Below are 143,877 nucleotides of genomic sequence, written 5' to 3'. Positions count from 1 at the left end.
AAATGGCAAAACACTTCAGTCGATCTTTGCCAAGAAAACCCATATGGGGTCTCAAAGAGTTGAACACAACTGAAACAACTGCACAACAGCAACAATACATTGACTATATGTGCCACAATTGCATATTCCCGAGTATCAGCTCAATTTAGAAATCAAGTCTATAAATCAGTTTTGTGAAGATGTCACTTTTGAAACAATTAGTGGTATCTTAGTGCAAAGGACAAGGGGTCCTTGGAGCCAGGAACATGGGGCCAAATCACTTACTGGGTTTGCCAAAACAATGAGCCAGTAGAGATGGAAGGAGTAGAAAGAAGAATCTAACCAAATTCTAAAGAAAATGCAAGACTTAAGGCCACTAGACTGGCTGAAAATTAACAAAGTTCTTATAAGAAACATTAACATCCTGGGCAAGTGAACTTGAACTCAGCAATGAGAGATGGGAATTAACCTAGCACAGCCAAAACATTCAGAATTTGCTGCTTAGCAGTTCCTAACTAATTTAATTATTTTCCATGTTTTCCCCTATATAAAGCAATCCCGGTATAACCCCCTCGGGGTTATCATGGGTTTGGTTGAACTCTCTCAATGTGTGTGTATGTATGTATATGTGTATATATATATATATGTACGTACACATACACATACATACATACACACACACATACACACACACACACACATATGCCAAAAGGGAGGGTTTCTTAGTTACAGCTACTGTGGCAAGCGTCACACAAGTTCTGAAGCCTTTGTCATATCAGTGGGAGGCAGCTGATGATAAGACTTGAGTTCTAACTCTGCAAGTCACTCAGTTTCACTCTAAAAAAATTAATATATGTACTACTTACCTTAAAGGGCTGCTCTGATGAAAGTATTTTATAAACTGAAAGGCATTTTAGAACGATGAATTAAATATTCTTATGAGAATCCAGAGTGTATTTTTTTTAATTTTAGTTCAAGTATATTCACTGTTGAGTAGTCAACAGGACACTTTCTCCTAGCTGGTGTGGGTTTGCCTAGGTATTGTTCTGCGTTCACATTGCCGAATGAGTTGTATCTTGATGGTATCTCCTTGCAAGGTGTGAATTTTCTGCCTTTTCCAGGTACTTGCTGCACCATTGACATCACATGGATATCTGATTAGATTGCTGGGCAGGTCATGTTGCTGTTCTGTAGCTTTAGTTGTGTCCCAGTGTTCTGACAGAGATTCTGGAGTGATTTGTTATTTCCTTCTCCAGCTCATTTTGCAGATGAAGAAACTGAGGCAAACAGGGTGAAGTGATTTGCCCAGAGTCATACAACTAGTAAGTGTCTGAAGCCAGATTTGAACTCAGGAAGGTGAGTCTCCCTGATTCCAGGCCTGGCACTCTGTCCACTGTACCACCTAACTGTCCCATATAGGTCCCTGGGGAAGGCAGAAAGCCCATAGGAAAGAAAGAGAAAAAGTGTTGACTATTTATGGACTCAAGTATGACTCAATTTTTTGTGTGGATTAAATAAAACTTGTACCATATTCAATTCAACAAACATTTATTAGGCCTGTGCTTTGTGTCAAAAAGAATGCTAAGAGCTAGAGATACAAAGATAAATATAAAATAATCCTTGTCTCCAAGGAACTAATACATTCCTGTTATATTAACCTCAGTGTTTGCGTGGGAGCTAAGGTTCCAAATTCTGATGTTGCTGCTGGGAATAGAGATTATTAAGAAGCCCTGAAACAGGGCAGCTAGATGGTGCAGTGGATAGAGCACCAGCCCTGGAGTCAGGAGGACCTGGTTCAAATCCGGCCTCAGACACCTAACACTTACTAGCTGTGTGACCCTGGGCAAGTCACTTAACCCCAACTGCCTCACAAAAAAAAAAAAAAGAAAAGAAAAGAAAAGAAAAGAAAAGAAGCCCTGAAAGGCCCCGGGTTCAGTGTGAGACCAAGGTTGCTGGTTTGAGCCATTGGGTTCATTAAGACCATTCAAAAGGAATCACTAAAATAAAAAAAAATTTAGACCTCTTCATGGATCATAACATAATGCAGCCTAGCACACTTCAGAGCTTTCCAGATGTCTATCAGAAACAAAAACTGATCTGAAAACCCAATGTGCGCTGTGATAGAGGATGGTTAAAATATCAAAACGGGTTCCTGGTTTTAAATGAAGTGAATGGCTCCAAATTCATTTGTTGTTCTGGAGAGAGGGAGTTGTGTGTTGTTGGGTTTTTTTTATCTGAGCCCCCAAAAAGAGAGTAAAAAGAGAGTATGTGTGTATACATATATTAACAGAGCTGCAAGCAGATTGGACAACTTGCCTCTCTTCCCACACAGTAGCTCAGATTGATGGCAACACTGTAAACAATGTCAGGCTTCCAAGCTGTTTACCTTCATGCTTTGTTAACTTGGCCTCTGAAAATTCTCAGCCACCCCTTCCTAACAGTGGAGAGAAGGCAGAAGAATGTCTATGGGCTTTGGGCTTAAGTGAGCAGTCAGATGGTAGCTGGAGATGGTTATTTACCACAGAGCTCTTCAGATGCCTAGGGATTTGTAAGAACGAGGGCAGCAGGGACCATATGTTCCCTAAACTTTATATTGTCACCCGTCCCCTTATAGTGCTCTTTGTGCTCAAAGTATATATATATTTTGTTTTGCAGGGCAATGAGGGTTAAGTGACTTGCCCAGGGTCACACAGCTAGTAAGTGTCAAGTGTCTACAGAGGCCAGATTTGAACTCAGGTCCTCCTGAATCCAGGGCCAGTGCTTTATCCACTGCTCCATCTAGCTGCCCCCTCAAAGTGTATTTGTTGGTTGAAATTTGCTTAGCAAAGGTAGAAGTGTGGGGCCATGGGAAGAATGTTCAACATGGAGTCAGGTAGCCCTGATTTCAAACCTAAGCCATAACACTAGCTGTGTGACCTTTACATTCTTTTTTCCTCTGGTGACAGAATGGTGAGCATGCCCTACACAGTCAGATGTGCTTGTTTTGTTGGTTGGTTTTGTTGAACTGTTTTTCTTCCTTGGTGGGGGTACAGCAAGGGGTGCATATTGGGAAATGACTTGGTATTTATTTAATCTGTAAAACTTTTTTTAAGTCATAAAATGTATGGAATGGTTACCACAGAGTCTACCTAAATGAAACTATTAGCATATCATATTGTTTTTCATGTTTGACTACATCGGCACTTATTAAGCTCTTAATCTATGCTTGTTGATATAAAAATTTTAAAATAATACACGTGGGGCAGCTAGGTGGCGCAGCGGATATAGCAGGGGCCCTGGATTCAGGAAGACCTGAGTTCAAATCCGGTCTCAGACACTTGACACTTACTAGCTGTGTGACCCTGGGCAAGTCACTTAACCCTCATTGTCCTGCAAAAAAAAGAAAAATAATCATACACGTATTGTCTACTTCATAGGGGTTTTGTAAAAAGAACACTTTGAAGCCTGATATAGAAATGCAAGCCATTGTTACATGTAACGTAGTAGTAAAACTTTCTGTGTTGGTTTTGGAGGAATATCTCTTCTTGGTAAAATGGTGATATCTGTCCTTTCTTTCTTTCTTTTTTTTTTTTTTTAAAGTGAGGCAATTGGGGTTAAGTGACTTGCCCAGGGTCACACAGCTAGTAAGTGTTAAGTGTCTGAGGCCGGATTTGAACTCAGGTCCTCCTGAATCCAGGGCCGGTGCTTTATCCACTGCGCCACCTAGCCGCCCCTGTCCTTTATTTCTGAATGGCTAAAAATAATCCCAGAACCTTCCTGTCATACAGTGTTCTGCATGCCTTTCTCTCTTGTTTCTTCCAGTCTCATCTCTCTCTGTATGTATACATGTGTGTATATATGTATTTATATGTCTATATTTAGAGACACATATATATCTATATATAGACAGATATGTATATCTATATGTATGTATATGTATATATGTATGTGTATAAACACATACACACACAGATTACACAAACACACATGGAGGAAATGGATGAGTTTATGGTCAGAGTTCTTAGAAAATAAAACCATTCTTATTTTCTTTTCCTCCTCTATCTACTCCATTAAATCCTGTCTAAATTATCCTACCAAAGACAGTCACTGAGACTGAGACCTAGCCAAATACCATACCTCCAAAAATCATGCATTAGCTTTCTTAAACTGGCCTCCAGGGATAGATAGAGCATGATAGATAGCTAGATATGAGAGAGAGAGAGAGAGAGATCTGTAGGTATAAATATCAGGGTTTATGTCACTCAGTCACCTAGAATTTATTAAGCAACTTTGTGGCAGGCACTGTCCTAAGTCTGTGCTGAGTGTCAGGGATACAAAAAAAAAAGCAAAACAACAACAACAAAAAACAACAACAACAGTGTCTGTCCTCAAGAATTACAGAAACTAATGGGGGAGACAACATGCAGAAACCCGCACATGAACAAGATAAAGACAAAATGAATTGGAAAGGCACTAAGATTAAGAAGACTGGAAAAGGTTTCTTGCAGAAGGTAGAATTTAACTTTTCCAGACTTGTGGGAAATTAGTCCAGACCTGATGCATCTTCTAAGAACCTCAAAACTCTCATAGTGTAGGGGCAGCTAGGTGGCACAGTGGATAAAGCATCAGCCCTGGATTCAGGAGGACCTGAGTTCAAATGTGGCCTCAGACACGACACTTACTAGCTGTGTGACCTTGGGCAAGTGACTTAACCCTCATTGCCCCAAAAAGAAAAGAAAAAAAACCTCTCATAAGCTAATGTTATTACCCCTGACAGCACTGACTTTGTACTATGGAATCTTGACCTAGATCTGAAAAAGCACCAAGCTAGTTTTCCAGCTGATTCCTGTTCTTGATTAATATTTCTTGAGCTATGTTTAAAAAAAAAAAAGTTGTAATTTGGCCTTAGTGTATCAACAATGAGATTCACTAATTCAAAGAAACTCCCAAATAAATGAACCAAGAATACAATCTGTGCTCTCCCTTAACCCTAATCTTGAAAATCAGATTTACATTTATTTCTAATTTTTGTTCTCTTAGCAGGTAAGTGATTAGAAAAGCTAAGTTCTACTAGTAACTCAGACTTGCTGACTTAACTAAGCCAAGAAAGAAAGTTGATCTCAGTCAAGTGTTCTCTTTAAATCACTACTGGAATGACACACTGTGATGTGACACATTTTTGAGAGGAACAAGGGCCTTGGGGTTCATACTCTGTGAGACACTGTCACTGCACTGCTTGATTTTGCTTCATTGTATACCACTGTTATAAGGAAGGTTGAGGGACAAGGGCTAGGCTGACATGAGTTGAGAAATAACTGGTACCCAAAAGGGCATAAATAAAACTCTTTTTTAAAAAATCTACTTATAAAATCACCTTTTTCTTATAATAGACAAAAGTATAATTACACTACAGATCCCCAGTTGCCTTTAATTATTATTTCCTATTTGGGGAATTTGTTTTTGTATAAGTAATTCCTAGAGGCACCCTGGCTTAGTGGATAGTGAGAGACAGATATCCAGAAAGACCTGGGTTAGGGAGCACAGTGGATAGAGCACTAGACTTGGAGTCAGGAAGTCCTAAGTTCAAATCCTGATTCCAATACTTACTGTGTGACCCTGGGCAAGAAACCTAACCTTTGCTGGCCATGGTTTCCTCATTTGTAAAATGAGGGGTTTGGACTTGATCGTTGCTAAGGCCTCTTCCAGCTAGAAACCTATGATCTTATGATCCAAATCGTGACTTTAACTTTTTCTAGTTATGTGACCCTAGGTAAGTTACTTACTCTCTGTGCCTCAAGCAACTTCCTAGAATTTCTCTACTCAATCATGTTTAGTTGTTTTTCAGTCGTGTCTGACTCTTTGTGACCCCATTTGAGGTTTTTCTGGCAGAGATACTGGAGTGGTTTGCCATTTTCTTCTCCAGCTCATTTTATATATGAGGAACTGAGGGTTGAGTGACTTACCCAGGGTCACACAGCTAGTACATGTCTAAGGTCAGTTTTGAACTCAGGTCTTCCTGACTCCAGACCAGGTGCTCTATCCACTGAGTCACCTAGATGCTCTTAAAATCCACATTGTGCATATAAAGAGTTCATTCCCATTTCATTTAGCATCCTGTGAAGATGTTTTTGTCCTAAGTTATTCTGGAAGTTGGGGTAGAAATTCCCTGTTTCTCTTTCTGCCCTTTTGGGGAACAAAGGAGTTAAATTTTGTCCTTCCTTAGCCTGACCCACAAAGCCAGAATCCAGACTGTAACATCCTCAAACTTTCACATGGTGATTAAATATGTAACACCGAAGATCCTCAGCATGGGACTTTGGGTAACCCAAATTAGAAAATGAGAATAAGCTATTAAAGACTTAGCTTGGTGGTGAATGGGAACACAAAAGTTACACCTAAGAGCCTGTAGAAAACACTTTTGAAACTTCAGGAAAAAAACACAAAGTTGTATGTGTGTGTAACCCTGGTCCCAGAGCTCACTGGGATGGGACTTTCTCCTTCTGAGTGGAGATAGAAATCCCTGCCCTGTGTGAGGGGTGGGGTGAAGTTGTCAAGAGGTGAGAGCGTCAGTTCTCAGCCTTTTTGGGGGGGACTCTACAAGCAGGAGTCCCCCTTCGGGACTTTCCAAGTAAAAGGCTTCTTTGAATGTGGAAGTTAGAAGAGGACAACCCCACTTTAGGCTGCAGAAAGAAGAGACTCTGGGAAGATGAGAGTAGCAGGCAATCTCCACCATTTCTCTATTCCCAGCTTGCTGCAGACTTCAGTGAGTTTCCCCCTGGGTGAGATCAAGGACACTCTCTCTCCCTTGAGCTGAGTTTTCTCCCTCTCAATGGGAGAGCTCCTTTGTTTTGTATTGTCTGGTATGCGTTTGCCTACATATGCCTTCTTTGATTTCCGTTTTGCTGGGATGTGGATAAATGGGTTTCTTTGCTATTCTCTCTTGTGGAACTGGGATTCGATGAAGGGGTCAAATCTTACTTAGATACAGAGCTTGGAGTCCTCCTTCCCCACCCTGGACATGACAAAGTGATCAAAAATTAGGTCGTATGCCCTAGATAACAATATTCATAGTGTTATAGGGAAATAGGTGGGGGTTTGGGATAGGGGTCCTTAGGAATTCCTCTTTAAAGAATTATACCCTCTTACACACAAATCCAATTAGAATAAAATAATAGTTTATTTAGGGACTAGGGAAAGGAAACCAAGAGAGAAATCCTCAGACTTCTTCTTATGGGGAGAAGGCATGGCACAGAGGCATGGCTCTGAGCTACCAATCTCCTTCAGCAGGAGACGGGCAGATACTTTTATAGAGGATTGATGGGGGTGATGATCTGACTGTGGAAAGTTCCCTTATTGGGGGAAGACCATCCCCCACTGGTGGTGGCTGGGGAAAGTTGGGTGAGGAGTGGCTGTGGATCTCTCAAGCCATCTCTCTCCCCCTCACACCACAAAGGCAGCAGCCACACCTGATCTTATCTCCCCAGGGGTAGGGGAGACTGGAATGAAGAGTGGTGGTCCTGGAGCTAGCTCAGTCCCGATCTGGTGCCACTTATCTCTTTAGGTGTGTCTGTCCTTTGCTTTAGTTTCTCAAGAAGGTTCTTTGATTTACCCCAGAGAACTTCTGGGGTATGCTAGGCCCATAACAATAGGGATAATAATATTTAAGGGGGCAGATAGATATACTTCTAGCTGAGTACCCCCTCTTTCTGAGGAGAGCAGAGTGGTGGCCTGGGCCCCAACTTTCTGCTTCCTGTTCTGGCAGGAATGAAAGTCTAATCCCCTATGGAAAGGTGAAGGGAAAAGAGGCTACAGATGTCTGTTCCATTTCCCTTCAAGCCACACACAAGGATAGCCGTCCTCACCACATGGGGAGCCCTGCTACACAAATGGGGCCACCACCATTCCCTCTACATTCCCATTCTCATCACTATATATGCACCAAAAAAGCAAACTGCTTGAAACCTCAGTAACACACGAGCTCCCACTCATGTCCTGTTGGCTAAGAACAGAAATTACAGAAAAATAAACTACTGGCTAGCTATTTTTACAGCAGGAGACATAATGTAATAGTTAGCAATTTTTTTTTTTAGAATAGTATATCCAGTCCTTTTGAGACTGTATAAAGGGAATTGAATTTCAGTCTCTTTTTGTGGTTCCAATAGTATTGCCCATATGAATGCATATATTCTGGAAGCCCCTATTTTCCTCCTTCCAATCAATTATTGTTTTAAAGATTGCCTCCCCATAAGTTCATTTCAACCTAACAATGGACAACAGGAACTCACTCACTCTTACAGTAGTTCTTTTTCTTTTTTTTGGGTCAGAGCAATGAGGGTTAAGTGACTTGCCCAAGGTCACACAGCTAGTAAGTGTCAAGTGTCTGAGGCCGAATTTGAACTGAGGTCCTCCTGAATCCAGGGCTAGTGCTTTATCTACTGTGCTACCTAGCTGCCCCCTGAAGCTGTAGTTCTTGAAGAGTTCTTCTCCCATTGTTGGAGAGGGACTTCCTGCCTCAGGTAGGGGAATCCCTCCAACCCACTCTGACTAACTTCATGGAATAGTCCACTTAGAGGAGTGCCCTCCATCCAGCTTTGTCCTGAGTTCCCAGAGCCCAGCTCTGGCCAACTTTCTCTCCTCTATTCATCAATCTTTGGAATATTTGCCCCTAAAGTAGATTTGCAATTCCTTCGGGGGACAAATGTTTGTGCCCCTCCCCTCTCAATATAATCCCACACACACACACACACACACACACACACACACACACACACACACACACACACACACAAACACACCACCAGCACAGGGGCTGTTTTATAAACTCCACAATGGCCACTTTGTCTTGGCTCCTTTTTGGTACCCAAGAATCCCAAAGTACATCCTCAGCCTTGGGCCTGGGTTTTATAACCAAACTCAGAAGCACACAAAAGCAGCAGTGTTTTCCTCGGCCAGATCCAAGAGTGTGGCCTGGGGGGCATTTTCATGGAGAAAGTTCTGAGCTGGAAGAGACCTGAGGAAGCATCTGAGCCAAGCCCTCTACCTGAGCAAGAATCCACACTACCATATTTAGCATAGGCTGCCTGCTCTGATTGTTCAGAGATTTCAAGTGATTATAAAGTCTTATTTCTGAAACCAGGCCATGAACGTAGCAAAAGCAGAGAGTCCTTGAACTTGGAGTCAGGACAAACTGTGTTTAAATCCTGCCTCCAACACTTAGCGACAGTCCTGACCCTGGACAGTTCCCTTAAATTCTGAGCCTGGGTTTGCTCATGTATAAAATGAAAGTGATAATCACATCTTGCAGGGCTGTTTGTTGTGAGAACCAAATACCCCAACTTGCAGATCTGAAAACGCCATATGTATTTCTAGCTATTATTATTATTTTTTTTGCAGGGTAATGGGGGTTAAGTGACTTGCCCAGGGTCACACAGCTAGTAAGTGTCAAGTGTCTGAGGCTGGATTTGAACTCAGGTCCTCCTGAATCCAGGGCCGGTGCTTTATCCACTGCACCACCTAGCTGCCCCCTATTATTATTATTATTATTATTATTATTATTATTATTATTATTATCTACTCTGGTTCTACCATAGATAGTGCTTGGTATTGAGATGGGCACAAGATAAGTGTTATCAAACAGTAGTAGAAACTGGAAAGGAATCAAACAGAACAGAGTGAAATATGAAGATTGCTTGAAGGCACTGGGGCTACCCTTTGACTTAGAAAAGATCTGGAAAGCTGGGGAGACAGCATTATAAGGTAGAAAGTAGAGACAGAGGGCCTAGATTCAAATCCCACATCAGCCACTCACCTTCTGTTTAACCCTGGGCAAGTCACTTAACCTCTCTGGGCCTGAGTTTCCTCTTCTGTAAGATATACTAAATACCCTCAGAGGTCCCAATCCTAGATTTATGATCTTTTCCCAGCATTGATCGTGACAACTGCAATACAATAAAATGACCTTATTTTCAGGTTCTCCCCTGCCTCTGCTTTCTGACATCACAGTTCCAGGGAGATGCAAAAAATGGCTGCTGTTAATGCCCAACTTGGAATTTCCTCTGAATAATGAAATAGTTCCATGCAACAAATCTCAGAGTGAGACCAGAATGGAGTTGTGGGCCTGGTTTACTGTTTCTGTTTATTTTATTTTTCAATTAAAAAAAATTTTTTTTTATGTGAGGCAATTGCCCAAAGTCACACAGCTAGTATGTGTTAAGTGTATGAGGTTGGATTTGAACTCAGGTACTCCTGAATCCAGGGTTGGTGCTTTATCCACTGTGACATCTAGCTGCCCCTGCTGTTTCTGTTTAAAGGTTGTATCTGAAGTCAGTCAACAAGCATTTATTAACTGCCTACTATGTGCCCTCCCCTGTCCTAAGCACTGGCGGGGGTGGGGGGGTGGGAGGGGGGATACAAAGAAAAACAAAAGTCATTGTGGCTTCTTCAGGGTTTCACTCCAGACCAGCTTGCCAGAATTCATCCCAACAGATCTCCCCAGCACTGTTCTGTCCAGAGACTCTGAGGAGCCCCAGAGGTAGGTCATAGTTCCTCTATAAATCCCTTCCTAGAGAAGTGAGGTTCCTTAAAGCATATTCAGCAGGGGCCCCAGCACTGCCTCAGGGGCTCTGGATGTCACCCGCCAAATGATGATTCATGTATAAACGCTGAGCTGTTGCCATTTTAAGTGATTATATTCTTATTAATAAATCCAACCCCAGTCTACAGACTCACAGCATTGAACAGTTAAAATAAACCATAGCTAGAATTGTCAGGAAGTGCATGATACCGTAGCAACATCAAATTAAACATCGGAGGAGCCAGGAGACACATCCCCATCCAAAGGGGATGGACACTCACCAAAGCACTGATCCTGAGTATGTTGGACACTGGCTTTGCAAAGACTCAAGGTCAGGGAATATCTAGAATGACAGATGAAGAACTGTAATAATGGTTTTCTGAGGAATAATCTTACTTTGGCCTTCTGTGTAGGATGACCTCATGGGCCTGTTATATCTCTAATAGTAGTGAGTCACTCCAGAGCTTGGAGGATGTTCGTGTAATGGGGCCACGGTGACACCATTGGGCTGAGCCTCAACCTCTGGTACCTCTTTTATACTTGTGTGAGCCATGGAGCATTGAGAGATTCAATTAATGTTTATATATTATGCAATATACTACACTAGGCATTGGGGACAAACAAGATGTGGTCCTTGTGCTCAATTTACAATCTAGTAAGGATGATTTAAAATCTACAATTAGAAATATGCCTAGAGGCAGCTAGGCGGCACAGTGGATAGAGCACTGGCCCTGGATTCAGGAGGACCTGAGTTCAAATCTGGCCTCAGACACTTGACACCTAACTAGCCCGTGTGACCTTGGTCAAGTCACTTAACCCCAATTGCTTCACCAAAAAAAACAAACAAAACAAAACAAAACAAAAAAGAAATATGCCTAAGTGCTATAGAAGTTAGAAAAGGGAGAGGTCATTTTGGGGTAGGGTAAGTGCAGCTAGATGGCACAGTTAATAGAATGCTGGGCCTAGAGTCATAAAGATTTCTTCCTACTAGTTGTGTGACGTTGGGTAAGTCATTTAACCCTGTTTGTCTCAGTTTCCTCATCTGTAAAATGAGCTGGAGAAGGAAATGGCCAACCACTCCAGTATCTCTGCCAAGAAAACTCAGAGTCAGACATGACTGAAACAGCAACAAGAAGTGCAGGGAAGGACTTTTGGAAGCACGGAGATGTGAGCTGGTCCTTCAAACAAATGTCTCTAGATACTGCAAAATCTTTGTCTCATCTTGATCCACAACTAGTCAAGATTCTAGCTAGGGTACCAAGGTGTAAGCCAACCTGAACTGCTGGGTTTGAATTTACAGAGGTAAATTTATAGAATAGAAGATACTGTTCAAATTGACATCAAAATTTGTATTTTACATGTAATTTGGGAAAATAAAATTCTAAATCAAAAAAAATTTTTAAAGCCAAACAAACAAAAAAAGAAAAAGACACTGCTCAAATAAATGAGCCCATAATGGGATTTGAATTGTGATGGAATCAGAGAATTCTAAATAATGAATCACAAGATCAGTGCCCAGGCTTTGTTAATGGATCATAGGGTCTTATGGTGTCGATTTCTCCTTCTAGATTTTGCTTTTTTTCTTTGCTGAACTTTCCTGGAAGCAACATATTGGAATGAGGAATCATGAGTCCTGATTCTGCCATTTATAAGGTGTGTAAATCATGTATCCCCTCCTGGGCCTCAGTTGTTTCATCTATAAAATGAGAAGCCTGAACTTTGATAATATTGCCAGGTATTGGGGCAGCTATGTGGCACAGTGGATAGAGGACCTGTCCTGGATTCAGGAGGACCTGAGTTCAAATCCAACCTCAGACACTTAACACTTACTAGCTGTGTGACCCTGAGCAAGTCACTTAACCCCAATTGCCTCACCAAAAAAAAAAAAAAAAATTAGGGGCAGCTAGGTAGTGCAGTGGATAGAGCACCAGCCCTGGAGTCAGGAGGACCTGAGTTCAAATCTGGCCTCAGACACATAATACTTCCTAGCTGTGTGGCCTTGGGCAAGTCACTTAACCCTCATTGCCCAACCAAAAAAAAATTAATATTGCCAGGTATTTATGTAGGGGAATGATTAAGGGAGTCCTCCCCTCCCCAATCAGCTCGATGAGTTTACTCAGTGTTAAATCTTGTTCCAGAGTTTTGAAAATATCTCCCCATGGAGGATGTACATGTATATGCCATTGGCACCTTGTTAAGACTAATGAATGATACATGACTAAGTATCAGTAGTAACTGACTGGGGCTTTTATCAGAATAAATTGGTTGGGTTGGACTCCTGGGTCGATGGTTTCCTGTAGGAGAAGCTACCATTTTGAGTGGGCCTACAGAATTAAACATTTCCCCTTTTCCTACCTTTCTTGAGATCCTGAGGTCACAGAACCTTGAAGGAAGAGAGTGTCCCCTCCCACATCTGCCAAGAGGGGAAGGGGTGCTAGTGGGGTTGGGGGAGAATCTTCATCCTAAGCTTAGTTCTCCTTGGGGAAGAAAAGTCTTTGGCCTTTAAGAAAGGAATTCCAACTATAAGCAGGCAGATGGTGATGGAATTTGGAGGGGTAAGAGGAGGACCTGTGAGATCACACCATATTTTCAAGTGAAAACCAGGCAAAATGTAAATGGGTGACAGCTAAAATCATAAAAACCAATTTTTTTAAATTCCCTCACATTTGATTGAATGAGAAAATGTTTGTAAAGCGCCATATACATGCTATCTGCTGTTTTAGTGTACTTTAGCCTTTCATACTGAGAGAAGATTATATTTGGACTCTTCTAAAGAGCCCTAAAGGCAGAGAGTGAGTCTGGTTTCAAGCCAACAGCTTTATTCCCCCCACCACCACCACCACTTCCCCCCAACCTCTCAGCAGGGGGCCGCTCAGCACACAAGGCTTCTAGCTAAGGCTCCTGGGCCTTAGGCCTGAGCAGGGCCTGAAGAAGGGCCTGAGTTTTGTGGGAGTTGGGCTGGGTTGGGAGTTCACCTTGAGGCGCCCGAGGTGATCCCCATGTGACTCGGAGCTCAAACCCTGAGTTGAGTTTTGTTTTGAAAAGTTATATTTACACAAGCACTGTTTAGTGGGGAATGGGGACATTCTTACTCTGGCATAGGGTCTCTGCCTAAGGCTGCAGTCTGATTGGTGGGTAAATGGAGCAATCTGATTGGTCAAACCCCAAGAAAGGTTTTCTTTCTTGAAGAGTTATGTATGTTAACACAGTATTGTTCTGAGGCGGGGAGGGGGAGCAACACTCGCCCAGAATAGGCTATGGTCTGGTATCATAGTTTGTAAAATCTGATTGGTTAACTGGTATCACCTGCTGGGTTCTTAGGCTGTTAGTGTTATTCTGTATACATAGCAACTGTAATAACTGTAATAACTGAAATGTAAATGAGGGGTATCAAAAGGCCTTAATGTGATTGGTCGGAGGGGACCCCTTGAGGGGTATAAATAGAGTTGAAGGACCTCACTTCAGTGCACTCTCCCGGACATTCAGAAGAGTGCCATCTTCAAGAAGATGAATAAAGCCTTCACTCACCAACTGCTGCCTGCTTGGGATTTTTGAACAGCGACCTGCTAGCAACACTAGGGTTGCCAACACTAGAGCTGCTAACACTAGAGCTGAGCAACATGAAGAACAGTTAGCTGTGTTTCTAACAATACTCATGACCTCATGGGCTCCTCACAACAAAACTGTTGAGTAGGTAGACAGGAGGAATTGTAATCCCTGTTTTCTGAAGGCTCAGTGACATAGATGATGGAGCTTTTCCAAGTGAGCTACCCTGCTTCTCTGCCTTGTCAGTAGCTTTTAAAAGTATCCATTTGCTCTGTAGCAAGAAGAATGCACAGTCCACATCGCTATGGCTGGGGGTTGGGGGAGGGAGCAGGGAGGATGGCTAAAGGGGAGTATAATAACTGAAAATCTCCACAAGTTGGGCAATGCCTAACCATGGACAGTCTCTACTCTTCCCCGATAAGATCTCTTACCTTGTTGGAAAGACAGTTCTAATCTATAAAGAAAGAAGCTCCTTCAGAGCAGAGACTCTGCCTTATTGATCAATTGACAGATTGTAAGTGCTTGTGATGTGCCAGGTACTGTGCTGAGCAGGTGATGCAAAAACAAAAAAAGGAAACATTCTTTACCTGGAAATTAAGTTCTCTTGGGAGAGACGATATGTATACATGTAGCTATTTACCAAAGATAAATTAATAGGGATACAAAGTTAATTTTGGTAGAGAGACACTAAACTGGAGGGGGATTAGGAAAGATTTTGTGTAGGAGCTGAGCTTTGAAGAAAACTAGGAATTTCTAAGAGGCAGAAGTGAGGAGGGAGGGCATTACTGGCAGGGGTCACAGCCTGTGAAAAGGCTCATAGATAGAAAGATGGAATACAGAATGTGAGGAACAAAAAAAAATTTTTTTTAATAATAAAAAAAAAGAATGTGAGAAACAGCAAGAAGGCTGGTTTGGCTGGATTACAGAGCGAATTAAATCATAAACCTAAAAAGGTAGGCTTGAGCCACCTCCAGAAGGACTCTAAATGCCAAAAAGGCCTTTGTATTTGACCCTAGAGGTAATGGGGAACCACTAGGGTTTATTGAGGGGAGCAAAGGGGTCAGACCCGTGCTATGGGGATGTGAAGGATGGATCAGAGAGGGAAGAGAGAAGGCTGAGAGACCAATCAGAAGGCTCTTTGCAATAGTAAAGGGTCCAAACTAGGAGTGATTGACAGGTGTTGGAGAGATGGGATGGGTGTGAGAGAGATCAAGAGGATTTGGCAGTTATTTGGACATGAGGAGTGGAGGATGACTGTCCCTTTCTTAAAGTCCTTCTCCCTCACCCTGTGGCTGTATTAGGACATGTCTGACTCCCTTGCTAGACAGAGAATGAGATTAAGGTCTGAGACCGTGTCTCATTCATCTTTTCCTCCCCAACAATGATAAGCTTCTAGAAGGAGCTAAAAGGTATTTAAGTGATTGATTTTAGGAGCAAGGAGGCCCACACATAAACCAGCATCTTCTCTCTGAGCCACTAGCAGATTCATTTTTTTGTAAACTAGACCCCAAATGACTGGACCAGAGCAGTGGCCACTGCCAGATTAACAGATGGCCCCTGATCATTTAGATTGCCCCCCCCCACTTCAGGAGTTTGTAATTCTTTAATCTATAAAGCCAGGTGGCATGGATAATGCTGAAACCCTGCAATCTGCCAGGCCTGCCCTGAGGCCGGGCCTCTGGTGGTTCATCCCCTGAATCTCCATTCCCACACTGCGGTGGGTGCTGATCCTAAGAGAATCTGGGAGTCAGGTAGCTTGGTGCTGGTGGTACTGAACCGTGCAGAGATGGAGAGTGAAAGCATCACCTGGCACTTCCAAACAGAGACTAGGTGCCCAAAGCAAAGCTCTGAGGAGTGGTGACCTTCTATTTCTTTTGTCGTTCAATCATTTTACATTGTGTCCAGCTCTTCACGGCCCCATTTGGGGTTTTCCGGGCAGAGGTACTAGAGTGGTTTGCCATGTCCTCCTCTAGATGAGGAAACTGAGGCAAATGTGGTTAAGTGACTATCCTAGGGTCACACAGATAGTAAGTGACTGAGGCTGGATTTGAACTCAGGTCTTCATGACTCCAGGCCCGGTGCTCTATTCACAGTACCACCCAGCTGCCTCAGAGGGTGAACATGAAGATCAAAGGAGATGATATCTGCAAAGCCCTCCAAAGACTCTGAAGTGTTGCATGAATGTCATTATTATTATTAACAGGAAAGGAGAGAAGGACAAACCTCGTGATTCCATGGTCTAGGGAGATCCTTCTAACCATGGTGGTCAGCACCTTCTCTGTCACATCTCTGAGAGAGCTGCCTAGAGTTTAGAGATGGGAAGTGATCTACCCATGTTCACACAGCCAGTATGGGCCAGGGGTGGGACTCAAACCCAGGTTTTCCCAGCTTTAAGACAAGCTTTATTCATCTTCTATAGCATGCTGCCTTTTTAACTTCTCAATATCCACCACAAATGATCAGCCACACCAAGTTATAAGTGCTATCAGGAAAGAATAGACCAGGGGTTCTCAAAATGTGGTCCAAGGACTCCTAAAGAGTCTCTGAGACCATTTCAGGGGGTCTACAAGGTCAAAACAATTTTTATAACAACAACAACATTTTAATTTCTAATACGGTAAATATTGGTAGACGACCCACTTGAATGAAAGCTTTTGGGGAAGGTCATTAATAATTTTTAAGTTTGAGAACCACTGGAACAGACAATAGAGATCAGAGGAATGTCATTACCTTTCAAGGCAACCCATTCCACTTATAGAAAGTTCTGGGGACAAGGGACCTGTATGGGCCAGTCTGTTGTTGAGACACGGGGAGGAGTAGAGATGGCTGCTCAGATTTTATACTTCGTGGTGGTATTTCTTTTTTCTTTCTTTCTTTCTTTCTTTCTTTCTTTTTTGGTCTGTTTTTGATGCACAATCCAATAACCCTGATTCAATGTTATTTTGCTGCTAACCCTCCTCCCACCCCACCCCCTCCAATCCCTGCTGGTTGTTGTTAGGGAGAGATTATGTTTGATGTCATCAGCTCCATAATCTTGCCTTTGTGAAACCAACCTCTCTGACCTCCTCCGTGGATACGTGCTGCTATTTAGAAAGCATCTCCAGCCTGTATCTTGCCCACCTCTGGGGAGTGAGCCCTGACCTGGGTTGGAGGAAGGAAGAACCTTCCTGTCATCCAGGCAAGTCCTCCAGTTGTACAGAGTGCAATCTCAATGGCCGGGAAAAGCCCCCATTCTACCTAGAACCTTACTTACAACTAAGAGACAACGTAAGAGAATGTGAAGGGCACTGGGCTTACCAACAGAAGACCTGGCTTCAAGTTACAGTTCACCACTTACTGTATCTTCAGATTTTTTTGGTCATGTCTGACCCTTCATGACCCCTTTGGGGGTTTTCTCAGCAGAGATACTGGAGTGGTTGGCCTTTTCCTTCTCCAGCTCATTTTACAGATGAGGAAACTGAGGCAAGCATAGCTAAATGACTTTCCCAGGGTCATACAGCTAGTAAATGTCCGAGGCTGGATTTGAACTAACAAAGATGAGTCCCCCAATTCTATTTCATAATTTAATAATGCCCTCTGATGCTTCATTGTGCTGTTCGCCTTGGGTTCTCCAGGGCTTTGCAAGGCATGGACAGGCTCTGAGCTGAATAAAGTGACTTCAAATATCAGCCTATCAAGTACAGGCAATGCACTTTGTGTCTATCTTCTGTGCAGCAGCCCAGCTAAGTTTAGAAATGTTCCTCATCACAAAGGGTTGGCCACCAGGGGATGAATTAATTTGGCCACAACAATTTGTTAAACCAGTTACTGGCTTGCAGAGGACTGGTCATCTGCCTTGACAGAAAGAGGAGCCATGCAAATGAAATCACCTAGCTGAGTAGTATGGAAATAACATCAGGAAGAGCAGCATTCATTTTCCCAGCCAAATGCTAGCCTATCTTATTAAAGGGAGAATTTTCCAGAGTTTAAGAATGATCAAATCTGCCAGGCCCCACCCTCCTTCCATTTTGGCTGTCACTTCTCTTCTCTTCTTTTTCCTGCTCTGGGGTCTAGGGACCCTGCTCAGGCTTCTGGGAGTCCATGTGCGTCACTAACAAGTCCTTGGGGCTCTGAGACTCAGAGCAATTTTCAGGTACTGAGAAGCAGTAGCATGCATGTATATACATGTACATAAATATCCAGGGAGACCAAGATCTTGGTCTCAGAATGGGATAGGAAGAGAAAGAAAAGAATACAGCAGTCTCCCCAGCCCCATCTGATCATAAATTTAGACTTGGAAGATATGTTAGATGTCAACAAGTCCAATACAAAGGAGGAAACTGAGGCCTGAAGAGATTAAGTGAGTGACTTGCCCAAGGTCCTTTTCACAAGTAGTATATGGCAGAGTCAGAATTTGAACCCAGATCCTCTGAGGCCATATCCAATGCTCCTTACACACTGTGCATGTTGTTACAAATTAATGGCTCTCACCAAGCCCTACTTCCATTTGCCCAGCAAGAATAAAAATGCCTCACAATTGAATAGCACTTTTAAAAAATTACATATAAAGTATTTTCCCACCCACTGTCTCATTTGAGCCTCAAAGAACTGAGGCTGGATTTGAACTCACATCCTCCTGACTCTAGGCCCAGTGTGCCACCTTGCTGCTTCATGGAGACAGATAGAGCCAACAACAAAAACTAGGTAGGAACTGTCCTATTGAGGAGTGAACTTGTCATGCTGGGAGTGGTGGAGAGTAAAACACATGTGGCTTAGGTCACATGGCTTCTAGAATTGGGATTCCAAGTTAGGCAAAAGTGTGCTGGTTAATGTTTAACAACCAGCTCTCCAAAAAAAAAAGTATGCAAAACATACTTTTAAGTTTAATATGCATTTTTTAGATTATACAGTACAATCATGCTAAACATATTTCCATATCAGTCATGTTGTGAAAGAAAAATCAGAACAAAAAGGGGAAACCAATGAAAAAGAAAAAACAAAATAAAAGTGAAAATTTTGATCTGCATTCAAACTCCTTAGTTCTTTCTCTGGATGTGGAGAGCATTTTTCATCATGAATTTTTTAGAATTGTCCTGGATCATTGTATTGCTGAGAAGAATTAAGTCTATCATAGTTGATCATCACACAATGTTGCTGTTATTGTGTACAATGTTCTCCTGGTTCTGCTCACTTCACTCAGCATCAGTTCATGTAAGTCTTTACAGGTTTTTCTGAAATCTGCCTGCTCATCATTTCTTATAGTACAATAGTATTCTACTACATTCATGTGCCACAACTTGTTCAGCCATTTCCCAATTGATGGGCATCCTCTTGATTTCCAATTCTTTGTTACCACAAAAAGAGCCGCTATACATATTTTTGTACATGTGGGTCCTTTTCCTTTTTTATGATCTCTTTGAGATATAAACCTAGTAGTAGTATTGCTGATCAAAGAGTATGCACAGTTTTGTAGCCCTTTGGGCATAGTTCCAAATTGTTCTCTAGAATGGTTGGATCAGTTCACAATTCCACCAATAATGCATTAGTGTTCCAAATTAATATGCATTATTTTTCTCCATCACTTTTTTTTTCAGTTATCTCCAACTCTTTGTGATCATTTGAGGTTTATAGGCAAAGATAGTGGAGCTTTGCCATTTCCTTTTCTAGCTCATTTTACAGATGAGGAAACTGAGGCAAACAGGGTTAAGTGACTTGCCCAGGGTCACACAGCTAGTGTCTGAGCTCAGATTTGAACTCAGGTCTTCCTCAATCCAGGCCCAGCATTCTATCCACTGAGCCACCTAACTGCCCATCACTTTCTTAAGTCTAAACAATTAACAAAGCAATAAATCAAGCCCTGGTTTGAACTCTTCGCCTATTTCAGGGTATAAATGCTCACACTAAACATTTAACAGTTGGCTCTCAAGAGTCAGAACCAATATGAGCTGGCTCTAGCACACCCCTGGAATCTAGGTCTGCGGATGCCAAGTCCAATAATCTTCCCCATATACCCATCTGTGGTTGGGGACCCTGGGGACAGATAGATTTCAGAAAGTGTTACCCATAGTGGTAGCAAAAACAAAAACAAACAAAAAAGCCCAACTGGAAACAAAGTGTCCATCAACTAGAGAATGACTGGCTATTTTTCCATTTTATTTTTTTTTTAATTGATGCATTTTGTTTTTTACATCATTCATTTCTGAATACATCCTTCTCCCTCTCTCTTGCCCAGCAAGTCTACCCAGGTTAAAAAAGAAAAAGAAAACAGCAGTTCTGCAAAATCCAATGACCAAAATCCAATGTTGCTTCTGGCAACATATATCAGAATAATATTCATAACGGAATACTATTGCACTACAAGAGGTGATAGGAAGAATTCAGAAAAAAACTTAGGAAGATTTGTAGGAAATGATACTAAACAAAGTCAGGAGAATCAAGAGATAAGGCTAATTTACACAATGACCAGAGTGTAAAGGAAGACAACATGGAAAAACATCAGAATGCTGATGATCGATCTTGACTCCAGAGATCTGACTGGGACACACGTTTCCTTTATCTCTGAAGAGCAGTGTCAGACCATAGGTGCTGCCCCAGTCAGCAATGTATCTGCTGAGAATAGCTCCTTTGAGGCCTCCTAATATACACTGCACTGTCCTATTCCGTGGGTGTCCCTATGGGTGGCTGTGACAGGAGGGAAAGGGAAGTGGGTGCCCAGAGACAGCCAGTGGGAGCTGTGCCGTGTGTTCAAATACAGCCGGGGAGGTTTCTATTTAAACATACAGCTGAGCGTCTAAACTCAGCCACCACATGGTGTGTGTGTGTATGCAAAACAGGCCTTGGAGACGAGTAGCCCATGTTACGAAACACCATGTGGTACCGAACAGAAGAAAGCAACAGCAGGCCTAGGGCTTTTAAACATGAACATGCTAAAAGAAAAAAAAAATCAAATGGATTGAAAAGGCAAGAAAAATCACATCTAAAGCTTGAGCGGTAACAAAGTGCTTTTCTCACAACTACCCTGTGAGGAGGGTAGTATTTTAATGCTTTTGAGACTCATGATATCATTCCCCCTGCTGATCCAGACCACAGTTTGCCCATGCCTCAGTAGAGGGAATTTAGTTGTGGGTTTTTTCTTTCTTTTTTAATATAGACAACGACCATCAACAAACATGAACCTTTCAGTATGTAAAGAGAAAAAAAGAGGATTGTATATGAAATCATAAACTTCCCTTACATAAAATTTTAAGTGTATATTAAATTTTATATTTAAAATTTCTAAATACAAAATTGCCCTGTTGGTTTCTGTTTTGCTCTCCTACCCTCCTAAAGTTTGAGTTGTTTTTTTTTTTTTGCTTCCTTTTCTAAGTGGTCCCCCAGTCTTGCTAGTTACTGAGAGTTGTCACAGAGGCGACTTTTACCCGGAGGTTATAGCTACAGTGACTTGAGAACTTGGCATTGAGAAGCCTAGGAGAAGGGGGACACCATAGAAACAGGGAAGAGTCATCTTGCTGAGCTGTGCAGAATCAAGGTGCTGAGTTGGGGTGTTAGAGGAGCAGCCTTGACATGCCTTCTTCCCACCCCCACCACGGGCCCCAGTTTACCAGGACACTTACAGGTTGGGGCTCTGGGTGTGAGAAACAATCCTACCCCCTTCCTGCTGAGAACCAATGGAAATGCAGCCAAGGAGAGATGATGGCACAGCCAGTGGGAGCTTTTGCTCCCCCCTCCCCTTTATTAAAAGGGACTTAGTTGGGGGCAGCTAGGTGGTGCAGTGGATAGAGCATTGGCCCTGGATTCAGGAGGACCTGAGTTCAAATCCGGCCTCAGACACTTAACTCTTACTAGCTGTGTGACCCTGGGCAAGTCACTTAACCCTAATTGCTTCACCAAAAAAAAAAAAAGTTGGGGGGACTTAGTTGAAAGTTTCTATCCCTGATGGACTATTGACCAATCTCTTCTCAGTCCCCTTTTCTGTCCAGCATGGGTAGGAAGAGTAAGGGGAAAGAAGCATATTCTGTCTCTCCTGGATGTTAGATAGAAGTGGCCAGTACCCACACTCTGTTACATTTTCACTATTACCCTTTCAATTCTGATGCTTTAATTGTTTGATCAAAAATAAGAAAAGTGGGCTTACTGGCATGATTTAATGACAACAGTCCAGAGTGTCATTTGGGAAGAGATTTATCCCCTTTAAAGATACCCAAGACATTATGTTGGTACACATTGAGGTGAGTAGAGACAATGCTCTGGGGAAAGGATCATTGGATTCCCATGAAAGGCGGGGGGAGACAGAGACAGAGAGACAGAGGCAGAGAGACACAGAGAGACAGAGACAGAGATTGAGAGGAGACAGAGACAGAGAAGAGAGACACAGAGTAAGAGGCAGGGCTGGAGAGACACAGAGATTGACAGCATATAAACTATGGGGAGACAGAGCATACAAACCATGATCATCTCCTAGACTAGTAGGAGACTAGTAAGAGAAGCTATTGAAGTAAAAAATTACTATTACAATCCCAAGGTGGTACTGTGATATACAGGAGGCTTACTTCTTAAGGTGGGAAACCCCTTCAATGCAGTCGTGTACCTGATAGCCTGATGGGAAGTGGAGACTCAATGGTCTGGGAGCTGTGGTAATACTATATACACACACCACTGTTTGCACAGCCCATGCTGCTTTGGAAGAGAGAGGCAGAACATCTGTGTTCTACAGGCATCACTGATAAGGGACTCCAACAAGGATTGGAGGGAACATTGGTTAAAAAGCCTTGGGGGGGTGGGGGCAGCTAGGTGGTGCAGTGGATAAAGTACTGGCTCTGGATTCAGGAGGACTTGAGTTCAAATCCAGCCTAAGACACTTGACACTTACTAGCTGTGTGACCCTGGGCAAGTCACTTAACCCTCGTTGTCCTGCCCCCCACCAAAAAAGCCCCAGGGTGTGTGTGTGTGTGTGTGTGTGTGTGTGTGTGTGTGTATGTGTGGAAACCTAATTCTTGACCAGTCCTTTCTATTTCTAGGGGAGTTCATGCCCCAGGAGGATGATTATGTATTTAATGTATTGATATCAACCTCGATACAGTGGAAAGAGTATTGACTCTGGACATGGAGGACCTTGGTGTAAATTCCACCTCTGATGCTTACTACCTGTGTGACCTGGGCCACACAGGACCTTCCCTGGACCTTAGTTTCATTACCTATAAAATTAAATGGTTGAGGGGCAGCTAGGTGGCGCAGTGGATAGAGCACAGGCCCTGGAGTCAGGAGTACCTGAGTTCAAATTCGGCCTCAGACACTTAACACTTACTAGCTGTGTGACCCTGGGCAAGTCACTTAACCCCAATTGCCTCACTAAAAAAAAAAAAAAATAAATGGTTGGACTAGATCTTACTCTTTTTTGTGTCCTGAATTTCCTTGATCTAACATTTAGGACCACCAAAAACAGGAAGAGATTTTTGGCTTGTTTTGAGAACAACAAATGGTGAAATTGTTGGATCCCTTCTCAGAATGTTTTTAAATAGAAAAAATAAAATACACAGGATTACAAATGAAAACAATTATATTGAATTACAGTTATATATGTATGTATATATATATATGTATGTGTGTATGTGTGTGTGTGTGTGTGTGTGTGTGTGTGTGTGTTTAAAAACCCATGTTCAGGACAGCTAGGTGGCACAGTGGATAGAGCACTGGCCCTGGAGTCAGGAGAACCTGAGTTCAAATCTGGCCTCAGACACTTGGCAACTTACTAGCTGTGTGACCCTGGGCAAGTCACTTAACCCCAATTGCCTCACCAAACAAAAAATAAAAAACCATGTTCGTAGAGCTCTGGTTAAGAAAATGCAAATAAATGCTAAGATCTTTTCCAGCTCCTGTACATACCAACACCAACACCAATCTGTTTTGGGTAATTGCTACCACTTTGATTAAGGCTTAGAGGTAACCTTGAATAAATCCCTGGAAGCTGGGAATGAAGCAGAATTTCCCTAAGTAGAATGAGGGTCCAACACATGAGATTTGATTGGATAGTGCAGACCCAATCCATAGAGTAGGTGAAAATATTGATATTTCTCATAAATGGGCAGAGCCAAGGCTTGAGTAGCAGACAGCTGTTTTGAGAGCCTGAGAGAGGAGCAGAGCATGGAGGATACCAATATCCTTTGGTCCTAGATGGCACATATCACGGGTGGGCCTAAATGGTTGTGCTGAACTGCCAGACAGGACCAGCCCCCAGTCACATTTTCTTCTAGCCCATTACACTCAAAACATTAAGAGAACTAGAAGTTGGCTCCTAGTATGTTGGTCTAACCCCTATGAAAGATTTATGGGCATGGACATAGACAAGAGTAACTCAGGATAGGCAGGCATGAATGGGTTGAAATATGCATCAGTGGTAGTACCTGAATTGATGGGATTACAAAATAATTGGAATATATGAAGAAAGAAATAAAGAAACTGAGGCTCATGGATGTTCATGACTTTCCCAAGGTCATATAGCTAATAAGCATCAGAGTAACTCAGAATTCTAGACTCTGTATCTAATAGTTTGTTTGCTTGTTTATGATTATGTTTATTGTTTACCCTGTAATACTCTTCTTCCCAAAGATGATACTCTAGTAAGAGTGAGAAAGTTGAATCATGAGGAGGTGTAGATGAAGAAAGACATGAAGAATTGTTCTTTCCAAGTTGTTTTCTCCTCTTAGAATGTAAGTTTCCTGAGGGTAGACTCTGTCTTGCTTTCCTATGTTTATATCCCCTGTCCTTATCACAGTGCTTGGAACATAGTATGCCCTTAACCCATTCCTTTTTATTTTATTTATTCATTCCCCTAGAAGTAGAGGGGGAGGAGCCCTTATCCCAGGACCTGGCAAAGAACAACACATGTCAAAAGATTATAGTTTCTTAAAATCTTAATATTAGAATTGAAGGTGACCAAATGAATGAATAAATGAATGGAAAACCACAAGAACTGTGGGATGCAAAAGCAAAACACCCCCTGCCTTCAAACAGTCTAGAAAGAGAGGATAGATGTAGGGGAAATAGTTGCCAATGGAGACATGTTTTATTTTATGAAGCTGCAAGGCAGCTAGGTGGCGCAGTGGATAGAGCACCGGCCCTGAAGTCAGGAGGACCTGAGTTCAAATTCAGTCTCAGACACTTAACACTTACTAGCTGTGTGACCCTAGGCAAGTCACTTAACCCCAATTGCCTCACACACACACACACACACACACACACACACACACACACACACACACACACACAAACAAAAAGAAACGATCATTTTATGAAGCTGAAACCCAGAGTAAGTAGAGAGCTATTACTAGGAGTAGTAAAGAGCATTTAGCAGTTGTTAGTGAATTCAGGTTACCAGACCCAGATGAACTACATCCCAGGATATTAAAAGAACTAGTAGAAGAGACTGTTGAACCAACATCAATAATACAAGAAAGACTGTGGAGAATGAGAAAGGTGCTATAAGCCTGGATAAAGGCAGATATTGTCCTAATTTTCAAAGAAAGAGAAGAGTAGAGTATTCATATTAGAGGGAAGTGAACTTGACTGCCACTCCTGGTAAAATTCTAGAATGTATTAGGAAAGTAGCGGTTATTGAGCATGTAGAGAAGGAAGTGTTGATCAGAGGACCATCATGAATGAGGCTCAAAAAAGATGATGTGGGATAAAGCACCAGCCCTGGATTAAGGAGGACATGAGTTCAAATCCAGCCTCACACTTGACACTTACTAGCTGTGGGACCCTGGGCAAGTCACTTAACCCTCATTGTCCCGCAAAACAAACAAAAAAACAAACAAAAACAAAAGAGATGATGTATGTAAAGTACTTTAGAGATCTTAAAGCATGGCACAAATAGCAATTTTAATTACCTGTCCAGTTTCATTTTTTTTATGGAATTACTAGGCTGCTAGACCAGGGAACTGCCATAGATATATTTGTCCTGATCTCTAGCAAAGAAGGTTCTCATGCTGTTCTGGTGCACAAGATGGAGAAGTGTGGGTTCAGGAAAAGTACAGCTGAGGGGAGCCTGGACTGGCTGAAAGGCCAAACCCTAGAGGGGTCACTAATGGTGCAATGGTTACTGGCAAATAGGTTTCTAATAGGGTTCCTCAGGTATCAATGCTGTTTTGACATTCTATTAATGACTTGGATAATAGCAAAGGTGATATGTTTATTAAATCTACAGATGTCAGATTGCTCACATATTATATAACAAAATCATGATCCAAAAAGATCTTAAGAGACTAGTAAAATGAAATTTAACACACTCGGGTTAAAAAATTAATTTCACAAATACTAGATAGGAGAGATGAGCCTAGACAGTTTATTTGAAAAAGCTAAGATTTTAGTGTACTACAGACATAGTATGAATCAATAGTATGATATGGTAGCCTCAAAAATTTAACCTAATCTTAAATTATATTGAGAGAAATAGCATCCTGGACCAGGGAGGTTATAGTTCTTCCATATTATGCTCAATTTGAACTGCATCCAGGGTATTGTGATCAGTTCTGGGTACCAAATTTTAGTAACAACAATAAAAAGCTTCTAAGAGTGTCTGGAAGAAGGCAGTTGGGAGGGTGACAATGTAGATTATGCTGTGAAGATTTTTTGAATGAACTGGAAACGTTTATCTTGAAGGAGGGAAAACTTAAGAGAGACATGATAGCCTTCTTCAAGTATTTGAATACCTGTCATGTGAAAGATGAATAGACTCATTCAGCTTGGCCACAGTGGGCAAAACTAGGTGTATTGGGTGGAAAATTCAGAGATCAAGATTTCAGCTCTATGTCAAGAAAAACTTCCTATCCTTTAGAGCAATCCAGAAGGACAATGGGCCACCTCAGGAGGTAAATAATGGGTTCTTCTCTTAAAGTCTTTAAGTAAAGACTGAATGACCCCTTGTCAGGAATGCTGTGCAGAAGATTCTTGTTCAAATTGGGGTTGGACTAGGTGACCACTGAGGCCCCTTCTAACTTTCTGACTCTGGTTCTGAGCTTCTGTGATTCTGTGAGATCACCTAGTCTAGCATTCTCATTTGACAGAAGAAGAAATCAAGGTCTAGAAACATGTCCATACTCACACAGGAACAAAACTCCAGACCAGGTCACCTGGCACCAAAGCCAGTAGGCTTTCTAATACTGTGATCAAATAATCAGCCAGCCCCTTACCCTTTGGCTTAGGAGACCAGATCAGAGCCACTTGTTCTGTATGGCACCAGAAGATAGGACAAGGACAAGGAAGGAAGGAATGGAGGGAAGAAAGGAAAGAAGAAAAGAGGAAAGGAGGCAAGAAAGGAAGGAAGAAGGGAGGGAAGGAGGAAGAAATGGAGGGAAAGAAGGGAGGAAAGAAGGAAGGAGAGAGGGAGAAAAGGAGAGAGGGAGGGAGGGAAAGAAGGAAGGAAAAAAGGAAGGAAGGAAGGAATGAACGAACGAACGAACGAACGAACGAAGCATTTATTAACCACTTATACAGTGCCAGGTGCTGACTAGGACCAATGGAAGATAAGTTATAGGGGAGACATACTTCTGCTCAATACAGTATAACAACTTCCTGTCAGAGTAGCCCAGCAATAGAATAGCGACATCCTGACCTCTCCTTGCTGGAAGTGAATACTTCCAGAGAGAAGAGACTGAATGATCCCCTGTTAGGAATACTATAGAGGAGATTCCTGCAGCAGGTAGAGAGGTAAATTAGATGCCTCCCTAAGGCCTCTTCCAGCCCTGAGATTTTAGGATTCCATAATAATCTCTACTGGGGAAAATTACAATGTTAGCTCACAGCAGTATTTGTATTTGAAGAGAGGACTCTGGGAAACTGCAAAACCTCCAAGATCCAAAGGAATAAAGTTATAATGATAGAATGACAGTCAGCAGGGTTGACATTTGGGGATCAGGAGGCCTTACCTGGTATTCCCTTAATTGAATGGACTGACTACTTTTCAACCTATGGGCAATGCCAACCTTGGAACCAAAGCCTCTCCACTCGATTGGTGGCCTCCACCCTGGTTCAGGCCCTCATTATCTCCTGCTGCACTACAACCCTTCTACCTACACACAGCTGCCAAAGAAACATTCCCAGCCCACAGGTCAGATCGTGTCACTCCCCTATACAATAAACTACAGCAATTCCCTATTGCCTCTACTTTCAAATATAAATGCCTCATTTTAATCCCCTTCACCACCTGGCTCTGACCTAACTTTTCAGTTTGATTACAAAGATCCTCTCTACATGCACATGCAGTTCTCCTTCTTCCTGTTCCTCTCACACAGCCCTTCATTTCCCATCACTGTGCTTTTGCAGACTGCTCTCCATGCTGGCAATGCACTTCCTCCACCTCTTAGAACCCCTGCTTCTTCAAGGCTCAGATCAAGTGCCATCTTCTTCAGGGGGCCTTTGCTGATCCTCTTTGGCTGTTGGTGTCCCAGATTATCTTGTATCTATTTTGTTCATAACTACATGTGTAGGGGCAGCTAGGTGGCACAGTGGATAGAACACCAGCCCTGGAGTCAGGAGGACCTGAGTTCAAATCCAGTCTCAGACACTTGACACTTACTAGCTGTGTGACCCTGGGCAAGTCACTTAACCCCAATTGCCTCACCAAAAAAAAACAAAAACCAAAAAACAACACTACATGTGTATATATATTCTCTCCCCCCTTAGGAAATAAGCTTGTTGAAGTCGGTTTTGTCTTTGTATTACTGCACCTCATACATACATTTACTAGCACATAGTAAGCACTTAATGTATGAATTGATCGGTTGGTTGATTGAAGGGGTTTGACTAAATGACCAGTGGAATCAACCAGGACCATTCTGCCCACTTTTCAGAGGGGACATACCTATATCTGTGGGAAGCTCAATGTTGAGGGAAGGTGAAGAAGAACCAGCATGCTTATCAGCTCCCTCACCCCCAGCAATGACCTCATAGCACATGACCTCACACGGCCCTGGGGGAAAATGGAGGGTCCGGAGCTAGAAAATAAACCCTTGTTAGTGCCAAGATTTTGTCGTGCTCTGATATTACAATACTGTGGCCAGAAGTGATCAAGATCTAGGGCAGAGCCCCTAAAAACCTGACCAGAGCTAGAGGCTGCCCAGTCTCTGTTCCACGCACTCGCTGTCACAGTCACCAAGTTGTACAAAAGTCACACGTGCTCAGAAACTCTTACAAACACAATCATGGCCACGAATTGTCCCTCAGCACATAAATAGCACGCAATTCAATGTGCACAGAATCATCATGCATTCTATTCTAATTCTAACCCATACAAGAAGTAATCCCAATCGAAATATACCTGCTCTGGGGCAGTTAGGTGGTATAGTGGATAAAGCACGGCCCTGGATTCAGGAGGACCTGAGTTCAAATCCAGCCTCAAACACTTGACCCTTACTAGCTGTGTGACCCTGGGCAAGTCACTTAACCCTCACTGCCGTGCAAAAAAAAAAAAAAAAAAGGGAAAATATACCTCCCCCATGGTGTCTACATGAAAATGGCCAAAGAGAGGAAACACACTCTTTCCTGAGACATCCCTTTCTTCTTTTGGACAGTTCTAATTGTTAAAAAGTTTTCCCCAAAGTCAAGCTTAAATTGAATTTTTTTTGAGAGAGAGAAACAGGGTTAAGTGACTTGCCCAGGGTAACACAGCTAGTAAGTGTCTGAGACTGGATTTGAACTCAGGTTCTCATACCTCCAGGGTCAGTGCTCTATCCACACCACCACCTAGCTTCCCCCTAAATTGAATTATTTACACCTTCCAACCATTGCTCCTGGTTCTGTACTCTGGGGATTCAAACAAATCTAATCCCTCTTCTATGTGACAGCGGGCATCCATCTATTCACTCAAAAACCATTTATAAAGGGTGGTTCTTACCCTTTTGGTATTTACACACTACTCTAGCAAGAAAGGAGCTGGCCACAGAGTAAGTCCTGATTCCAACATCAGACCAACTTCTTGAGACTTCCCCTAGATTTATCCCAGAGTTAGGCCCTAAACTCACTGATCCCTAATCCAGGCCTCAAATCAAACCCTAATCCTTGCCATAGATTGCCTTGAAATTCAGGACCTGGACTGACCCTTCATGATGGGCTCAAGTCCACCCCCAGTCCTAGCTATAGAATGATTCCTGGCCTAAAAGTGACCCTTAAACAAGGGCAGCTAGGTGGTGCAGTGGATAAAGCACCAGCCCTGGATTCAGGAGGACCTGAGTTCAAATCCAGCCTCAGACACTTGACACACTTACTAGCTGTGTGACCCTGGGCAAGTCACTTAACCCTCATTGCTCCCACAAAAAGGGGATCAGGAAAGGCCTCCTGCCAAAGATGGCCCTTGATCTGAGCCTTGAAGGAAATGAGGGGTTCTGAGAGGTGGAGGGAGTGCATTCCAGGTGTGAAGAGTAGTCTTTGCAAAAGCACAACGATGGGAAATGGAGGCAGTGTGGATGGCTCAGCGCAGCCTGTCCTTGCTTCTGGGGAACCCAATTTATAATGTTTGTCTCATTACTGATGGGCCGAGGGTTATCACTTCCATACTAAGGGCTGAGCCCCTCAAAGATGTCACCCTCACGAATGTAGCTGTATCCTTATTATGTGATAGGTGGAATTCTGATAGCCGCTGTGTTGTGCGCCTTTGGAAAAGTCCCAAGTAAGAGATCAGAACCTCGATGCTGACTTCAGTGGTTTAAAGCAAGTGCTATTCCTTATATATGGGGATAACTGGGTTCAGTCACCTCCCAGAATAACTAATTAACACAGTTATAAAAACAAACATTTAAACATCAGTCACTGGTGGTCTGCAGGGCTGGATAGGGCTCATGAGATTGTAGGATTATAGGCAGAGCTGGAAGAGTCATCATAATCTTCAGAGATTATCCAGTTTGTTCCCTTGCCTCCAAGCTGGGTAGGAGTCATAGTTCATCCAAACAGTTTCCCTTTTATCTCACCAAACAAACCAAACCTGGGAAAAAGCAGTGAGAAATGGCCCCTGGTAAATTCCCTGGACAGTGAAGGACATATGCTGTGGGGGTGGGGGGGGGTGGCAAGTGTCTTCAAGCACATGTCATTAAGCTACCAGGTAAATGTCATGCAAGTAGAGAACTCAGCTTAATTAGGAGAATCCATCTTAATTAGTTGAAATCCTCCTTTACTACTGTAAGGGTGAAGTCAAAGAGATTAATGTCCTTTTTGAAATAAGAGCTTCTTGGGCAGAGATGAAACCCAATGGGAGAGATTAGCTGACCTGCCAATGAAAGACTTTTTCTCCTAAATCACTCAGGGATACAAATATGGGCTGTGGAGAGAGAACCCATCTAGAGAGGGTGCCTCCTGTTCAGTCCAACTTAACAGCAAAATTACAAGCACATGTGTGTGTGTGTGTGTGATGCTTCTGTTTTAAGCATTTCAAAGTGTTCTCATATCTGTCCTTGAGCTTTGTAGAAGCCCATACTATGGATACCAAAAATGAGGTCCAGGGAAGGGAAGTAATTCACTAACCTAGGCCTCACAAATTGAGTTAGTGATAGAGCAGGCTACAGCCCAGATCTCCTGCATCCCAGCCCTTGGCAACCAAGAAGCAACTGTGATAGAACAGGTTGGGTAGGAAGGTGAAAAGGATCACCAAGATGGTAAGGTGACTAGAACATCCTGTGACAGTTACTCTTATCATCATCCCCATTCTATAGGTGAAGAGATTCAGGCCAAGAGAGGTTAGATTTTACTTTTTTTTTTTTTTTTGCAGGGCTATGAGGGTTAAGTGACTTGCCCAGGGTCACACAGCTAGTAAGTTTCAAGTGTCTGAGGCTGGATTTGAACTCAGGTCCTCCTGAATCCAGGGCCAGTGCTTTATCCACTGTGCCACCTAGCTGTCTGAGAGAGAGAGAGAGAGAGAGAGAGAGGTTAAATAAATGACCTGGGGGTCATACAGTTAGGAAGTGTCTTAATCACAATTTGAACCCAGGCCTTTCTGATTCCAGAAAGCCATGCTACATGAGGATTGACTGAAGGAACTAAGGAAAGAGAAGACAAGAGGGAAAGAATGGCTCTCTTCAAGGATTTCAAGGGCTATAGGGGAAGATGGATTAGGCTCCTTCTGCATGACCCCAGGAGGCAGAACTAAGGGCTCTTGGAGGAAGTGGCAGAAAGGCAGATTTTAGCTGTATGGAAAAGGAAAGTACAATGAGAGCATCCCAGAAGTTGAATGGACCAAAATGTCTTTGTCCATTGACCTTGAGATCCCAATGGTAAGTCTATATCCCAAAAAAATCAAGGGTAGAAGGGTCTCATATGCACCACACTAGTCCCAGTAATACTTTTTGTGGTGGCAAAACTGGAAACAAAGAAGATACCCATCGATTAGGAAATGGTTAAACAAACTGAGATATGGGACCATAATGGAATATTACTACACTGTAAAAAATGATGACTGTGAAGAATTGGGAGAAGCCTGGGAGAGAGAAGTAAGCAGAACCAGGAAAACAACATTCACGATGACTTCAGCAATGTAGTCACTGAAAGAACCCCCAAACCTGAAACTGAATGAAAACTGTGGCAGTCTGACTAAGCTGGGTCCCAAAGAGGAGGTGAGAAAACACATCTCTCCCTTCTCTGTGGGGGTGGAGGACTATGGGTGGGGAACATTGCATATCCTGCATAGACAGACTCTATTAATGTGTGGGTTGGTTTTTCTGAACTCTCTGTCTCTGTCTCTGCCTTTGTCTCTCTCCCTGCCATAACTGTCTCAGGGCAGGACTTCCCCACTTCCACACCAGGGTGCTCCATGAAGGTCCTTTAACCTCACCCTCCCCTGTTGTGTCTTAGCCCACAAACACATGGACTATGGAAACATTTCATCCATCATGCAACTAGCCTAGGTATTCGAGGACTACATCTTGTGATTCGGGGTCCTGTTGTCTCACCTGGATCTTGTATGACAAGGAGGACCTTGGTGAATGAGAGTTGGATGTAGTCCTTGTCCCTTTCTCATGAGGCCACAGAATTGTCCCCTTTAGGAAGTGCCATTTAGATTCTTCTTTTGTCTCAGCAATTTCGAAGCTCATTGTAGAGACCTTCTCCTTCTAGGTCCTGCTCATACACTGACCTCAGGGGAAAGGGAAATAAAATGGGTAGCTAGAGTCAGAGCAAATATCCTTTAGGGTGCTTCTGAGTCACCTGACAGGTCACTGAAGGATCTTGGATAGGGGCTATATTACAGTCTATCCCTTTCTTTATGTGTGTGAGCATGTGCTTGTATGTCTATATGGAATTCATGCATACGTGTCCACATATGTTTTGTGCACCGGCATGATTATAATAACTGATATAGTTATCACTCCAAGGCACTTGACATACATTATTTCATTTTGTCCTTACAATAACCCTATGAAGTAGGTGTTATTATTATCATGCCCATTTTCTAGATAAGAGAGTTGTGACTCAGAGAGGTGGTGATTTGTCCAAGGTGAGGAAATTACTTTAGAGCCAGGCCTGACTCCAAAGTCCACACTCTAGTAATTCTGCAGTGCTCAGACAGACTAACTAACCGACCTTGGGCAGGACCCTTACTTAACCTTTTAGACCTTTGTTTTCCTCATCTCTAAAATGGGGATAATACTGAAGTCTAGAGCTGTTATCCTTGTGTGTTTTGCATCTGTGTTGCCTAAAGCAGCACTCCTGGGTTTGTGTGACATGGGAGTATTCTGGGTTCTCTGTGTGTCCGTCTCTTGTAGAACTGTGTGTATGCATTTTGTGTGCCTTTGCTTGTGGTGGAAGCGTAGATATTGTGAGACTGTAAATGTGTGTTTGTGTATCAGGTGTGGGGTGTGTGTATTGTGACTTTGCATCTTTGTGTGTTGTGTCTCTGTGTGCTGGTGTGTGTGTGTGTGTGCGCGCACACGATGGGCTCTGTTCTGGGTCTTCTTTACCCCTCAGGGATACAATTAAAGCCTTGCTCTCAGGGGAGCCTGCAGTGGTACCCAAACATCCCCTGTCACCCAGCGTCAGCTACCAATGGAAATTACCCAGGAGCTAATGAGCCAACAGTAGCTAGCGCCTAATCCGCTCGTGTGTTCTGCAGAACCTGTTATTAAGCACAGAGGGCACTGGGAGGGATCGGAACAGGACGCAGGAGGCCGGACGCCGGGCCCGGGGCTCGCTCTGGCTGGCTGCCTCTGCCTTGTCTCTCCCCCGTTCTAGCTCTAGCTCCGTCTGTCTGGGTCTTCTCTCGCACCCGCTCCTTCAGCCTGCCCCACCTCCTCCCCCCACCCCCCACCCCCGGGACAGCCCAGGATCCAGCGGGTGAGCAGGGGGGTGTCATTGTGCGCGCGGCTGCGCCGGCTGGCTTTCCTCTCTTCTCTCCAGCTGGGGCTGCGGAACCGTCCCCGGCTCGCTCGCTCGCTCGCTCCAGATCGCCTTTGGGAGCGGAGCGGAGCCGCATCTGCAGGCAGCAAGGCGAATTCGCCAGGCTCTGAGGGACGCCCGGCTGACAAGGGTCAGGGTCTGCGCTCGTAGGAGCTCGCCTTCCAGGTAGGCGCTTGGGGGGGTCTGATTGGATGGGACCTGAGATCTCCCTCCTTTCCCGGTGCCCGGACTGCCTTCCCAGCAGGGCTGGTTTCCCCCGATGGTGGCTGGCTCCAGGCCACCTAGGCTAGAGGAAGGAGGACAGTCCGTGACTCCTCAGCCAGAGGAGGAAAAAAGGCTTCGGGGCAGGCTGCTGGGCTGGTCGGGAGCTTGTCTGGAGCACAGCGAAGGCCAGAGGAGGAGGGATCTAGGGCAAAGGATGAAGGATGCAGAGCAAAGGGTCTGGGTTAGACAGGGAAGTCAGGGGAGAGCAGGCTGGCTCTTGGTCCCCTGTAAGGATGGGATCTCTCTCTAGAGGTTCAGGACTGGAGATTGCTCCTATCCCGTCTGCTGTCAGGCTGGTCACAGAGGGACAAGGGCTCTGTGGGGTCAAGGTCTTGGGCAACCCCAGAGGATGGCTTCATCTCTCCCACAAGAGATAGGGTTAGGCTAGGCTAGATGAGGTTGGGATGAAGCAGGAAAGGGATAATGGAAGGAAGAGGCTGGTTCATCGGTCTGCCTCTTTGGAGGTGGAAAGGGCACAACAGGAGGAGATGTGCAGACTACTGGGCCCAGGAATTTGGAGGTCAATGGCCTGCCACCTCCTCCTGCCCCTCCCCCATCAAGACCCTCCAGTACTATTCTCGAAGGCCCTTGTGGGATCCTGGGAAATGGCTGGAGAGTTTGGAGAGAGGAATGAGGTGGGAAGAAGGGAGAGCAGAAGAGAGAGAGGTCAGCACTGCAGCCATCAGCCTTCCAAGTCATTTTGACCACAAGGTCACGCTTTTTGATGACTGCTCCCACCTCATCTAAGAAAAGAGGGAAGATTTTGGCAAACACAGAGCAGGGCAAAGATCAGACAGATGCTCAGGTACGTCTGTGAAGAAGTCTATTTGTGGTGCCTATGTGTGTCTGAATTTTTGTGTATTTGTAAAGTGGTGTGTGTCTGTGAATAGGTCTGTCTGTGTCTCTGTGTGTATCACACATGGATCTATGTGTGATCCTCATGTGGGTGTGTTTATGTCTATATTGTTGCATGTATATCCACTCGTGGATAGGTGAAGGGGCACCTCTAGGTATATATACCATCAGGCCTATACTAGCTCATAGGTGCCCCCATCTATGGACGGAGAGATGGAGACACCCTCCAAATGATGCCCAAGACCTTGACCCCACAGAGACCTTGTCCCTCTCTGACCAATCTGAGGACAGATCAGAGAGGAGAAACCCCTACAACTAGGGACGTGTGTGTATATGTCCCTATGTCTGTCTGTCCATCTATGGCCATGAATGTCTATCTTTATCAGTGTATAAGTTAGTGTGAGGTTGTGTTTGTGTCTGTATATGTGTTGTGTGTTTGTGTGCATGTACACACCCAATCAAACCACAACAGCACCAGGAGGCAGTGTGCTTTGCAGACAGATGGAAAAATACCCATCTCAGTGAAGCTGAGAAAGACGTCCGGCCTTTCTCTCTTTAGGCAAAGGGTAAGAAGGAATTGGACCCCACACAGCCTCGCTAGCCTCTTTCCCTCCCCTCCCACTGAGGACCGTGGAAGGATTTCCAGGCCTCACATGGTTAAAGCCAAAACTACTGGCTCCCCTATACTCATACTGTGCCAGGCAAAGAGGGCATTGGGCCCAATCACTCTCCCTTCGCCCGCCTCACACACTTGCTTAAGCTAAAAATAAAAATTTCAGCCAGGCCTAAGAGGGCAGACATGCTTACCCCCTCCTCTTTACATCTGAGCCAGGATTATCTTGGGTCCCAGAGACAGTATAACCAAACTGCCCCACAGTCCCCCGAATCCCTTATCACGTTGCCCTCTAGGCATTCTCTCTACGCCAATCCCCCAACACCCTACCATACTCCCCTCCAAACCCTGCTTTACCTGCCAAGTTCCCAAACCTTGTCCTCCAAACTTCTCCTCCCCTAAAATCCTGATACTGTGATTCCTACTGTCTGGTCCCCCCTCTCTCAAAAAATCTTAACATCCTTCCCCCAAACCCTGTTTTTTAATATCTTGGTCCCCCAAATCCAATCTCTTTGCCCCCAGTACTTGGCCTTCTTCCTTCCTTTCAGATCCCAATATCCAGGCCCCTCAAAATTTTGCCCCACCCCAATTCTGTTGGTAATTTTTGTCCTAACATCCTGCCTACTACATTCTGCCTGTGACATCTGTCCCCCCAAATCCTAAGATCTTGCCCCCCAACCTTATCTCTCGACATTCTGCCTCCTTCCTCCAAATCCAATCATTATCCTCCACAGAACCTTGGTTGCAGAAGGCCTCTGGGGACCCCGAGTCCCGGGCAAGGTGGGGAGCCTCCAGGTCCCAGTACTTTGTTGCTATGTGACTGAGCCACTGGGGGGGGGGGGGCGGTGTGAGGGCCAAGAGCTGAGCCCAGAGGAGGTAAGATAAATTCTCCCTAGGCCCCAGGGCCTAGGTGTGCCCTCCCCTGAGCCAGCCTGGTTGTCCTCACCAAGTGGCTGGGGCATAGCTCCAGCTGGCCTGGGGGCTCTGGCCACAGCTCTCTCCCTAGAAAAGACCCAAATGACCTCAACACCTCACTCCCTACTTCTCTTGTTTCCATTCTCTATCTCATTCCTTCATTTGTTAATTCAGTAAATGCTTCCTAGACACCAGTTCTATGCTAGAGCCTGCCATGGTTTTCCTTACCCCCATCTACCTTTTGGTAGAGCACCCCCACAAATGGTTCTGTGCCCAGGCTTGATACCCTAACAGTAATCCCAAGCAAGCCTGGTGTCGAGATAACTGGGCAGTAGGTATCAGGAGACTTAGGGTCTATCCCCAAATCACCCATCAAGTCATTATATAGCCTTGAGCAAGCCCTTTCTGGGCCAACACTAAGGCATATCTAAGATAAGGTGGTTAGTCAAGAATTCAAGGGTTCTTAACCTTGTTTGCATCGTGGACCCCTTTGGGAAGATGGTGAATGTGCTCAGGATGATTTTCAAATGCATAAAATGAAGTACAAGGCATCAGCAAAATCTCAGTACAGGAGTAAGCTTTAATGGTGTTAAGACTTTTGCAAAGGATTACAAAGGAAACCAATTATGTTGAAATGAAGATGTAATTTTTTTTTCCAGTCCAAATTTCCAGATTCCCCCAAATCAGCCAAGGATCCCTATGTTAAGAACCCACAGGCCAGATAATCCTTAAATTCTTTTCTAGCTCTAATAGTCATATTTTAAAAGTTTGTACTTGTCTTGATTTCATTATCACTTAATTTTTGAATATGCCCTCCCCCATCCTTTGTCACAAAGGACAGAGACAGAGAGACAGAGATGGAGACAGAGAATCAGAGATAGGGACAGAGAGAGACAGAGACAAAGAGACAGAACTAGACAGAGACACAGAGGCAGAAACAGTTGAGCAAAACCAATGAACACAACACTAGTCAATCAGCAGGCATCATCTAAGGCCACTGCGCCAGGCATCTACATGTGACAGCATGGTCAGTTTTCCACACTCACAACCTCTCACTTCTTTGAATAAGGGAAAGAGGTGCATTTTCTATAGTCTTCCTGGGGACTAGTCGGCTCTAATAACAAGAACAGCATTCACTTTTCTCTGTCCCCAGCCTTTCCTCGGGGTAGTATATTTCTTTAGCTAGCCCAGACAGAGATAACGATACTCAATAATATGTTCCACTTCTAGAGGATTTTAAGGTTGAGAAGACACTTTCCTCACATGGTTAAAGCCTCAGTTTGGGGGTGGGGGTGGGGGTGAGGAGGTCTGAATTTTTACTCTTCCATTATAGGTTCTTAGATTCAGAAAATCATTTAAATATTGCAAGCTGGGGCATACAAATATTTTTAAGGGAAACTGGTCCCAATAACATGCATTTGAATAAAGCAGTAATTATAGTGTAAAAGAATTCTACATCATGAGTCCTACTCATACCAACCTTGTGAGATGGATGGCACAAGTAATATCAACAATAATAATAATATAATAATAATAATAGCTGTTATTTATATAGCACTTTAAGGTTTAGGAAGCACTGTACAGATCTCTAACTTGGTTTTCACAACAACCCTGTTGTTGTTGTTCAGTTGTTTTTCAGTTGTGTTTGACTCTTCATGTCCCCATTCGGATTTTTCTTGGCAAAGATACTGGAGTGGCTTGCTATTCCTCCCCAGCTCATTGTACAGATGAGGAAACAGGGTTGAGTGACTTGCCCAGGGTCACACAGCTAGTAAGTGTCTGAGGCCAGATTTTGAACTCAAGAAGAGGGTTCTTCTTGACTCAAGGCCCAGCACACTATTCACTGTGCCACAGAGATTCCCTGGGAGGTAGGTGCAATTATTATCCCCATTTTACAGATGAGGAAACTGAGTCAGAGAGAGGTGAAGTGATGTGCCTATATAAGCACACAACTGTGAAGGTCAAATTTGAATTCAGGTCTTCCTGACTTCAGGTCCATCATTGTAACCACTACACCACCTAGCCATCCTATTTTCATTCCCATTTTCCTGGAGAACAGTAGTAAAGCTGAAGGGCCTTGCCCACTCAAACCCAGGTCACCTGGTTCCCTGCCTAAGGCTCTCTGCACTACCTGTAGGGTTCAAGAAGGAAGGTTGGTGCTCAGCAGTCTTTCATCCTATGCTTCCAAGTTGATTCAGAAGGCTCCTCTTCAGCCCATAGGAGGACTCCTAGACTCCTAGTTGGTCATTTCCAAGGCAAGGCTGGAGTTGGGGCAAGAGGTGGCATAACACTGATTTCAAGAGCATCTGGAATGTTCTTGATTATGTCTGAGTAGCCACGTGTAACTTGCCCCCTTCATCCTATCCCCGAAGTTCACTGCATTGATTTTATGTCTTCCTCTAATATGGGCCTCGAAACACAATCCTAACCCTAGCCCCACGCCTGACTTCCTCTTCTTGTCTAGCCAGACCTGAGAATTGTAGAACTCTAGACGTGAGAACTAGAGGCCACTTTAGAACATAAAATGTCAGACCTTGAAAGGACATCAAATATTAGAACGGGGAAGGGTGCTAGAAACAATTCTAGTCCAATCCCCTCATTTTACAGAGGAAGAAACTGAGGCCCGGAGAGAGGAACTGACATGCTTGGGAACACTTTAACAAATTAGTGGCAGAGCCAGGATTAGAACCCAGCTTTCTTGGTTATAAACGATTTCTCCTAGCAGCTAGGAAGACCTGGATTCAAATCCTTCCTTAGCTACATATTAGCTATATAAATGTGGGCAAATCACTTAATCTCTGCCTGCTTCAATTTCCCCAACTGTAAAATGGGAATAATAATAGCACCCCCCCAATGAGGAACCTGCCTCAGCCAGTGATTCAAATCACAGTCAAATCCGTCCTGAGTTACCAGATGCAGGTTTTGTGTGTGAGATCCTTCTGACTCAGCCCATGCAAAGTGATTCTGGCCCCCGGGGCACCAATGAAAGCGGAACAATGAAGGCCAGTGGGCAGCTGCAATGAACGAGTTGACATTCGTTCAGGATGAGGGTAATATCAAGATTGTGACAGGGCCCACTTTTAATTATGGGGGGGCAATGAGCTGGAGGGAAGGGGGAGGGGTGGGGCAAGGCGGCATCATTGGATCATGAGATTTTTTTTTAGCGGGATGACACTTTAGGGAGAAGCAGCATGGCGGTGGTCAAAGGAGGCTTGGATTTGGAATGAGGGAATCTTGGTTCAAACCCTGAATCCGCTACTTATTGTCTCTTTGACTTTGGGTAAGTCACTTATCTTTTTGGACCTCCTCTTCCTCCTGTGGTTGCTCCTTCTTTGGCCACCACACTGAGGTCAGCTCTCATTCCTGTTGCTCCCTACTTGGCCCAGCAACTCCTTATCCACCTGCCAAGGCCTATAGGTTGCCACCCTGGGGCCAGGTGGTTTCCTGGTGCTGATGGTCCGCTTGGGGTGCCATGTGACTAGGCAGTCTTCCTTGGAATGAACCACATTCACACGCATCCCATGGGCTTATCTCACTTTTGGTTTTCCTTCTCTGGCTATTCCTGAGCCCTTCCAAAGGTCAGGTTCAAAGGGATAGCACCTTGTCTGAACTTGGTTTGCATCATGAATCAATCATCAATCATCCTGGTAAGCAGTGTCCTCACATCCCAACACAAGGCAAATTCACACCTTCATGAAGAGATATGATTGATGCCCTGGAACAGTCTCCTTTTGTCAGGGTCAATGAGGACCTGGGACAATGGCTCAGCATACCCAAAAACATATTAAAATGAGATTTAACTACGATTACCTTGAAGGTCTTTCTTCTGTTGTTCAGTGGTTTTTTAGTTCTGCCTGACTCTTTGTGACCCTATTTGGATTTTTCTTGGCAAAGATACTGGAGTTGTTTGCCATTTCCTTCTCCAGCTCATTTTACAGATGAGGAAATAGAGGCAAACAAGGTGAAGTGACTTGTCCAGGGTCACACAGCTAGTAAGTGTCTGAGTCTGGATTAGAACTCAGGAAGAGGAGTCTTCCTGACTCCAGGCCCAGCACTTTATCCGCTGGTCTAACAGGTCTAGAATGATCTTTTAACAGTGAATTCTCTATCTCTAGCACCTCATTTTAGAGATAGGGAAATGAAGAGGTTAAGTGACTTGCCCAAAGTCACTCAGGTGAGGAGTAAGTAGAAGTTGGGGTTCATACTCAGGTCTTTCAGGTCCCCTGACCCCAAATCTAACTTCCTTTCCAACACACCCAGGGCTGGGAAGGTGTGGAATGATTACGCCCTGGCATGTCTTGTTTTCTCCCTTCATCCCTTTAGCTTTTCATTAGAACCAGAGCAGACAGAAGAGAAAAATTCAAAATGGCCCCTTTTGTTTTGTCAAAAGCTCTGGAAGAAGATTTTGTGCAAGAAGATCACAGGAATACAGATTTGGAACTGGGAGAGACCTTACATGACATCTAGCCCAATCCCCTTATTTTAGATATGAGGAAACTGAGGATCAAGGCTGTTAAGAGTGACTGGTCCAGGAGTGGACTGATAGTAAGAGGTAGGATTTGAACCCAGGGCCACTGATTTCAGCTTCACTGCCGTTGCTACTATTCTAATGGGAGTTAAGAATTCACGGGACACTTGGGAGATTTTCAGTGGATTTGAATTATTTAGGGTAAAAAAAAAGTTATTTAGGGTCCTCTTATATCCCATAATCCAGGGCAATGGAGGGTGGATCAGAGGTATTTCCAGTGGTCCCATGATTGAGATGACAGGGGCCCAGAGTCTCTTTGTCCCAGATAGAACTGGGACAGGGAAGAGAATGCAGGTTGGCACCAGATTGAATGTGGATTTGAGATTCCATCTAGGGCCTGGTCAAGGGCTTAAGGGACATGGTGACCCTGCCCTCTTTGATGCCGAAGATGGGCACAGGGGAGGCTCGGTGAGAAGAACGACAGCTCTGCTTCTGCCACCTCAACACATTTAGTTGGCTCCAATACTTTTGTAAAGTAGATTACACTTCTTCTGCTGAACTACCTAATCAAGATTGCATGATGGGGCAGCTAGGTGGCGCAGTGGATAGAGCACCGGCCCTGGAGTCAGGAGTACCTGAGTTCAAATCTGGCCTCAGACACTTAACACTTACTAGCTGTGTGACCCTTGGCAAGTCACTTAACCCCAATTGCCTCACTAAAAAAAAAAAAAAAAAAAAAGATTGCATGAGAGGAGGCCTCCTGAGAACGGGGCCTACCTGGATATTCTTTTATAATGTGGCTGCAGGCTATAGACTTGGAGTCATGTGGGGATGAACTGCACTGAACCAGCCATAACTTCCCTCACAGGCCACAGGTACCCAATGTACACGTGAGTGGAGGGTCCCAGGTGAGACTAAGGGTCCATCTGTGGCCTTGGTCTGAACGTTAAGGGCAGGAGCTAGTTGTTAGTTTGCTGTTGAGGTTAGGGGTCATGCTGGGGGAAGGGCTCAGTCTAGGGCCACAATTAGGGGTCAATCTGCTTTAGAAGTTAATTGTATTTAAATCTTATACTGAGCTTTATCACCCTCAAAACCACTCCATGAAGGAATCAAGTCAGGCACTTACAAATGGGGAAACTGAGGCCCAGGGAAGGGAAGTGTGCAAAGTTAACTGGTTTCATTGGAGATCCCATAAGTTGGCTTCATTAGTCCTGAGTTCTGACCACTGAACTGCCTCCCCTCTGCCCAGCCTAGACTCTGGGCAGAGAACCTTGAAGAGTAAGGTGGCTGAGCAACTGTCACTGATGGTCTTATCAAATGTAAGTCATTCTCTAACCTATTCTTCAGAGAATGCATAGGTTCTCTATTAGAGAATCAAAGGGTGTCAGTGCTGGAAGGAACCTTGGGGATTATCTCATTTTACATAGGGCAGGTATGAGATTTCTTCCAGTCCTGGGAAATCCCATATTTATGTGACTGTGGCATCCAGTTCTCTTGGCTTGCTCGGGCAATCGAGGTTGTGAACCTTCCCCCCTTCTTTGTAGCTAAAATCCTGGCAGCTCTCAAATTTGTTAAATCAAATGCCCAACCCATTCTTTGTTTTCAACACAATAGTAGAAAGCAAAGAGGAGTACTTTTAAAGCCTCTCACCAAAAGGCCCATTTGTCTCACCCAAGGAGTTCTAGAATACTGGTCAGATTCTAGAAGTCTTTGGAGGGGGAGGGGAAGAGGATAGTCTAGAATGCTGAAGTCCTGGTTCTGGTGGTGGTGGGGAGTCTAGCTGCCCCCTTCTCTATTGTCTTTAAAGCTGAGCTCAGGGGGCAGCTAGGTGGCACAGTGGATAAAGCACCAGCCCTGGATTCAGGAGGACCTGAGTTCAAATCCGGCCTCAGACACTTGCCACTTACTAGCTGTGTGACCCTGGGCAAGTCACTTAACCCTCATTGCCCTGCCCAAAAGAAAAAAAAGACAATAGGGAGTCTGAGAGGTAAAGGTGGGGAAGAAGTATATCCCAGGCCTGGGGAACAGCTGGTACAAATTTTTGGAGGCAAGAGGCATTTATTAATCACTTATCATATGCCAGGCACTGTGCTCAGCTCTAGGGCTTCATATAGAAGCAAAAAAGAAAGACAGCCCCTGCCCTCAAGGAGCTTAGTCTAACCAGGGAAGATAATATGCCAAAGGGAGCTGCAAAGGGGTGGGGTAGGGTTAAGAGAGTGCCTGGTGCTGGGGTATGGTCATTGAAGTTCAGAAAGTCAGAAGCAGAGCAGGGAGAGGAATGAAGATAAGACAGGCATCGGCCCCTCCACAAAATAGAAATCCACCAAAATGGAGCTCACCAATGGGAGAAGGTTGATAAAACGGAAGGGATGTCTCAGGGAATGATGGATTCAGAGAACTGCATGTTGGATAGTTTTTCTGGGACATTGCATAAGAATGAGAGTAGGGTTGAATAAAGGATAGGATAAGGGAAGGATAGCTTGGAACCAAGATTGTGGATGGACCTTAAATTCCAGGCTGATGAGATTGTATTTTATAGAAGAGGCAGTAGGGAGCTACAGAAGTTTTCCAAGCAATGAAGTGAAATGGTCCCTTAGGAAGATTCTTTTAGCATCTGTGTATAAGGATTAGAAAGGGGAGAGACTGGAAGCAGGGAGACCAGTTAAGAGACAAGAGGTGACAAAGATTGATTGACTAAAATTAACCAGGGTGATGGCCACATGAGTTGTTAAAAGAGGATAGATGTAAGACATCGTGGACGTCAAATGAATAAGGCTGGGCAATCCATTGTATATGGGGGGAGGGAGAGTGAGGGGTAAAAAAAGAGTCTAAGATGACTCTAGATTATGAACCTAGTGGGGGGGGGGTTGGGAGGAAGGTGGCCAGAAGTTTAGATGAGAGGAAAAGAAAATGAGTCCTGTTTTGGATGTGCTGAGTTTGATTTGTCAAAGGGACATTTACATGCCAATATCCAGCAGGCACTGCTAGGTGTCACAGTGCATAGATTGCTGGGCCTGGAGTCAGGAAGACTCCTCTTCCTGAATTCAGATCTGGCCTCAGACATATTTTGTAGCTGTGTAATCCTGGCCAAGTCACTTAACGCTGTTTGCCTCAGTTTCCTCATCTGTCAAATGAGCTGGAGAAGGAAATGGCAATTGACTCCAGCCAAGAAAACCCTAGATGGGATCATGAAGAGTCAGACATGACTGAAAAGACTGAACAATCGAGCAGGAAGTTGGCAACACAGGACTTTAGCTCTGGAAAAACATTAGAACTGTATATGTGGATTTGGAAGTTATCTGGGTAGATGATCATTGAACCCATAAAGAGATTATCAATGAAAAAGAAGAGGAAAGGGGCGGCTAGGTGGCACAGTGGATAAAGCACCGGCCCTGAAGTCAGGAGTACCCGAGTTCAAATCCGGCCTCAGACACTTAACACTTACTAGCTGTGTGACCTTGGGCAAGTCACTTAACCCCAATTGCCTCACTAAAAAAAAAGAAAAAAGAAAACGAAGAGGAAAGAAGCTAGGATGAGAGAAGAGGAATTTAGAAAGCGGATAAGAGAAAGTCCAGGATGGTAGCTGGATGCTTGTAGGGTGATTTGGGTAGTGGAGGATGGTGAAATTGATGGGTTTTGTGTGTGTGTGTGAGATTTCATTGATATAGGGACTTCCCTATGATGAACCAATGTTATCTGCAATTTATTGTCTTAGATTGATGCTTAGGGCACTGAGAGTTTACATGTTTAATAGCCCACTGCAAGAATATACACTTTTAAGTTTAATCTGAATCATTAACATTTTCCCCTTCACTTTCTTAAATGCAGAAATTGACAAAAGGATAAACTGAGGTAGCATTTGCCAGTGAGGTGTAAATGCTCACACCAATTTGAGCTGACTCAGGCCTTCCTGACTCTGAAGCCCACACACCATCCTGTTGCTGTCGGTGGTGGTGATTGGGGTGTTAGTGATAGTTTTAATCAATGGTGATGATGGTAATGATGTGAGTGCTGTTGCTGTCGTCACTGAGTTCTGAGCCTCAGTTTCCCCATCTGTAAGATAAGGATAATAATCCTTGTCCTGCTTGACTTGAAAGAGGATTTTGAGGATTCAATGCAAAAATGGATGCTAAGGGGCTTTGAAAAGCAAAAAGAGATGACTATAAAGCATTTCTAGCAGAGGATCTGGGCCTCATCTATACCCCCTCAGAGCCCTCGGCTGACAACTCATTCTCTCCCCTTCTATCCACATTCAGCTGGAGGAGACTGAGGTTGGCCTCTCTCCCAGGAGAACAAGTTCATTAGGATTGATAGATTGATGTATTTGTGACATTGGTCCCTCGGTAGGATAAAGACTGGGGTCTGTGATGGCTTTGTCCCATTCTCAGGGGAGAAATGTCTTTTGTGGTTGCTGGGATGGATCGTCCCTGTCCCTAAATTTCCTTTTTCTCACCCTCTACTGCCAGCCTGTTCCTGGAACTGCCAGCCCTCCAGGCGTCATGGAAGAGTGGGACGTACCCCAGATGAAAAAAGAAGTTGAGAGTCTGAAATACCAACTGGCTTTCAAGAGGGAGATGTCTTCAAAAACAATACCCGAGTGAGTATTTCCAAGGAACCTTCCTTCTTATGCCCCCTTACTCCCTTGCAAAAGTGGAGAAAGGGGCCACTGCTGGGAGAAGCAATCATTATTTCGATGGTGTGAGAGGTGGTCCAAATAGGCAAATCACATTCAAATTGTATGCAAATGATCCATGCCAAACAGCTGCCTCTGGTTTGGCTCTAGGGGGCCCCTAAGGGCTTATTTAATCCAGCAAAGAGCTCTGGGGAAAAGCCAGGGTCCCACAGTTACCTGGGAAGTCGGGGCAAAGTTGGGAGCCCCCTCCCCCTCAGGTTCCTCCAGTGCCCCCACTTCCCCTTTTCTGGATCTTCACTTGAGTCCAAGGTCAAATGAAGCAGAAAATGCTTTTGGCAAGCACTTATGAAAAACTTACTAAATGTCAGGCCTTGGGCCCAGCGCTGGGGAGACATGGGCAAAAATGAACCCTCCCCTGTCCTTGAGGGGATTAAGGTGGGAGGGGGCAGCACTGTATAGAAAAATGAACCACAAAATGTACTTTGGGGGAGGAGAGAGGGGGAATTCTGTTAGAGCGATTCAAGTCCGAGAGAGTGGCAGAAACCATAAATGCCCATGGGTCACTTGACAGGCTTCAGCTATCACCTTTGTGCTGGTGACTCACAGAGAGGTGGTGTGGGGGCTTGGAAAGAAGGCTGGATTTAGAAGTGGAAGGCCAGGTATTTGACCTTCAAAGAGACAGAGGAGGCATCGGGCCTTTGTGAACCGAAGGTGCAGCCTCTTCTCTTCAACTTCTTGATGCGACTGTTTCCTGGGAGCTCTGCTTCCGGAAAGGTCTTGGACACGGGTTACTGATGGACAGAGACAGGAGTGGGTGGGACTGACAAGGAAGAAGCCTGCAGAAGGGGCAGATTTATATTTGAGGGTTGTGACAAGGGTCTGGCTCAGTGATCCATTTGGTGGAAGTATGATGGGGGGACGTCTCTTATGAGTCAGGGGTCTTATCTTGGTTTGGGGCTCTTTGGAGGCAGAGTGTGGGGTGGTGGGAGCTGCTGTGGCCCCAGTGACATCCCCTGCCTTGGGGTCTTCCTCTCCTTGGGATACCTGTAATCCAGGTCTAGGAAATCAGTCCTCCTGCCTATTAGCCCAACACAGGCCTATCAGGAGAATTCCTTCCTCTCACCCATCAATATCCTCCGCTCTAGTCAGAACTTCCAGGGATGTGGCTATTCCCGAGGATGGGTTTGTGGGAGCTATCAAGCCCATGGAAGATTCCTCCCATAAGGACCAGTTCCTTAAATTCTCTTCCCAGATGTAGCTTTGGGAGGGAGCTGGGCATACTTATATAAATGTAAATTTAGGTTGAGCATGAGTTTTCCAAGAACTTCCTCTGAGGCTGCCTGCCCCCCTCTTATCCCCTAACTTCCTGTATGCAGTTAGGTGGTACAGTAGATAGAGCACTGTCTCTGGAGTCAGGAGGACCTGAGTTCAAATCCAGCTTCAGACACTTACTAGCTATATGACCCTGGAGAAGTCAACCCCAATCGCCTCAAAGGAAAAAAAAAAGTAACTAGGTCACCTCAGAAGCTTGGAATTTAGGTGGGACTAAAGAGCAGGGAGGAGACTGAAAGAGGAAGACCCTGGATTCATTTGCATACATCAGTTTTTGCATATATGCTGTAATGCACCACTGGGTATTTGTATGTCGTTTGTATATGCCAATGCAGTGTGCCATCTGTTCTCAACAAACTAGGCCTTAGTCCAAGAGGGGCTCAGATGGGAGGATGGAGATGGAATTGACAGGCTCAGGCTGGGTATAAGTGTTGGCCTGACAAGTGCCACTTGGTAGTGGAGTAGCCCAACTGGTCTTGGCCACTGATCTTGGGGTCCTGGGGGACCACCTTCAGCCCCCAGGCATTCTGACTCTCCAGGGCCATATGCCAGGCTCAGCCTTGGGTAAATCTCAAAGGTGAGACCTTCTGTAACCTACCTTGGCAGACCTGAGCCTAGCCTCTGACCCAGCATCTATAAAAGAAACCTGAGGAGTTTGACTCAATGCAGTTATGATGTTACTAATCTCATTAACACATCCTATCATCTTTTTATTCCCAAGGGACTGAGGCTGGATCCTGTCAGGTCATATTGGATTTGAAGTAAGAGGGCACTGAATTCAAATCCTATTCCTGCAACCAATGTGACTTTAGGAAAGTCTGGGCTCTAGTTTCTTATGTGTAAAATGGGGGGATTTGGCTCAATATCTTTTTAGGACCTGTCCAGCTCAAAAATACGTGATCCATTATCCTTATTTTATAGATGGGGAAAGAAGTCCCAGAGAAGGGAAGGAAACTACTGTGGTAAAAATACTACTCACGGACATACATGTAAACCTAGATTTCAGAACCTAGGGGTTCTTTCCACTATGCTTGTTTTTTTGTTTGTTTTGTTTTTGAAGCAACAGGGTTAAGTGACTCGCCCAGGGTCACACGGCTACTAAATGTTTGAAATTGGATTTGAACTCAGGTCCTCCTGACTCCAGGGCCAGTGCTTTATCCACTGCATCACCTAGCTGCTTGGAATTAATTCTAACAACACATTGATAAAGGGGAGAGGCAGCGTGATATGACAGAGAGCCGTCTTGGTGTCAGGAAAGCTTGGGTTCAAGTGTGTTTCCCCCATGACTCTGTATAACCTTATATCTGTCCCTTTGAGGACAGGGACATTCATTTTTGTCTTTCCATCACCAATGCTTGGTACACAGAAGGCCTTTAATAAATGTTTCCTGAATGGAAATGAACCCTGTGAGTCAGGTCATGCAAGTATTATCACTCCTGTTCTAAAGACGAGGAAGCCAACTCAGAAGCTAAGTGACTTGACCATAGCCACATAGCAGCTTGCCCACGCTCCAGGTCCAGGGCTCTGTTGGGCACACACTGGCCTCCCCGGGGGACGTTCTAACTCCTTTCCCTCTTTCTGTAGACTGCTGAAGTGGATCGAAGATGGAATACCCAATGACCCATTTCTGAACCCGGATCTGATGAAGAACAACCCTTGGGTGGAGAAGGGGAAATGTACCATCCTGTAGTGAGTGGCTCCAGCCCCTCCCCCCCAGACCTGCCCTGGAGCAGCATCGACTCACCAACCACCCAGGACAGTGAATTCTTCCCCAAATGCTCCACTTCCTCCCACTGACTCAATCTCTTCTCTCTGGTTTTCAGTTAGATTCATCCCGCACTAATGTAACCTTATTATCGCCTTGGCTTCTCATTGGTATGGGGGGTGGGGGTGGGGGTGGGCCTGGGGGTGGGGGGAGGCAGGATTTCAAATCCTAAAGGACAGGGACGAGGGAGCAATCAGGGTGTGGGGAAAGTTTAACTCAGCCAGGGAAGGGTCTGGGCAGTGGGGCCCCAAGGAGATGTGGGGGCAGAACCACTGTCTAAATTACTTTGACAGGGTGGGAAACAAGGGAGAATTACTCCAGCTAGTCTTATGATTCTTTCTTGGTAACGGGGCTTTCATTTAATGATGCTGACACTTGTGTAAAATCAACCAGACCTTTTTTGGGGGGTGGGGTGGGGGTGGGAGGGGAACTTGTAAATGAACAGCTTTTGTAAAAAAAAAAAAAAGACTTTTCAATGGTTTTCAATACTTTTGTATATTGTAGAATATACAATTTTACAGTCAACGGGTCGACCACGCAGGAAACTGAGGTTTATACATAAATAAAAACAAAGCAATACTTCACAATCTCTCAACATTGCAATTTATTCACTGGTTTATTTTTTACAAAGAGGTCTGGAAGCAAAACGTGACCAATGCACTCAAATGCATGGCACTTAACATCTAATCTACACACACACACACACACACACACACACACACTATGAAGGGTGGGGTTGGTAGTGTGTCTCTGTGTCTGTCTGTCTGTCTGTCTCTTCCCTCAAGGAAGCATCCAAATCCTGAGCAGGGAGAACACCTCTGGCCCTGGGTTTGAGGATTCAGAGTAAGTCTTTAATATAAAGGTTTCGCCGGACAGCATTGGAAACACCCTCGTTAAAGCGAAACCACACGTCGCTCTTCCCCACTGCTTTTCCCATACGCCTCTCCAACGAATCTCCCTCAGATCCTGGAGTTTCTATGGTGGGAAAACAAGAGGACAGTGGAGTGACTGACTGGGTGGGACTTCTAGCCAGAGACTACCAGAGCCACAAATGGCTTGGTTCCCCTCAGCTCCCTCATCTGAGAGAGGATGGGCTGGGATTACAAAATGGAATTCTCCTAAGGTGGGGCTCAGGGGATCCTGAATTCCAATGGGCCAACACCAAAGGAAAAGGAGGAATTCATGATGATAAAACATCATCTATTAGAATAACCCACTTTACAGATTCCGAAGGAATTTCACAGCTGTTCTCTTACAACCACTCGGTGAGGGAGACCAAGGATTTATCACCATTTTACAGTAAGAAGTCACTAGCCCCAGGTCAGGAAGCTAGGAAGTGTGAAGATAGGAAGCCAGGTCTTCTGATTCCTTTCCCCTCCATACCACAGTGACGGGGACAGACCCCACTCCCCAGGGATGGACGTGATTTATCTTGGAACCCTCTGCTGTGGAGACGAGGAAGATGGGGGTCATTTTCTAAGGCTCTGGGGAAAGAGAAGGGACATTTCTGATATCCCCCAGTTTTTTTTTTATTATTTTTAATTTTTTTTTTTAGTGAGGCAATGGGGGTTAAGTGACTTGCCCAGGGTCACACAGCTAGTAAGTGTTCAGTGTCTGAGGCCGGATTTGAACTCAGGTACTCCTGAATCCAGGGCCAGTGCTCTATCCACTGCGCCACCTAGCTGCCCCTATCCCCCAGTTTTAAGCAAAGAAGCTGGTGGCTTCCCTCCCTATCTCAAGGGGAAGGGGAGCAATATACAGTGGGATGGAAGGGGCTTCCATGGGCCAGCAGCCCCTCCTAGATTGCTCAAATGGCCACTATTAGCAACCCTTTCTCTTATCACTGAATACCTAATCTGAACACTCTCAATTCCCTCTCCTCCAAGTGGTGACCTCTCTCTGCATATAAAAAACCTTCCTGCTTCCATTTCCCCTTCTCCTTTTCCCTCAAAAGCAAGACTTCTGCCCTTAGCAAATAATAGCAGCTCAGTGTCTCCTGCTCCTACCTGGCCTTCCCCACCTCTGTCCCTGACATCCACAGCTCCTTGCTCTCCCCCACTATAGAGAGGGCCCATTCCATCCCAGTCCATGTACCTTGGCTTGGAGTGACAACTTTCCTCACTACTTCACGTCCAAAGAAATCTCTTTCAGGCTAAGGATTAAAAACAGAGGGATTCAGTCATTTCCTAGTGCAGTCCATCATTTGCTTGTCTGAAAAAAACCCACCACCCAAAGACCAGCCAAAAGAGAACCGGCATTAATATCATTATCCCCCTCAGCTGCCTAAGTGAACAAATGGTCTGAAGGCAAATTCATTTCTCTAGGGATTAGAGAGTCTCTCTCTCTCTCTCTCTCTCCCCTCATCCCTGAAAGTCACCCATTAAATCCTCCTCTCTCCCCCCCACCTTTCATTTTCATACATATACACTCTCGTACCCTAATGCCCCAAATCAAAAATATCACCTTTTGTGTAAGCCTCAAATCTTCACATCTCATATCCTGGACCAGAAGTCTGCTTGCCACCATTTTGGGGGATTAGATTAGTGAGTGTGTGTCTGTCTGTTTGTTCTCCCCTCCCCCACCTCTAAACGATCAACTCCCTAGCCCAGATTAACTGTGTTTGGCCTAACAGAAATCAAAGGCAACATCTGTTAGTCAGGGGCCCCCTCCCCTCTTTTACTCCATCATTGGGGAAAGTGACAAAAAGCAGGCTAAGGTCACCCATGTGACCTTGGGCAGGTCTCTTAACCTGTGCCTCAGTTTCCATCTCTGTAAAATGGGGAAGGATTGTGCCCTGTGCTGCCCACCTGACAGAAGGATTAAATGAGACAATGGAGGTGAAAGTGCCCAAGTAGAAGCTAATGGTTATCGTTGTCATCTGGGTCCGGAGACACAGATGGGCATGGCAGGCTGGGCAGATGAGGCTTGATTCATCCCGGCCTCCTGATCTCAGGTCAGTCTTAATAGTGATCATTCTCCTTCACACATCCCTTGCGCTTTACAGTTTACCAAGGGTGCCCATCCATCTTCCTCATCCAGCCTCATTCCTTGAAGGAGGCAGGGTAGGGATGAGACTCTGGTTTCACAGGAGAGGAAACAGGTTAAGTGACCGGCTCAAGGTCACACTGAGTGAAAGAGTCAGGACTCAAACCCTGCCCTATCAACCGAGAAGAGTATTTGTAATTGCTTAGCACAGCGCTGGGTACACAGTAGGTGCTTAATGCTTGGTCCCTCCCTTCTTCATCAAAGCATCTGTTTTCTTTCTACTGTAACTGTTTACTCCATGCAGGGCTGAGGTTAAGGGCCTGGGAGGAAAATTCAGGGCAACAAAATCCCAAGAGCCAATGATATTTCTAGAAAGGTTGCTGTTTTCTATTGGGTATGAACCCTTTCACCTCATTCTTTTCATTTTTTTTTTTTAAAGCAACTGGGGTTAAGTGACCTGCCCTGGGCCACACAGCTAGTAAGTGTGGAGGCCAGATTTGAACTCAGGTCCTGCTACCTTCCAAGGGCTGGTGCTCTATCCACACCACCACCTAGTTGCCAAATCAAAAGGAAGAAGTCCCTCACTTCTTGGTGGAGAAGGAATACTTTGCAAAATCCCCTCATGTTCAAGCCCTGGGCACCCCCCTCCACTAGTCCAGTGGCTCTTTGGGATGTTTACAGTTGCCATAAATTCCAGGGCTACCCCAAGAGCCCTGTGGGTTCGTTTGCAGGTTTTTGGAAGCACTTGTTTGTTCTTGGCTCAGGGCTCAGGGCTCACTCAAGGCTTGGGTATCCTACTCTCCCCTGCTTCTCTCCTCAGGAAAGGAAAGATGGTGGCTGAGAGAGTCCCTTAGTAACAGTACACTAAGCCCTCACTTCCCACTTTCCTAGAGGGTAGAAATTCTTCCATTGTGGGTAGATGGATCAGTGGGGAGCCCTGCTCTTTTCTAGTGATGAAGGATGGAAAAGGGCAGAGCCAGGGGCAGCTAGGCGGCCCAGTGCATAAAGCACTGGCCCTGGATTCAGGAGGACCTGAGTTTAAATCCTTCCTCAGACACTTGACACTTACTAGCTGTGTGACCCTGGGCAAGTCATTCAACCCCCATTGCCCCACAAAAAACAAAACAAAACAAAAAAAGGAAAAGGGCAGAGCCCCTGAACAAAGTCCCTGTCCCACTGCCTGGCCGTCCTTGTAGCAATTGGCCTCCACTCAGGTGTCTATGCTGAAGCAGGATTAGGATCCAGGGTATTTGACATGAGTAAAATCAGGCTTCCAATAACCCCTGGACAAGAAAGGTAGGTCCAGGAAACCCCTTAAGCTTAAGGCACTTCTATAGCCCTTGCCTCACATCAAGGAAACAGCTGTGATTGTGTCTCTACCCAGCTCAAAAGTCTTCAATGGCTCCCCATTGTTCCAAGGTCAAAGCCTAGAATTCAGGCTTCATATCTGTATGCGAATACAAAGGTAATGCAGTACTTTCCCTCACTGACAACATTCTACCAGGGAGGATAAACTGTCCAGAGAAGAGTAACTCAGATAAAAACAAAACTCCCACAGTGATAGGGGTGGAGAGGCAGGGGGAGATGGGGAGGAGTATATTAACAAAACAACAGAAAGTGGCTTATGAGCTGAGCCTGAAGAGAATTAAGAGTTTCCAGAATCAGAGGTATGGGAAAGCATGCCAGGTATGGGGGGCAGCCTGTGCCAAGTCAGGAGGAAGAAGATGGAACATCATGTAGGAAGACAAATGTGTCATGGGCCTTGTGAAGGGTTTTAAAGGTCAGGAGTCTGCCTCTTCACCTACAGGCAACGGGGAGAACTGAGGTTTGTTGAGTTGGGGAGTGACATGGCCAGGCCTGCACTTTAGGATCAACTTGGCGTCTGAGTGGAGGGTGGATGGGAGAGGAGAGATATTAAAGGCCAGGACACCACTTAGGATGTTATTATAATAGTCCAGATGAGAGATCGTGATGGCCTAGACTATGAGGGATGTTGAGGAAGTGGCATTGATGAGATTTCCTAACTGTGTGGATAAGAGGTAGGGGAGGGAGTCAAGAGAGAGCAGAGATGATCTTAGTGGACAATCTGTGTGACTGGAAGAGTGGTGATGCTCTTGACAAAAATAGGAAAAATATGGTGTGTGTGTATGTGTGTGTGTGTGTGTGTGTGTGCGTGTGTGTGTGTGTGTGTGTGTGTGTGTGTGATATGGGGAAAGAGAAGTTCAGTGATGATCATGTTGAGTTTGAAATGCCCATGGGGCATCCGAGACAATCCAGGTAAAGATGTTCAGCAGGCAGTTGGTTGGCTAAGTGCACAGAGTGCTGGACCTGGATTCAGGAAAACCCGAGTTCAAATCTAGCCTCAGACACTGATTAGCTGTGTGACCCTGGGCAAGTCACTTAACCCCTGCCTCAGTTTCCTCATTTGTAAAACGAGGATAAAAATAATACCCACCTCCTAGGGTTGTTGAGACAATCAAATGAGATTATATTTGTAAAGTGCTTAGCAGTGCCTAGCTCATAGTAGGCACAATCTAAATGCTAAACATTATCATTCTTTGAAATCTTATCCTTATAATAGCCTTTCTGAAGTACACATCATGATCCCCTTTTTACAGAGAGAGAAACTGAGGCCCAGAGAGGGGAAAGAACATGAGCCCAGGTCAGCCAGCAAGTCAGTGGCAGAACCGGGAGGAGTACTCATATCCCCTACCTCCAAGCGTAGGGCTCTTTCCCTGTACTGGGCTCTCCCCAACCCCTCCCAAACTCACCTTCTCATCAAAGATAGCTTTTCTCTTCATGATGTGCTCCAGGCGTTGCTCATGATTCCGGACAGGGGCAATGGGGGGCCCTTTCTCCCCACTGCACGCCTGTGGGTTCTCTGTCGCCAAAGGGCTTTCCTCCTCGGCCTGTTAAAGTGGGAAGAGATGTGGAACAAAGGACATTTTAGGAACACACAGACTCTTAGGCACTCCCTCCACGGACAACTCTGAAGTCACCATCACCAAACACGACCTGGGCCCTTCTATGGACTCTGATGAGCTGGGGGCCTTTGTATGGGTGAAGTTATGCACAGGTAGGTTACCAGGTGGAGACTGCTGGCTTGAAGCTGGGTCTCTGGTTCAATTTCCTGATGATGAACCAATAAGTATTCAGAATACTTCTGTGTGCTCAGCTTAAGTGGATAGAAGAAATGCTTATTTATTAGACTCAGCTCCAAAAGGACAGAAACAGACACACATATCTCTTCTAGCACCAAATGGTCCTCTGTATACAGTAGGTGCCAAAAAAATTTAGGAGGTGATGGTCTGGACGTATGATTTCACGGGTGTGAGGATTTCTGACAAGGAAAGAAATTCCTTCCACCAATGTAGACTCTGTCATTTCCAATAACCTCTCTAATTTGTAATAAGTCTTAAAAACTGGGGGTGGGGGGTGAGGTAGGATGTATGACCACAATCAGAGGCAGGATTGGAACCCAGGTCTTTCTGACTCCAAAGCCGACCCTCTATCTACTACGTCACTAAAAAAGAGCCAATAAATTGAAATAAGGTAGGTTTCCTGCCATCCAGGACCCTGGTGTCTGATAGGGAAGATGAGACTCACATATGGGCTAGCCAAATCAGGACACCAAAGAGAGCAGAATGAAACATGTTCAATCACTATAATATAGGAGGTATAACTCTCCTTGGGAGAGGGAGGTCACATGCAATATTTTCCAGTTCTCCAAAATGCTGTAGTCAAGAGAGAAAAATGTAGAGGAATCAGAAAGGCAGACACAAGATCTACCCAAGGAACTTCAAAGCAAAACAGAAGCCCATGAGTGGAAAGAGGGCTTCTGGAACACAGGATTTAGAGCTAGTAAGTAGTCCTGGAGACCCAGCCCAATCCCCTTCTTTTATAGCTGGAAAAAATCCAAGATCCAGAAAAAGGTGGGGCCTGTTCCAAGTTACGAAGGTAGTATGTGGCAGGGCTGGGATTTGAACCCAGGTCATTCCACTGACTACACTCACCATTCTTTCCCACTCCTGCACGCTGAAACGAGGGAGAGAGAAGGCAACGTTCTCTGTTGAAGAGTCAGGTCGGAGGAAATGGGCATGGAGAATGAGCCCTCTTCCCTCCAGGGTCCCCTTGCCTCCTAGAAGCTCTGGTTTCCCCCTTTTAATTCTCACAGAAGCCTGTGGTTGTCCCTTTCAGTTCAGCTCCTCTCAGGCTGTCCTGATGGTCTGCCCCCCCCCCCTCCCCCTCATGCCTGACTGCTGGTGACAGATGGCTGGACAGAGCTCAGTCCTGGAAGACTGCTGCTGTTTGTATCATTCTGCTGGTCCTTAAGCACAGACTGCTCAGCCTGGTCCCCCACCCCATGCCTCCCATCTCTGCTGAAATCCTTGACTCCATCCTTCAAGGCCCTGCTCAGGTACCACCTCCTCCAGAGAACCTATCCTGATTCTTCCCTGCCCCCACAATGAGGAATGATCTTTCTTTCCTCAGGCCTCAAATAGCAATTTGCTAACACAAATAATGATCTCCTCTGCATAACAATTCTTTGGGGTCAGTGTTACCTCCACATGGAAGAAGTGGAACTGGACAGAGCCTATTCTTCCAATCAATTAGTCTCAGGGAATCTTGGGAAAGAGGGGCCTAGTCTTGAACCCTTGACATGAAATACTCTGATGGGCACTCAGAGGTATCAACACCAGAGCTCCTTCCTGCTGGTTTTTCCCCCCTAAGTTAAGAAGAATATACTTTTAGAGCGTCCCCAATAATTCTATTCAATAGCCATACTTCATGAATGTGAGCTCTCAGGCCCAAGAAGCAGAGATCTGTCCAAGGTCATACTGCCCTGACTTACCAGTCTGGGGCTCTACACTGTGGGGTGCTTTTCTATAGAGCTCACAGTGTATTTCCAGGCCCCAAAAAGAACATGGATAGGACCCCAATTCATCGGCATACCTCTAAATCTGGTAAATCAAGGGAAAGGATAACTGGACTAGGTTAGGGAAGGAAGTGGGCATGTCTAGCCCAGAAGAAAAGACTTAAGGGTGATGTACGACCTGGCCCTACTAACTTGTGCCTGTCTCGATCATGGTGCCCAATTCTAGGCATCACATGTTTCTGGCATGGCAAATGGTCTTACTTAATGCCCATCAAGGATCAGCAAATTAATGCACTGAACCCATGCTGATTCTTAGTGTAATAGGCTGTTTATGTAGCTGTCTTCATTAGGGACTCTAAGCATATCAACCATGTGTTTTAAAAAAATTGACTTCATTAACCTTAGATACAAAACAATAAATATAAACATAAAACAACCTCGCTAGGCTCCATCTCTGCTCTGGCGCACTAATGACTCCCTAAGGAGGACAGTAGCCGCCAGTTAAATCAATGTGCCATTAAGCAGAGAGCAGTCAGGAGTTTAGCTCACAGAATTATAGAAAGTCAGGACTGGAAAGAACCTGAGAGGCCATGCTATTCCAACCCTGCAGTTTTACAAATGAGGAAATGGACAATGAGAGAAGTAGCTCTGTCTGAGGTCAGAAAGCTAGCCAGGAAAAGAGCTGGGACTAGGATCCAAATTTCCCAACTCCCAACCGGGGGCTCTATCTGCTGCCATACTGTGTTACTCTTATACCCTTGTGAGCCTTAAAAGTTGTTTCTTATTTTAGCTGAGGCACAACAGACATTCTTTTTAACCCTGCCTTCTCTAGGCTAATGTCTTGCCAATTCTTTTGGTCCAGCTAACCTCTTCCAATCTCCAATGATGCGGGATGGGCAGCTTTAAACTCATCCGCCCACCCAGGCCAACCACTGGAGGCAGCGGTCCAAGGAGGCCCCTGTGTCTCCCTAAAGGCGTGATGCAAACAGAAATTCCTCAGGGCTCCAGCCTGGCAGTCTCCCATGCTGGTTTTTGCTGACAAGCATGCTCTCATGCTGCCTCGGAAGGACTAATTATCCTGGCCTTAGATGCACCAGGGGAGAAATTTCTGCTGTGAGTCATTAAAAAGGAGAGGGGGGGGGAAAAATAGAGGGAGGAGTATAAGCTAAGTAATTTCTAATCTACCTTAGGTGTTCACACCTAGGATTGCCTCCTAAGCTCCTGTATTTGGGAAAGCCTGTCTTGTGAGCCAGACTGCTTACCTGGAATTCCCTCTGCAGGGTTGAGGTGGAAATGCTATGGTTTTAAAAGGGGCCTGGGGGAGGGGCATAGGACGGGGAGAGATAAGAATGGAGAGGGCCAAAGGCTCAATATAAGCCAACATTATGATGTGCTATCTGCCCCAGTCAGATGACACCTGAAAGTATTATATTCAGTTTGGGGAAGTTACACATCAGGAATGTCACTGACAGATGTGGCAGCTAGGAGGGTGAGGAAAGCATGTCAGGGGAACACAGGAGCTGGCGGCCTCCAATCTCTGAAGGGCTGTCATGGAGAACAGGGTGTCAGCTGGTCAACAAGCATTCATTAAGTGCTTGCTATATACACAAGGGAAGGCTTGACCTCACACAGCAGGATCAGGACCAATGTTGGGGGGGGAGGGGGCAGGAGAAAGTTGGTGGTGGGGGGAGACTTTGGTTCAAGAAAAAGGAATATACTGACAATAAGAACTGGTGGGAGGTGCTGGGATTCCCATTACCAGAGGCCTTTCAGGAGAGACTGGATGACCTGTGAAGTCTTTTCTATTTCTGAATAATTTTAAGGCCTGGGCTATCTTGGCTCCAGCTTCCCTGAAGGTCAGTCCTTGAATCTGTCCCAGTGGTCTGGGGGTAGGGGCAGGGGGCTTCACTTCCCACCATTTCCCCAGTGCCACTTTCAGGAAAGCAGAGTTGGGGCTCTGCAGGGACAGAAATGAAAATGCCCAAATTCTGGGCATCATTTCAAATCAACTGCACATGAAACAAGGCGGCCTGTCAGGCGATAGGCTTTTGAGCTCCTTCCAAGGGGTCAGTGCCACAGAAAGGGAAAGGCAGTGAACACTCATCACTGTCCTCTCCTGGGTCAGTGGTCCTTGAGAGAGAAAAGTGAATCACTAAAAGGAGATGATTCTAGGCCCATGGGGCATGCAGAAGCTGTGCCTGGCAGGCACTGGATGGAGATGCCCATCTCCATGCTCCCACCCTCCCTCTGAGTTTGTGGTGCTGGGTTCTGCTCACCTGGCCGCTGTATCGAGCCTGAATGGAAGCTTCTGCTCTCCTCATCTTCTCCAGCTCAATTTCCCGAGCAATGAGCTGCTTGGTCTGATAGGTCAGCTGTTTACGAGCAGGGAGATCGGGGAACCGGCAGACATCCTCTATGTTCCTGATGGTTTGTGAGGAAGGGTGGAAGGGAGGGAGAGAAGATGGGGGAAAGCAGAATTAAGACCCAACTCTGACAAGGGGCAGCCCATTGCTTTTCCTCTCCCCTTTTCGGGGTCTTCACGGGAAGCTGAGCTAGATTAAACGTCCCCTGAATTCAACAGCACATCTCCAGTCATTTGAACAAGCAGACCTCTCATAACATTTTTTTTTTCCCTTTGACTCCATTTGCATGCCACCTCCTCTGTGAATTCATAAGCATTTGGTGAGTAACTAACTACTTTGTGCTGGGCACCATGCTAGGCACCGAGGACACAAGTATCTAAAGAATGAAACATGGGCTCATTGTCTCCCTCCTCAAATTATCTTGTGTTTCCTTACTTGAATACACATCATGTCCCCCAAGAAGAAAGTAAGCTTCCAGAGGGCAGGGCCTATTTAATTTTTTACTTTGTTCCTCCCTCCCATGCCCCCGCCCACCCCGCCCACCCCGCGGCATGGAGGTGACTCTGGGTTCTTGAAGGCTATGCTAGCAGAAGGATAGTTCTGGTGGGTGCTACCTAGCTGGAGAGGCTTGGAGCACAGGTCCTGGCGTGGCATGCAGTTTTAACGTTTGAGGACCAGGCTGGCTGAGTTTAGAAAGGCTCATCTCTAAGAAAAGCTGACATTTCCAGAAGATTGATGCCACAGGGTCCTTTTGGCTTTAGACCCTCCATACTAAGGCGCAGGAGGGTTGTGATCTGCATCAGTGGAAGGAGGAAGGACCCACACTAATGAAGTAAGTATAAGTATGATTCTGAAAGTAAGTCTGTTTTCTGACTAAAGAAGTTTTTTAAAAATTTAACTTCATTTTGTTTGAAGCCCCAGAGTGAAATTTCTCTCTGTACTTGGGGGCAGACTCCAATGGCTGGCTCACAAATGAGCTGTTTTAAAAATCTGCACATCAGCACACACAACCACATGCACGCAGCCTAAATAATACATTGTGGTGCCTCTGCAATTGAAAAATAGATCCTTTGCAAACGTTCCCAGAAACAGCTTGAGGGCTGCAGTGAATCAGATGGGAGAGCGCCAGGCCCAGACCCAGAATCAGTTAAGGTGCCAACCCTCTGGATTCTCCCTAGAACTTCCCGAGCAGTCTCAGGGAGAGACACTAAAGTTATGTTGGAAGCCGCAGACACAGCAGTTGTACCTTCTGTGTCCCAGAAGCGCACTTTGGAAACTACTCAGTTTTGCCAGCACTTATAGATATCCTACATACAGGAAAAGGGGAGATATGGGTAAGATGGGGAGGTAGGTGAAGGTCTAGAGGTGAAGGGCAGAGGAGGAAAGACATGGAAGTGTCTTCTAAGAAGGATGAGGAACAGGAATGGAGTGGGGTGGACAAGAGAAAGAAAGGAATGAAGGGAAGATGGGAAGGAAGATGGAAAGGAAAAGAAGAGGGAGAGAAAAAGGGAAAGAAGAGGAAGGAAAGAAAAAGGAGAGAGAGAAGGAAGGGAAAAAAAGGAGAGGGACAGAAAAATGGACCAAAAAATAGGAGAAAGGGAAGAGGGGATGGGAGGGAAGATGGAAAAGGAAGAGGACACTTACTTTGGCATCTGACTTCCTAGAATTTGCAAGTCATGATGGGTAACCCATGAACAGCTATGGAAGGAAACATCTGGAGGTGGGCAGGGGGTGGTTTCTGAATTACTGAACCAAAGGGACATATTATTGGATCTTCCCTCTCTACTTCAATGGGAGTAAGCGGGGTCAGCTCTATAGTCAAACCTTATTAGTATGGACTGACTCAGGCATCAGAGTTACCGCTTAGTTTTATTACACAGTAATACAAACTGCTGGCTTACAAGATGCCACGTGAGACCCTGCCAGACTTGCTTTGATAAATAAAGCTTATCAGTAATGACCTCAGCATTTGGATGCAAAGGTATTTAGGTATCTGAAATGTTTGTTATCCAAAGTATTTAAGACAGGGCCCTGCAATCCTGTTTGTTCTGTTAACCTGCTCAGCAAGCCCTTCTTTCAGAGATATAATTGTAAAGATATAATCCAGTCCTGCTCTGCCTGAATGATCGCCTATTCCCAATTAGTGTGGCCTGAAGAAACAACAAGGCCCGATTGTATAACCACTCTGAAAGCTCATGCAGCATCCCATCCAGTCCTGACAAGCAGGCCCTACTTCCAAGGTGAAGCAGGAACTGAAACAGGGTCAGTCACTCACATGGCTGTGGTCTGGGGCACCTTGTACCCCAGGCTGCTGGAGCATCCTCCAGATGGACTCCTGTGACTGGATGGAGGTCCAGGCCACTCTCCCTTCCTCCCTTACTGGCCCGTGCCTGGAGGGGACAGAGTGCCCTCTACTCCCTGGCAAATCCCAGGGCTCCAGCAGGGAGTTCCTCCGTGACATTCTGGGCTGTCTCCATGACTACAGCCGAGTGATGCTGAAGGATGGCAGGAAGATAGATACAGAGGTAGATCAGGCCCAGAAGGATCAGGGCAATAGCCAGGGGCACACCCCAGTCAGTGATGAAGAGGGTTTCGTGGCACCGGGCCTGGAACATTTGGGGTTTAGCGCCGGTGGCTCCACAGCCAGTGTCCAGAGAAATGGGGCGGCGGTAGCTCCTGGTATCAGCTCCCTGACTTCTGCACCCAGCTCTTTGCTGCTGCCACCCCCAATAGCCCTTCACTGGGAAGAGAAAACAATGACACTATTCCCTAAAGCTCTGCTCTCTCCACTTCCAAAGCTCATGTATGGCCAGCTCCAGAGATACCTGCCTACACTGGAGAGGGGGAGTTAGAACTCTGAGCTTCCCTGCCCCTGGTTGAGGCTCAATAGGTGACTTTTAGGAAGGCAGATTCCTAGAGTTCAATGACGATTTGGGCCACCCCCACTACCCACTCCGAACCGGAAAGCTCCAAGGCCCAAGAGCCAATCGCCTTTCTGGTGGGAATTGTCACTAAGCCCCTTAGTGGAATCCGGGGCAAGGATAAGTCATTTTCGAGGTGACTGTGTCCTGTCCATACCAAAAGCAGAACAGGATGGGTTGTTTCTTATTAATAGCTCTCCTCTCTTTGCCCAGCATGCCCAAATGAAAAGCTTCATCTCCCCTAAGTCTGTAACTGTCACTGCTTTTCCACGTTTCCAGAGTTTTAAGAAAGAAAAGTGTGATGTGGTTGAAAGAATGTCAGACTTGGAGTCAGGAAACCTGGCTTCAAATCCTGGTCTTGACATTTGCTATGTGGCTTCGGTAAAGCTTAGTTTGCCTACTCATTTTGTAAAATGGGAGGGTTAGACCAGGTGACTTCCAAAGGTCTCTTTCAACACTAAGATTCTATAATCTAATTTTAGGGTCTATTATCCAAGATCAGACCAGAGAATCCTAACCTTGAGGTAGCTACCTTGTTTCCCCTTTGCTATTTCTCTAGCATGACACCTTGCTTCTGTCTTTGCAGAACCAAAAGGTTCAAAGTGCAATGAGCTTTTAAGGGTTCATGATACAGGGGAAAGAATACTGGATAGAGAGGGTTGAGTCCTGGGTTCTAGTCCTGCTTCTGCCATCACCTCAATATATGTCAGCAGGCAAGACATTTCACTCTTCTGGGTCTCAGTATCCCCCTTTATAAAAATCAGAGGGTTGGACTGGATGATCTCAGATGTTCCTTCCAGCTGAGTGTTTTTAGAGATGTTGAGGGTGAGGGAAGATTAGAATTCAGTAGCTAGGAAAAACAGAGAGAGAGAGGCGAAGGGAAGGGGTATAAAGAAAAGAGGAGGAAAGGAAGTCATAGAGGGGGAGAGGGAAGGGAATGAAGAAGAAAAGGGATCCTTTTTCAGTAGGAAATATAGAAGCAAGATGGACGGAGGGAGCCTTTGGAATGAAAGATCCAGTACAGGAATAAGGAGATTAGCTCAAGGGGAGAAGGCACGAGGCAATGAGATGTGTTTAAAACCCACGTGAATGAAGATAAATGGGATGCTGGGGCTTAGCTGGCCATCTGCTCCCCACCCATGGAGTGCCAGAAGTCCTTGGCCTTCCGACCTGACAAGAGGACACGGCAGAAAAGCTTATTATTTATTATATGAGCCTTGCTGAGCAATGAGTGCGAGAGCCCCACAGGGACTGGGCATGGCCGAGTCTCTCTTCTTTTAGCATCCTGAGGCCTCTGGGCATGGGAAGGAGAAACTTCGACTTCAGCACAAAGACTGTTTTAAGAAAAGAATGAAAAAAGAAGGAACTAGGTAAATGCTTTTGAATCCTGGGCAGAGTGCCGGCAATAATGCTGACAAGATACTCGGGCTTCTAAAAACACATTTTTAGAATAACATGCAAAAGATCTATACCCTTGAGCGTTGGTTTCTGGGAAATTCTCAATGTGATAATTTACAGGCACAATGAGTTTCTCACATGACTTCTCTGAGGGCCAGGAACCAAACCCAAAAAGACTCTTAAAAGATGGAATAGAGAGGCAGTGTTGCCAAGTGGATAGAAAGCTGGCCTTGGAGTCAGATAGATCTGGGGCTTCAAGGCCTGGCCCTGCTATATTCTGGCAGAGTTTGGCTGTGGGCAAGTTATTTAACCCCTTAGTGCCCCAGGTCCCTCTCTGAAGACTTTACATTACAAAGAAGGTACTGGTTTGGATTGGTAGAGAAAGATCCTCACAGGGAGCTCCCTCAGTAATGAAATCATAAGTTCAGTCAAAAACAAACAACCTTTGCAGTACAGCTCCTGACCCCCAACCCCCATTATAGAATATAGTGAAAAAGAAAACCTAAGAGTCCATTCATACTTTTTTTTTTTGAAGGGGGGTGGCGCAGAGCACAAACAGAGTTAAGTGACTTGTCCAGGGTCATACAACTATTAAGTGTCTGAGGCCGAATTTGAAGTCAGGTCCTCCTGATTCCAGGTCCAGGGCTCTATCCTCCATTCATTCTTCAAAGAACAAAATGGAGCCCAGATAGAGGATATGACTTTTCCAAGGTCAGAGAGTTAAAGGTAGAGTTGGGGCATGAGTCTAGGTCTCCCAGTCTAGAGCTTTCTACCATGTAATACTCTCTCCTATCTTTAACCACATCCTCTCTAATGGTTAATTTTCCCCATTCCTTTAAATATAGCCTAAGCCTCCTCTTTATATCCTAAGTGATCTCTGATCACATATAGCTTCCTACTTCACCCAGATTCACTGCCCATTTTCTTTTGGCTATATCTAACTCCCAAGATGGGGACAGCTAGGCAACACAGTGGGTAGAGTGCCGGGCCTTAAGTCAGGAAGACTGGTCTTCCTGAGCTCAAATCTGGCCTCAGACACTTACTAGCTGTTTGACCCAAGCCAAGTCACTTAACCCTGCTTGCCTCAGTTTCCTCATCTGTAAAATGAGTTGGAAAAGGAAATGGCAAACCATTCCAGTATCTGCCAAGAAAACCCCAAATAGGGTCACAAAGAGTTGTACACGACTGAATAACAACAAAAGACATTTTACATAAATTAATTTGATTTAAAAAATTATGTAAATTTGTAGATTATCAATGCACACTTTTTTGTAACGCAAGGTAGAGTTACAAACTTGGCCCCATGACATTTGGGGGAAAACTGTGGGTTAAGAAAAAAAAACAAAAAACCAAAAACTGGTTCCTAAGGCTTGGATTCAATAAATATTCCTTCTAGGAATGTGGCAAGATATACAACTCATTTAATAAAATCTTTCTTGCCAGCCTTAGGAGAGAAGTTCTGGTAGTCAGCTGTTTTAGAGGCTGGGCATCTGACCTTTAGATACCCTGTACAGATCTGATGCTTTATAGCACTAAAATGCACGGCTGAGGAGTATCAATCATCCAGGTACACTACTGTCATACTATCAAGTCAATTCTCTAGAGAAATGAACTCTTAGCCTTACCTGTCACACCAAAGGACCTGTATAGAGGTTGATCAAAGATATGCATGAGGAATGATAAAACGTAGACCAAGGGAACAGCTATTAACTTGGATACGAGGTCAAATCAGTCACAGCTCAACAATCTAAAAAATGCTGATACTTGTTCTAATAGCAGATACAAACTTCCTCAGGGACAAGTTTCTTTTCAAAGGAGACATTTCAGTTTCACGAGGCTAATGGGGGTGTACATTTGCCAGGACTAACTTATACTTTGTGAATACTCTTGAAGCAAACGCTACACATAAAAAATCTTTCTCCCCGACTCCCACCCATGCCAACCTGATGTCTTGAGCATCCTACTATGGGGCAGGGGGAACCCAGCCTAAGGAGCATTATCCCCCAGCTAATCCAGCTTTGCACATATAGGGCCATAGTTGATGACAAGAACAGAAACTTCTCACTATCCTAGTCAGAGAAATCAGAGCTGGGGGAAAGAAAGGGAGAACATCCAAAATGGCCAAAGTGCTGCTGGCTGCCATTGAGCGAGACCCCAGCTGTGACAGTCTATAATTTCTTTTTTTTTTGTGGGGCAATGGGGGTTAAGTGACTTGCCCAGGGTCACACAGCTAGTAAGTGCCAAGTGTCTGAGGCCAGATTTGAACTCAGGTACTCCCGAATCCAGGGCCGGTGCTTCATCCACTGCACCACCTAGCTGCCCCCTAGTCTATAATTTCTACGGTTCTTTCGAGAGGGTTGGGTCTCAGTATATCTGGGAGATGGTGAGAGATACTGTCATTGTACTTACAAATCATTATGTTAGGAAGCCCTCAGAAATTAAATCTATGACCACAAGATAGAAAAAAAAAATAGTGACTATCTTCAACTTTGTGAAAATAAAGAAGTTCATCGAGTTTCCTGAACTTAAAGATTCAAAAGGCTTGGGGTTTTCCGACCTCTTTGGGTTTTTTATTGTGTGACATTGGCAAAGTCATTCCAGTCAGTCAGTCAGTCAGTCAATTAGTTAATAAGCATTTATTAAACACCTATATGCCAAACACTATACTAACCACTACTAAGTGATTCCATGTCTGAATCTGTTTCCTTAGCTACAAACTGGGGATAATAATGCTTAGCATCCTGACTTGCCTGGTGCTTGAGAGGGAAAAACTTTGTAAAAGGTAAATTCTCTAAAGAGAGAGACAACATGACTCCATTGGGAAGATCTGAGTTCGATTCCTGACTCTGGTACATAATGAGTAACTCTCTAAGAATATTAGGTACAGGGAAATTGCTGATCTGCCTTAATGGGAATTTTCCACTTTACCTCCACTGACAGAACCACAGGTCTAGAGCCCACCCTTGCTGCATACACAAGATGCCAGAACTGTGAGCTATTCAGCATCATCGTTAATGTTACTGAGACTTACGGATCCAGCTTATACGTGTACATCCCATCAGGTGTCCTCTCCTGGTGGTAGGTGAGATTATAAGCCAACATGATATTAATGAGGTTGGCCAACTGCTGTTTCTCTTTGTTGCTGTACAGCTGGGTGCTCACCTGGAAAGAAACATTCAAGAAGGAGAGGGGCTCAGTCACTGGGGAAAAGCTTCCAGGGACCCCGGGAAATCACCACCATCACCATAAGAGGCCTCCATGTTGACAAAACACCCGAATATCATACAATATAAATACTCCCCAAACTAGAAACACTGGTACACAAACAGCTAGCTGGGTTGGCCTGCGAGGCCTAGGGGCAAGCCTTTTGCTAGAGTCCAGGAGAGAAAGAAGTGTTCCCTTGGCCACTACCACATTCCCCTTTTGCTATGTTCCACATTCCCCCCAAAAAACAACATTCTAAGATGGTGGTTCACGAAGGCTTCCATGAAAGGCAGCATGGTGCAGAAAAAGAATGGGAGGGAGAAGACATGAACTGGAGCAATATGTTCAGACAATTATTAGCTTTCAAACCGTGGGCAAGTTACTACCACCCTCTCTGAGCCCCACTATTATCATTTTTTTTTTGTTTTTTAGGGGGGGCAATGAGGGTTAAGTGACTTGCCCAGGGTCACACAGCGAGCCCCAATATTATCAATCCTGACTTACAGGACTGGCATGAGGAAAGCACTACAGAAATGTGGCTTATTACCATTATAATGTAGCTGACTATCTACAACTGTTCTTTCCTCAAAACTTCAAAGGGTATCATAGGACCACTGATCTAGATAGATAAGGAAATGGAGGCTCAGAGAGATGAAGTGATTTGTCCATGGCCACACAGTAACTAAGAGTCAGCTGCTGCCCGCCCAGCCTAGAGATTTAACACTTCTGTAGAGGCTGAAGAAATGTAAGAAAAGATGGTCATGGTATCTCAAAAACGGAAGATACCAGGTGATTGAGGCTTCACTTAAAGATGTCTAATGATGGGGAACTTACTACCTTCCAAGGCAGACCATTCCATTCTGGGAGAGCTCCAATTGTTAGGAAGGTTCTCCTTAGGTTGAACTGAATACTGCCTTTCTTGCATCTCCTATTCATTAAGACTTAAATTCTTGGGGGCAGCTAGGTGGCACAGTAGATAAAGCACCAGCCCTGGATTCAGGAGGACCTGAGTTCAAATTCTGCCTCAGACACTTGACACTTACTAGCTATGTGACCTTGGACAAGTCACTTAACCCTCACTGCCCCGCCAAAAAAAAAAAAAAAAAGACTTAAATTCTGCCCTCTGAGGACAAACAAGACAAAGCCAATCCATCCTGTATATGAAAACAATGGATATTTGGAGAGAGCCATTGTGCCCAGACTCCAAAGTCTTCTCTTCTGTTACTTCAACCGAACCTCTACTAGCATGGTTTCCAGATGAATCATCAATGAAGTTGTCCTCCAGTGGATGAGCTCCTAATGGTCTACTCTTTCCAAAAATGGTACCCAGAACCAAACACAATACTATTCAATAGCAGAACCATCACCTTCGTCGTTTTAGACTTAGTTCTATGGTTTCACAATTTCCTCCACTAGAGCAGACGGCGACCTGTCCATTCCTTCTCCTCCCATGTGATCCTTGCCCATGATCTCCCATCAATTCTCCATAGCAGCCCCACTCTGCGTACTAAAGTTTCTCCGCTAGGTCCTTTTCCGTTTTAGGGGCATCAAAGGAGAACTCCATTTATCTAGCTGTTATCCCTTCATTGCCCATGTTATGTAACCAGCTGATCTCTTTTCGAACAATTTATTTCTTCAATAATATATCATCACTTGAGTATAGGTCATACCAGAAATATGCTATCACTTGCTTAAGCTTCCAATGCATTTTCTCCCAATACCCTTTGGGCTACCTACAACTCTGATATCTTGATGAATGTGTAAATAAAAGATTCACAACCATATGGTATCACAGGGAGAATAACTGTATTGAAAAGAAGGGTCTTTGAAGAGGGGAACAGCTTGATACTATTAAAAGTATTGCAAAGTTTCTTAAAAGTAATCCAGGTCCTGTTTTCTTCTTATTTAATTATGGACCCAACTTTCTGCATCTGTAGTGCTTGCCTAAAATACATGTATTAATGTAATAATTCAATGGACCAGTCATTTAATTTCATGCTATATACGGTTTGGCCATCAGACATTTTCTTTTCAGTTTTCTGCATTTGGGTCATTAGGCCAATCTCTTTGGAATAATCATGAATCTCCCTGACAAAGTACTGTAACATCCTGGAGGGTGGTGGTGGTTGATACAATTCGTATATCCTCCTCCTCCTCAAATAAAAGCACTTGGGAGCTCCTCAACATCTGGCGGAAATCTCTTCCGTCTTCAAAATGTCCTCTAGGATGGTGGTGAACACCTCTGGTGATCTCTTTGTTTTATACCTTTCCTGATGGTACCAAAGTGATCTCTAGCTACATTTATCAAAGCATCTTTTACAACCTTAATATATTCAGATTAGAGAAAAGAGCCTTTTAAGGCTGTGGATCTTTTTACTCCACTGATTCAAATGGGTTTCCCACCCCTTTGACAATCGACAAACATCATAGAATCTTGTGTTCTCTGCACTTTTCAATCAGCTGTGCCACTATAAAGACGTGACCTGATGGGGAGAAAAGCCTGGACAAAAAGGGCAGTTTTCCTTCTTATCTTTGCATCTCCAGCACCAAGCAGTGACTGGCACAATGATTCCCAAATGATCATTAATTAACTGGAGAACTCTTTGCAAAAGCTTGCCTATTTCCATTGAGGATAACTTTGCTAGTTATGTAGATTTTGACCGAAGATGAGAAGGTAAACACATAGGTGAGCAATTCAGGATGTGTTTTTAGTTGTCTTTTGGGGAATCAACATCAAGATCCCCACCCCCCCCCCCAATCTTTTATTATCTTCCCCTCTTCGTGAGCTATCCTGTAAAGCAATCTCTCAATAGCTTCAAGATTCTGTGGTCTCCAGGACAGAATTCCTTAAAGTGGACTTGGTCTGGTCCAATCATCCTTCCCAGTGCTATTTCTACTTCATTGGACGCCACATCAGGGTCTGAGGTGCTAGGGTCCAAATAGTGGTGGTTCCTCTTGCTGATGATGGAAATAGATCACCATAGAAACAGTGACAGATTTGTTCCACCTTCTTCTGTCTGTTTTATTGTCAGTTTCATCCATTAATGCTCTTGGGAGGACGTGGCTCATTTGGGTCCCATGCCAAGCTATCTGCAGACTTTGCTTTTTTGTTGTAAGAGCAGACACTGCTCAGAATATCCCACTGTCTTCTTTTTCCACAGTGTTTCACAAATGAGTTTGTATTTCTAAATCGGTGATGCCCTTGGCTGTCATTTTTCTGTCCTTGCCAAGGAGATGAAATATTTGGTGGCTTAAGTAAGTTTCTAGGCTCTTTTGAACTTGACATTGTTGGAACTGTTTTATATCAGTTAAACTTTAGATGGAAATGGTGGTAATCTCGGCAGACCTTTGCCATTTCCCAATTTTCTGGGGCAGCTAGGTAGCACAAAGGATAGAATGCTAGGCTTGGAATCAGGGAGACCCATCTTCCTGAATTCCTATCTGTTCTCACGCACTTACTGGCTGTGTGACCCTGGGCAAGTCACTTAATCCTGTTTGCCTCATCTGTAAAATGAGTTGGAGAAGGAAATGACAAACCAGTCCAGTATCTCTGCAAAGAAAACCCCAAATGGGATCATGAAGAGTCAGACACAACTGAAATGACTGAACAACGATTTTCTTCATTGGTGGCTCATCTGAATAAACCAGATTGGAGCTGTTGCAATTGTTCACAGTGACTTCCTTTTATCTTTAGCCTTTCTTCTATTTTGACCTTTGTTCTAAGTAGTCAGTAGCTTGACTGCATGTAGAAGTGGATTTTGACTTATCATGTCAGTTGTTTCTTGTCTGTTAAGCGATCAATTTCATTCCAGGTAGTAGAAAGAATGTTGGTTTTGGAGTCAGAGGACCTGGGTTCAAATCTCACTTCTGATGCGTGACCTTGGGCATGCCAATCTTCTTTACTGGGCCTACCATCCTATGCTCATTTTTTGTGTGATATTATTCAGCATTCTCTGTGTCTGGTGCCTTCTGACTCTTTTCTGAAAGGCCTGATGCTCTAGAAGGAAGGGGTTACTGAGAAATTGATAAGCTTTCCATCACTTTTGTTTCTTAAACCTGAGCCATATTTTCTTTTCTTTCTTTTCTTTTTTTTTTTTTGGTGGGACAATGAGAGTTAAATGACTTGCCCAGGGTCACACAGCCAGTAAGAGCCAGGTGTCTGAAGCCGGATTTGAACTCAGGTCCTCCTGAATCCAGGGCCGGTGCTTTATCCACTGCTCCACCTACCTGCCCCCATAGCCATATTTTCCAAAGTATTTTTCCAGTTACTTTCCAGTGCCCACCTCTGCACTCAAAGTCACAAAGTATCAAAGTCTGTTTGAGGGGATCTTGTTACATTCTTCATAGAATTTTTCACCCTTTCCATTCTCTGCAACACCTGTAGGCTGCCATTCTTTTCATGGGGGCCTTTTTCATTATGCTACTCATAAGCACTGCAAGATAAGATCTTGAAATTATATTTCTTGATGTCTTTGGGAATATTCAATGAAACTAACTCTGCCAGTTCCTTTGTTTGCCTCTCTAAGGGGGCTACTCTTCCATTTAAATAAAATGTCTTTTTGTCTTCTTTCTGGTTTAAAAAATATTCACTAAAGTACTGACATTGTCTTTTTGTTGGTGTAGGCTGTTGATTACTGGACAAGTATCTCACATTCATAGTAGTTAATAATAGGATTTGTATAGCACTTTAAGGTTGGCAAAATGCTTTCCACATGTTAACTTATTTCATCCACACAATAACTGTGAATTAGGTGCTACTATTATCTCCATTTTATAGATGAGGAAACTGAGGTTAAGAGATGTTAAATGACTTGCTCAGAATCACAGAGGTAGTTAAGTGCCTGAGGCAGTATTTGAACTTGTTTCTTCCTGATTCTAAGGCCAGCATTCTATCAATTGTATCACCTAGCAGCCAGTTAAGTCATTGTTTATGGATGCTCTAAAAAAAAAAAAAAGAGATTCTAACCACCTTCTGGTCCCTTGTCTGTCACCGTGCCACCATAAATCTGGATGCAAGCCCATAGGCCATTAAAAATTTTTTTTCAAGGGTTGCCACAGCCAAATAATTCATCAACTAGAGATTAGTCTACTGAAGTACTGCTCTGTTCTGAACTAGGTTTGTTCTTGGACAGCAGATTCAATCTTCACTGTGACCATATCTAAAGCCTTCCCATCATGGTAGAACTGACACACTATTACTGCATGCAGTAAGTGCTTATTAAGTGCTGGTAGCACCTACACAGCATTACTGCACACAGTATGTGCTTAACAAATGCTTGCTGAATTGGTGACTTGACAGAACGTGTACTCCCGTGGTACAGGCTTTGAGAACCATGTATCACCTCTGTGTCATGATGAGGCAACAGAGGAGGACTTCATGAATATCACTGTGGACACCAAAACCTTTATTTGAAGTCGGAAGGAAGGAATAAGAGAGAAAAGAGATTTTGGGAAAATGGAAACATACATAATACTTCTTAGGCTAGTACTCTTTATAGATCTAATGGCACTAGTTTAGCTTAGGTTTTAGTTTAGCTTAAACATAATCATGTTTAGTAATGGAATTCAATTCAAGTCAACAAACATTCATTCATTAAGCACCTACTATATGAAGGAAACATCACATTCTAGGGCTATCAAACCAAAAACAAAACTATCCCAACCTTAAGGATCTTACATTCTTCTGGAGCAACGTGTAAAGACCCTGGAAAAGTTTTTGGGAAACTGCATTATTTCTCTAAAAGGATTTCCCCCCCACACACACACACACACTCAAATCTCAATCTCTCTCTTAGTTTGGCTCTTTGCATCAGTTTCTTCTTCTTGAAAAATGAGATGGTTTAGACCATGATCAGTGGTGTCAAACTCAAATGAAAATGGATCCCTAGAGGCCACATATTGATTTAGAAAACCACGAATTAACATTATCTATGTGGTACTGTATTTTTATTTCTTTTGTTAAAACTTTTCCCAATTACATTTTAATCTGGTGCATCTACTGTGAGTCTGACACCTTTGAGCAGAGGATTCTAATAACCCCTTCTGGCTCTGAGATGCTATGGTTCTAAGATTCTGTGACTAACATAGACAGATGGGGAGGGGAGAAGAATGGAGTGGAAGACGTTGGAATTCTCAAGTTTCTGAGACATGCTTATGGTCTAGAAGGAGACACAATCAATAGGGGGATGTTCATGGTTCTCCTTATCGTCTTTGTTCCCCTCTTGCTCTATATGATGAGGGAAATGATGATATCCTGGTCTTACGGGCGGAACAAGGGCCCTTATTCTTGGAGAAACCTTCTGATTGATGGAAGAGACCTGAACTCTTACTGAAGGGTGTTCCTATGTCCCAAGTCTGAAGAGGCGAGCCTTGATTTTGTACCCTTCCTAACCCCTGGAGATCAGAATGTATTCACTACCACCGTCCAAGCTCATTTGGGGTGACCATACCTCTACCCCACAAGCTTTGGTTGATACACTTCATGGACCCTAAACCCAGAAGGGGACTCACAGGGCGAAGCTTAGGGGAGATGATGTCCAGGAGCAGACAGAGGGCTTCGAGGATGAGGGACTGCGGGGCTGCACGGCTTCGGGCGGCTGGAGTCACCCCTGATACCAGAGACATAATCAGGTTCTGCGTCTGGTTCATCTTACTCAGTGCCTAGAGATTGGTTAAAAAAAAAAAATCCCTTTTGAGGCCATGCTGTGAGGGGTGGTTCCCTCCCCAACTGCCCACCAACATGCAGGATCTTTGGGGCTCTAGAGCTAGGAGAAAGGTACAACAGGTTGAGAAAACACTAGGGCCTATGGTGGGGTCAAATGTGCACTTTGGTAGGGATGGGGGAAAATGCTATGTTGTCAGCATAATATAGTGGGGAGAGATTCTGAAGCTGGTTCTTAAAACTGGCTGTGAGACAGGAGTGGGGAGGGGGATGCAGGAAAGGGATGGCCAGGATCCACTCCAAGAAGGAGATCACTGGAAAGATCCTAAAGGGTTCTAGAAATTGGAGCTCCCAAGGACATTCTTCTTCTCTACTTCCAGTAACCCCAACTCCTTCTTGATTCATCCTCAGCCTATGAATCTATGACTAGGCCAAGAGGCAGATAAACCACTTTTTTTTTTTTTATGTGGATAGAAGGTATAGGGTATTGGATGGGGGGAGGAGAAAGATTCCATCCAGCTGTGCTCCCTTACCTAGGGGATACAGCAGAATTAAAATAATTAGAAAAATTTGGTGGAAAGAGCCTTGGACTTGGAATCAAACAGATGTCAACTTTAATATTAGGAAAAAAAAGAGAAAGAATGCCTTAGATGCATTTGGGTTATGAATAGTCCCTTCACCTCCCCTCCATTCCCAGGAGCTGGCACTTGCCTCATGCTGGCTGTTGGGGTAGGAGATCCTAGGGATGCTGTTGGCCGCAAAGAGGAGGTGGAAGGCGACGGGGAGGAAAGGTAAGTATCGCATGAGCTGGAAGTTCTGACCGTGTCGTACAGTTTGGTCCAAGATGTCTTCAAATATCAACCAATCCATGGCAGTGCACACAGAGTTTAAGGTGGGATCTTTGAGCTTCATGTTCAGGAAGTTGTCATAGAGGCCCTGCAAAGGAAGAGATCAAAGGAAAACCTCTGAGCCAATGGGCAAGGGCTGGGGGTCAGGGGGAGTGGAAAGGGGAGAGGCAGATTACACCAATTCTCTTCAGCTCTTCCCGTTCTAGGCTCTCACGCATCATTTCCCCTAGGACTACTGTAACAGACGTGTCTTTGTCCTTCAAAGTTTGGCAGATGACTTTCCTCAAACATGATTCGGACCTCGTCACTTCCCTATTGGAAGCCCTCCCTCGTTTCTCAAGCCCAGAGCAGTGGCTTCCAAAGAGGGGCCACAACATGGACGATCCACTAATCACAGGGATTATCTCCAACACAACCTCATTCCTCAACATGCCCCAACTTGACTCCCTCCTCCTGCTATACAAATTCCCAGCCTCACTGTTTCTGAGGCTGAGTTGGCTTCTTAGAGCTGTTATGACCTAACTGCTACCTGGGAGCCCCCAGCAGCAGCTGCACAGGTACAGGGGTGCTGCTCCCTGTCCTCCAGATCACTCCCCATCTCTCCTCAGATTGCCCAGGGGCCGTGGCAGGTGCCCTTGACCTCATGGGCTGGTTCATTTTGGGAGTTCCACAGGATAAGCAGGCACGGATGAACTGCAATCTGTCTTTACAGCCTCTTTCCACCCAAACCCACCTGTCTTCTGAACAATGAACCACCATCCTTCCAACTACCCAGCATCATCTTTGATTCCTCATTCTCTCTCATCCCATCTATCTAATCAGTTGCCAATCCTGTCATTTCTCCTTCAACAACATCATTTGTATCTGTCTCCTCTGCTCTAGCTCAGGACATTATCACCTCTCTCCTGCACCACCACAACAGGCCCCCATTTAATGCTTATCAAATGCTGTCTCAAGTCTCTCCTAACTCCAATCCATCTCTCACACAGCTGCCAAAGTGTCTTTCCTGAAGTGCAGGTCTGAACATACTACTCTTCTGCTCAAGAAACTCTTTTGTTCCCTAATGAGGACCAAATATTATTTCATCTTTATCATCTTTTTAAAATGTGTTTTTAATATTTTACATAATTATACATATTAAAAGTGCTTACTGTCTTAGGGAGGAAAGAAGGGAAAGAAGGGAGAAAAACTTGAAAATCAAAATCTTATTTTAAAAAGAATATTAAAAATTGTTTTTCCATGTAATTTGAAAAAATAAAATACTATTAAAAATTAAAATTAAAAATTAAATGTCTATTTTTGTGTTGCTTCATAATGTATATAATTATTTATATAAAATACACGCATGTTGGGGGGGGGGGGCAAAAAAATTTTGCTCAAAAAGAAAAATGCTCCAAAAAAATTTTTTTTGATGGGAGTGTGTAGTCAAAAAAGATTGACACCTACTGGCCTAGAAGATAAAAGATGAATTTCCTGGCCTGGCTTTCAAGGCCTCCTACCAGCTGACCCCACCCTACCTTTTCTTTTCTTTCTTTTTTTTTTTTGGTAGGGCAATGAGGGTTAAGTGACTTGCCCAGGGTCATACAGCTAGTACATGTCAAGTGTCTGAGGACGGATTTGAACTCAGGTCCTTCTGAATTCAGGGCCAGTGCCTTATCCACTGTGCCACCTAGCTGTCTCCCCCTCAGCCTTATTTACAAATGCACTCCTTGCCCAGGCCCCAGACCCACAGCTATTAGTTGTCTCATAGATGTTCTGTACATGGTCACATGGGGAAATCCAGCAACTAAGTATGGCAGGGCTTAGGGCAGGCCATCCCTGCAACTGAAAACAGCCCAGAGTTTAGGGTCTGTCACTCTTGGAGTAAAGAAAATCACTATAAAAGAAGAATCTATCATCTTAAACCTAGATTCTTTGCAATAACCTTGTGCCCATTTAAGCTGCATGCAGTTAAGGTTATAGGTAAGACAAATGGGGGCAGCTAGATAAGATTGTCAGGCCTGGAGTCGGGAGGACCTGAGTTCAAATTTGGCCTCAGACTTTTACCAGCTGTGTGACCCTGGGTAAGTCACTTAACCTTAGTTTGCCTTAATCCACTGGAGAAGGAAATAGTAACCACTCTAGTATCTTTGCCAAGAAAACCCCATGGACGATGGAGTTGGAAATGACTGAAGAACAAGAAGAATGAAGCAACTGGAAAGGGATATTCAGAGGCAGACTAATCTGTTTTTCCATAGCTGACAGGTACATCAATATAGTCACATGTCATTGCTTACCTTGTCTTCCACCATTCTTCCTTTACTATTGGATGGGCAGCAAGAATACCCTGCTGATGGGTATAAGATGATGGAGGCTTGGTCTAAGCTGCACTAAATTCACTTTTTTTTTTTAGTGAGGCAATTGGGGTTAAGTGACTTGCCCAGGGTCACACAGCTAGTAAGTGTCAAGCGTCTGAGGCCGGATTTGAACTCAGGTCCTCCTGACTCCAGGGTCGGTGCTCTATCCACTGCGCCACCTAGCTGCCCAGAGTCATAATTTGGGGCAAGTCACTTAACCCCAATTGCCTCACATACACACAAGAAAGGAAAGAAAGAAAGAAAGGAAGGAAGGAAGGAAGGAAGGAAGGAAGGAAGGAAGGAAGGAAGGAAGGAAGGAAGGAAGGAAGGAAGGAAGGAAGGAAGGAAGGAAGGAAGGAAGGAAGGAAGGAAGGAAGGAAGGAAGGAAGGAAGGAAGGAAGGAAGGAAGGAAGGAAGGAAGGAAGGAAGAAAGAAAGAAAGAAAGAAAGAAAGAAAGAAAGAAAGAAAGAAAGAAAGAAAGAAAGAAAGAAAGAAAGAAAGAAAGAAAGAAAGAAAAAAGAAAAGTATTCCATAAAAGTCTATCAAAGGCAGCTAGGTTGAAGAATGTTTCCGTCATGCTGCTAGCCTGAGATAATCAGCAACTAGGCGGTACAGTGGATAGAGTACTAGACTAGGAGTCAGGAAGACCTGAGTTAAAATTCAGCCTCAGATACTTACTAGCTGTGTGACCCTGGGCAAGTCACTTAGTTCCTGTTTGTTTCCTCATCTGTAAAATGAGGATAAGACTAGCACCTCCAGGGGGCAGCTAGGTGGTGCAGTGGATAAAGCCCTGGAGTCAGGAGGACCTGAGTTCAAATCCAGCCTCAGACACTTGACACTTACTAGCTGTGTGACCCTGGGCAAGTCACTTAACCCTCATTGCCAAAATAAATAAATAAATAAATAAATAAATATAGTACCTCCCTCCCAGGGTTGGGAAGGGGGCAGCTAGGTGGTGCAGTGGGTAGAGCATTAGATTTGGAATCAGGAAGACTCATCTTCCTGAGTTCAAATCTGGCCTCAGACATTTATTAGCTGTGTGACCCTGCATAAGTCACTCAACCCTGTTTGCCTCAGTTTCCTCATCTGTAAAGTGAGCTGGAAGCTGGAGAAGGAAGTGGCAAACCAGTATCATTACCAAGAAAATCCCAAATGGGGTCATGAACAGTTGGATATGCCTGAAATGAATGAACAACCACCACCACCCAGGGTTGTTGTGAGGATCAAGGGAAATAATAATTGTCAAGCACAGTGCTGGGCACATAGTTAAGTGCTACAGAAATGTTAGCGATTACTTTTATTAAACTCCATAGGTATTCAGAATAATAACAATGAGTAATCAAAGGGCACTTTAAAATTTCTTTTAAAAATGTTATTTACAAACTATAATTTATTTATATTCCTTCCAACAACCCTGCGGCCATTATGTATGTGTCCCCCAGTTTGCAGATGAGGACACAGAGATTCAGAGGATGAGGAAATGACTTGTCTGAAGTCTCAGAGGCAGTAAGGGTTGAAACTAGGATTTGTATGAAGGTTTTCTGAAGTCAAGGTCATTCTCCTTTCTCTTATATGATACTGCCTCTCAAGTAGTCCTCAAATAACTCATGAGTCCCACAGCTGAACATAACCACTTTTCATTCACTAAAGTAGCCCCAAACCTGTTGTAATTCTGTCCAAAGCAACAGTGGTGGGATGGGGTGAGTGCTCCTTAAGAATGCTCAACACCTGCTCATCTTTCCAGGAAGAAGAGTTTATCAAAGACTAAAAACAACTCCCTCCCCTCCCAAAAACCCCCCAATAAACTGGGATTCCACGTGTGCTTTTGCATCATCATCCAAATCGTTGCCTTAGCTCACCTGCATTATCAAGTCCTGGAATTAATCCTCCAAAACAAACCCGGGGCTCAATCCAGAGGTTTCCTGGAAGCCCAGAGGGACAGTTTCCTTTACAGGCTGACACACGCTGGCTTGTTAATCTAAAGCCGCTTTAGGGGAGAGAATCTCCAGTTGACCAAGGACATGGTCACTGATGAAACTGAGAGGCAAGAGAGGCAGCAAATCAATTAACCCTTCACACAGAAGCACTGTGGGGGGATTGAAAAGAGCGCTGAACTTGAGAGTCAAGAGATCCAAGCTCAAACCCCAGCAATGCCACTTATTACCGATGTGACCTGGGGCAAGTCTGTTCACCTCTGTGAGCCTCAGTTTCTCTGTAGTTTGATGCTTTTAACACTTGCCCAGCTGCTGCTCACTGCCCTTGTTTCTGGAAAACCAGCAGCAGAGGACAGCTTCCTATGGCTAGGAAGACTGCCTTGCACTTGGGACGCTTGGCACCTCAGGGGCAACAACACAAGGAAAATGTGGAAGGTGGCTTTACCTGGGTCACTTTCTCATGATCCCCTGTGGAGGTAGTGATGTGCAGGATGTGGTGAAACCTCTGGGATGATGTATGAAGAGGACCCCTGCCCAGAGGGCCGCCATCACCGTGTAGGAGCGTCTGGTCTGGCAGAAAGAGGTCCTGGCCGATGCGCTGTCTGGGGATGCCAAGGAAAGAGATGGAACACAGGCTCCCACCAGGCCCTCTGAGGTAGTGGTAATCACACCTTTGACTGCTTCCAGGTGTTGGCCTCAAAAAATCCTCCAGGCAAAAGCTATTTAAAGTCTACTTAAATTCTTCCCACTTTTGCTGTGATGCTATCATAGAAAGAAGGCCTGGACTGCAAGTCCAGAGACTTGGATCCCCCCTCTGGCATTAAACTATGAACATATTCACCATGAACAAGTCCCTTCTCTTTGGAGCTCTGTAAAATAAGGGAGTGGGACCCAATGGTCTTGGAGGTCTCTCCTAAGTCTGACAATCTACATTCTATCTTTCAAGGTGGCTTTCTCTTCTGACAGTCTATAATTCTCTTACAGTTGTGAGTCAAGAAGCATCCATAATACTCTGACAGCAGCAGCAAGAAGGCAGACCAACAAAGGAAATAAATAATAATTATAAAAGCAGAGCTGAGGAATAACATACACACACAGTAGTGAAGTAGTGGAAAGAGCCTTGGAATTGGAGTCAGAAGAGATGGTTTCAGTCTTGGCTGTGCTGCCTGGGAGCCTGTAGCAGCCATCTTTGCTCTATGGGCCTCAGTTTCTCTACTTATGATCACTAGATCTGGGGTTCTTAACCATTTTTGTGTCAAGGAGCCCTTGGGCAGTCTGGTGAAGCCTCGAGATCCTTTCTCAGAATGTTTAAAAATGCATAAATGAGGGGCAGTTGGATTCAGGAGGACCTGAGTTCAAATCCGACCTCAGACATTTGACACTTACTAGCTGTGTGACTCTGGGCAAGTCATTTAATCCTCATTGCCCCGCAAAAACAAAAACAAAAAAAGCATAAATGAAATAAATAGGCCTATAGAGGAAATCAATTACATTGAAATACAATTATCAAAATATTTAAATAAAAAACCCAAACCCAAGTTTATGGACCCCAGGTTAAAAACTTCTGGACTATATGATTTTTAGTTCTGAATTCCCATGTTCTACATTCTAAGGTCCCAGCTCTGATAGGCTGCAATTCTATATATATGTAAGATGAGAAAAATCAACAAAATAGCAACAACAGCAAGGAGTGACACTGACAGAGAGAGAGGAGACAGAATTATAGAATTAAATGTACAGAAGAACTGTGATGGGGATCTCATCCTGAGCCAGTCTGTGGTTCTTTTTCTCAAGGGGAAAACAACCCAAACTCATTCCTCAGGAGTTCCTGAAGGTATCTTTGGATTAAAACTCAGGAGAATTTTAGGTTAATAACTCCACTTACCACAGACTTTGCAAACCTTAAAGTGCTATATAAATGTTAACTATTATCAGCATCATTTCACAGATGAATGTGACCTCAAAATGACAATCTGGTACAGCCCCTGGTGTGTGGCTAAAATGACTTCTCCAAGGTCAAAGTTTAGGGAAGGTGAGAGGACTAGAACCCGGATCATCTACCTCTGATATGACATCTATTTAAATGAATATGATGACTTGAGAAAAAGTTATATTTTGTTTAGTATCTTGTTTATGAAAGGAAGGAAAAAAAGGGAAGATGGAAGAAGTAAAAAAGGAGGGAAGGGGAGAGAAAGGAAGGAAATGAAGCAGGAAGGAAAAGAAAGTTAAGAAATAGAAGGAAGGATGGAGGGAAGAAAGAAGGAAGGAAGGACAGAAGGAGGAGGAAGGAAAGAGAAGAAAGGAGGATGGAAGAGAATGTGGAAAGAAGAAACAGGAAGGAAAGGGAGGAAAAGAAGGAAAGACAAGAAGAGGAGACAAAAGAAGAGAAAAGGAGGCTGGTTATATATATTTTTTGTTGTGTTTTTTTTTAGTGAGGCAACTGGGGTTAAGTGACTTGCCCAGGGTCACATAGCTAGTAAGTGTTAAGTGTCTGAGGCTGGATTTGAACTCAGGTACTCCTGACTCCAGGGCCGGTGCTCTATCCACTGTGCCACCTGGCTGCCCCGGGAATATATTTTAGAAAGATTTCCACCCTTGTGGAGCCTAGAGGGATAATGTTTAGTTGACTAGAAAATTCACTTATGTGGCACTCAGGTGCAATTATCTAACCACGTGGGTAGGATGAATGAGGCACTGCTGTCTTAGTGTTTGACTCATGTTGCCATGCACAGCCAGGACGGTGATGAGAATGGGGAAGGCTGACTTGGTGACTGCTGTAAAGGGCGACACCTGGTGGTTGCATGGTTAATGTCTCTGCACATACCAGGCATGTAGTCAAGAGCAGAGATGTAATCACTCCTCACAAAGGCTATTTGGGGCCCACAGGGGCTCCACTTGTACCCAGTGCTCCCTCCCCATCCCCATCTCCATGTGTTTCCTTGCTCAAGCATTTCCTAGACTAGAACAGAGGTTCTTAGCTTTTTGGGTGCCCATGCATCTCTTTTAGTTCAGTCTAGTGAACACTTCTTAAAATAATGGTTTTAAGTGCACAAAATAAAATAACATTGCAAAGGAAACCAATTATATTGAAATGTTTTTTTAAAAAACAGAGTTTGTGGACTCCAGGTTAAGAACCCAAAGGATTTTATTATAACAAAGACTATATCAGGGAGGCACTGGGGATAGGGTCAAGAAGGCCTGGGTTCTAATCTCACCTCAGACATTAACTAGATGACCATAACCCAATCACTTAACCTCTCTGGGGCTTAGGTTCCTCATCTGTTCCATGAAAGGGGTGGACTTGACCCATAAGGTTCCCCTTTGGCTCTATCATCCTATGATTCAAGCCCAAGTTCTCTGAAATACTGGTGTCCTGCTGGATTCAGGCCTGTGGGCTGTGCTATAGTACCTGGCCAGGGAAGGAAACCAAAAGAACCTCCCCCTGGCAATTGCCGGTGCTGGGTTCCTGAAGCCCTCCAGGATCAGTGTTCTCATCACCACACATACGCCAACACTCCCAGTCCAGAGATGAAACATTACCTCTGAATCTTGGGCAACTGAAATATTTCTTGCCAAATGGAAAACAGTCCTTTCTTCTGATCCTTCAAGCCGATGCTCATGGTCTGCACCATTCTCGAACTCAGCTCCTTCTGGCCCTGGCCATAGAGGAACTAGGTATCCGCCAGCCAGAGGGGAGGGGGAAACAAACATATAGAACATGAGGAAGTGGTGTTTCCGTTGAGGGCAGGATGCAATTAAGTAAGTGAGACAAGGATTTGAAACCTGATCTTCTGACTCCAAACTTAAGGTTCTTTTCCTTTACTATATAAACACATACAAGCTTTAAAGGCAGAGAGTAGGAGACAGGAGTAAGACATTAGTTCTTGTAGAGAACGTGGTGGGACCTTAAACAAGTAACTTCCCATCCCTGGACCTCAAAGTTGGGGCTACATAATCTCCAAGGTCCAGTTCTGACACACAGAACTCTACAAAATGCCTCAACAAAAAGCAGAAAAATGATACAAAGAAGGGTGGTGACCCCTAAGATCAATACATTCAAATGATCTACCAGGTACCAAAGGATGGCCCCATGAGGGAGACTAAAACCATAAGGACTGTTAGGTTTGAATGGGGAAGGTCAAGAGCTATCAATCTGGAGTCAGAAGGTCGGGGTTAAAATATAAGCTCCGTTTGCTACATAAGTTGCTGTGGGTCTCCAACTTCCATGTGTGCAAAAATTAAGGGGCTGCCATTCTGGAGAACACTTTGGAACTATACCCTTTGACTCAGCAATACCGCTATTAGGTCTGTATCCCAAAGAGATCAAAGAAAGAGGAAAAGGATTTATAGGTACAAAAATGTTTATAACAACAATTTCTCTGGTGGCAAGGCATTGGAAATTGAGGACATACTTATTAACTGGGGAGTGGCTGAGCAAGTGGTGGTTTATGATTGTGATGGAATACTATTGTGCTATAAGAATGATGAGGGGGATGGTTTTAGAAAAACCTGGCAAGACCTATGTGAACTGATGCACAGTGAAGTCGGCAGAACGAGGAGATCACTGTACACAGGAACAGCGATATTGTTAATGATGATCCACCATGAAAGACTTAGCTACTCCGATCAATATCCAAAATTATTCCAAAGGACTCATAATGAAAAATCCTGTGCACCTCCAGAGAGAGAACTGATGAACTCAGAGTACGAACTGAAGGATAGTCTTGTTACTCTCTTGAAGTTTCTTGCTTTTTATTGTTGTTGCTTTTTTGGTAACATGGCTAATATGGCAATATGTTTTGAATGACTTCACATGTATAATTGATATCATATTGCTTGCCTTATCGATGAGTAGGGGAAGAATGGAGAGAATTTTGAATTCAAAAATTTTTTTAAAATGAACTTAAAATAATTAGGGAGTTGCACCAGATGACATTTGAGGTTTTTAACTCAAAACCACCCTCCAATAGGTTTATAACCTATATACATATAAATATATGTAAAAATACAAATACATACATAGTACACATACAGAATCCCTGAAGTCTTAGTAGCTTTAATAACTTTTTATACCCTAAATTGTACTATGACTTTGGGACACCCTGCATATATATGCATATTATGTTTAACTCATGCTTTTTTATTTCAGTCATTTTGGTTATACACTACCTCCACCTTCTCCCCCACAACCTATTAATGAAGAAAAACAATTTAGCAAAATCAACCAATACAGAGACTTTATCTGCCATGGTATGTACCATTGAACACCTGTAGTCTCTGCTCTCTGTAACCCAGACTGGTAATTAAAATCATTTTCTTCTGGTGTACTCCTTGTCCTATTTTTAATATTATATGATGAGATGACCTGGAAATCCCACTATTTTGAAGCTAGAGGTGACCTTAGAGAAAAGAGCCAGACCCCTTCGTTTTACAGATGAAGAAAGATCCCATAGTGTATTAATGCCTTGGCTAGCATAAGAATTCGGGCCTCCCACCCCAAGTCAAGGACCCTTTTCATTCTGCCGTGGGTCTCTCCTGGTCATCACCTATAGAGGGAGGGAACCATTTCAGTTCATTGAACCTCTCTCCCCCTGCCACCCCTCTCATCCCCCCAACCCTGGATGTCATTGCCAAAGTTCTCTATTTCGGTTTTTACCTGCAGGGTATTTATGCAGGAGCGGATATCATTCTCTGTTTTCTCACACAGCATCATGAGGGTACCAGTATCTGCCTTCATTCCCTGCCGCAAGGAGATCTAAGGCAAGATGACATTGGGTGTTAAACTTTCCCATCAGATCAAGTTCGGGGCAGCTAGGTGGTACAGAGGATAAAGTGCCAGGACTGCAGTCAGGAAGACCTGAATTCAAATCCAGCCTCACACACTTACTACCTGTGTGACCTTGGGCAAGTCATTTAACCCTGTTTGCCTCAGTTTTCTCATCTGTAAAAGGAGCTGAAAAAGGAAATGGCAAACCACTAAAGTATCTTTGCTAAGGAAACCCCAAATGGGGTCACAAAGTCAGACATGACTGATGGGAGAAAGCCAAGGGAAGTCTGACTTTCCTAAAACCATTCCACTTTCTTTTTCTGACTTGTCTACACCACCTTGGCCTATTAATCGACCACCCCCCTTCCTCATTTCTCCCTCTGAAACAATTTACAGATCATGCCCTATTGATTTATTCTCTCCTCTCTTTAAGCCCTCTACCCTCAGCAGCTAAGGTGTCCTAAGACAGAAAGCAAGTTGTTGGGTAGCAACATATTCACTTAAAAAACCAAGGCATGATCAGATATTCAATCAGGGTGGCACATGTAGTAGAGCATTTTATTAAGTGATTGTTTTGTGCCAGGCACTGTGCCAAACTCAAAAATATAAATATAAACTGGAAACCGCGCCCCGCCAAAACCCAAACAAACCAGTCCCTACCCTCAAAAAGTCTACATTCTACTGGGGGAAGATGACACATCAAGGGGGAGTTGGTAAGCAGAGGCTGGGGAGAGAGAGAAGGGTACCTGTTTACTCAGGGCAAGATGGCAGACACTAGTGACAACGTCCTGGACCTTAAGCAAGCACAGATAGCCCAAGTCTCTGCAGCCTTGAAAAGTGCTCAGATAATCCATCGAGAAGATAATCATGATGGCAGCAGCTCTGCTAGCTGGCTGACAGCCCCAGAAAGCCAGGACACGCTCTAAGCTCCAGCAGCAAAGCTGGGTGGAGGCTTTGTGTCTAATTTTCAGCATTGACCTCAGGCCCGGCCCTACCTTCCTTCACCTTAATCAAGATACTGACCTCATTCAATCTCTGGACCAGCCGGGAAGGTAGAGTCTGTGGGAACTGTAGAAGGAATGCTTGCTGCTTCAGCTGTCTCAGAGAAGGTGTATACCTATCCAGGATCAAATGAGATACTTGTAAAGTTCTTAGCACAATGCCTGGTACACAGTAGGTATTTAATATATCTTTGTTCCATTCCCTTCCCCCCAAGAAAGAAGAGCCAAAACCCCAGAAAAAGCCATCAGCATGGAGGTAGGGAATAAAGGATTGTCTGCCCTAGCGTTCAGATAACCCAAGCAATGGGACGTATAGTGGAAAGACCCTTGGACTAAAGAAAATTTCCAAGGTCAGTTCCATTTGTTTTTTTGTTTTGTTTTTTTTTGCGGGGCAATGGGGGTTAAGTGACTTGCCCAGGGTCACACAGCTAGTAAGTGTTAAGTGTCTGAGGCCGGATTTGAACTCAGGTACTCCTGAATCCAGGGCCAGTGCTTTATCCACTGCGCCACCTAGCCACCCCCTATGGTCGGTTCCATTTGTAATTTTCTATGTTTTATATTTTCCTCCCCAACTCTTGGGATTGAACCCTCTCTGGTAACAAAGAAAAACAGTCAAGCAAAAACAATCAAAGTAGTGATCACATATAACCATGTATGTGATATTCTGCACCCATAATTCTTCACTAAGAGGACCCAGAACAGTTCTAGTACCACCATTTTGTCTTCTTTTCTTTTCTTTTTTTTTTTGGGTGAGGCAACTGGGGTTAAGTGACTTGCCCAAGTAACTTGGGGTTAAGTCACACAGCTACTAAGTGTCAAGTGTCTGAGACCGGATTTGAACTCAGGTCCTCCTGACTCAAGGGCAGTGCTTTATCCGCTGCACCACTTAGCTGCCCCTAGTGCTGCAATTTTAAATAGAACATTAGAGTTGGAAGAGGCCTTGGAAATCAAGTCCAACCTCCCTATTTTACAGAGAGGCACTAGAGACACTCACTGGTCATTGCAGATGCAGATGATGGGCCGAAGCAAGAGGCCCCCTTCTTTCTTTCGTTTCTTGCCACCCCCGGCTGCTCCTCCTGTCGTCTCTGTCTCTCCCGAATCCTTACGATTAATGATGCTAAGAAGCACATTGATGGAAGGCTGGAGGATGGCAGGAAAATATATGGGTGAGTGGCTTAATTTCAGCACACAGGGGAATGATATAAAATAGTATCCTGGTAAATGTTTAACAATCAGATCTCTGGAGGAAAAAACGTACACAGGACACATTTTAAAATTTAATTTGCATTGTTAACATTTTCTTCACCACTTTCTTAAGTTTAGACAATCAACAAAACAATAAATCAAGCCCTGATTTGTGTAGCAGCAACACTGGCCAATTTCCAAGATACAGATGCCCGTACTGAAAATGTAACAGTTAACTCTTCATTCTGGGTTTTTGTTTTTGTTTTTGTTTTTTTTTTTGCGGGGCAATGGGGGTTAAGTAACTTGCCCAGGGTCACACAGCTAGTAAGTGTTAAGTGTCTGAGGCCGAATTTGAACTCAGGTACTCCTGAATCCAGGGCCGGTGCTTTAACCACTGCGCCATCTAGCTGCCCCAACAGTTAACTCTTGATAGCTGGTATGAGCTGGCTCCAGCACATCCTTGCTTGTATGCCACCTTTATCCCCCCAGCCAGGAAACTGTCAAGAGGTAAAGAAGGGGAAAGAAGAAATATGGCCAAAAAAACACCCCAAAAAACCCTTGTGAAGGATGAAGATTTGGGCCTCTTTAGGCCTAAATGTGAGCCATGTCTACTTCCCCCTTATGAACTCTACAGGTAATCTGAGTGTTTGTCTGCTTCTTGAGGTGATGGGAAAACTGTGACTTTTACTTGACAGTTTGTCTCACAGCAGAGAGAGGGAAGGGAAAGTGAATTAGCAGAATGAAAACAGTGAGTCCTGACCAACTTAACATTCAACCTGACTGACTGGTAATGAGCCTGGGATTATAGAATGGTCCAGGTGGATAAGTCCCATGGCTTGGGTGTGCTGTAGAAGGAGGAATGGAATTCTCTCCTAGGAGCCTGGAGTGATAAGGGAATGCTAAGGTTTCTAGCATAAGGAACTTCTACTCACCCTGCTCTCCTCGGCCCTCATCCCTTTTCCTCCAATTCCAACATCTTTTAAAGGCTCAACTCAAGCTCCTCCTCTTCCTTCATGAAATCTCCCTTGATTATTCTAGCCCATGCCGCCCTTTGCTTGTGATTCACCCTTCAAGGACCACATCTGAATCTTTTCTTTTTCTCATGTGCTCGATCCTGATTTATCAGGAGATGGTCAAAGTCTGGGCACAGGTGTGGACTTGGGCATATAGATCAGATGGTGGGCCTATGCAATGACAAATGTGGCCTCCTTTAAAAAAAAAATTGTCCCACTTTATGCAGGAAGAACACCTGGCACATTTTTGTTGTTAAGTCATTTTTCAATCCTGTCTGACGCTTTTGTGACCCCATTTGGGGTTTTCTTGGTAAAGATACTACAGTGTTTTACCATTTCCTTCTCCAGATCATTTTACAGTTGAGGAAACTGAGGTAAATGGCATTAAGTGATTTGCCAAGGGTCACACAGCTAGTGTTTGAGGCCAGATTTGAACCAACAAGATGAGTCTTCCTGAATTCAGACCCAGCACTCTATCCACTGTGCCACCTAGCTACCCTGGCACTTAGAGGAAACTAAATTCCAAATTATCTCTTGGGCTTCAGGGCAACTACTAAGCCATTCACACACTCCCTCTTCTAGGCATCCCTTATCTGTGGAACAGCTGATGGGAACAATGGGTCCAGCTCTGCCAGGAAATGAAGCTGTTGTCTGTCTGATACTCACTGGCCTACATGGGGGGATAGAACCCATAACTTTGGCCCCACAAGCATAATAGTATAACTACTGGGTAACTGGTCTAGAGAGTCTGCAGCCACACCCTGGTGGGGACCCTGTGGAGAGTCAAGAATTTGGTCATACGATAGCATATTCCAAACCCAGGCATACCGTGGGCGCACCATCTATTTCATCAATGATCAAGCAGTTGGGCTTCCCCTTGGCTCCCAGTACTGACTCCATCTGCGTGGCTGCTTCAATGCGAGTCTTGAAAACCTCAGGACTTCGGTCATCACTGAAATAGAATCAGCCCAGGGCCATCAGAGGAGCAAAGAATTATGGGTTGGGAGGAGACCTCAAAAGGTCATATAGAAAAGCCCCCTGCTTTGAGGCCAAGGGATGACTACAACATACAGGATGGATATTTAAGAAGTCCTGCTTGGATCAAAAAAAGGGAAAAGAATCTATTTGTATAAAAATATTTATACCCACTCTTTTTGTGGTGGCAAAGAAGTGGAAAGTGAGGGGATGCCCATCAGTTGGGGAATGGCTAAACAAACAACTTGTGGTATATGCTTGGAATGAAATATTACTGTGCTATAAGAAATGACAAGCAGGATGATTTCAGAAAAACCTGGAATTGCATGCACTGATGCAAAGTGAAATGAACAGAACCAGAACATCATACAGAGCAACAGCAATACTGTGATGATCAACTGTGATAGCTCTTCTTAGCAAGACAATGATCCAAGACAATCCCAGAGGACTCATGATGAAAAATGCTTTCCACATCCAGAGAAAGAACTGATGTTGTCTGAATACAGACTGAAACACACTTTTTTCTTCCTTCCTTTCTTTCTTCCTTTTGTTAGAGCTTCTTGCACAAAATGCCTTATATGGAAATGTTTTGCCTGATTGCACATATATAACTTATATCAGATTGCTTACCATCTCAGGGAGGGGAAAGGCGGGGGAGGGAGGGATAGAATTTGGGATTTAACACTTAAAAAAAACCCAATGAATGTTAAGAATTGTTTTTACAAGTAATGAGGGAAAAAATAAAATATTAAAAAAAAAGTTATTCTTGCCTCCAGTATGAATCCTGCTGATGGCCCTGAGCAAAGCATTGTGAGCCTCAGTTTCCTCAGCTCTGAAATATTTGCACAATCAATCTCACAGGCCTGTTATGAATAATAGTAATAACAGCCCACATTTACCTAACATTTTTACAGTTTGCAAAGTGCTTTACATGTGATCCTCATCTGATGCTCACAACAACCCTGGGAGGTAAATGCTATTACTATCCCCACTTCACAGATGAGTAAGATGAGGCTGAGGCTCAGTAATCTGTCCCATTTCACATGGCTAGGAAGGGTACTAGGCAGGATTTGAACTCAGTGTTCCTGACCCAAAGGCCAACATTCTATCTAGCACTGTGTGCTGTCAATAACGTAAGCCTCCTTTTTCTTCTTTTTAAACATTTTCCTCGTTTCAGAAGTCCTCACCTAGAGGATTCCTCCCATGAAATCTCCTATCCCTCCTCCACTCACCTGGCATTCATCTCCACCACACTGTACCCAGCATGCTTGGCAATCACGTGTGCCAGGGTGGTTTTCCCCAGCCCAGGTGGGCCACACAGAAGGGCTACCTGTAGTCAAGAGGAGACAGAAAAATGCACTGAAACCCTGGGAGGGCCTCAAGGCCCAGCATCACCCTCCCAACCTCCCACTCCAAGAAAGTCCTCCTCGACTATCTCCAACGCCATCCTTATTGTTTTCCTTTTTTTTTTTAACTCCTAAAGGACTCGTATTCAGCACCACACAGCTCAACACATGGTTTTCTTCTTGTGTTTCTGTCTGTGAATTTTGTCTTCCCTACTAAAGTTTTAAGTCTGAGATGGACTTGGAAATGGAAAGAACAGAGGATGGGGCTCTGGGAAACCTGGGCTCTAGCACTGGGCTCTGCAACATTTCAGCTCTGTCACCTGGGCAACTCAATTCATTTCTCTGGGCCTCAATTTGTTCCTCTCCAAAGCAGGGATAACGAGACCGTCACCACCTTCCTAGGGGGATTGTTGTCAGCAAAGTTCTTCACAAGCTCTAAGGCATGAGGAGACTGCGAGTTATCCTCATTATCATATTGCTTGTTTAAAGCTGTCCCCACTTTTCATGGTGCAAAAGACCGTCTCCCCCTCCCCTCAATGAAACAAATAATAAAGGTGATAGATTTCCTCTCAGTTTCTGTCCAAATGATCACACAGTTGGATGACGAATGAATGGGATCACAATTAGAGAAGCAGAGGAGCTAGAATGAATTTCAGTCCTGCTGCTCACCACCCGTGTGACCCTGGGCAAAAACTTCATCTTTCTGGGGCCTCAGTTTATTCATCTGTAAAATAAGGGTGTTGGACAACTGTTCAGTTGTGTCTGACTCTTCGTGACGCCATTTGGGTTTTTTTTTGGCAAAGATACTGGAGTGCTTTGCTCATTTTACAGATGAGGAAACTGAGGTAAGCAGGGTTAAGTGACTTGCAGGGTCAAACAGCTAGTAAGTGTCTGAAAGTTGGACTAGATTACCTCTGGGGTTCCCTCCAGCTCTAAATATACAATTATAATAAGGATTTCCTGGGACATGGAATGAAATAATTTACAAACTGCTTTAAGGCTCACAAAGTGCTAACAATCCTGGAAGTTTAGGTGGTGCAAATTCTATCATCTCCACTTAACAGAAGAAACTGAGGGTCACAGTAACAAAAGCAGGATCTGAACCTGGTCTCCTGACTCAAAGACCACAGCTCTTCCATTTTCACTAAGCTAGACTCCTAGGAGTGAGGTCTCGGGGAGGGTGGAGAATGCCACTTTGGTAGTAAGGTCGTCTCCCTACACTACACCTGTCTCCACAGAGGGACCTCATTAGCCTCCCTACCATCGCCTAGCATCTGAGCCCTCACCTTATATTTGGGCCTGTTGTTCTGATCCAGCTCGGCCTCCAAGATCTCCTCCATCATCTGCTCTTTGGTCTTCCACTTCTGGGGCTCCCTGCCAAACTTGGAGGGAGCCCGGGCTGCCGGCTGCTCAGCGTTCAGTTTTGGTTTCTTGGCAAGCTTCTCTTTGCCGAACACCACCACGTCCCATAGCTTGAGCCACTTCAGAAGACAGCGGTTGGTGTACTGTGGGGAGGAGATGGGACACCTTCATAAGTGGAAGAGAAGGAGGGACCAGTGGGGAAAGTTGTCAATTCACGGGCAAATCATAGATCGTTTTCAGTCGTGTTCAACTCTTCGTGACCCTGTTTGGGGTTTTCTTGGCAAAGATACTGCAGTGGTTTGACATTCCCCTTTCTGGCTCATTTACAGATGAGGAAACTGAAGCAAACAGGGTGAAGTGACCAGCCCAAGATCACACAGCTAGTAAGTGTCTGAGGCCAGATTTGAACTTAGGGAGATGAGTCTTCCTGACTCCAGCCCAGCACTCTAACCACTGCACCACCCAGCTGCTGTTAGAGGTCATCTAATCCAACTCTTGATTTTACAAATGGGAAAACTGAGGCCTAGAGAGGTCACATAGCCAGTCAGTGGCAAAGGTGCATTCAGATTCTTTCTCCAGGGCTGTTTCCGAGCCAAATGTTTCGAGCATTTCTGTCATCTGCTTCCAGAGGGGTCACCAGCAATGCCCTGTCATCTGTCAATCTCTATCCCCCAAGGAAATGTCTGCCACCACCAAGAGACAACTGGATTGCTTTAAACCCCTGGCTCTGTCACTGACCTGCTGTGTGAACACAGACAAGCTCCTGAACCTCTCTGGGCCTGAGTTTCATCTAAGAAAAAATGAGGTGCCTGAACAAAGTCCTCTCTAGCTCTAGATTTATGAACCTATGATCAAGTCCCTTTGGTTATCTGGATTTATCTGTAGCTTTTCCTTTAACCTGTAAAACACCCGCCCCTTGATTCCCTCCAATCCCAGAATTAGCAGGATATCAGTCAAATTATTTTTCTATTCACACTGCCAACCGCCCAACATGCACACACAGTTTTTGTGATGAGAAAACCAATCCTGCTTCTTGGAACACAGACTCACATCATCACTGAGCAACTCCCTGTAGTGCCTGGGAGTGAATAAGTCCACCCAGAGACTGTGCTGGGAAGAGTCTTGATTTTCTTTGCCCGCTTCTTCCTCCACCCGATTAGCTCTGCTGAAACCGTCCCCCATCTCTTGGGTCTCCCCTTCACTGGCTTCCTTATGCCTGAAAATCAACACAACACCAACAGATGAGCATCAAACTACCAAGTGTTTATATTCCCAGCTCCACACCCACACTGCCTCCTACCTTGGGCACAGGGACACAGGACTAGAGCTATATCCTAGTGTATAATATTGTCATTTTCATCACAACCCAACCATGAACAATGAACATCACTCCGATTACTTAAGTGTCCCTATTCTGCCATAAAGAGTGTTTTCTTTTTTTTTTTAATTAATAAAGTATTTTATTTTTTTCCCATTACACGTAAAGATATTTCTCAACTTTTGTTTATACAAGCTTTCCAACTTCAGATTTTTCTCCATACAGAGTGTTTTCTAATTGTATTCATGTAAGTCCTGGGTGTCTCTGTGATAGTTAATTCCCAGTTATTTATTGTAAATGAAATTTAAAAAAAAATCTTTTCCTGATGGGTCTCATTAGCAATAGAAACTTTGAAGATTTTTGTGTGTTTATTTTATCTTTCTACTTGACTGAATCCATTGTTTCGTTTAATTTGCTCACTGACTGTAGGATTCTTTAAAGTAAATGATCAACCCTGGGCAAGTCTTAACCTCAATTGCCTCACACACACACAAAAAAACAAACAACAAAGTAAATGATCATATTGTCTGCAAATAGAGAATTCCGATATAGTTTGGAGGAAAGGTGCAGGATTTTGAGTCAAAGGACCTGAATTCTAATCTCACTTCTGATACTTACTCTCTGTGTGACCTAAAGGAAATAAGTCACCCTCTCTGGGCCTCAGTCTTCTTATCTGAAAAATGAGATTAGACTAGATGGTTCCAAAGGTTTCCTTCATGTCTAAAATCTATCATGATTCATCTGATCCACAGTAGGATAAGGACCAGAAGCTGTGCTTTTAGTGGTGGGAATGTACTATGCTGAGCTGTTGACACTCTCTCACACTGACCAAAGCATGTATTTTGGCTGGTTGAGTAGGGTTAGTCAGAGAGGTTCAGTCTTAGGCTAGGACCCTCACATGAACAGGTGGGTACTTTTTCCTGGGGAAGTAACGAATGAGTATCAAAGGGGACATTGGAACCAGTATCAGTAATGTAGAATCCACAGAAGGCCAAAGGGTTAAGAAGCAAAGTTTTCCCTTAGACCAGCTGATGTTGTCATTCAGTCATTTCATTTGTCTGATTTTTTGGCAGAGATACTGGAGTAGTTTGCCATTTCCTTCTCTAGGTCATTTTAGAGATGGGGAAACCGAGGTAAACAGGGTTAAGTGACTTGCCCAGGGTCACACAGCTAGTAGGTGTCTGAGGCTAAATTTGAACATACTCTAGGCCCAGTGCTCTATATACTGGGCCACCTACCTGCCCTAGATAGACCAGGCAGAAAAGCAAATAACCTCACCTGTTCAACATCTCAGTCAGTCTCTCTGATGCTTCCAGAACCCTCCGCCTACGCTGCAAGCAAACGGATGAGAGAAATCACAGAATCAGAGCTGGAAGAGATGTGGTATGTCAACTCATTTATAATTATAACCCTCTCATTTTACACAGTGAGGCTCACAGAGATGAAATTGATTTGCCCAAAATTATATAGGCAATAAGTGGTGGAGTAAGGATTTGAATCTAGCTCCTTGGATTGGAAATATCTAGCAGTCTTTCTACTACACCAAATCAGTATCACATTAGGCTTCATCACCCACAAGAACCCATCTTGTAGGTTTAACAAAAAATTCAAATTTGAGATTTCAAGCTAGATTTTTCAAAGTTGCCTTGAATAGACTATTTCAGAGGACCTGGCTGGGAATTAGGAAACATGGATTCTAATCTATCCCCTGATTCTGTGTGTGTGACCTTCAACACAAAACCTCTCTCTCTTGTATTTCTCAAGCCCATGGAGGAAGAGTAAGAGAGGCACATCAATGCCAAAGTAACAACTAAATTTCCATTTCTATAGCCCATATACAAGGTGCTCTCTTCATCAAAGTTCAGTGACATAAGAAAAGCCATTTTAAGTACTAATAAGTTAATGGGGGAAAATAATATTATTCCCATTTTACAAATGAGAAAACTGAGGCTTGGGGAAGCCCATGTCAGAAATGGAACGCAAACTCAGGTCTTCGGACTCCAAGTCTAGTGTTTTGTTTTTTTAAAATACTGCTGGGCCCATCTCTCCATCTGGCTTCGTTAATCCTTCACCCTCCTCCAACCAGGAGTCCCCAAGCAAGAAGAACCAGTGGACATGGAGTCTTACCTCATCATCGACTTGCTCCTTCAGGTAAGAAAAGGGCATGCCCAGCAAATGGAGTTGTCCATGTCCACGCCAGTCAGCATCACAGCGGGAGAGCTGGGGGAAACAAGATATATGGACAGATCACTTTTTTCTCTTGTTTTTTGTTTTTGCAGGGCAATGAGGGTTAAGTGACTTGCCCAGGGTCACACAGCTAGTTAAGTGTCAAGTATCTGAATCTGGATTTGAACTCAGGTCCTCCTGAATCCAAGGCCAGTGCTTTATCCACTGCGCCACCTAGCTGCCCCCCCTACATCACTTTTATAAAAACCCCGTCCTAGGATCAAACTCCTTTCTGTGCTCTTCACTCTATGTCTTGGGGCAGCTAGGTGGCTCAGTGGATAGAGCACTGGCCCTGAAGCTGGGAGAACCTGAGTTCAAATCTAACCTCAGACACTTACTAGCTGTGTGACCCTGGGCAAATCACTTAACCCCAATTGCCTTAAATATCTGGGGCCATCTCCAGTCATCCTGATCTATATCTTGCCACTGGACCCAGATGTCTCTGGGGGAGAGAGTGAGGCTAGCAACTCTGCACAGCCCTCCCTTACTGAAATCCAACTCATTGTAAATCATGACATCTATCATGGTCCTCTTCGAGAATAAAGGATGAACAACTCTATGTCCTACTCTTCCACAGACCACCAAGCCTCCACTATACCCCAGTCATGTTAAAAGGGAAGGAATGACAAATCCATATGTACTTGGATGGGAAACGACTTAATGGACAACACTTCTTTCTTTCTTTCTTTTTTTTTTAATTAAAATTTTTTTTTCTTTTGGTGAGGCAATTGGGGTCAAGTGACTTGCCCAGGGTCACACAGCTAGTAAGTGTTAAGTGTCTGAGGTTGGATTTTAATTCAGGTCCTCCTGAATCCAGGGCCAGTGCTCTATCCACTGTGCCACCTAGCTGCCCCCAACACTTCTGATCATCTGTATTTTAACAGGGCCAAAGGAATGACGCCCTTAATGATGGAATTTTGGAGGCCACCGTGATGGGTGAAACCTGGAACACAGGCAGTCCCTAGGACTAACAAGAACACGGGTCAAATCCTATTTGAACAGGTTCCATGGGATAGCTCACATTCTTTTCTTATCTTGGAATTAATTAGGCCATAGAGTTGGGCAAAAATCCAAACTTACTAAGAAGACAAATCTGTGTGAAGAAAGTACTTAATTTCACACAAGAATCCTTCCGTTCATAAACAAGCATGTTCCTTTAAATCATGAGCTATCCTGGTTAATTTAAATTAGGTTTCAATCTATATACAACTTTTTCAGAAAAACTATACCTGTTATATAAAGGGAGGCATCTTTGAATGAAGTTACTAGCACAGTGCTAGGCCCATAGAAAGCCTTAAGTACCAAACGAACAGAATTACTGAATAAACAGTTCACATTCCTATAGTGTCTTATGGTTTACGAAAATTTTTTTTTCCACAATAATTTCGTGAGACATTTCCTTCACTGCTGAGGACACTGAGGTCCAGAAAGGTTAAAAACAATTTGTCCAAGGTCACAAGGTAATTAGCAACAGGGCCAGTGCTTAAATACAGGTTAGCATATTCCCATTATTCTACGGGGTCGAAGACCTAGGGTTCAAATCCCAGCTCAGACTTTGGTTGGCTGTTGAACAAGTTACTCCCCATCTCTTAGTTTTGCTTTCCTCTTCTGAATATTGAAAGGGTTTGGATGAGATCATGGATTCAGAGCTGGAAGGAACCTCGATTTCCATTTAGTCACCGCCCCCCCCCCCCCATTTAATAGAAGAGAGAATTGAAATGGAAAGCTTGGATAATCTGCCCCAGACAACACAGGTAAAGGTTGTAGGACTAGTAACCTACATCAATGCAGCATTTTAAGGTTTGCAAAGAGTTTTCTGCACAACACTGTATACACAAGCATAATTTGCCCTATTTTACAGATGAGCAAAGAGAGGCTCTGAGAGATTGTGACTTGCCCATGACAAAAAAAACTAGTGTCAAAAGTTAAGTGAGAATTTTAAGTTAAGATAACAGGTAGAATTTGAACTCAGATTCTCTGACTTAATTTAAATCCAGGACTCCACTAATTTCTAACTTCTCTTCAGCTTTTAAGTTTTAGGAAAATTCCATGACCTAATAATCGGGGTATAATGGCCAGGGTTTCTACCCATTCTCCCCTTGCTATTGTAAGAAAATAATGGGTTTTGGACTGCCCAAAGGCCCCAGCTCTAGGAGGAGATTGATTGGATTGACTGACTTCGTGGATTAACTCACTTAAACTTAATTCAATTAAAACCACACCTGCCTGGCCCCCAAGAGGGTGTGTTCTCAGAGGCTGTGAACTCTGGCCTCAACATGGGACCACCCTCAAGTCCAGTGAACCAATGGATTTGGGTGATGCCAGCCAATTAGCTTGAAGCAGTGTGGAAGAAGGACTTCCTCTCCTCAGGACGCAGAGAAAGTTTCCACTCTCAGTTTCTCTCTCAAACACCTTGAAAAAGGACTTGAAAAAAGAAACAGGCCAGGCTGATCTCTAGGCTAGATAGGCCTTTTCTTGACTTTCCGACCCAGGTGTTCCCTTTTTACTAATATTTGGTATTCTTCAATAAACGCTTAATGCCCCAAAACTGGTGCTAAAGTTTCTAATTTATAAGTAACAAATATATTAGATAACCCAGCTAATTTTACCCAAACTTGGGACAGAAATAAGGCGACCACACATTTAATTACAGGTTTAAGCTAATTCTTTTCCTAAAATCCAAGGAAATTATCTCCTAGACGTGACTGGACCAGACAGGCCCTACCTGTTCATGGAGCTTCCTGGTTACCTAAGGGCATAAAAAAAGACTACCAAGAAAGAGCGAGGGCCCTTCAGGCCTGGCTGATGTTCCAATATCCTGACCAGACCCTTTCAATATGGGGGTGAGTATGTGTGTGTGTTGGGGAGTGTTGTGCCTATCTACCATAGGACTATATCCTTGATGACTATCCTTCTACAAATGTCCATGCTATGACTAAGTAGATCTCCATTTTTTGGACTGTTGGATGACTTACAAGTGTCTGTTTTTATTCCAATATTGAACCTAAACTCCTAGGCCTGAGTCAGACTGAGCCCACCACATGGGGCCAATAGCCCAATGATGAAAAATGTCTTAGATCCTAGATCTCCATCTCCAGAGCCAATCTCTTTCCTGGGCTCTATCAAGCTCTATCCCAGTTCTGAACAGTGAAAAGAACACTGGGCTAAGAATTGGGTCATTCATCTCCAACTGCTATTTTTCTGGAAGATCTCAATGGTGCCTCAAACTTACTATATACAAATCTGAATGCATCATCTTGTTTCTCCAAAACTTGCCTCTCTCCCTAATTTCTCTTTCTGTTGAGAACATGAGTATCTTCCCAGGCACCAACGCTTGAAAGTTCAGCATCCTCAAATGATTTGTCCCATCATCTCTCAGTCTCTAGATCATTCATTTACTTCTTTTTGTTTGGTTGTGTTTTTTTTTTTGGTGAGGCAATTGGGGTTAAGTGACTTGCCCAGGGTCACACAGCTAGTAAGTGTTAAGTGTCTGAGGGCGGATTTGAACTCAGGTCCTCCTGAATCCCGGGCCAGTGCTCTATCTACTGCGCCACCTAGCTGCCCCCATTTACTTCTAATAAGATGCCAGATTCTATTGCTTCTCATTTCCTTTCTACCATCAAAACTCTAGTTCAGGACCTTATTTCTTCTACCTTAATTGTTGTAACAATCTTCCTATTGGTCCTGCTGCCTATCAACCCCCCTCTCCTTTTTCATTTAATTTTTTTCTCAATTACATGTAAACAAAAAACCTTAACATTCATTTCGTATTGTGTTCCATATTCTCTCCCTCTTCCTTCCCCTCTCCTTGAGAAGGCAAGCAATTTGATATAGATTATATACATACAGTCATGCAATGTCTTGCAACGTTTCCATATTAGCCATGTTGCAAAAGAAATGCAGACCAGGGGCAGCTAGATGGCGCAGAGGTTAAGGTGCCGGCCCTGGATTCGGGAGTACCTGAGTTCAGGTCCGGCCTCAGACACTTGACACTTGTTGGCTATGTGACCCTGGGCAGGTCACTTAACCCCCATTGCCTAAAAAAAAAAAAAAGAAAGAAAGAAAGAAAAAAAGAAAAGAAAAAAAGAAACGCAGACCAAAAAAACCCCCAAGAATAATAAAGTTAAAAAAAAAAAGAGTATGCTTCAATCTGCATTTCAGACTCCATCAGGTCTTTCTCTGGAGAAGGATAACATTTTTCATCATGAGTCCTTTGGAATTGTCTTGGATCACTGTATTGCTGAGAACAGCTAAACCATTCACAGCTGGTCAATAGTGCTATTACTGTGTACAATGTTCTCCTGGTTCAGCTCACTTCACTTTTCATTATCACTTCCTTTCAAACCCATCACCACAACTACTTTCTAACAGGCCACTGTCATCACAACACTCTTCCACCAGAAAATCACACTGTCTGTTGAACAAATGAGATGGTTCTGATCCTAGAATTCAAGGTTTTCCATGATCTATCTCATAGAACTGTTGTGAGGAGAATGCTTTATAAACCTTAAAGTGCTATGGGGTTTCTCTTTCTCCTCCTCCTCCATCATCATCATTGCTGCCACTGACACCAGCAGCAGCACCAGCACCAGCAGCAGCACCACCACCGCCATTATCACCATCATCACCTTCCAGATTACCTTTCTAGCTCATACTACTCATCTTCATGTATCCTACATTGAAGTCAAAATGGACTACTTTCCATCTCCTATTTTTTTCCTGCCATCTCTTATCTCCAAGTCTTTGCTAATGCAGTGGCCTAGAATATAGTATGCTCTTTTTTTCTTCCCATCTCTGTTTTTTCAAGTCCTCTTCTTCAACTCAGACACCCCTGCCATTCACCTCCAAAGCACCTGGCACACAGTAAACCATTAATAATTGCTTGTTCCCTTGCCCTGCCTCTAGCCACTGCAGATGGAAGAGAAACAACATGATCAAGAAGGAAGAACACTGAATCTGGAGTCAGAAAAACTTGGGTTCAAATCCTACCTCTGATACTTACTAGTTGTATGAGCAAGTACAAGTCACTTTGCCTCTATAAGGCTTAGTTTCCTTATCTGAAAAATAGGGATGATGCCTGTAGTCCCCACCTACCAGGACTGTTGTGAAGACTGGAGGAGTGGTTTGCTCGTCTGAAGTCATTATGTAAATTCAGCTATAATTAGTATCATCTCACTCTTGAAATTTCTTCATTTTCCCACACTCTGCTTGGATTATGCCTTTGCACACTCATCCCACTGCCCCTTGCACCAGTCATTTATGTACTTGTCTTTCCCCCCATATTAGACTGTGAGCTGCTTGAAGGAAGGGCCTATATCATGTGGGTAGAACACTGAAGGCTCAGCCAATCCTCCAGTTCCTCTTACCTTTACTCCTACTCCCGATGGGTCGTCTTTTAACGCCATGAAGACTCTAGTGCCATCTGTGGACGTCACATTGACATATTCCTCCAGGACTGGGGGGCGTTTCAGAACTCGTTTCTTGTCTCTGCAAACAGGTGGTGTCATCTGCAGGAGACCCACATCACTGATGTCTAAGGGCCCTTGGTCCAGAAGTTTGTCTAAGTCTCTATAGCGTCCACAGGGGATAAACGCAATTATTAATGAGCAAGTAAGTCTGAGGGTCCGGAGACAAAATTTCCCATCCCCATTTCAGTTACCAACTTCCCAATTTTGTACAGTGGAAAGAGCTGGGAATTGGGTAGGATTCCAACCTAAGTTCTGTTACTAATTTGCTGTGTTAACCAGGCAAGTCACTTTTCTATTCTGGGCTCTATTTCCCTCCTCTAAAAAATAAGAATGACATTTATTAATAATGTATTTAATATTATCAATTATTCACTTCTACAACACTCTACGATTTACAAAGAGCTTCTGTCCCAGGAATCTCCTGAGTTCGGGAGGGCAAGCATTTATCGTTCCCATCTTTAAAATCAGGGAATAGGTTCAAGAGAGGTTATGGTGATGTGCCCAGTGTTTTAGAGCTACTAAGCTTTGGAGCAATAACTTGAACTCAAGTCTCTGACTCCAAGAGCAGCACTGTTACCACTGTACAACAATGGTTCCTACCTTTCACACTCATCGTCCCATCTGACTCTTTTGAGTAGGGTAACTACTCCACTTTGCAGAAGAGGGAATCCAGGCACAGACTGTATTAAGCCAAAACCAGAATTCAGAGCTACTGACTCTTGTCTTGTGTTCTTTCCATCATACCAGCCCCTCTTAATTCCAGTGCCTTTCCTCGGCCTGTTATCTCCCCCACTAGATTGTAAGCTTTGTGAGGAGAGAGATTGGGGGTTTTTTGCCTCTTTTTGTATCCCCAGAACTGCTCTCTATGAGTGAAATGCAGAATTGCAGCAGCTCAAAAGAAATGTGAGTTGTGCAAATTTAGAGACAACTCCACTCCAAATGGACCATTTGTGCCCGACCTGTGTGTAGAACCTTCCAAACTTGTACTGGTTTGATGAACCACAGTCAGACACACTATACCTTGACTCCAACATAGTGATGTCATTTTGGTTCTCATCCACAACAACCAACCACTAACCAACCAACCAGCATCCTCATTGCTTGGCAATGCGCCCAGCATGTAGTAGGTGCTTAATAAATACCTCACTGCTTTTGCACAGTAGCCACTTTGCTATACTCACACCTACCTGTTGCTCCAGGCCTCTTGGAAGTCTTCGGGAGAAAGGGGTGGGGTGATATCCTTGGGAGGGGAGTCAGGATAGATTGGTTCTTCCTCTAGGCCAAAGGTCAGCTTCTTGACTACCTCCATCTTCTGCCTCTTAGGCTTAGGTGCTGTTGGAACACCATGTGGAAGTAATGAAGAGCCTGGACAGAGGCATCAGGTGCCTAAATTTCTCTAGGCCTGCCCCCTAATTTCCAGTATCCCTTAATGCCTTGGTAAAAGGGGTGGAACCAGGATCCAAGAGCTTCCTCAACTCATTCATCAAAAACATCATCCTTTGGAGGTTAGGGATATCAGTCCTCAAGCACCTCAGCTACTCTAAATAAGCTACTTCATCTCTGTCACCTGGGAATAGGCCTAAACCCTTAGGGAACCTCTTCCCAAGGCCAAGGCCACCTCTCAAGGCACCAAGTTCCTGAATTTCAATCCTCCTGATTGCAATTGGGAGTTAGATTAAAATTTAACTGGGAAATATTTAACAAAATAAATTAAATGACAACAGAACATAGATAATGACAATCTATGGGTTTCTAAGTCACTGTGCAGTCAGCCTATTGTTTCTTTTTTAGTTTGACACCACTGCTCCTGGGGCAAACTGGAGACAGTTTGTGATCTGTCCTGAAATGAGAAAGCCAAAAAAAGGTATTGAGACCAGAGAAGGCCCAGCTCATCATAGATATCTAGAATCCAGAAGGCCAGGGTGATAGTTCCAGGTCATATCTGGTACTTGGCATATGTTCCATTTTAGAATCATGATTACATCAGCCTCCTTGCTGCATTTTAGGAAGGATGTGCACAAGCATGTTCAGAGGAAAGTGACAAGATTGGTTTCTAAACCATGCTATGGAATAATTGAAGGAACCGGGGATTTGTAGACTTGGCAGGGACAAAACATCATTGGGTCTTTGCATTCCCATGTAGGTATTTATAATAAAAGCTTGCTGAAGCTTGGCCCCCAAAGAAAAAAGAAGGCCATGCGGGAGGACAGTGGGTTTGATACATGGGCATCGTGTCAGATTTTTTTTTCTGATCTGCTGGTTAGTTTTGATGAACTGTTTATTCCTCTTTGTTTTTATTCCTGGAGCTGGAAGAACTGAGTTCAAACCTGCATGCAAGTCACTTAACTTCTCCTTGCCTCAATTTCTTCATCTATAAAATGGGAATAATAATAGGACCTACCTCTCCAGGTTGTTTTAAGGATACTATGAAGTATGTGTAAAGCACTTTGCAAACCTTAAAGCATCATATAAATGCTATTATTATGATGGATGTTCCTTTGGGAGTAGGAGAACAAGAGATATAATGGGAAATAGAAAACATAATGGAATATAAATAAATATTAAATATAAAAAATATTTATTAAAACCAAAAAATGCTTATGGGATGGAGAGGATTTGATTTTCTTTCCCCTGTGGCTCTACAGGGCAGAACTAGAAGCAATGGTTGTAAGTTATGAGAAGAGTTTGATGCAGTAGAAGAATAAATTGTTGTAATGATTGTTGTTTATTATTTGCAGTTGTGTCTGACTCGAGGTTTTTCTTGACAGAGATATTAGAGTGGTTTGCCATTTCCTTCTCCAGCTCATTTTACAGATGAGGAAACTGAGACAAACAGGGTTAAGTGACGTGCCCAGAGTCACACAGCTAAGTAAGTGTCTGAGGCCAGATTTGAACTCAGGTCTTCTTGACTTTAGGCCTCGCACTCTATCCCCTGGGCTACTGAGCTGCCTATAATTACAGCTGTCTATATCAGCTGTCAGAAACCTACTGGAATGGCCTGCCATCATTTTTTAGGTCCCCACAAAATAAAAGTTCTATTGTATTTAAAAATTAAAGACCATTCTTAGCTTGTAGGCTATATGAAAATAGGTGGCTGGCATATTTGGCCCTCCATTTTGCCAACTCTTCCTCCACGTGAAAGTCAAATGGACTGCCTTGGAGAGTTTATTGCTCCTGGAAAGGTCTGTGTGGGGGCTGGATGGCTACTTATCACGATATTATACTTCATGTGGGGAGTTCACCTAGATGACTTCTTTCTTTTTTCTTTTTGGTGGGGCAATGAGAGTTAAGTGACTTGCCCAGGGTCACACAGCTAGTAAGTGTCAAGTGTCTGAGGCCAGACTTGAACTCAGGTCCTTCTGAATCCAGGGCAGGTGCTTTATCTACTGCGCCACCTAGTTGCCCCCAGCCTAGGTGACTTCTGAGATCTCTTCCATAATTTGTTATAGGTTTCAAGGTAGGTCTCTGTTGTGTCCTTAGGTTTGGTGAGCCTGCTTATGTGATCTAACAGGCTCTGATCCCCACTCTAGCAGCAAGGTGGTTTGGCAACTTACTGCATGTGAGGTCTCCTGTGAATAAAAACTCAGAGTCCTTCTCTTCCTCTTGTCCCTTGAGGTCAACAGTCAGGCCCCGTTTCTTCTTGGAGCTGCCGTCCCCAACATCCGGGCAGTTTTTGCGGGGGGAAATGCCATTTTGTTGGTGGTGAATGCCAATGGAGGAAGGAATGACATCCCCAGAAGCAATGGCCTGTTCAAATGTTAGCTTGTTCTTTGGGGGTTGTGAGGCTCTGGCTGGTGGGAGAGAGCGATTTCCTGGAAGAAAAACCAACATTGTCATAGGCTAGAAGGGAAGGAGACATTTCTAGGAGCAAGGAACAAAAAAACCTCATAGCAATAGTTATCATACAGTGGCTTTGGACCTGGATTCAAATCCTGCCTCTGTTCACTACTGTGTGACCACTTAACCTATATGGGTCTCATTTTCCTCATCAGTGGAGACAGCTAAGGGGAGCAGTGGTTAGAGCCCTGGGCCTAGAGTGAAGAAGACCTGAGTTCAGATCTGTCCTCAGATACTTATTAGTTGTGTGACCCTGGACAAGTTATTTAATCTCTGTCTGCCTCAGTTTTCTCAACTACAAAATGGGAATTATAATAATACCTACCTCACAGAATTGTTGTGATGATCAAATAATCAACAGACAATAAGTATTTATTAAGTGCCTACTATGTGCCAGGCAAGGCAGCTAGGTGGCTCAGTGGACAGAGTGCTGGGCCTGCAGTCAGGAAGACCTGAATTCAAATCTGAACTCAGACAATTGACCTTAGGCAATTCATTTAACCTCTGTTTGTCTTAAACCATTGGAGAAGGAAATAGCAGACCACTGCAGTATCTTTGTCAAGAAAACCCCATGGAGAGTATTGGTATGCTATGGTGCACTGGAAGAGGCAGATGTGACTGAACAACAATGTGCCAGGCACTGTGCTAAGAGCTGGGGATACCTTTTTGTGGTGGCTAAGATCCGGAAATCAAAGCAATGTCCATCAATTAAGGAATGGCTAAACAAGCTGTGGTATACGATAGTGATGGAATATTATTGTGCTATAAGAAATGACAAGCAGGATGATTTCAAAAAGTCCTGGAAAGACTTCTATGAACTGATGTATAGTGAAGTGAGACAAACCATGGAAACATTGTGCACAGAGACAGCAATATTGTTTGATGAAGAATGGTGAATGACTTAACTATTCTCAACAATATAATGATCCAAGACAATCCCAAAGGACTATTGATGAAACACACTATCCACCTTCAAAGAAAGAACTGATATTGATGGAACACAGAATGAAGCATGAATCATGCTATTTTTCACTTTCTTTCATTTTTTTCTTTTATTCAAGTTTTCTTTTATAAAATGACTAATATGGCAATGTTTTACATAATTGTATAACCCATATCTGCTTACTGGAGAGGAGATAGAGGGAAAGAGGAATAAAAATTGGAACCCCAAACTATAAATAAAAATGTTATTACTTAAAAAAAAAGATTTAAGTGGCAGCTAGGTGGCACAGTGGATAGAGCGCCGGCCCTGGAGTCAGGAGTACCTGAGTTCAAATCCAGCCTCAGACACTTAACACTTACTAGCTGTGTGACCCTGGACAAGTCACTTAACCCCAATTGCCTCACACACACAAAAAAAGATTTAAGCAGTAGGATTCTTGTTTTAGTATTGACACAAGCATTTATTCCATGTTGTTAGATTATGCATATCATATATCATATCATATATGCATATCTATATCAGATTACCTGCTGTATAGGGGAGGGGGGAGGGACAAGAGGGAGGGAGAAAAATCTGAAATTGGAAAGTTTGTACAAACAAATGTTGAGAACTATTTTTACATGTAACTGGAAAAAATAAAATACTTCTATCAGAAAAAAAAGCTGGTGATATCAATAAGAAAGACAATCTTTACTCTCAAGGAAGTTAGATAATAAGTGCTACATCATGTTAGCTATTATTATTATTATTATTGTTACTTATATTTACAAGTTCTTCTCCCTCCAGTAAAATGAAGAGACTGGACTAGACAGTATCTAACTATGGTTTCTTTCGGTTCTAAATCTGTAATTCTATGATGGTGGCTTCTATTTTAACCACAATAACAGTTATGACAACAATAGCAGCTTCTGCTTCTAAGGTGTTTTTATGATTTAGTTCATGGTGTTTCTGTGTGACCCTAGGCAAGTCACTTAATCTTTTGTGTCTGAGTTTCCTCATCTGTAAAAGGATGAGACTGGATTCAGTAGCCATTAACATCCTTTATGCTATATCTATCATATATACATATTTATATAAAGATATCATACATATACATATCCTCCATATTAAGTGTACCATAGACTTCTGAGACAGGAAGTGCAAGAATTGTCATCAATTATTTTTCAGATGAGGAAAATGGGCCACAGAAAAGGGACCTGCTTTGCCTGGGTTGAGGTAGCAAAGCTGGAAATAAAACCCAGAAGTAATCCCAGCTCACTTTTCTTAAGTGCTTTTTCAATATACAAAGTGCTTTCCTCACATCCTCGTGAGAGGTAGTGCAAACTTTTATTATCCCTATTTGACAGATGAGAAGACTGAGGCTGAGATACACAAGGTAGTGGGGGCCCAAACCCAGGGTCTCCTCCACCACCTAGGCCAGAGTTACCTGTACTACACTACACTGGAAAAGTGGTGATTATGGCACAAGGTGAGGAAAGCCTCCAAAGGGCGAGAGGAATGGAGAGTGGCTGATGCTTAAGTTCTGTTTCTTGGTGTCTGTACTTAGACAAACTGCTGTGCCTAGAGTTCTTACACAAAATACGAACAATTCATGTTTATATAGTGCTTTAAGGTTTACGTTGTTTACTTTACACTCACAACAACCCTGAGAAGTAGGTGTTATTATTATTCTCATCTTACAGAGGAAGAAACTGAGGCTCAGAGAGGTACTTTGTCCTGGGTCACACACTAGTATCTTTAGGATTTCTATTTTAGTATTTAATTGAGGATTTTTAATTTGTTCTTTTTCTAGCTTTTTTAGTTGCATGCCCAATTCATTGATCTCCTATTTCTCTATTTTATACGTGTAAACATTTAGAGATATAAAATTTCCCCTAAGGATTGCTTTGGCTGCATCCCATAAGTTTTGGTATGTCACATACTAGTATCTGAGACAGGATTTGAAGTCTTGGCTCCAGGGCCGGTACTGTATTGTGCCACATTGCCTCGACAATAATAATAATAGTAGCTAATAAGAGTAGTTTTTAAAAGAGTAGGGTTGAGGAGAGGGGCGGCACAGTGGATAGAGCAACGGCCCTGGAGTCAGGAGGTCCTGAATTAAATCGGACCTCAGACATCTGACACTTACTAGCTGTGTGACCTAAGGCAAGTCACTTAACCCTCATTACCCCACCAAAAAAAAAAAAAGAGTAGGTTTCTAAAAAGCCTTACAACAACCTTGAGAAGAAAGTTCTATCGTTATCCTGATTTTACTGATGGAAACTGAGGCTGAGAGAGGTGACTTGCCCAGGGACACACAGGTAGGAAGTGTGTAGAAGAGAATTCGAACTCAGGCCATCCCGATTTCAAGTCCACCGGGCTAACCGTTACATTTGCAAGGGATGCTCACTGCTCATAGGGGCCAGAAACTAGTCCCACGAATGCAGCCACAGGACAGTATCGTAGGGCCAGAGCTGTCGTCCCCATAAAGCTTCTGCTCTTCTCACCCAGCACGGCTCCCAGTCCCGCATTTCCTGCAGGTCTCCCGAAGCGGAGGGGGTGTCGACTGGCCAGTCTCCCCAGCCCAACCCTGCCCCCCTTTCCCCGGCCGCAGCCCCGGGAGGTTCTCCTCACCCACCTTCCAGCTCCGCTAAGACTTCCAACTCGGATGCAAACTGGTCTTCGAACTCATCTTCGATGCCGTATAGTTCCTGCTCGTAGTCCTCCATCGCGGCTCCAAACAGGCGGCGGACTCAGCAGGGGCCTCAAGAGCCCCTGGGCGCGGGTCTCTAGCCCAAACACCTGAGGCTGCCCCGACGCCCAGCTGCTGGTCCGAAAGACCCGCGCTTAGCCGGCGCGCCGGGGTGCGCGCGCACCCTTTTCCTCGGCGAATTCCGGGAGCGTTCCATCCGACTCCAGCCAATCACCGTCCCGGGATCGACTGGGGGGGCGTTACGTCCTCCCCCATTGGCCAGCGTGGCTCTCTATCTAGCCACGAAGGCGGGGCGGAGAAGCCAATGCAACAACTGGAAGATAGAGTATGGCCAGCTACCGTGGCCCCGGAGGTTGGTGGTGCACGCTCTCCGGACTGCGGAAAGGCTAAGCAGGGGTGAGTCTGAGGTAACTCGCGTAGTACATCAGAGGGCCGGAGCCGGAGGCTGCTCGGGGGGTGAGGGGGGAGGTCTTCTTCGGGTAGATTCCAGCGGGTGGGATCTTTACGCTGCTCCGGTGAAGGCTGCCTCTTCCTGTGCGACTTTGGGACGCTGGCGTGCAGCCTGGGAAGTGCGGATCTCCCCGTGGGAGGAAGTAAGCGGGCCGTGCTTCCAGGGCTGCCCCCCGCTCCGCCCCATCCCGCCCCGGGTTGGCATGACAGCTTGGCCGCTCGGATCCGGGACTTGCCTCTCCAATGCATCTTTATTGGGGAGTGGAATCTAGGACCTGGACCTTGGCCTCCGGGGCCGTGCTGCTAGTGGTGGTCCTGGACTGGCTTGAGTGTGGGCTCCCTGCCCTCCAAGAGCTGCTTGGCCCGGGTCGTCACCCCTGTGTGGCTCTGGATGGGACGAGGGTTGGAGGGTTTTAGTCCTGCCAACCCCCGGGAAATTGGGGTATGCTTGCGAAATACCGCCTCGCAGTGTCCCACCTCCAGCACTTTAACTAGTTGGGTGACCTTGGCTAAGTCTCTTCCACTCTTTAGGCCTGTTTCCTAATGTAAAAAGTGCGGAGATTGGACTACTTGGTCTCCTCGGTTCCTTCCCCTCTGACATTCCATTAATCTTTGTCTTTGCGGTGTTAATGAGGCTGGAAGGTTGAGAACCTTGTTTTTAGCCTGGTAGCGTCCGGGGGGACAAAAGAATTTCGGTTCTCTTAATCCCACTGGCCTCAGGTTGAGCCCTAATCTCACCCTGTGTCACACAATCTAAGTACCACTGGGGGATCATTGGAGAGAATGTGCATGGCGACCCATCCCCAACATTCCGAGCCTGTTTCCTGTTGTGGTGGGGGTGTATCATCTTTGTATCATTGGAGTTTGAATGTTGTAGTATTCTTCAACGGGGTTTCGTGCCATCCGTTTGAATGCTGGTGCCTAGGGAGGCTAATTCTGAGTTTTATTTGACTATTTCCTGGAAGATCCCCTCTAGATTCTTGTTTTTCTAAAAAATCCTAGCATGTCTGACCCTGGGAGTACTGCATTTTTACTTATCTTGACTTGATTTTGCATGTTCTAAACTTCTTTGGACAATTTAGTGATTTTTCTGAGTCAGTCTCCCGTTAATTTGCATTGTCTGTATAATTGTCTACCACTATAGATTGGTGTTGTTAATTTTACTCATTGTTTCCATTATTCTCCTGTTAGCCCTTTTCTTCTTTCCCCCTCCATTTTTAAAAGCATCTTTTAACTCTAACTTGAGTTCCTCTCAAGATTTTTTTTAACTTCCTCTAAGCTGTCCATTTACAGGTCTATATGACTCTTGTTTTAGCTTTTGCAGTTCCATATTTAAAAGAAATCAAATCAGCACTCATTTTTTAAAAAAATCATCATCCTTATTATTTTGGATACCTTTTTTTCTTGTGGGTTTAAATTTTTTTTTTCTTTTCCTTGGTGAATTCTGTTATTTTGTGAGGCGCTTGTACTCTTTGAACCTCTTACTCTGCTATCTTGACTGGAGAACCCTCTTCTTTATTATTTATTGAAAGACAGTGTACATATTATATATAAATAATATATATAATATGTACTATTATATATATATATATAATGTGCGCACGCCAGCACACACACACATCCAGGCACAAGGGTCTGTTGGGGACGGGGAGGGGGAGGGGTGTCCCTGAGCCCTCCTCAACACATCTGCTGTGTTCAGAAGCCTGGTCCTACCATAGACTTTTTAGGGGCTCCACATAAGGAAATGAATAGCCTATTGATGTCAAATGATCTTCACATTCCCCTCTAGTACTAGAGACAGGTTCGTTTCTGGTAATAGGCATGAATGTGCCAGTCCTCATAATGTCATAGCTTTTTTGAGCTAGGAATAATCTCAAAAGCCATCTGATCTACTCCTTTCATTGCACAAATAAGGATATCGAGGCCCAGGCAAGTTAAGTAAGTTACACAAAGTTACAGAGGTGGTAAACTTCAGGGGCGGGACCTCTAGATTCCCAGGTAAGTGCTTTTTCCACTGTACTTTTTTTTTTTGGGGGGGAGCAGGGCAATGAGAGTTAAGTGACTTTCCCAGGGTCACACAGGTAGTATCAAGTGTCTGAGGCCGAATTTGAACTCAGGTCCTCCTGAATCCAGGGCCGGTGCTCTATCCACTGCGTCACCCAGCTGCCCCCTCCACTGTACTTTTAAAAAAAGGTAGAAAGGTACATTTCTCATCTCCTGAGCAGGCTCAGTTCAAACGCCACCTCTCCCAGCATGCTTCCTTGACTCTTCAAGATCTATAGCAGGGCAGTTAGATGGCGCAGTAGATAGAGCACTGGCCCTGGAGTCAGGAGTACCTGAGTTCAAATCCGGCCTCAGACACTTAACACTTACTGGCTGTGTGACCCTGGGCAAGTCACTTAACCCCAATTGCCTAACCAAAAAAAAAAGAAAAAAAAAAGATCTATAGCATCCCCTCTTTATGTGGTGGCAAGGAATTGGAAGTTGAGGGGATGCCCATCAATTGGGGAATGGCTGTACAAGTTGTGGTATATGAATACAATGGAATACTATTGTGCTGTAAGAAACGATGAGCAGGAGGAGTTCAGAGAAACCTGGAGGGTCTTGCGTGGGCTGATGATGAGTGAGATGAGCAGACCCAGAAGAACATTGTACAGAGTATCATCAACATTGAGTGTTGATCTACTGTGATGGACTATATTCTTCTCACCAATGCAATGGTATAGAAGAGTTCCAGGGAACTCATGATAGAAGAGGATCTCCAAATCCAAAAAAAAGAAAGAACTGTGGAGTATAGATGCTGAATGAACCGTACTATTTCTTTTGTTTTTGGTGCTGTTGTTTTTTCTATTTTGAGGTTTTTCATCATTACTCTGATTTTTCTCTTATAACATGACTAATGCAGAAATAGGATTAATGTTATTGTGTGTGTGTGTGTGTGTGTATGTGTGTGTGTATATATATATATATATATATATATATAAAACCTATATCAGATTACCTGCTGTCTAGGGGAGGGGGAAGGGAGGGAGAAAAATCTGAAATTGGAAAGCTTGCATAAACAAAAGTTGAGAACTATCTTTACATGTAACGGGAAAAAAATAAAATCTTAATTTAAAAAAAAGATCTATAGCATATCTCTGTAAAACACAGCTGAACTAGATTTCTACATGCTCTGTGAAACATGTGCCCCTCCTTCTGGCTGGTCCCAGCTCTCCCCCTCACCTGTCATCTTTCCCATGTATTTATCATGGTATATTGTGGCTTAGAACTACCTGTATTTGTGTATTTGTGTCTTGTCCCCTTGTTAGACCGTATGTAAACTCCATGAAGACGTAACTTTCTGTCCCTCCCATCTCCTTGAACAATGCTGTGTTCTTTCTCCAGTTAAGTGCCTCATTCCACACACTGGAGTTGGATGGCTTAGGAACTTGGCCAGGTTCCTGAAAATCCCAAGAGGTTTGGCCCAGGAGCCCTGATTCCTCCCAACTTCCATTAGGGTCCTCATTTCCCCTCAGCCTCAATTAAGGTCTTCATTTATTCCATTAAGTAGATTGTGGGAAGCCATTTGTCATTTCTTCCTGGCAGTCTACAAACCTAGCTAATGTTATTGCATTCTTACCTTTTATTTTTCATTCTTCAAATGTCTTTTTCTTTGATTTCTGGGAAGAGAGTTTAAGGGAAGTAAGCATACGGGACAGGGAGGCGGGGAGGAGAAATAGGTAGGGTTGTAGCTATATAAATTTTGTGTCTTTGATGATTCAGGGTGACAACTTACCTTGGGGAACTTGTGTCACTTATTAGATGTGTGCCTCAGTTTCTTTATCTGTAAAATGAAAGGGGTTGGACTAGGTGACCACTGAGATCCTGTCCAGTTTGAAATCAGATCCTGTCAAAGGAATGTAAAAAGTCATCTGCCCTTCATTTTACCGAGGTTGCACACACCCAAAAAGTCACAACGAAGTATAATGGCCCAGTTGGGGTTAGAATAGAGGTCTCCTGATTTCAAGGCCAGTGGCTCTGGCTGGATGCCTCCCTGAGACCAAAAAGCAAACCTACTTCCTTACCCAACCCTTGTTCCTCCCTCTGTCCTTGTCTCTTTCTCTGTCCTTAGTCTTTCTCAGCCCATTCTCTTGAAGTATTTAGCAAGGTACTGAGTATAAAGATTGGAAAAAAGTCAACAAACATTTATTAAGCACTTACTGTGTGCCAGGCACTGTGCTATGCTCTGGAAATACAAATCCAAGCAGAAAAAAAGACAGTGCCTATCCTCAAGGAACTTACATTCTAATGGGAGAGAGATCACATGTAGGGAAGTGGTGTCTAGGAAAGGGAGTTTTGAATCCTACATAGAATCTAACCTGGCCCTCTCCAACCTTTTCAATCTTTTTTACATTCTACACAACTCTGAGTACTCTGGGGTCCAGACATCCTGGCCTATTGGCTTTCCTTGAGTGCCTTTCTTTCATTTCTTTTTTTTTTTTTTTAGGGAGGCAATTGGGGTTAAGTGACTTGCCCAGGGTCACACAGCTAGTAATGTTAAGTGTCTGAGGCTGGATTTGAACTCAGGTCCTCCTGACTCCAGGGCCGGTGCTCTATCCACTGTGCTACCTAGCTGCCCCCTTTTCTTTCATTTCTATAACTCTGTCTCCCATCTCTCTGCCTTTACAATAGTCATTCCCCAGGCCTGGACTGCTCTCCCCTCCCAGCCTCTGACTTGTAGAGTCTCTAGCATCCTTTGAGACTCAGCTAAGCGCCACCTCCTCTAGGAAGCCTTTCCTGGTTGCTTCCTCTCTGCTTCCCCTCCTTCTCCCTAATATTAATGCCATTCCCTCCAAGTTTACCTTCTGTCTACTCTGCATTTATTTTGTGTGTTCTAATTTACACACACACACACACATACACATGTGTATATATATATATATATAGAGAGAGAGAGAGAGAGAGAGAGAGAGAGGTGCCTATCTATATTTATCTTTCTCTCTATCTATCTGTCTATCTATCTAATCTATCTGCCATCTCTTGCTTTAGGCTATAAACTGCTTGAAGGCAGGGACTCTCTTTGCTTCTTCTTTGTATCCCCAGAGCTGAGCCCAGTCCCTAGTACATTATTGTAAAGGCTTAGTGGAAGCTTGGTGATTGATGGGGGAATCACAGCCATGGTGAGTGGGGCCTTTCTAGAAATCAGTGGTACTACTGTTTCCTCCTCTGATCACTGAGGCCCCTTATTAACTCAACATTCAGTGACCTATTAACTAAGATAATAGGCTCCAGCTATTAGACAGGGTTTCTCCTCCAGAGAGTTCTGACGGAAGCACTGTCTTCCTGTTTCCACAGTCAGAGATGCTGCCTGGACTCTCCTCCAGCCTCCTTATTCCTTCCAGCAGCCCTGAAGTGAGAGGAGTCACAGAAAGAGTATGATCTACTGAACAGCGCATGGGACTCCAAGACCCAACACTTGGACTCTGTTTCTGTCTCGTCTGCTGACTCTCTGGGTGATTTGGGGTAAGTTCTGTGACCTTTCTGGGCCTCTGTTTCTCTATCCACAGGTCGGCATACCTGACCTGCCTGACTGAGCTGTTCTGAGGCTAAGATGGTTTCCAGGAAATGAAAGGCGCTTAAGAATATTTGTAAATGGACCTGCGAAGGCTATTCTCAATCCCCTATGCCGGTGCTACAGACGACTCCCAAGACATTTCAATTTGGCTTTATATTGTATTGCAGAAATAGCTATGTGGTGTAGTTGGAGTCTTTGACTTGTTTTCAGAAGGCCTGGATTCAAATTATTTTTCTTCCTCTTATTAGCCATCTAACCCTGGGCAAATTATTCATCCTACCCAGACCTGTGTTCTTTTTGTGTACAATAAAGACGGGCATATTTGCTTCATAGGGGTGATGTGGGAAAAGCACCTTCTAAACGATAAATCACTATGAAAAAATGTTGTTGTTCAGTTGTGTCTGACTCTTCATGACCCCATTTGGAGTTTTCATGGCCAAGATACTGGAGTGGTTTGCTATTTCCTTCTCCAGTTCATTTTATAGATGAGGAAACTGAGGCAAGCAGGATTGAGAGATTCTCCCAGGGGGCAGCTAGATGACACAGTGGATAAAGCACCAGCCCTGGATTCAGAAGGACCTGAGTTCAAATCTGGCCTCAGACACTTGACATGTACTAGCTATGTGACCCTGGGCAAGTCACTTAACCCTTATTGCCCTGCCAAAAAAAAGAGAGAGAGAGAAAGAAAGAAAGAGAGACTTGCCTGAGATACTTGTCTGAGGCCAAATTTGAACACAGGAAGATGAGTCTTCCTGACTCAAGGCCCAGTGCTCTGGAATGGAAAAATGAGCTGTTATTGTCATCACCATCACCTTGTTTTAACAGAGAAGAAAATGCATGGTGGATAGAATGTAAATGTGGAGTCAAGAGTTCAGATCCTCCCTCTGAAACCTTCTAGCCATGTGATGATCGACAAGTCACCTAGCTACTGCTAGCTTATAGAAAGGCTAGGATCTGTGTTGGTGGAGGGGGTTTCATGCCAGTGAAATCAAACATATTTGTTTTGTAAGGTAGACACGTTTCCCAGAAAGTGGGAGATGAATTTATCTATCTCAAGTTTTCTTTTCAGTGCCCCTGGGTGATCAAGCCATCTTAAGGAATTTTACTGGGAACTCTCTAAAGAAAGAATCCTTTTGAGCCTAAGGGATTAACATTTCATGTGTTTCTTTTGAACCTTTAGACAGTTGTTTAAATCAAATTTACTTAAAGTAGTTTCTCCCTGGGTGGGTCCCTCCCTCTCCTGGTAGCTTCTTACAGATTTAGCTTTCTCTCAGTCATTCATTTCTGTAATGTAAGCAGCATTATTGAACACCTGCTGTGTGCAGGACCCTGTGGGGGAAGCTAGAGGGGCAGGATGGGGGGACGTTGAACCTCCGCCCTCTGAACCTCGGGAAGGTTACAGTATATAATCATAACTCACATTTCTACAGCACTCGAAGGCTTACAAATTGCTTTTCTCAAAACAACCCTTCAAGATAAATAATGCAAATGTTACTGTCTTCTGAGAGGTGGAAGTGGACTTACTCAGGGCACATTGCTAATGAGTGTCAGAGACAGGATTTGACTCTGAATCCAAGGTTCTGATGGTTATTGAGCCAGGAGTGAATTGGGGTCTTAAGACATATGTACTTGTGACTGTAAGGGTATGTCAAGTTAAAGAGAAGTGGCCCTTGCGGATGGTCACCTGGCTTCATCTAAAATGAGGAGGGAGGGGCAGCTAGGTGGCGCAGTGGATAAAGCACTGGCCCTGGATTCAGGAGTACCTGAGTTCAAATCCAGCCTCAGACACTTGACACTAGCTGTGTGACCCTGGGCAAGTCACTTAACCCCCACTGCCCTGCAAAAAAAATAATAAAATAAAATAAATAAAATGAAGAGGGAGCCTCCTGGGTGCACACTGGCCAGCCTTGGGGAGGGGCAGTGGCTAAAGAAACCAAAAGGGTGAAGCTGTCCTGGTGTCCAGCACTTTTGCACATCCACCACTGTGTAATTGAAAGTTGAGAATTATTCTGATTGCACGAGTTTTAACTCCTTCAGAATCCATGAGTTTTGTGTGAGAAAAAGCATCTTTCTGCATTATTGGTTGTACCTGAAATCCCATCTAAACCATTTTACAAATTCATGTTAGTTTATCCCGGGACTTCTCCCACTGTGTCTGCTTCTGGACACTTAGCATTGAGACTGACACATAGTAGGTGCTTAATAAATTCTTGTTGATTGACAGAGGATCAGCTTGGGATTGCCCCTCTTGGTAGAAGGAAGGTAGCCATTGGTTCTGGTAAGAGTACGCCCTCATTTTATTGTTTGACAGACTTCAAGCCCACCATGGAGCCAGGGCGCATGGAGAACCTCTCCATTCTCTACCAGAGCTCGGATTTCATCGTGGTCAACAAGCATTGGGACCTCCGCATCGACAGCAAGATGTGGTATGAGACCCTGACCCTGCAGAGTCAGCTGAAACACCGGTTCCCAGAGCTGGCTGATCCTGACACATACTACGGCTTCAGGTGTGGGGCCTGGGGTTCCCTGGGGATCAGGAATGGAGGTGTTGATAAAGGCAGGGCCCCCAAATTGGGAGGCACAAAACCTGGTTTCTCTCATCCTACTGTTGGCACTAATTTGCCATGTGGGAAATAAGTGGCCCAGTGGCCCTAGACAAGTCGTTTAGCCTCTTTTCCTGGGCCTGTTTCCTTCCATGAAGAGGATGTTCTTCTATGAAGTTCCTTCCAACTTAACATTTGTAGGTTTTTATCTTAATAAAAATCATAGCAACTCACACTTTAATGCATCATTTTATGGTTTTCAAGTCTCTTTGGCACATGTCATCTCAGCTAAGCCTCCCAGCAAGCATCCCTGTGAAGGAGGTAGCTCAAGTATTTACAGATGAGGAAACTGAGTCTCAGACAACCCTGATGCAATGGAGTAAGCCCTGGATTTTGGATTCGGAGGGATTTGATTTTCAATCCCTGCTCCATCACTTAATACATGTATGACCTTGGGCAAGGACTCAGTTTCTTCATCTCTAAAATAAAGGGTTTGGCTTGCAATGACCTCTGACATCTTTTCTAACTCCCAATCTGTGGTTCAAAATAAAAAGCGTGATTTGTTCAGGGTTTCCCAGCAAGTGAAGTCATCAGCAGAGCTCATGGGGAGGGGAGGGATGTGGGTCTCCCACCCAGAAGTGTGGTCATTTCTATTGCACCACACTGCTCCCTGCTGTCCATGGTGCACAGGAGCAGGAGCCCCTGCCTAGCCTTGCTCTCTTCCCATAGAGGAAAGTGATGTCCGTGGGTCTTGTGTCTGCCCCCAGGTTCTGTCATCAGCTGGATTTCTCCACCAGTGGAGCGCTCTGCGTGGCTTTGAACAAGGCAGCAGCTGGCAGGGCCTACAAGTGCTTCAAGGAACGGCAGGTCACCAAAGCCTACCTTGCTCTGGTATGTAAGCCCAGCCGGGGGCTGTGGGAGTGTGGCTTAGCTTAGGGTGTCCTTGATGGCCATTCCCTACCATCGATGCCCTTAAAAACAACCCCCAGGTGGCAGCTAAGTGGCGCAGTGGATAGAGCACTGGCCCTGGATTCAGGAGGACCTGAGTTCAAATCAGGCCTCAGACACTTAACACTTACTAGCTGTGTGACCCTAGGCAAGTCACTTAACCCCAATTGCCTCACTAAAAAAAACCCAAAAATAAAAAAAAACAATCCCCAGGCTTTGATAGGTTATCACAAAAGAAAGCTTGGGATGTTTGGGGGGAATCCCTAAATTAGTCATTACTACTGTGCTCAGAAGCTTTTAAATGACTCCCTATCCATGCCTTTGTGTGGCTGCCTGTCCATCCTTCACAAGGCTCCTGGTCCATAATACCTTAGCCTTGCATTCAAGGCCCTCCACGGAGATTACCCAGGGAGGGACACGTTCCCCATTTGTTTTAGAGGGATCAGTTATTCATTCACCAAGCCTACTCTTTTGACCAGACACTGTGGGACACAGCAAAAATATAGGTGAACTAGAGGATGATGTTACGAGTTGGAGGGAGTGTGGGAAGGGGATAAACCTTTGTATAATGCCTACTATGTGCCAGGCACTGCGCTAAACACTTGGCAAGTATTATCTGATTTGAAATAGAGTATTCCACGAGAGATAGTTTGTGATCAGGTATTGATTTGTGTGGCAGTAATTAACTGCTGAAGGAGTTTGGAGAGACTGGTATGGAGCTAAAGCAGTCAGGGAAGGCCCCTTAGAGGAGGTGAGGCTTAAACTGAGCCCATGGTGATGATGATATGATGATATACATTTCTATGGTGGTTTAGAGTATAAAAGTTTCCTCCCACCAGCTCTGTAAGTTAGGTAGTATAAATATTATCCCCATTTTACAGATGAGCAAACTCATATTTAAAGAAGGCGGGCAACTTCCTTGAGGTCACACAATTAGTGTCTAGTCCAGAATGGGGCAGCTAGGTGGGACACTGGATAGAGCACTGGCCCTGAAGTTGGGAGGACCTGAGTTCAAATCTCACCTCAGACACGTACTAGCTATGTGACCCTGGGCAAGTTGCTTAACCCTAATTGCCTCAAACATCTGGGACCATCTCCAGTCATCCTGATGTATATCTTGCCACTGGACCCAGATGGTTCTGGAGGAGATGGTCAAGTTGGTGACCTTGCACAGCCCTCCCTCCCTTAAATCCAATTCTTTACAAGTCATGGCATCACCTCCTGATGTTCTGGTCCTCTTCGAGAATGAAGGATAAACAAATCTAGAATTAGAACCCAGGTCTCCTGACTCCAAGTGGGCAGATTATTATGGGTCTCCTTATGTATTGTAGGTACTAAATAGGCATTTATTGAATTGTTTTTGAGTATTCTCAGAGTGGCATGACTTCTTCCTGTTCCAAAGGTTCGAGGCCACGTGCAAGAGAGCAGGATGACCATCAATCATGCCATTGGGAAGAATACGACCGAAGGCCTGACCCACATGATGTGTATTGAAGGGACAGAAGGTAGGGAGTCTGGGCCTGCTCAGCCTCCTCTCATTGTACTGGACTGCCCAAGTGGGTGTGGTCTTAACTCTCAGGCTGCTCTTTTGTTACATAGCCTTGGAATGTAAACTGACAGAGGGCAGGACTGGCATTCATTCCATATGAGTGAATTTCATTTTAGGGTCATACTCTATCACTCGGCCAGTATTGAATGAGGTGCAACAACTTTGTGCTTCTGAGGCAAGAATAAACCCTCAGGGAACCCAAGGTCTAAGGGTACAACAAATAGAGGTGTTGTCTAAGGAAATGTTGCTGCTGAAAGGAAAGGGACAACCCTTGGGCCAGTGGAGAGAAGGACATGGGTGCAAATCCTTTAGAGGATTTCTTCAAGCCAGGATTTGTTGAAGGGGGAGGGCAGCTGGGCTGACTAATGGGCATTCCACAGTTTCCCTTCTCCCATTGCCACCCCCCAGGCTGTGAGAATGCCAAGCCGTGCCTGACGGAACTGACGGTCCTGGAGCGTGGGATGTATGATAGTGACCCAGCCTCCAAAGTCCTCCTCCAGCCCCTCACAGGTAAGGGAGCCACCACCCCACAGCTCACCTGGCCAAGGTCAGGGGAGGGCTCTGAATGTTTGTAGTGAGCAGGTGAGGCAGGTGGCTGCTTCTGTGTGTTGGGCCTCCCCAAGCCTGGATGGTGAACTAGGCAGCCTTCCCTTTAAGAAAGGGTTAATATCTGCAGAGCCCTAATTTTTAAAGTACTCTCACAAGCATCCTCCCATTCAGCCCTCATCCTGTACCAAGAATTAGATACCTTTTTCACAGATAGGGAAATTGAGGCTCAGTGAGATTCAGTAACTTCAGAGCTTAGCATTCATGGCTTAAAGATCCCTTAAAGGTCATCTAGACTAAGCTCATTTTTATTTATTTTAAAAATTTAATTCTTTAAAAAATTTCTTTAAAAACTATTTTCTCTTCTACTTCCTTCCCTCACTGGGGAGAAAAAAAGAGCAAAACAAAGAAAAACAAAGCCCATATAAGAAATAGGCATATTCAAGCAAAACAATTCCCTTATTGGTTATGTCCAAAAATATCAGTCTCATTTTCTACCCTAAACCTATCCCCTCTCTGCCAGGATGTGAATAGTAGCATTCTTTAGCATCTTATTCAATCTTGAATTAGACATACTGTAGATGAGGTGGCCGGGTCGGGTAAGTCACTTGCCCAGTAAGTGACAGGGCTTGGATTCAAACCCAGGTTTTTTGGCTCTATTATGTTATTAACTGACATTTATGCAAGGGGTCCCAAATGGAGACTCTGTAGGACCCCAGGGGGTTATGAGATCAGCTAATCAGAGAGAAGGAAAATGGTTTGCATCAGTAGTTATGTTGATTCCAACATAACTGCACCACCCTTTTTTTACCAGTCTTGTTCAACACCTCAGTCTTACCCCTTCCATCGTGGCCTCCTGTGGCTCCATGGGGTTTCTGGGAATGGGGAGATGGGAGTGGGCTTCTGACCTACTCATGACCCAGGCACCTATAGTAACTCTATAGGCAACACCTCTCTCCCTCAACAACATCCGCACCCTGGTCCCCTTCCCACTCTAGCTGACATCATGGCTGTGGTACCTCCTCTGAGCTGGAGACAATGAGAGCCTTGTCCCCCCGTCTCACCCCCTCTTCCAAACTCCCCCCTTTCAGTCAAGGGTACCACCATCCTTGCAGTCACTTAGGTTCACTACCCTGGGATCTTTATTCTTCCTCATCCCAGAAAGCCAAATTTTGCCCTTTTTATCTCGACCACATCTGTTGGCACCTATCCCCTTGTCTGCACTTCCATAACCATGGACCTAGTTCAGGCCTTCACTACCTCTGTCCTGAACTATTTCCAGTTTCCTAATTGGTCTCCCTGCCTCAAGTCCCTCCCCTCCCCCATCCTTTGTCCATACCACTGCCAAACTGAAAACTGATATTCCTAAAACCACTCTTGGACCATATTACTCCCCTACTCAATAAATTCCAGTGGCTTCCTATTGACTCTGAGATCAAATATTCTTTCATCCTTTTAAAATGTCTATTTTAAAATATGTTTTATAATGTATGCTTTCATTAGTATAGTATGTCATTCGTGAATAAAAAGACGTATTGGGGATGTGTGCTCGATTTTTTTTTTTTTTTGCTGATAGGGGTGTATGATCAAAAAGTTTGGAGCTGGCTGCTCTGGAGAGGGATGGGGGGTGGGGGTGCTAGTGGAGGGAAGCAGACTGGACTAGAAAATATATGCAGGAGTGAAAGAAGAGAACAGGAGAAAGGAGAATGAACAATTCTTTTGGCCCGTGAATGACTGGTGCCCATCCTGTTTAGCCAGAGATTGGGGAAGAGGAGTCTCAAGTGCTCACCACTGACCCCCAAACCCCAAGAAACTTGAGCCTTACGTTGAGAAAAGCCCTGGACTTGGCCCAGCTCGGGCTCCACCACCTATCCCGGGTGTGCCCTGCCCCTCTCAGGCCCAGCTTCCTCACCTGTAAATGTAAATAATGCTCCTTTCACTCCCTCCCTCCCAAGGCTGTTGTCAGAAGAGTTCTTTAGCTGTTAAGTGCTATGGAAGCGTGATCTTTCATTTAGAGGCAGGTAGGCTGGTGCAATGGCTAGAACTCCAAAAGTGGGGTCAGGAAGATCTGGGTTCAAATCCTGCTTCAGACACTTACTGGACATTTCCTTTTTTAAAAATTTTTTAATTAATTAATTAACTTTTTAAATTTTAGTGAGGCAATTGGGGTTAAGTGACTTGCCCAGGGTCACACAGCTAGTAAGTGTTAAGTGTCTGAGGCCGGATTTGAACTCAGGTACTCCTGACTCCAGGGCCGGTGCTCTATCCACTTCGCCACCTAGCTGCCCCCCTTTTTTTTTTAAGTAAGGGGATGGGACTAGAACCTCTCTGAGGTCCCTTCCAGCTCAGGGTTTGATGAGCCTGAGACAGTCCGAGGTGTCCTTTGGAGAATGATGTCTGAAAGATCTTTCTCTAAAAGCTTTTGTGCCGGGGTCCCCGATGGGAGGGCTAACCCCGGGGTTCAGATGTGTTCTTGACATTGTGTTCTCCCAAAGGCCGGACCCATCAGCTGCGAGTCCACTGCAGCAGCAGTGGGCACCCCATTGTGGGCGACTTCACCTATAGCTTCAAGAAGGACAGCCGCCCATTCCGTATGATGCTGCATGCCTTCTATCTCCGCATCCCCACGAGCGGGGAGCTCATCGAGGTGAGCACGCCCGACCCCTTCGTACCCGAGCTGGATGCTAACTGGCAGCCCCAACAACTGGTCCACCCCCTGGAGCAAGTCATTGAGGCCGTGAAGGCCACTGTGGACCCAGCCCCTGCAGAAACTTCACCTCTGCCTAAGGACGTGGGCCGAGACATGGTCACCCAAGAGGTCAGGGCCAAAGAATCGGAGGAGCAGCGGGCCAGGTGCCAGCAGTGGTTGGCTGAATGGGCCGTGGAACCAGGGAACTGAACTGTGCACTGATTCCCCCTCTGCCTGTCCTTGGAGGCAGGTCAGTGATGTGTCACCAGGAAACCCTACTCATTCCCAGGCACAGAACATCCCTCTTCCCCAGACATTGAGTTTGATGGAAAAGGGGCTTACTGGGAGGCCAGGCTCTGCCGGAGAGGGATTTCTTCTCCCTCCCTCCCCTCACCAGCTTCCCTACCTCCTGTAGCCAATATCCCCAAACCAGAGGGAGTTTAACATCAACACGATCCCCAAGGGATTGGGATGGGCTGGGACTCAGGCAGTTATTTTCAAGCCTGTGCCATAAGGGAAACAGCTAACCCCCTGATTCCCCAGCCCTGGGCACCTACAGTACAGGGACAGATGGGGATTCACCATCCTGAATGGTCTAGTGAGTAGGGATCAGCTAGTGGTGCAGTGGTCAGAGCACTGGATCTGGAGTCAGGAAGACCTCAGTTCAGATCCAGTCTCAGACATTTATTAGCTGTGTGACCTTGGGTAAGTCACTTAACCGCTATCTGCCTCAGTTTCCTCATCTATAAAATAAGGATAACAATAGCACCTGCCTCTCAGGGTTGTTGTGAGGATCAAATGAGATAATATTTGTAAAGCATTTAGCCTAGTGACTGGCACATAATAAGCACTACATAAATGCTATTTTTATTATTATTATTATTATTATTTTATTATTCCCATGTGTCAGGAGATTGTCCAAAATGAGGGTAGGGGAAATAGATCTCTACTGGAACTTTGGGCTTTTCTGGCCTGAGAGACAAAAGACTATTTTATTGAAAATAAGCCGGGGCAGCTAGGTGGCGCAGTGGATAAAGCATTGGCCCTGAATTCAGGAGTACCTGAGTTCAAATCCAGCCTCAGATGCTTGACACTTACTAGCTGTGTGACCCTGGGCAAGTCACTTAACCCCCATTGCCCCACAAAAAGAAAAGAAAATAAGCCGGGGGGGGGGGGGGAGGGGGGGCAACTAGGTGGCGCAGTGGATAAAACATTGGCCCTGAATTCAGGAGTACCTGAGTTCAAATCCAGCCTTAGACACTTGACACTTACTAGCTATGTAACCCTGGGCAAGTCACTTAACCCTCATTGCCCCACAAAAAAACCCGAAAAAACAAAAAAAAAAAAAAGAAAGAAAATAAGCTGGGCAGACAGAATCTGTCACTAGGCTCTGTTTACAATCCCCCCCCCCCATTTTGTAGATGAGAAAACTGAGGCCCAGAGTGGTTATTTTCAAGGTCACATGGTTTCTTAGCCACCTTTCTTGATGCCTCTATAGTGCCTGCATTTGGGGAAAAGCTTTTTTAAACAATCAAGATGGGGTGGGAGGTGGGGGGGCGGGGTGCAAGGGCGATTTTTCACTGTAATAGAGCATGGCTGCCACATTCCAGGTTTGCTTGTACCATCTATCACTATGGGGATGGAGGAGGGAGGAGGTTTACATAGGATGCTGCTTCACTCAGTCTCAGGTACTTGGTGGCACTGACCCCCACCCCCCCAGGCCCTGCCCCCTCGCATTCCCCACAGTGATAGGACAGACCCTTCAGGTTAGGGGTGGTCTGGGGAAGAAAGCCTAAGAGATACTCCTCCTGGTAGACTGCAGACTCCTCTTTCACCAGGAGAGGGCGCCAGGGGTCCATAGGTAGTTGGCGCTCCCAGCTCAGGTTTTGAAGCTGGTCTTGCAGCTATTTACCGACATGCAGTACCCGCCCACCCTTACCTGGCCCCTTAGCTTTCTCATTGGGGAAGGCGCAGCCTCCAGGACCTTTGTGCAAAGAACTGTATGTTCGAGTTAGCTCTTCCTCATCCCCCAACATCCAGTCACTTAGCAAGCGCTTTCAGTTCTTGCCCTGTCACCTGATTCAACCTCTCTTCCTTTTGTTCTTTGTGCTATCTCTCATCGGGACCATTAGAGCAGCCTCCTATCTGCTCTCCTCTGTCCCTTTCAGTGCTTCCAGCCATATTCCTTATGCACACCTCTAATCACCTCTGGGGCTCCCTCCTGCCTCCCAGGTGGAGTCCAAGCTGCGGATCCTGATGTTCACGGCCTTTCATGATCTGGCTGCGGGCTTTGGAGCCTTACCTCCCACTCTCCCCTTTCATGCATCCTCTGCTTCAGCCAGTATTGTCTTTTAACCACGCCAGGATCATTCCTGTCTCCTGCCTTTTGCTCAGGCTTTGTACTCTGCTCGGAAATGCCCTCTCTCCTTTTTAAAATCCCTGCCACCCTTCAAGTATTAACAAAATGCTACGGATCGATAATTAGAACTGGAAGGGAAAATAGAGCTCATCTAGTCCAGTCACCCATTTTATAGATGAGGAAACTGAGGCCCAGACGGGTTTAGGCGGCTTTCCCCTTCTCTCTTCCCACACAGCCAGTATCCCAGTTCACACCGTCATCACCTCTTGTCAGGACTCTGAAACAGCCTCCTCGCTGGTCTTCTTGACTCAGGTTTCTTCTCGTCTAGAATCCAAACTCCCAATGGCTGTGATTTCTATGACAGTGTCGTTTCCTTACTCAGAAATGGCAGTCTCTTGGGTCACATATAAACCCGGCCCCAGCCTTATTAGACACTAGTCCCCTTCCTGTGCACTGGCCCTTCTATTGATTTGCAAATATGCCACTTTGCCCTGGCTGTTCCCCACACAAGGAATGGACTCCCTCCCCACCCCTGCCTTTTTGCACGAATTCCTTGTTCCCTTCAGCTTGGGCATCTTCTACATCCAAGCTTCTTATACTGAGGGTTGCAACCCCACATGGGGTCTCGTAACTGAATGTGGGGGTCGCAAAAAAATTGGCAGTAAATGTTTGGTTCATATACCTATTTTATGTACCTATATACCTGGAGTCACGTAAAAACTTCTTGGGTCACAAGTGGAAAAAGTTTAAAAAGCCCTTTTTCTCCATGAAGCCTACACACACACATACACACACACACACACACACACACACACACACACACACATATCTGCCAGTACTGGTCGTTCCCCCCTCTCCAAATTACCTTATAATTAGTGTATATATATTCTGTATGTACTTAATTTAATTTATGTACCTGTTGTCTCTTCCTCATGGATTGTAAGCTCCCTGGGGGCAGGGGGTGTTTTATTTCTGTGACTAGCACAGTGCCTGGCACATACACAATGAACACTTAATAAATGGTTGTGATTGATTGCCCTCAGATCCCTCAGGTAGTATGTAGCAGAGCCAGGATTCGAATCCAGTTTCTCCACCTCCAGATTTGGCACTTTGGCTGTCATACTGGGCAGTCTTTTTCAGGAGGACTTCCCTGACCTCCCCAGCTCACGGTGAACTTTCCTCTGAAAGCATTTATGGGTCTCCCTGACTCACATTCTGTGGGGGGTACCACCAGACAACTAGACTGTGAACTCTCTGAGGGCAGAGATGGCATCTTTTTCTGTCTCCTGCATCAGATAACCTCGCATGGGACTGAGAATATGGTGGGTGTTCAATAAATGACTTGAAAATTTTGGGGAAGTACCTGAGATGATCCTTCAGTGGCATGTGACAAAGCCAGCCACAGACGTCAGTAGAGGTATATGCTGAGGAAAACCCCTCAGCCTAGCCTCTTGGGCCTCTTTCCAGTAAGGCCTCTTCTTTTCCCCATCTGACTTAGGGAAGAGGCCAGTGAGTGGACTTTGTGGATGGGGCTTCTCTACGTGGTTCATGGCCACAGATCTGCAGTGAGGGGGGTGGGGTGGGGGAGGGGTCTGCATCAGAACATGGAAGTAGCTGGAAGGTCAAGGCCACATCCAGATGTGGTCCTTTGGAGGGAGTAACCACATTGTTGAGAGCGTGGGTTCACCAAAATAACTCCCATTTATATAGCACCTTTAAGGTTTGCAAAAATACAACAATTTGTGAGGCAAGTGGTACAAATATTATTGTCTCCACTTTACAGCTAAGGAAATTGTGACTTGCTTCAAGGTCATCAGAGCCAAAACTTAAACCCAGGTCTTCTTTTTGTTGTTGGTTTTTTTGGTTGTTTTTTTTTTTTTTAGTGAGGCAATTGGGGTTAAGTGACTTGCCCAGGGTCACACAGCTAGTAAGTATTAAGTGTCTGAGGCCGGATTTGAACTCAGGTACTCCTGACTCCAGGGCCTGTGCTTTATCCACTGCGCCACCTAGCTGCCCCAAACCCAGGTCTTCTGACCACTGAATCCAAGATTCTTTGCACGACCTTGTGCTACCTAATTAAACTAAATGCATTGCTAGAAATGGTGGGAGAGGGTGTGTACTAAGGGGATTGGGTGTAAGCAATAGGGTTGACTTTCCTTGGTGGGTTGTGGTCTAGATAGATGGGGTTTGGGGCGTTTTCTGATTTGAAACAAGAATCCTCAAGCAACGATCATGGATGGCACTAGTGGTTTGAAAGCATCTTTTTTTTATTCCTTTTTCAGTTTGTGTTGGAAAGAAATTAATTTCTTTCTTTTCTTTTCTTTCTTTTTTTTTTTTGGAATTCATTTCTTTTATGGGTATAAAGTGGTGACTTAGTTCAAATCCGGCCTCAGACACTTAACACTTACTAGCTGTGTGACCCTGGGCAAGTCACTTAACGCCAATTGCCTCACTAAAATACAAAAACAAATAAAGTGGTGACTTGTCTTGGGGAAGACATGCCTGGGACCAGGTGAGTCTCAACAGTACATGATTATCACCCAAGTGGATGAGTAGGTGGGGCCAAGGTATCAGGCTGCTGTGAAGGATCCACACCTGGAAGATGTGTCAAACCCCATCATTTTTCCTTGGCACCCCACCTCCTTCCAGGAACCATCCTTGGCTGGCACGTTGCCCTTGATCCTAGGGCTTAAACCTTTCATTATTTTTAACTTCTCAATCACTGTGAGTCCTAAATATTTCTAGCTTGTATGGTTCCTTGGGGTCAGAGATCTGCTCTGCTTGGTTCCAGACCCCCTTCCCCTTTCCCACTCACCTCAGTGCCCTGACCCATCATTGGTCCATCCTCCAATCCTATGCAGGGAACTTTATGCATTACATGGCAATGTCTCACCTACATTCCTAATATAATCACTATCCAATTTCCCCCTTCCTCAGCCAAGGACAAAGCTAGGAAATAAATATGGAATAATCACATGGTATAATCAAAAGATGACTAGATTACCACAGTGTCTGAGGACCTGGATTTGATACCCATCTAAGCTACTTACCTCAATTACTTGGGGGCAAGTCCGATAATCTCCCTGGGCCTCAGCCTCTATCGGTAATAGATAAATTGGGCTAAATGATGCCCAAGGTCCTTTCTAGCTCCAAGCCTGTGCTCCTAAAGACATCGTTCTCACCATCTCAAAATTCAGACTGTCAACCCAATGCAGAAGTCCGTCTGAGGTTAACAACAAAAGCCTTTCCTATACAGCCTCACACCAAAGGAATGAAATTGCAGGCCTGTCCTTGAAACTCAGGCATTTATCAGTCCGGGCCTTGAGGGTTCTCAATTCTCAATCCATTAGTAAATGGTGTAGCTGATGGAGTAATGGAGAGCCAGTGGGGCCCAAGCTATAAAAATAGTCAGATCAGACCAAAAGAAGGGCCAGGAATAATAGTGAAATTCAACCTGAACATCAAGTGTTCGTCATTTCTCCTGTTCTGCCCATGACCTCTTCCACCTTTTTCTTCATTGTTGTTCTTTTTTTTTTTAATTAATAAAGTATTTTACTTTTTTCCATTACATGTAAAGATAGTCATTGTTGTTCTTAATGGACACTTGGGCTCAGTGTTAGAAACATCACAGAATAAAAGCCCAGACCATCTTTAGTCCCTGGATGATTATAAATGTACATTAGTGAACTTACGTCTTACACTTGATTCACTGACTTCATTCGTGAGTAGAGGCTATCAGTATCATCTGAATTGTTATGATGCTGTTCAGAAGTGGTGGCATGTCTTTGTTTATTTAAATGAATTTCTGCCATCATGACTTAAGGACAGGTAGAGTGTTTTTGAGTTGTTCCAGTTGTGTCTGACTCTTTGCGACCTCATTTGGGGTTTTCTTGGCGAGGATACTGGAGTGGTTTGTCATTTCCTTTTCCAGCTCATTTTACAGATGAGGAAACTGAGGCAAACAGTTAAGTGACTTGCCCAGGATCACACAGTTAGTCAGTGTCTGAGTCTGGATTTTAACTCAGGTCTTTCTTTTTTTTTTCCTTTTTTTTTTTTTTTTTTAGTGAGGCAACTGGGGTTAAGTGACTTGCCCAGGGTCACACAGCTAGTGTTAAGTGTCTGAGGCCGGATTTGAACTCAGGTACTCCTGACTCCAGGGCTGGTGCTCTATCCACTGCGCCACCTAGCTGCCCCTAACTCAGGTCTTTCTAACTCCAGGTCCCTTTCTTTATCCACTGTGCTACCCAGTTGCCCAGAGGTAGGATACTACAGTGGAAAGGGTACTGGCTAGGATAGGGGAGAGGACCTGGTTTAATGCTTACTACCTGTTTGACCTTCAGCCTCTTGATTCCTCATTTCTAAAACGAGGGGATTGTTTTATGTTGTGCTGTGTACATGGAAATGTTCTTTTTTCTTTTTGTACTGAAGTTCAAAATGAATAAAATTTTTAAAGAATAAAATGAGTGGGTTGGATTGGAGGGTTTCTGAGACCCATGATCCTATAACCCAAGTTAAGATCTTTTTTTTTTTTTTTTTTGTGAAATTGGGCTTTTCCATCTTGACCAGGCCAAAAGTGCAGTGGCCACTCATGGATGCAATCCCAATACTCATCGGTGTGGAAGCTTTAACCTGCTTCATTTTTGTGACCTGAGCTGGTTCTCCTCTCCTTATGCAGCCTGGTGATCCTGTGCTTCCAGGGACTTTGTGCAGATCCCGATCAGCTTTAGCCCTCCCCTAGCTAGCTTAGAACTCCTAAGCTCTGGGGGGCAGCTAGGCGGCACAGTGGATAGAGCTCCAGCCCTGGGTTCAGGAGGACCTGAGTTCAAATCCGGCCTCAGACACTTGACACTTACTAGCTGTGTGACCCTGGGCAAGTCACTTAACCCTCATTGCTCCACGAAAGAAAGAAAGAAAGAAAGAAAGAAAGAAAGAAAGAAAGAAAGAAAGAAAGAAAGAAAGAAAGAAAGAAAGAAAGAAAGAAAGAAAACTCCTAAGCTCTGAAATTTATCCACAGACTCCCTTGGGGTCACAAATCTCTGCTCTAAAGACTTATGGAAGAATATAGACAAGGATTACTCATGGTGAAAAGGCCTATAGAGACATCAATCTGCATTGGGGGAGGTAGTATCCACAGCTGCATTGGAGAAGTACACAGGTGAGATGAGAACCCAGATTCTGCTGAAGTTCCCAGGGGAAGTTGTAAACAGTAGAGTGCACAGAGTAGAGGGACATGGGAGGTAAAAAGATAAGACTGATGACAGATTGTAGAGGGGCTTGAATGCTCAGCAAAAGGGTTTGAGCGTCACCCTACAGAAAATAGGGAGCCATGTAAGACAAGCACAGGAGTGATTATGACTTAAGAAAAATTAGTTTGTCAGTGGTAATAAGGCTGGATTGGAAGAGAAAGAGAGTGAAGGTAGAAAGACCCCTTAGAGCTAGGGTCCTTAACCTTTTTTGTGTCATGGCCCCCTTTGGCAATGAGACCAATGGAGCCCTTCTCAGACAAATGTTTTTAAATGCGTTGAATGAAATACATAGGATTCCAGAGAAAACCAACCATATTGAAAGAGTTGTAATTTTCTCCCATTCCAATTCATGGACCCCTTGAAGTCTATCAGTGGACAAATTTCATGGATACCAGGTTAAGAACCCTAAGCTTTACCATAGTAGTCCAGGAGGGTAATGAGGACCTATATGAAGAGTGGTAGAGTCCTTTTAAACCAAGGATTCATATTTGGAAGATCTGGCAAATGATGGTGTCACAGACAGAAAGGCGGGGCAAGATAATAAGCTCAGTTTTGAACATGTTGAGACTGAGGTGATGATGGAAGGAAGGCTGGAATTGGCAGGAGATCATTATTTAAGGATGACTAGGCATGGTACAGTAAAAAGAGAGGACCTCATTTCAAATCCTATCTCTGATGCTTTTTGTACGGACTTGGATTAGTTACTAAATCTGAGCCTTCTTTTCTTAATCTATTTTATTTTTAAACGAGGGAGGTGAATTGTATAGCATCTTAAGGTCCCTTCCAGTTCTGCATCTATGATTTTGCAACTTTAAAAAAATAATATTTTTTCCAATTACATGTAAATATAGTTTTCAGCATTCATTTTTGTAAGATTTTGAGTTCCATGATGCTGACTGAGAGGAGCAGAACCAGGAGAACATTGTACACAGTAACAGCAACATTGTATGATGAACAATGGGGATAGACTTGGCTATTCTCAGCAGTGCAATGATCCAAAACAATTTCAAAGAACTCATGATAGAAAATGTTCTCAACATTCAGAAAAAAAGAACTGTGAATTATGAATGCAGATTGAACCATACTGTTTCTACTTTTGGACTGTTTTTTCCCTTCTTTTTTGAGGTTTTTCCCTCATGCTCTGATTCTTCTTTCACAAGATGACTAATGTAGAAATATGTTTAATGTGATTGTACATATACAACCTATGTCAGACTGCTTTCCATCTTGAGGAAAAAGGAAAGAAAGGAGAGTGGGAGGAAAAAATTTGGAACTAAAAATCCTGTGAAAACAAATGTTGAAAACTATCTTTATATGTAACTGGAAAATAATAAAATACTTTTAAAAAAAGATTTTGAGTTCCAAATTTTTCTCCCTCCTTCCCTTCTCTCCTCCCTCTCCAAGAAAGCAAGCAATCTGATAGAGGTTATATATGTACAGTAATTCTAAACATATTTCCACATTAGTCATATTGTGAGAGAAGAACCAGAACAAAAGGAAAAATACAAAAAAGAAGAAACAACAACAAAAGTGAAAATAGTATGCTTCAATCTGCATTCAGACTCCATAGTTCTTTTTCTGGTTGAGGAGAGCATTTTCCACCATAAGTCTTTTGGCATTGTCTTGGATCATTGTATTGCTGAGAAGAACTAAGTCTATTACAGTTGATAAACACACAATGTTGTTGATACTGTGTACAATATTTTCTTGGTTCTACTCACTTCACTCAGCATCAATTCATGTCTTTCCAGGTTTCTCTGAACTCCTGCTGCTCATCATTTCTTACAGCACTATAGTATTTCATTACATTCATATACCACAACTTGTTCAGCCATTCCCTAATTGATGGGCATCACCCTCAATTTCCAATTTTTTGCCACCACAAAAAGAGCAGCTATAAATATTTTTGTATATGTGGGTCCTTTCCCTTTTTTATGATCTCTTCGGGATATAGAACTAGTGTGATATTTCTGGATCAAAGGGTATGCACAGTTTTATAGACCTTTGGGGATATTTCCAAATTGCTCTCCAGGATGGTTGGATCAGTTCACAACTCCACCAACAATGCATTAGTGTTCCAATTTTCTCACATCTCCAATATTTATTATTTCCCTTTTTTTGTCATATTAGTCAGTTGGATAGGTGTGAGGTGGTACCTCAGAGTAGTTTTAATTTGCATTTCTCTAATCAGTAGTGATTGAGAACTTTTTTTCATTTGGCTATAGATAGCTTTAATTTCTTCATCTGAAAACTGCCTATTCATTATAATTTTGCAACTAATGGATGGCAAGAGTGTGATGAGCATGATGGAAAGGTGGAAGGGCTGGGAGAGGAAAATATTTCAGTAGTCATCCCCACAAACAGGTTTCTCCAGCATTAGGGACCAGTCACTTGCTATCTTTGTGGGAGATCAAGTTCAAACCTAAACTCTCAACACAGACATCTGTCTGGGACCTCAGGCATGGGGAAAAAGGCAGGGCTGACCAGGGAAAAAGCTAAATCCTTTAATGGTATGCGCCTGAAAAATAAGAGGCATGCTTTCCAGGAGCGTGGGAGGTGGTGGGGAAAGGTGGTATTTTGTCAGACCTCTTCATTTATCAGGGGAAGAAATAACCAAAGGCCCAGAGAAGCAAACAGGGGCTTTCTCAGGATCACCCTGTGGGCTAGTGGCTATTGCAGACTAGATGGCAGGACTCCAGACTCTGAGGCCACTGTGCTCTGCTGTCTTCATTATTTTTCTCACTGCATTGTTTTGAAAAGAGCAGAAGGAAATTCAGGCAAACTGGATAGTTTTGGATTTGTTATGTATTCATAATAGAATGTTATGTATTAGATTTGTTATGTACTTTAAAAAACCCCAAGCTGTTTATGATAGAGATCTATGGTTTCATGTACAAGTATGCTTCCTGGTGTTTGTCAAGTTCATGATAATAAAAGATTCTGTTTAAAATTAATTTCTTATTTGATATTATTTTATTTTGTCCAATTACCCGTAAAGATAGTTTTCAACATTCATTTTTGTAAGGCTTTGAATTCCAAATCTTTCTCTTCTTCCCTCCCCTCCTCCCTAAGACAGGAACCAGTCTGATGTAAGTTATACATTACAATCATCTTAAACATATTTCCACATTAGTCATGTTGTAAGAGAAGAATCAGAACAAAAGGAAACAAACCCAAGAAAGAAGAAACAACAACAAGAAAAGTGAAAATAGTATGCTTCAATCTGCATTCAGACTCCGTATTTCTGGACGTGGAAAGCATTTTCCATCATGCGTTTTTTGGCTTTGTCTTGGATCATTGTATTGCTGAAAGAGCTAAGTCTATCACAGTTGATCATCACAGAATGTTGTCAATACTGTGCACAATATTTTCTTGGTTCTGCTCACTTCTCTCAACATCAATTCATGTAAGTCCATGTTTTTTCTGAAATCTGCCTCCTCATCATTTCTTCTTTTTTTTTGCGGGGCGATGAGGCAAGTGACTTGCCCAGAATCACACAGCTAGTAAGTGCCAAGTGTCTGAGGCCAGATTTGAACTCAGGTGCTTTATCAACTGCGCCACCTAGCTTCCTCATCCTCATCATTTCTTGCAGCACATTCATATACCACAACTTGTTCAGCCATTCCCCAATTGATGGGCATCCCCTCAATTTCCAATTCTTTCCCTTCACAAAAAGAGCAGCTATAAATATTTTTGTATAGGTGGATCCTTTTCCCTTTTTTATGATCTCTTTGACATGTAGACCTAGTAGTGGTATTGCTTGGTCAAAGGGTATACACAGTTTTATAGCCTTTTGGGCATGGTTCCAAATTGCTCTCCAAAATGGTTGGATCAGTTCACAACTCAACCAACAATGCATTAGTGTTCCAATTTTCCCACAACTCCAATATTTATCATTTCCCTTTTTTGTCATATTAGCCAGTTGGATAGGTGTGAGGTGGTACCTCAGAGTAGTTTTAATTTGCATTTTTCTAATCATTAGTGATTGAGAACATTTTTTCATATGGCTGTAGATAGCTTTAATTTCATCTGAAAACTGCCTGTTCATATGCTTTGACCATTTCTCAATTGGGGAATGACTTGTATTTTTATATAAAGAGATTCTTAAAAGAATGAAAAATTACTTTACGACCCCTGCAACTTTTGCCCTACTCTTATTGGGTACAGAGTCACCTTCCTATATGCTATCTCTCTCTAACCTATGGGTGATGAAGGGGCTAGATACCTGTCGACAGTCCCCAGAAGTTCATTTTCATGTGAGATGACTGGTTACTTCTAATAGCTCCCAAGAGAAATACTCTCATATCCCCTTTTTGAATTTAAAAAGCATAAGGCTTTTCAAATTTTCTAAAGCTAAAAGGGAGGCAGTGTGGAATGGTGGAAAGAGTTTAAGATTAGAGTCAGAAGACCTGGGTTCAAATCTTAACTTTGCCACTTGTGTGACTGGGTAAATCACTCTTCACTCAACTTCTCTGGGCTTCAGTCTTCTCATTTGTACAATTATGGGGGTTGGATTAAATGACCTCTGAATTTCCTTCCACTTCTAATCTCTTTTCCTCTCAATAAAGCAATCAATAAGATGACACAGTTGGCAATTGAGCCTTGATCTTCTAATTAAAAATCCATTAGTCTTTCCTTTGCTCCATTATTCCCTACTTTGCGTTATGCCTATCTGTGAAGATACATTATTCTTTTTTGTTGTTGTTTATTCATTTATTTAAAGTTTTGAGTTTCAAATTCTATCCCTCTCTCATTCCCTCCCTCTCTACCCTCCTCCCTCCCCAAGGTTGCAAGCAATCAGTATAGGTTATACATGTGCAATTATGTAAAATATTACCATATTAGTCGTTTTACACAAAAAGACTCAAGCAAAAAAAAAGGAGAAAGCACAAAATATCACACTTCAGTCTGTGTTCAATCAATATCAGTTCTTTCTTTGGAGGTGGATAGTATGCTTCATTATTAGTCATTTGGGATTGTCTTGGATCCTTGTATTGCTGAGAGTAGTTAAGTCATTCACAATTGCTCATAGAACAATAATGCTGTCACTGTGCACAATGTTCTGGTTCTGCTCACTTCACTATATATCAGTTCATATGAGTCTTTCCAGATTTTTCTGAAACCATCCTGCTTGTCATTTCTTATAGCACAATAATATTCCATTACAATCCTATACCACAGCTTGTTCAGTCATTCCCCAATTGATGGACATTCCTTTGATTTCCAATTCTTAGTCAACACAAAGAATTGCTATAAATATTTTTTGTACAATTTTTTTCTTTTTCACAGTTACTATTGTTAACTGTTTCTCTCCATCCTATTCAGTACCCCATGTTTTGTTTTGTTTTGTTTTTGCAGGGCAATGAGGGTTAAGTGGCTTGCCCAGGGTCACACAGCTAGTAAGTGTCAAGTGTCTGAGACCAGCTTTGAACTCAGTCTTCCTGAATCCAGGGCCGGTGCTTTATCCACTGTACCACCTAGCTGCCCTCTCCATAATATTTTTTAAAAAATTATTTAGAATTTTCCCCAAGTTATATGTAAAAAAGGAAAGGAAAAAAAACCAATTTTCTTCACATTGATTTTTTAAAACTTTGTGTTCTAAGTTTTCTTCCTCCCTCCTTCTCTCCTCAACCCCCTCCTGCTATGGAATCAAGCAATTCAATATAAGTCATACATGTGCAGTTATGCCAAATATCTTCACATTAGTCAAGTTGTGAAAGAAAATAGAATAACTTTAGAAAGAGCAACTAACAAATAAAATTATACTTCAATCTGTATTCAAATACCATCAGTTCTTCCTCTGCTGATGGTTTGCATTTTTCATATGTCCTTCTGATAGCATCCTGCTCATCATTTCTTTCACAGTTACTATTTCTAACTGTATTACCCTCCATCCTATTCCCTCCCCTTGATATTTACTCTATTTTTTATCTTCTTTCACCCTATCCCTTATCCCTTCTTTCACCCTATCTCAAAAGTGTTTTGCTTTTTACTGCCCTCTCCCCCATTCTGCCCTACCTTCCTTCACCTCTCCCCACCTTTTCCCCTTCCCCTCCTAATTTCCCTCAGGGCAAAATATATTATTATACCCACTTAAGTGTTTATGTTATTCCCTCTTGAACCAATTCTGATGAAAGTAAAGCTCACTCACTCCCCTACTCCTTCCCCATTTCCCCCTCCACTCCATAAGCTTTTTCTTGTTTCTTTTATTTGGGTTACTTTATTCCCTTCCACCTCTTCCTTTCCCTTTCTTCCAGTGCATTCCTCTTACCCCTTAACTTTATTTTAAAGATATCATCATGGGGGGCGGCTAGGTGGCGCAGTGGATAAAGCACCGGCCCTGGATTCAGGAGTACCTGAGTTCAAATCCGGCCTCAGACACTTGACACTTACTAGCTATGTGACCCTGGGCAAGTCACTTAACCCCCATTGCCCCTCAAAAAAAACCCCAAAAAACAAAAAACAAAAAACAAAAAAAAAGATATCATCATGGGTCAACTAAGTGATACAGTGGACAAAGCACCAGCCCTGGATCCAAGAGGCCCCAAGCCCAAATCCAGCCCCAGACATAAGTCACCCCATCCTGCCTGCCCCACAAAAAACAAGGATAAATGCTTTACATATATCATCCCTTCATATTCAATTCACACCTGTGACCTCTGTCTAAGTATATTCCTTTCAGCTGCACTAATACTGAAAAAGTTCTTGTGAGTTGGAAGTATTATCTTCCCATGTAAGAATGTAAATAGGTTAACCTTTTAATGTCCCTCATGATTTCTTTTTCCTGTTTACATTTTGTGCTTCTCTAGGGTCTTGTATTTGAAAGTCAAATTTTCTATTCAGTTCACGTCTTTTCATTACAAATGCCTGAAAGTCCTCTTTTTCATTGAAGTCTCCTTTTTCCCCCTGAAAGATTATACTCAGTTTTGCTGGGTACATGATTCTTGGCTGTAGTCCCAGTTCCTTTGCCCTTTGGAATATCATATCCCATGCCCCCCTGGTCCTTTAATGTAGAAGCTGTTAGATCTTGTGTTATCCTGATGGTGGTTCCACAGTATTTGAATTCCTTTTTTCTAGCTGCTTGTAATAGTTTCTCCTTGACCTGGGATCTCTGGAATTTGATTATAATATTCCTGGAAGTTTTTCTTTTGGGATCTCTTTCTGGAGCTGATCAGTGGATTCTCTTAATTTCTATTTTACCTTCTGCTTCTAGAATAAAAGGGCAATTTTCCCTGAAAATTTCTTGGAAGATGATGTCTAAGCTCTTATTTTTATCATGTTTTTCAGGTAGTCCAATGATTTTCAAATTATCTCTCCTGGATTTATTTTCCAGGTCAGCTGTTTTTTCAAAGAGATATTTCATATTGCCCTCTATTTTTGTTTTTATTTGGATTTGCTTTATTGTGTCTTGGTTTCTCATAAAGTCACTAGCTTCCATTTGTTCAATCCTAATTCTTAGGCAATTATTTTCCTCAGAGAGCTTTTGTATCTCCTTTTCCATTTTGCTTTTCGAGCTGTGGACTTTTTTCTCATGACTTTCCTGCATCGCTGTCATTTCTTTTTCCATTTTTTCCTCTGCCTCTCTAAATCTTCCCTCATAAAAGCACTCAAAAAGGACTTTGAAGAGAAATTAAGAGAGATACCATTATTCTTTTTATCCCCAATTGGATATAAGCTCTGTGAAGGCACTTTTTTTTTACCTTGAACCCTTCCCTTTTCCCTGGGCTACCCAGACCCATAGGCAGGAAGAATACCCTGATTTTTCATATTGCTTAGATGAACTAGGAGTCACAAACTCTAATCCTTTTAATGGAAGGAATAACTGCTACCTTATAACTTGCTTTGGGGGCAGCTAGGTGGCACAGTGGATAGAGTGCCAGCCCTGGATTCAGGAGGACCTGAGTTCAAATCCGGCCTCAGACACTTGACACTTACTAGCTGTGTGACCCTGGGCAAGTCACTTAACCCCAATTGCCTCACTAACAAAAAAACAAAAACAAAAACAAAAACAAAAAAACTTGTTTTGCCGCTGAGTCCTAGGGTCCTCTGAGGCTTAATATTTGCCCTGACTCTAGTCTATATATTCCTGGGCATTGCTGGTTTTTTTTTAAACCAATGTGTTGAATTGATTATATAATTTAAAGAAACCAATCTAGATATAATAAAAATTCATGGTTTTATAAATAATCCTCTTTTCTCTTCTTTGTATTGTGAAAATGTTCATGTTTGTTGGTGTTTGGTTATAATCACAAAAATAAAAATGATTAATGTACACAAAAAAGAAAACAATCAGACATCATTACTATTTTTAAAAAGGCAACTAAAATCAACAACTATATATCAAGATGTAAATCTAAAATTTTTATGATGATATGGGTCAAGCTCAGTTGTCCATTATTGTCAAATGTCATTTTATGTTAAGGATATTATTAACTGAAACAGCCTTTCATAAGTGATATTCCATATTAGACTACATTTTTACCACCAATTGATTAAAAGCTATATAGAGCACACAAGATCATATTGTGCTTATTGTTTATTGACTATTAAAGAAAAAAGATTCAAAAGACCAAAATTTACTCTTCCACTAATATGCAAAATAAAAGACTCCTCTGATGTTGGGATCAGGGAATAGAAACAGCAGTGTTTTGATTCTTTTTGTTCAGTTATTTCAGTCATGTCCAGCTCTTCATTACCCCATTTGGTGTATTCCTGGAACAAATACTGGAGTGATTTACCATTTCCTTCTCCAACTCATTTTATAGATGAAGAAAATGAGGCAAACAGGGTGAAGTGACTTGCCCAGGGTCACACAGCTAGTAAGTATCTGAGGCCAGATCTGAATTCAGAAGTCTCAGTCTTTTTGACTTCAGGCTCTATGCACTATGGTGCCACCTAGTTGCCTCTTTGATTCTTACTATCTTAAATTGAGATTGCTTCCATTCCATTCTCCTCCTATTTCTGTCACTTTTTCCACCCTCCTGCATGATACAATGGAAAGAACACTTGCAGGGCAGCCAGGTGGCGCAGTGGAGAAAGCACTAGCCCTGGATTCAGGAGGACCTGAGTTGAAATCTGGCCTCAGACACTTGACACTACTAGTTATGTGACCCTGGGAAAGTCACTTAACCCTCATTGTCCTGCAAAAAAAGAAGAAGAAGAAGAAGAGCACTTGCTCTGGGGTCAAGGACTATCTCTGATGTAGTGCAACATAGGCCAAGTCATTTAATTTTCTTGGGCTTCAGTTTCCTCATGCTTATATAACAAAACCTTGGAATTTCTTATTCCAGCTCACAGTCATTGGCAATCCAGGTCCCCATAGGGCAGCTGCATCTCCTCAGGATTCTAGAGGTGCTGCCTATGAGTTGGTAGGGTTCTTTCGATGCTATCAGCTCAATCCCCCATTCCGGTGTGTTCTCCCCAATATCACCAGATACAATGCGTATCTCCCTTATGCAATTGATTTGCCCAGTGGTTAGAACCCCAATATTAATTTGACCCTTTGCTTTCTCCTTGATATAACCGATAATCGATTAATAATTATTAGCTTCTGCAAAGGGATATTTAATGAGATGATATAGCAAGAACAGAAGTGCAAACACTGCTCCTCAAACTAGATGCACACTCTCCCCTCTACTACCATAGTCCCTGGGGAGGGTGGGCTCAAACTTAAAATGGTTGCCCCAAAAGATAAACTCTCCCAAGTTCACTTCCAAATGTGGAAGGCCGGATTGACAGTATCTCTCTCTTTCTTACAGGACCTGGCATCCTGATGCCAGGTTAATCTGCTGGGCTGGGCCATAAAGGTTTCTTCTTAAAGCTGGTTCCTTTATAGGCTTAATCTTTTGGGATCTCACAAGGTCCATGCTAGTAGAAACTTCCCATGGAGTTTTAAGGAGATCAGCCCACAGATCCACAGCAATCCCTTGCCATGGGGAAGAAAAGGATTAAATTAATGAGGTAACAATTGTAAACAGTTTAGCACAATCCCTGGCACATAGTAAATGCTATATACATGTTAACTGTGATTATTACTAATGACACAATCAGCTTTTTTTTCCCTCTCCCTCTCTCCCTCTCTCTCTCTCTCTCTCTCTCCCCCAAATCTGGACACAAGGGAACAGAATTCTGCATTCATGTCTTTTTTCCCCTATTCCTATGGTACCACTTGGGCATTGTTTATTTACTGTTGCACTCTGAAGAGCCCTGGGCCTTGCCATCTGACAATCTGTTAAACCCTCAAGATTTCTGGATCTTTCCATCTGCCTTTCAACTGAGCTCTCTTATATATATTTTTCTACAAGTAAAATGTGAGTTACTTGAAAGCAAGAATGGTCTAGCTTTTTTTCCTGTTTTTTATCACTAGTCCTTGGCATGGTATTTGGCACATACGTAATAATCCTTTAATAAAAACTTTTTCAAGAAAAATGATAAGTATTTGGAGTGAATATGGGAAAACTGGGATACTAATTCATTGTTGGTGGAGTTGTGAACTGATCCAACCATACTGGAGAGCAATTTGGAACTATGCCCAAAGGGCTATAAAACTGTGCATATCCTTTGACCCAGCAATACTGCTACTAGGTCTGTATCCCAAAGAGATCATAAAAAAGGGAAAAGGACCCACATATACAAAAATATTTATAGCAGATCTTTTTGTGGTAGTAAAAAATTAGAAATTGAGGAAATGTCCATCAATTGAGAAATGGCTGAACAAATTGTGGTATATGAATGAATACTACTGTGCTATAAGAAATGATGAGGAGGCAGATTTCAGAAAAACCTGGAAAGACTTACATGAACTGATACAAAGTGAAGTGAGGAGAACATTGTGCACAGTAACAGCAATACTGTGCAATGAAGAACTAAATGACTTAACTATTCTCAGCAATACAATGATGTTAAAACAATTCTGAAAGACTTATGATGAAAAATGCTATCCACCTCCAAAGAAAGAACCAATGGATTACGTTTTAAAAAAAAAAACAAACTTTATTTTTATTTATGTTTTTATTGAGGGGTGGCAATGGATCTGTTTTCTTTCACAACATGACTGATATAGAAATATGTTTTGTGTGACTGCACACATATATCTTAGTTCAAATCGCTTGCCTTCTAAATGAGGGAGAAGGGGAGAGAAGGGGGGAGAGAATTTGGAACTCAAAATTAAAAAAACAAATTTAAAAATTATTTTAGGGGGCGGCTAGGTGGCGCAGTGGATGGAGCATCGGCCCTGGATTCAGGGGTACCTGAGTTCAAATCCGGCCTCAGACACTTGACACTTGCTAGCTGTGTGACCCTGGGCAGGTCACTTAACCCCCATTGCCCCGCATAAACAAAAAACAAAACAAAAAAACCAAAATTATTTTAATATGTAATTGGAAAAAATTAAAATTAACATATAATTTTTTTTCATTTATACATATTTTCTCTTAGTGGCCTAACTGCATTGTATGTTATAGGTACTTAGTAAATATTTGTTGATTGACTGAATGAACATTTTACTATTATTTGCTGTCCCTCTGCATATGGCAATCGTTTCTTCTTAAAATAATTAAGCCTCATAAAATAATAGATTTTAAACTTGTTAGGGCCCATAGAGGGCTTCTACTCCAACTCCTTAATTGAGGTCCAAAGAAATTAAGTGATTTGCCCTCAGTTACACAGATAGCAAGCAGGTAGTACAAGCAAGATTTGAGCTTGGATTGTTTGACTTAAAATCAAATACTTGTTTTCCACAACACTAAACTTTATTCCTTGATAAGGAATTTTGTTATTAATTTCATTCAAATAGGATTTGTGTCCAGGGGTAGAGGGTATGGATCTATACACATTCCTGACCATGAATTGTCAGCAGGCTTTGCATTTATCTGCTGTTGTATAAGAAATTGTCATTTCCTAGCAAGAAGAAATTTGCTGGCAAGTAGCATTCATCACCAAGGAATGCCCTGGATTTTCTGCTACTGTAGTGTTTGATGTTTTAACTTTTGTTGTTGTTGTTAAACTGCTCAGTTGTGTCTTACTCTTCATGATTCCATTTTGGGTATAATAAAATAGAGGTTAAGTGACTTGCCCAGGGTCTCACAGCTAATAAGTGTCTGAAACCCAATTTGAACTCAGGTTTTCCTGACTCTATCCTTGGAGCCACCTAGCTGCTTCATCTTGTTTCAGTTAGGAAGCAGGAAAATTGATTTGCCATTTCCAGTTGATCATGGTTTCTTACTTGGGCTTGGATTTCCTTTACTGCTAATTTCAGGATTAATTTCTACAATTCTGTAGCAGCATTGGCACTTGTGTTTCCATAATGCCAAAAGAGAGATCAGTTTGGTCAATTCAGCCCAACATCTGGTATTTTTATGTTTGGCTTCTCTGTTTGGCTCCTTTCTTCTTCTTGGCTCTTCTGTTTATACTTTAGTAGCTCTGGTCTTTTCATCAAGAATGCTCGAAGGTAGGGGCAGCTAGGTGGTGCAGTGGATAGAGCACTGGCCCTGGAGTCAGGAGTACCTGAGTTCAAATCCGGCCTCAGACACTTAACACTTTACTAGCTGTGTGACCCTGGGCAAGTCATTTAACCCCAATTGCCTCACTAAAAATAAATTAAAAATAAATTTTAAAAAGAATGCTTTTAAGTGGTCTCATTGAAGGCCCATTTCCCCCCTATAGGCTTATACTCCATTTTTCTGGGTAAATTATTTTTGGTTGTAAGCCTATATCCTTTGCCTTTTGAAATATCATATTCGAGGCCATCTGTTCCTTTAGAGTGGTAGCTGCTAAATCTTGTAAGATTCTGAATGTGGCTCCTAAGTACTTGAATTCTTTCTGGCAGTATCATTTCTTTGACCTGGAAGCACTAGATTTTGGCCATAATGTTCCTGGAAATTTTCATCTCAGAATATCTTTCAAGAGGTGACTAGTGGATTCCTTATTTCCACTTTCTATTTTTCACATTTTTCTGGTTCTAAGATATCTAGACAGTTTTGTTTTGTTTTGTGATTTCCTAAAAGATGTCTTACCCTGTATACCAAAATAAGGTCAAAATGGGTACAGGATTTAGACATAAAGGGAGATAGCATAGATAAATTAGGAGAGGAAGGAGTAGTTGACCTCTCAGATCTATGGAGAGGAAAACACTTTATATCCAAACAAGAGATAGAGAATATTATGAAATGCAAGATGGATGACTTTGATTACATTAAATTAAAAAGATTTTGTACAAACAGTCAGTATTTCTGATAAAGGCCTCATTTCTAAAATATATAGGGAAGTAAATCAAATTCATAAGAATGTAAGTCATTCCCAATTGAAAAATGGTCAAAGGATATGAACAGGCAATTTTCTGATGAAGAAATCAAAGCTATCTATTGCCATATGAAAAAATGCTCTAAATCATTATTGATTAGAGAAATGCAAATTAAAATAGCTCTGAGGTACCACCTCACACCTATCAGATTGGCCAATATGACAAAAAAGGAAAATAATAAATGTTGGAGAAGCTTAGAAAAATTAGAACACTAATGCATAGTTGGTGGGTCTGTGAACTGATCCAGCCATTTGGGAGAGCAATTTGGAACTATGCCCAAAGGGCTATGGGACTGTTCATACCCTTTGACCCAGTGGTACCACTGCTAGGTCTGTATCCCAAAGAGATCATAGAGGAGGGAAAAGGACCCACATGTACCAAAAAAATATTTATAGCATCTGTCTTTGTGGTGGCAAAGAATTGGAAATCAAAGGGATGCCCATCAATTGGGGAATGGCTAAACAAGTTGTGGTATATGAATGTAATGGAATGCTATTGTGCTGTAAGAAATGAAGAGCAGGAAGAGTTCAGAGAAACCTGGCAGGATTTACATGAACTCATGCTGACTGACAAGAGCAGAACCAGGAGAATATTGTACACAGTAACAGCAACATTGTGTGATGAGTAATGGTGATAGATTTGGCTCTTCTCAGCAGTGCAATGATCCAAAACAATTTCAAAGAACTCATGATAGAAAATGTTCTCAACATCCAGAAAAAATAACTGTGGATTATGAATGTAAATTGAACTATACTGCTTC

At 43.8% G+C, this 143,877-nt stretch overlaps 3 protein-coding genes across 5 annotated transcripts; 2 read left to right on the top strand and 1 right to left on the bottom strand.

Moving 5' to 3' along the window:
- The first annotated feature begins 34,375 nt into the window (after positions 1–34,375).
- GNG13 (G protein subunit gamma 13) lies at positions 34,376–49,396 on the top strand. 2 transcript variants are annotated; one of them, XM_043979306.1, is made up of 3 exons: positions 34,376–34,591; positions 46,008–46,138; positions 49,091–49,396. In XM_043979306.1, exons 2-3 carry the CDS (start codon positions 46,041–46,043, stop codon positions 49,194–49,196), a joined length of 204 nt encoding a protein of 67 aa, XP_043835241.1. In that variant the 5' UTR covers positions 34,376–34,591; positions 46,008–46,040; the 3' UTR covers positions 49,197–49,396. The 2 variants fall into 2 exon arrangements, with proteins under 2 accessions (XP_043835241.1, XP_043835240.1); XM_043979305.1 differs by lacking the exon at positions 34,376–34,591 and adding an exon at positions 35,314–35,495.
- A 6-nt stretch (positions 49,397–49,402) lies between these two features.
- On the bottom strand, positions 49,403–108,050 carry CHTF18 (chromosome transmission fidelity factor 18). The gene is made up of 22 exons (XM_043979304.1): positions 107,856–108,050; positions 104,013–104,270; positions 101,646–101,790; positions 100,357–100,558; positions 94,892–94,984; positions 94,043–94,095; positions 92,497–92,662; positions 91,371–91,589; positions 89,971–90,068; positions 88,592–88,715; positions 86,560–86,705; positions 85,588–85,681; positions 84,454–84,552; positions 82,338–82,468; positions 79,243–79,399; positions 74,391–74,615; positions 73,529–73,678; positions 66,846–66,976; positions 59,409–59,553; positions 55,028–55,165; positions 51,366–51,423; positions 49,403–50,246 (listed from the first exon to the last, which is right to left on the bottom strand). The coding sequence occupies exons 1-22, from the start codon at positions 107,944–107,946 to the stop codon at positions 50,110–50,112; spliced, it is 3,060 nt and encodes a 1,019-aa protein (XP_043835239.1). The 5' UTR covers positions 107,947–108,050; the 3' UTR covers positions 49,403–50,109.
- Positions 108,051–108,218: 168 nt separating this feature from the next.
- RPUSD1 (RNA pseudouridine synthase domain containing 1) lies at positions 108,219–122,930 on the top strand. Of its 2 annotated transcripts, none has more exons than XM_043978443.1 (7): positions 108,219–108,326; positions 113,718–113,885; positions 116,249–116,444; positions 117,248–117,371; positions 118,831–118,933; positions 119,386–119,487; positions 122,019–122,930. In XM_043978443.1, the coding sequence occupies exons 3-7, from the start codon at positions 116,263–116,265 to the stop codon at positions 122,420–122,422; spliced, it is 915 nt and encodes a 304-aa protein (XP_043834378.1). In that variant the 5' UTR covers positions 108,219–108,326; positions 113,718–113,885; positions 116,249–116,262; the 3' UTR covers positions 122,423–122,930. The 2 variants fall into 2 exon arrangements, with proteins under 2 accessions (XP_043834378.1, XP_043834377.1); XM_043978442.1 differs by having other exon boundaries at positions 108,256–108,337.
- Positions 122,931–143,877: the final 20,947 nt, after the last annotated feature.

This window comes from Dromiciops gliroides, chromosome 1 (genome assembly GCF_019393635.1).
Source record: "Dromiciops gliroides isolate mDroGli1 chromosome 1, mDroGli1.pri, whole genome shotgun sequence".
NCBI lineage: Eukaryota > Metazoa > Chordata > Mammalia > Microbiotheria > Microbiotheriidae > Dromiciops > Dromiciops gliroides.
The sequence above is the reverse complement of the archived record's forward strand: the minus strand, read 5'-3'. Positions and strand labels throughout refer to the sequence as shown.

What these genes read in the sequence shown, in the direction of transcription:
- GNG13 (XM_043979305.1), top strand. Translation starts at nt 35,415, where the DNA reads ATGACTGCTCCCACCTCATCTAAGAAAAGAGGGAAGATTTTGGCAAAC. An exon ending in AAGATCAGACAGATGCTCAG is followed by an intron (nt 35,496 to 46,007) that starts GTACGTCTGTGA and finishes CTCTACTGCCAG; the next exon opens with CCTGTTCCTGGAACTGCCAG. An exon ending in TCTTCAAAAACAATACCCGA is followed by an intron (nt 46,139 to 49,090) that starts GTGAGTATTTCC and finishes CTCTTTCTGTAG; the next exon opens with ACTGCTGAAGTGGATCGAAG.
- CHTF18 (XM_043979304.1), bottom strand. Translation starts at nt 107,946, where the DNA reads ATGGAGGACTACGAGCAGGAACTATACGGCATCGAAGATGAGTTCGAA. An exon ending in CACAGGAGACCTCACATGCA is followed by an intron (nt 101,791 to 104,012) that starts GTAAGTTGCCAA and finishes GTGTTCCAACAG; the next exon opens with CACCTAAGCCTAAGAGGCAG. An exon ending in CCTGCATAAATACCCTGCAG is followed by an intron (nt 82,469 to 84,453) that starts GTAAAAACCGAA and finishes GCGGATACCTAG; the next exon opens with TTCCTCTATGGCCAGGGCCA.
- RPUSD1 (XM_043978443.1), top strand. Translation starts at nt 116,263, where the DNA reads ATGGAGCCAGGGCGCATGGAGAACCTCTCCATTCTCTACCAGAGCTCG. An exon ending in GACACATACTACGGCTTCAG is followed by an intron (nt 116,445 to 117,247) that starts GTGTGGGGCCTG and finishes GTCTGCCCCCAG; the next exon opens with GTTCTGTCATCAGCTGGATT. An exon ending in CCTCCTCCAGCCCCTCACAG is followed by an intron (nt 119,488 to 122,018) that starts GTAAGGGAGCCA and finishes GTTCTCCCAAAG; the next exon opens with GCCGGACCCATCAGCTGCGA.